The sequence below is a fragment of the Motacilla alba genome, chromosome 4 (genome assembly GCF_015832195.1).
Source record: "Motacilla alba alba isolate MOTALB_02 chromosome 4, Motacilla_alba_V1.0_pri, whole genome shotgun sequence".
Classification (NCBI taxonomy): domain Eukaryota; kingdom Metazoa; phylum Chordata; class Aves; order Passeriformes; family Motacillidae; genus Motacilla; species Motacilla alba.
In genome coordinates this window covers 61,070,182-61,180,151 of record NC_052019.1, presented here as the reverse complement: position 1 = coordinate 61,180,151, position 109,970 = coordinate 61,070,182, and the positions used below count along the sequence as shown (strand labels likewise).

Genomic DNA, 109,970 nt, shown 5'->3' with positions numbered 1-109,970 from the left:
TTGGGATCCCTGTCATGTGATCTGGTTATCAACCAAGGAATGATTAGGTTAACTCTCACAGCCTCTGGGCACGGGTCGTGGGAAGTATGGCACAAAGATATCTGTGTACAATCTTTATATGCAGCAAATCCAATAGAAAACCATAGAACGAGAGATTCAACACTTGAAGAAATGGCAGTGGCAGAGATTGTAATCTCAGAAGATCTAAACACTGTAATTCCAGACTTGGTACCATGATGTGGTGAAAACTTGTACAACTTAGGCCACAAAAATACACTTCTGCTTTAACAATAATAGAGTGAGATGACAAAGAAGAGATTGTGCTTGATATGGCAAAGAAGCTCCGAGCATATGCAGATGCCATGCGTGGCCCAACACACACAAGAATCACAGCTTTAGAAATACACATGCAGAAATTAGAAGATAATACAGAGGAGAATCACAAGAAACTCAAAGAGACTAAAGAGGACCTTCTCCAAATCTCGGCAGTACAGATCAGAAGTTCAGGTACCAAACACAGACATTCCCCAGATAGAGAGAGAGAAGGTACCCCCCACGAGCTGAGCTGTGGTTCTTCCTGCGTAATTATGGAGAAAACATGAGGAGATGAGATGGAAAGTCTACTGCTGCTCTGGCACAATGGGTGCTTGAATTGAAGGACAAGAAGACTCAGAGAGGAAGTTCCACCAAAAAAAAACAGCTCCAGTGGCCCACAGCCAAACCACCAGGTATGATGATGACGTGTCTAATCCCACTGAAGGAACCTCTAAGACATATGTCCAGGGAAAGAAAGATAACCAGGCTTAGAGGGGCCCTGCTTCTAGCCAGGTAGAGGCTAGGGAAAACTGGTTTTTGGATTATGTGGATTCGTTGGCCTGGCACATCAGAACCATAAAAATATGAGGCCTTGGTCGACACTGGTGCACAGTGCATCAAGACATGTAGGGGCAGAGCCTGTTTCTATTGCTAGTGTGACAGGGGGATCACAGGATTTTACTTTGGTAGAAGCTGGTGTGAGATTGACTGGAAATGAGTGGAAGAAACACCCTATTGTAACTGGCACAGAGGCTCCATGCATTTTGAGCATGTACTTCCTCCAAAGTGGGTATTTCAAGACCCAAAGAGACTCAGGCAGGCCTTTGAGATAGCAGCTGTAGAAACAGAAAGCATCAAGCAATTGAACACCTTGTCCGGACTATCAGAGAACCCATCTGCAGTAGAAGTCCTGAAGGTAAAAGAGCAGCAAGTACCAGTTACCACCTCGACAGTGCGCCGCCGACAGTACAGAATAACTCATGATGCTGTAATTCCCAGCATCCACAAGATGATCCGAGAGATGGAAAGCCAAGGGGTGGTCAGCAAAACCCACTCACCCTTCAACAGCCCCATCTGGCCTGTGCGCAAATCTGAAGGAGAATGGAGATTGACGGTGGACTACCGTGCATTGACTGAAGTGACTCCACCACTGAGCGCTGCTGTGCCAGACATGCTGGAGCTCCAGTACGAGCTGGAGTCCAAGGCAGCGAAGTGGTATGCCACTATCGATATTGCCAATGCATTTTTCTCCATTTCTTTGACAGCAGAATGCAGGCCTCAGTTTGCCTTCATGTAGAGGGGTGTGCAGTACACCTGGAACTGACTGCCCCAGGGTGGAAGCACAATCCTGCCATCTGCCATGGACTAATCCTGAGTGCACTAGAAAAAGGTGAGGCTCCAGAACATCTGCAGTATATCAATTACATCATTGTGTGGGGGAACACATCAGCAAAAGTGTTTGAGAAAGAAGAGAAAACCATCCAGATTCTCCTAGAAGCCGGCTTTGCCATCAAGAAGAGCAAAGTTAAAGGACCTGCTCAAGAGATCCAGTTCCTGGGAGTAAAGTAGCAAGATGGACGGCGTCAGATTCCCAATGTCTCCACCAACCAACAAGGAGGAAACACAAGCTTTCCTAGGCACCATAGGTTTTTGGAGAATGCACATTCCCGAGTACAGCCAGGTTGTGGGCCCTCTCTACCTGGTCACCCGCAAGAAGAACGATTTCCACTGGGGCTCTGAGCAGCAACAAGCCTTTGCCCAGATTAAGCAGGAGATCACTCATGCAGTAGGCCTTAGTCCAGTCAGAACAGGACCAGATATGAAGAACGTACTCTACTCTGCAGCTAGGAGCCATAAATTAAGGCAAAGTTTCAGACTCGCTGCTAGGTTTCTGTGCTATGAAGGCACATGACTAGTGTCAACTTAACTGACATTTATTTGAACTTCCTATCCACCCCCCTGATTTTATTCATACTGTATGACAGCAAAACAGCTGGTCTGTGAGCCTGAAAGGAAGAGGGGTTTGGCTACAGAAAGCAGATGCACGCCAAACTCTGACGTGAATGTAAGCAGGTAGCCATTGGCCAAGTGAGGTGGGTGGTAACCATTCATAGCCAGTCAGGTTCAAACTAAGAGTCTTTTGAATAGGGTGTATAAGAGCTGCGCACATCATGGAAGCTCTCTCTGCTGCATGAAAACCAAATGTCATGTCATCTCTCCGGCTCCCACAACCATGACAATACTGTAAGCTCCTAAAGCAGCTTATATTTTACTGTAAAGGCCTTTAAATTGCATGTTAAAGCCTAATCTTTTCTGAATTCCTTCCAGCTCGTTTCTAATATTCCCTTAATAATGCACAAGTCAGAATAAAATAAAACAAAACCTCAAACCAAAAAACCCAAACACCTTCCTTTCTTTAAAGCCACAGTGCTACTTTGCTTGTAAAGTAGGTACGGTCAAGAACCTTCTGATACTCAGCAGGGGTTGTAACACCACTAAATACATGGGAGTTACGTGATTTGAGCAGGGGAACAATGCAATGCCAAAACAAACCTGTTTCAGGCAGGATTTTATTCTTGAATAAATTTATCCCGCTTTTAAAAAGAAAGAATTACATAGAAATAAAGGACTAAGTGGTTTGCTGCTGTATATTAGACTTCAAAATACAGCAGTTGCAATAATTTAGAAAGAATGAGTTACAATCAGTGTGAAAAAGGGCTTTACTTCATTTTCACTTAGAAAATGCATGGGATATACATGGCATGTTGCTTTTCCTTATTTAGAAGCAGCACAAAACACAATGCCCACTTCTTATACAGGGAAACTGTCTGGAAATTGTGGAGAAGAAATTCCATACAGAGACTAACCAGTTTATTTTCAGTTGTTTTGGTTTAAAGAAAAAATACAAAATAATTGTCCTCAAGGACATTTTTGTCTTCCATAGCACACTACTACAGCATTGAAAACTACTTTTCATTTAGGAGCAGCCAAGCTCTGCAATTCACGTTGACAGTGGCGAGTGAGGATATCTCAGAACTGGTACAGAACACAAGACTCTGGGAAGAGACATGCAGAAAAGCAGTGGGGTAGAAATCAAGCCATTAAAGGTTTTTCATAAAGTAACAACTTCAGACACTTTTAAGTGTCCCTTTCTCTTTGTTTATAACTAGAACTGGTACTTTGTGTGACTTCCTGCTGCTGCCAGTACTTGTAGTAAGTGGAGAGAGATGAGACTTACGTGATTTTGATTTCATAGAACTTCATTAATAATTTAAATGGTAGCAAAGACACTCACATCCAGCCTCGTTGTGTTCCCAGAGGCAAGAACTGTCAAGCCTTGGGCACTTAATCCCAGTTTGGCTCCTTTCACTTCATAAGAGCCTCAGCAGTGAACATGTTGCATTGGAAATTAGTCACTTACTAAAACAACAGAATGAAAGTATTTTTTGTATGATTTGGATTTTCTACAAACAACAAATAAAAACAAACAAACAGACAACCACAAACCCCAAACAAATAACAAAAACCAAACAAATAAAAAACTCCAGCCAATTTTCTTCAGTGGGAGAAAAGCATTATGAATTTCTCCTGTATTATTCAGCTCCAGGGTTTGGGGATGAAGGATTCTTTCTCTGTCCAAGGTTTTAGTAATCTTACTACTTTTGATTTACTGCCCTCTTTTGCTTGATGATGTGAGTTATCCAATGGTTAATTATGCTCAATTAGCCCTCACTGGATAATAACATTTCCCCCTAACTAATCAGAAAGGAGATAACCTTATGCAGGGAGAAGGAAGCCAGGAAAAAAAAAAGCACATTATGTGAGAGTGTGAAATGAACCCCATGGGCCTCAGTAATTTAATTATGTTAAAGAGAAACTATGATTTTCATACACATTACTGTCTCTCCTCTTCATTTTTCTATATTTCACTCTTTAATTGGTTTGCATACCACAGTCAATGCTGAACTGAGAAGAAAATGGACAGGCAGCTGAACTTCCTGAGAAGAAACACAGCAACTACAACAATTTTAACATTTTTCCTAGGGCACAAGCAGAGCTCATGCATATATTTTTTTAAAGATCTCTAAGTCATGATGGTTTTTAATTTTAAAGGAAAACTATTTATCACTAAGAAAGCAAGATTTTTAGGTAAGTAAGAGACTGGATCTGCACATGAAATCTTATACAAATAATTAACTGACCACACAAATAAGAGTTTTCTATTGCTCAGAAATTTTCCCATTTGTAACACAGGAGCTGTTGGGCATTAATCAAAATCAACCTTTCAGAGCTTGCTAAAGCCATCATTTCAGTTGGCTAAAATATGAATGGTAACATCTGCGGATAAAGAAATGTCCCGTCCTGCTACAAGGGGAGTTGGGGAGGATTCTTTTTGATAGATTTTTTTGGATGAAATAAGGCACAAACAGAGCAATATTATATCTGAGAACTGTTTATTGATAAAGAAAGGTAAGTGCTCCTACCGCAGGGGAATAGAAAAGGGAGCAGAGAATGGAAAAGTACCTCGTGTGAGAAATTATACTTCCTTCCAAAAACTTTAAAAGTTTTATTAAAACCTTATCAAAAATACAACAGAAGACTGAACGGAGAAAATATTACAGTGCTGTCAGCAAAGGGTTTTTTCTCACCATGTTCTCATCCACACAAGGGATGTTTCGCCTTTTAACCCTTTAGCCCCTCCCAAAGTCTTGTCAACTGACTCCTTCTTCGCTGTCCAGTGGTGGAGATCACTTTCTTCCATCTTCACTGGAGGTCAGGTGTTGCCAGAGTAACAAGCCGACCCTCCCAAATGCCCTGACTACCCAGGCCATCCCGTGCTAACAATGCAAGGGGAGGATTAAAACATAACTATAAATCTATAAAACCTCTCTTAACGTATACATAATATTTGCATTGTAATTGTGAGAGTCAACCATCGCATTACTCATCTGTCACACTCGGGACAGCCCGCCAGCGTCTGCTTGGCAGATGGAACACATGTACAAGAGAGGGACTGAATGAGTTCAACCTCTGGGAGAGACCCCACGCCCTCCAAGAAACAAAACAAAACAAAACAAAAAATAAAAGGCAGGGCTGATTGTGTTGCAGTTAAATGCTTTTATGGGCCAAGACTCCTCCCAAAGCCCGATTTCCTGGAAAATTTTTCCCGGGCATCCAGGGGTCTGTCCCACCACAAGAAGGGTGTCGGTCGATAGGTCAGTCACTTGTTTGCAGCCCGTTCGTGGAAGCTTTCTCTGCTGTGACTAGCTGTCAGACGAAGGCCCCTCAGACATAGGGCTTCCCGCCGTTTTCCAAAGGGGTTGTCTGTTTAGAGGCTGTAATGTCAGCGGTCTCTTTCCCCCTCACATGTCCCAGCTGCCTCTTGCATGTGGCAGGTGGTAAGGCTCCCCACATGTGTACAGCCCCTTTAGTGTTTTTCATCCTGATGCCTTGTCAAGGCTGATCTAGAACAGAGACTAGATGGAGTTAAAGTAGGTATTTATTAGGAGGCCTCAGCAGATCCACCTTGGGCAGCACAAGAGCCCAGCCAGGGCTACACCCCAGGTGAACCCAAAATGGTCACAAGAATGGACAACTGGTCACAAGGTCTCACAGTTTTTTAAGTTCTGGTCCATTTGCATATTGGAGCTAATTGTCCCATTATAGTCCCATCCTTGTTTTTCTCTCTTCATTTCACCATTGTTTATGCTCTTGGGCCTGAGATCTGGATTGGCTGTCTTTGGTCCCCAGCTAGAGAAGGAATTGTTTTGTCTAGCTACTGTGTGAAGAGAGCTCACTATCCCCTTATGTGAAGCCCAGACCCACACACTAAAGCAGCGCAGAATCTGAAAAATATAAAAGCTAAAACCTGAGGCATCAACCCCATGTCATAAAATGGATTTATAACATATGTTGAGGCATAAATAAAAATTAAATTGGTTTCTCTCAATAAACCACAAGCAAACCACGCTGTTTCAACACACTGTTTAATTACTTGTAGTTCAAGCAAGAAGCAGGAATAACTCCAGCATAGAAACCTAGTTTTAGCCCTTTTCCCCCTCCAGTAAAGGTGGAGGAGGCATAATCTCCTGCAGTATCCCAAATAAAGGAGTAACACCCAGAATACAGGAGAATCCGATTACCAATGGTGATGCTTGATGCCTGTTTCTTGGGAACGGAATTAGCTTTCATCGTCCTGCACAGCCTCCATCTTCTGCAGAAGGTGAGCAGAGCAAGAAAAGCACACAACCAAATAATGCCTTTCCGAAGAACAGAATTATCTGTGTCACAGCAGGGATGGCACTCCATGGAAATGTGCCAACCCATGGAGGGCAACATACAAAGTCCTTTAACATAAAATTCCTTCTGTCCCTGCTTGTCACCTCCGTCTCTATGTGCCTCTGTCCTCTCAGCTCCCCTCTCACTCTTTCCTAACCACCCTCAGGGAGAAAACAGCACCTACAGTAGGTGATTGCAGCCACAAAAGTGCCACAGACCTGCATCATATATTTGCTTATATGCTGCCAAACACTACAAGTAACTTATTTTAGCTACTGATTTCCTCATTCATCACTCAGCTGGAACTGTGTGTTCCTCCCACCTGCCTGGTAAAGCAGAAGTTGGGGTGGCTAATTGGCTCAGATTTATTGACAGAGAGAGCCCACCAGGTGAGGAAAAGAATCACAGTACATTCTTCACTGGTTTGAAATTCTTTGGGTTTTTGTCTTTGTTTTGGGTTTTTTGGCTTTTTTTTCTTTTCCAGAAAAACAGATTAAAAAAAGTAGCATGACATCAAACCTGTTGCACAGACATAAGAAATCTTGATTAAAGTATTTCACTTTCAGATTTTCTAAGTGCTGAGTACAAGCTTGCAGTTTGAATTATGATTTTTAGGAATTGTATTTTGTTTTGAAGAAGCAAATGAAAATAAAACTGAAATTCTGTACCTACATCAACACAGGCAAAAAAGTAAACCTGCAATTGTTAGATGGACTTCATCATCTCCAGAATTTTCAGCTTTGTGAACAGCTGCCAGCAGCAACAGGCTGTCACCCTTCAGAGAGATGAACTAGAGGGACTAACTGTCACTAGAGGGAGGTGAAAATCCTTGCAGCTGTTTTCACAGATAGCTGCTGACAGCAAAGGAGCAACGTGCAGTTTGGACAAATTCTGGAATCTCAAGCTTTGCTCTGGCCTGTGAAGTGTATTCTCAAGACCAAACCTTTCCTCCAATCTCCTTTAGTCTTGCATTATGTCTGTTCTCTGCTGTGGCATTGCTCTCCTTAGTGATACATCTCAAAAATATCTTCCAACATTTTCCATGGTTCATTGCTGCCTTTGTGTAGCAATTCAAAAATTCACTTTTTGAAAGTGAAGGACAGAAAATTTTTAATTTATGTGGTATTCGGACTCTATACTAGCAAAACTGAATCAACAATGGCCAGACCTCTGCAAATTGCAAAATATCACTGTTGTTACTCTAAGATATTCAAGTGCTGAAGCAGACCATGCTGTGTTGCATGTCTTTTTCTTTTTTTTTTTTTTTTTAATTAAAAAAACCTAAACAAAACAAAAGCAAAAAAAAAAAGAGGAACTCTGGCATAAAGCACATGTATGGGCTCTTTTGGGACTCTGATAATTTTTTGAAATTGAAAGGATGAAAAAAAACTCTGTTTTGGAAACCATAGTTTGTGATTCAGTCATTCAAGCAGCTGTTCCAGAGGGCTAACATATTTTGCCATGTACCAGAGCAGTTCCAGAGATAAAGAGCCATTCAGAAAAGCCTACCATATCAGAAACCCTACTGTTAGATGAAGTTAAAATAGCTTCTTTTACAAGGAATTAGTGAAAATGAAAAAATAGAACATTTAAGTGCATACATCCATCACAGCATTTTTAATCTACAAGATAAATATAGACTCTTATCCAACAAAATATCAGTCTAAGATTTTTATTCCAAAATAAAATGGAACGGTCTACAGAAATTGCTTTTAATCTCAGAAGCTTTGTCCTTTAAGCAGAAGGCTGTGGTTTGTCTTCTTGAAGCTCAGGAGCCTGCTTTTGCCTCTGCATTATTCCAGTTATTCCTAAGTAGGTCCAGGAGCAACAGGCTATATCTTTGTTGGAACACTATTTTAATTTGCTATATGATGGGGGAAGGGGCATGTGTTGCTTTGTGCCATGTGTAGGAATGTCATAATGCTCTCTTTCAACATTTTCCAAACTTCTGCTTGAAGAGAAAAGAGTCAGACACACCTTATGAAACACACTTTCTATAGAAATAGTGCATAATATACCTTATTTGGCTCTGGTTTAGAAGCACTGCCATTCTGTGATGGCTGCAGTGGGGTCTCAAATGCGCACTCGTGCACATAGCACAATGGAGTGTTGGGAGTACAGTGGCATACAACTTGTTATTCATAATAAATGTATTTTTTATGAAGCTAATACTGAGAAAAGAAGGTTATTTACCTATTTGGTTCTTTTTTAGTCCCTAAGAATGCCTGTCCATTTGAACACCCGTTGCAAAGCCCTTCACAGGGATTTTGCTCTCTGCGTGCAAGCGCTTGGAGACAGACTTTGCCATGGCCTAAAGAGCTTGTGATTTGTACCAGCTTGAAGGTTTATGCCAAACTTTTGTGTTGTTACACTACCACTACATGCCACTGCCGAGACAGAGCAACACAGGAACACCACAGCAAGCTGAATGAGATGTGGGAGGAGCAGAGCCCAGCATACCCAAGGCAGGAGCCAGACACCACTTTGATACATGATGACAACGCCAACCAGTGCTATTTTGATTGTCAGGCTATAAAGTACCTATGGCTACTACTTGCAAAGAGGTTTTCTTCCCAAAGCAGGAGCCTTGAAGGGTTTACTCCTGGATGTTACTGTGCAAGGAATGGTAGCATCTGAAACGTTTATGCAGGGGGAAAATTAGGTCATGTGCAGCCAGATGTCCTATGCTTACAATCACAAATCCAAACTCAGGAGGAAACACGTTGTTATTTTCCCTGTGATCCAATTTTAAAATGCTAACAGGTACTTTTATAATATTTTGGCTTGATTTTAAAACCTTTTGCTTACATTTTAGCATGGAATGTTACAAATGTATAACTACGCACAACAGTTTGGACAGTTTGGAAAGTAAGAAATCAATGTGCATATCAGGGCAACAAAGACATCGAAGGAGTTCATCTGGCATCATACTGATTCTCTTAGCACATGTATTTAGGACATGCTGAGTGGCTTGACTGGATGCTACTTTCTACAGCAGAGTTGTTAGTCGCAGAAGCGTTTCTCTAGGCAACGCAATTGATCTCTTGCAGCACTGAATACTGGCCATAATGACCAATGTGTGGTAGGACAAACTGCACAGTTTCTTTTAAGTCTTCAAGGAAGAGTATGAGGTTTCACACAGGAATCAGCTGGTTGATTGCCATAAATATTTGCATTAAACTTTCCAAAGGCGTCCACACTGTTTACTAGGGAAAAAGAAAAAAAAAAAATCTGATTTACAGGAAACAATAAATGTTTAGCAACAGACACAATTCAGCAGGTCATTTTCTTTGCAAACATTTAAAGCACACTGTGAATTTGACTGCAGGTTACCAGTTAAGTGAAGTACAGAGTATACACAGCACTGATGTGTAAATCATGCTTATCTGATGGCTTATGGAAACTTGCTCTGTTGCCATCACCAATGCCCAGTTTCAAGGAATCCCTCATGTTCATCCACATTGCTCAGGCATAGGTGAATTCCCCTGCATGCTGGACTTCTACAAATAGTTACATGCTTAAATTTAAGCACGTTTTTTTTTAAATTTAAATTTAAATTTAAGGTAAATTAATTTAAATTTAAATTTAAATTTAAATTTAAGGTAAACCAATTGTATTTGCTGAGATTACTGATAAGAGTAGTTCCATAGCAGCATCAATTTGGGCCCAATAGCCACACTCAGTAGAATGGCTGAACATATTCACTCAGGCATGCTCTGAGCATCAACTTAGGGCTTTATCTGAGGATTTAATTTATCACTACTTCCTCTGTCCGTTCACCTTCAAATAATCAGTATTCTTTTTTAAAAAATGAACTAGATAGTGATTTGATTCTCACATCAACGTTCTTTTAATTTCACTTTCTTTGCCTTGAATTCGTTAAAAAGTATAATGTGTTTTAAAGCAAAGTCAGTTAACCTTAATAGCTTCATACTCCAAAGTGTTTGCAATGAAAACACCAAAAAACAAAAAAACCCCAAAAAAACAAAACAAAAAAAAACCCCAAAAAACAAACAAACAAAAAAAAATTCTTTCCTGACTGGGAATGCAGTGTGGTTCTAGACTTGCCACTAATCTTCCAGCACCAAATAGTAAAATATTTCATAAATATTTTTTCCCCTGTCAACAAGATCCTATTGAAACACAATAAGAGGCCCTTTTGTAAACTTGTTGCTATACTCATAAAAAGTATGTTTGCTATACTCATAAAAAGTAATTTTTTTTGTCAAAAAGAGTCCAAGCAGTTTAAGCAGAATTGAGTGAACCTGTACACTAGTAGGAGATTAATCTGGTTTTTCATCTATTTTCAATTTGTTACATCAAAGATGTTTCCTACAGCTTGCCTTCCCTGCCACCCCCACCCTTTAAGAGTTACCATCTCTGCCTTCATTAATTGAGTTGGCTATAGAGGGTATTTGTTATCTAAATCAAAATCTGGAATAGCAACAATTTGTAGGGTTGTCAGATGTTTACAAGGAAAAAAAAGATTCCTAACTCAATTGCCTTGTCTATACCACAGCATTTATGTGTTCCAGAGCTGAAAGACATTCTTGGTTATTTGGTTTTCTGATGTGATACCCTCAGGTACCCTTAAAGTTCAATTTGAGCAAAAATAAAAACCTTGAGAGGCACATGCTTTCAACTTTCCTGACAATTAAAAAATAAATGAAGCCACATGAGAAAGACACTAACAAAATAGAAAGAATATTATATTCAGTATTTTTCATTAGCACAAATTGAAAGTACAGAGAGACTAATAATGAAAAAAATTATTTAAAATATAACAGTCCAGGGGACTATTGCTTTTTGTATAGAACAATAATCCAGAAGTCCATTAGACACATATAATTTAAACCAAATATCCAAAGAACGTTTTTTTTTTTTTCTTTTGCTTGGAAGAAAGCTACAACTCTCAGGTCTTTATCCAGTTTGCATGAGACTAAGATAAAGCTAAACAAATAATACACACTGTGACAATTTATATAGGAGTTGCTCCCTAGCCTCTAAAAGATGGTGGCAGTGGTTCCCAAAAAATAAGAAATACTTCAATAAAGTTCTTTTTTGTTGAGAGCAGAAATACAAATTCACCATAACAGTGCATGTGCATTTACCACATGCTGCAATTGCCACTAACTGAGAACAAAAGGTAGGTGAAGAGCAGAAAACCCCATGCTGCAACTGTACTGTGTACCTTTAGGGCTCTTTAGCATCTTCTTCAGTTGTCTTCTCCTCCTCAGACACTGAAAATGGAGACAAAACACCAATGAGAAACACTGGAAATTATTTATTCAGTGACAAATAGCCACGTAAATTGTTTCCCTTAGCCCAAGGGATCCTTGGACTAAAGGGATAGAATTTACAAAGCTAAACACAATTTAGAATTTACAAAGCTAAAGTTGTAAAGCTAATTTACAGCTCCTGTTGTATTTGGTATGCAGGCATTTTTCCTTTTAGCTTTTTAATTCTAATTTTAAAAGAGTTTGGAGACCAAACTTCTAAACTCCTGCTTAAAATCTCCACAGTAATGATTTTAACACACATTTTTCTTTGCATTCAATTGTATCATTCAACTTCAAAAGCAATATGAGATTTTTTTATAGTTGCATCAAAGCACTGCAAGCTTTATTTGTACCACATGCTCTATATCTTTCTTTACACCAATGCAATTTAGGAAAATTCTGTCTTTCAAATCAAGACAGATGTCGAAAAAATGTGTTATATGCAGCACAAGGAGAATTTCTTGTTCTTAATGAAGTTCACATCCAGCCACTTACTGAGCAGAGCACTGAGCTCACCACACTGCCGCGATCAAATTTAGCAACCTACTTCTACTGCACCACACATATTTTGAAAATTGAAGTTTCTGCTAACACTGTGATGCCAAACACAGTCATCATGGGCAGCCACACAGCATCACTTGAGTTCTGCATGCTCCTGCAGCTGGTTCAGTGCACACAGCCACCAGCACTTCACAGACACAAATATTTTAGACCCAGCTGGACTCTTGCACCCCCTGAAGTTCGCTACAACTCCTCAGCATCGTTGTCCTGGCTCTTTGAGTCTGTGTCAGAAATCTCTTGAGCTGCTGAGGCTATTCCTTCCTTGTCACTAAGTTTTCCTCATGGGCAGAAGAAGCTGCAACATCCAAGACTTTATTCACAGTTTCTATGAATCAAATTAGAAAGATAATTGTCTTCTCTTTCTATTCACCGTCATAAATGAGGGCGAGCAACCAAGGCTCACAGAGCATGAAGTATCTGCCCAACATACATGCTTGAAGTAGCTGAAGACAGCAGGATCTATCAGATGATTAAATTTTATCATGCAAATAAAACTTTGCAAATGGGATTCCAGGAAAAGTCTGCCTCTTTCCAACCCTGGAGCAGAAACCTATAAACTGCAGCTATTGTCATGTATTTAGGCATAGGCAAATATTTTCTAATGTATAAAATATCTCTTGCAGATCCTGTTGCTTTTTTTTCTGATTTCTGTTAAATTCATAGGACATTACATCTACACTCCACATAACTTTGGAAACACATCATGGGTAGTTTTAATGTAAAAAATATTCTAGGATCAGGCTGAAGATTCAGGCTGCAATTCAGGCTGCAATGGCCAACTAGCCATTTTTTTAATACTCCTTTAAGCATGAAGCAATCTGTCTCTATAAAAAGACTGTAACAGGTAATATTTAGTAGTAGGCTGTCTCTACACAGACACGCTCTGCAGGAAGACTGAACACATCCCTCAGCAGTTGCATGTTAAATTTTACTTGAGTAAATTTTCTCATACCCTGTTCTTCTAACCTTCCTGTCAGAAGTCTCTATCATCACACTCTTTAACTGCTCCATAGGAGGTTTGTCTCTTTCTTGTTTCATCCTATACCAAGCTACATGTCTATGAAACACAGTAAGTAAACAGCTTCCTTAGGAATTCAAGAAATGCAGCAAATAGGAGATTTATAGAGCTAGCATCCCATACCTTTCCCCAAATATCACCTTACAGCTAGTTAAATACAGCATATTCTGAACATCAATTATTTCACTGTACTTTTCAGAATGCTTTCTGGATTTTGAAGAAGCAACAGAAAAAGAAATGCTCAGGAACTGGCACTTTTGCCTTTATAAGGAAAAGCCGTGCAATAGAAATAGTACATTTGAAATTTGGAACTTTAGCTATTTTACAGCAAGCAATACTTGATGTAATGCCATATATTTGCTATGGTAACAAGCTTCTAGGTTTCAGTTTGTAACATCAAACATTCAGTTTATATTACCAAAAGTTCTTTCTCTGGCTGATAGTATTTAATTTTTTTTTTCTTATGAGTGTTTTAATTTCTTTTGCACTAAGACGAGTAGATCAGTAGCCAACTAGAGGGAGCACCATGGTCTTTTCTGCTTTTTAACAAAACCTCATTTCCTTTGGATGGGAATTGTGTTTATTTGTCTTCTACCTGCCTTAAAACCAAACGTTAACCACTTGTAGTGAAAAAAAATGTCTCTGGTTTGAATTATTCCTTATGGCTATCAGAAAGGCAATCTAATGCAAAAAAATATGGATTCCTCCCAAGGTGCTCATCCATGGCTCTGTGGAGTAGCTGTAGCTGCCTAAAATACAAAGGGTCTTGTGGCAGGCATTACATTTTGAAAACCTGTGTCTGTAGAATGGGTGTAGTACGTTTATACACAAAATTGCCCTTGGTTAGGGCACAAATCTTGTTTTTAAGTGGCTTTCCCATCCGTTCCTTGAGCACATGTGGCTGGAGCCCCCTTCAGGTGCCACAGGTCTTTTAGAGAAGAGAAGCATGGCAGTAGCTGGTGGTCCCAATGCACATGCTCATGGCAGCTTGCACTGGGTCACTCTCCTTCAGGCCTTATCTCTAGCAAAGTCTCAGACTGACTGGTGAAGATCATCTTGGCACTGGCTCTTTGTCATTTTGCATACTGTCCAAGCGCCTTCTAGTGTTTTGGATTAGGAAACAGTCTCCAGCTTCCTGATGGCTACCCTGAGCATTCATTTGACACCAGCACAAATCTTGGCCTATTTTTGGGTGGTTTGGACACATCTTGGAACAAACGCTCTGTATTCCGTTTACAAGGCCAACACTGTCCAAGGGAATTGCTGCGATCCCAGGGCAAAGACCTGGCATGAATGATGCCCTGGCAAGCTGAGAATGAACCCCCTGCCTATCTCAGATTTGGGACTGTCACGTGGGGTCTTTCTGCATGAGGAACATCAGACATGCTGCCTGAGGCCCTCACATCCTCCCCTACTGGTCAGCTGGTGGCACAAAGCGTGACAGAGTTCAGGCATTTATCCTTTGTGTTTCCCTGTTTCCCAGTGCTATTCACACCCTCTCTCTCTCTCTTTTTTTTTTTTTTTTAATCTGCATGCATTTCATATTTTTTCAATCCAGTTTAATCTCTTGCAATTGCTTTATGTAAAATCCTGCAGTAACACCCTATTTCATATAAGATATTTTAATCTCTGCCTGGTACAATGGTGACTCATTTTCCATAATCCTTGGATGAAGGATTTTCTGTCTGTTCAATTATTGTTAATAAGCCTGTCATGAGCTCTGCAGCAAATAATGGATGTAACTGAAATCATTCCTAACTTTTTTTAAGTTCAAATACTAAAATATTAAGCTTCTTTATTTTTTCAAAATATTTGTAGAGGAGTTACAGCACCTTCACTTGGTTCTGTGTTGTTTCCTGAATGATGATTAGTTTGAAAATCTGAAATCCCTGCATTTCTTCATGCAATGATGATTATGATTCATTTTGCCTATTTATCACAGATTTCTTACATTTTCCACAGACTGTAAGTGAACAAAATAATCTGAATTGTGTAACTGCTTCTCTGCAATGAGGACACATGCTCTTTAATATTATGCTTTCCATTGAATGCCCAGCTGCTCTATTATCCTTATAGAACAATACCACTCCAGCTCCTTGACATCTTTACCAAAACACCCACTTGCAGCATTCCTGCCAAATGGATCTCAGTCAAGGGATAATTCCATCCTGACCCATACAATTTAAAGCCTGCCAAAAATTATTTTGTTTCCCTTCATATTCGCAAAAGTGGGGCTCATTGTGCTCTTTCTTAATTCTCTGGGGGAAACTTCCTCCTGCACGCACATATCCTTCATCAAAAGCACGGGAGTTAAAAGGCTTCACAATTTTCCTGCTTCATTTGGTGTGCTGTGATTCCCCCCATCCTAGTAGGATATACTACTTTACAAAATATACAGAATATTACTCTACAGTATACAGAAGGTATACTTCACAGTTTCATACAAGGTATTATATTGGTAGCAAAAAAATCTCAGCCTCTGTGTATATTTTTTTTTTCCTGAAAAGTTGATTTTTTTTTCCTAAGCTTTTTCACTGGTTATTTGTCAATTTTCAGTTTTCTCCTGGGATAGGAGAAAACTGAAAGTCCAGCTGCATCCCAGTATTGCTGGCTACAGCTTTCTTCAATTTTGCCAGGTATTTATGTAAACCATAGCACTTACAGGTCTGAATTAGGACCTTAACTTTCCTATGATTTCAACAAAAGACAATGTAAAATAACTCAAAACCTTAGAGGAATCAAACTAATCACATTTACTAACTGTAGTCACGGGGCTTTGCATATTGCATCAACAGCTGTTGCTAAAGCACTCAGAAGGATTTGGACACACCAGGGATTTTGAGGGCAAGCATCCCCAAGGTTAGTTAGAGCCACAACATACATGCACTACACAACCATCAGTGTATAACATCTGGGCAATATCCATTGCTGATGTGTAACAGGGAATCCCAACCAAAATACTTCCTGCTCCTGCCCAGGGTGTCTACAGGCACTCCCAGGCAGTGCTTAGCTCCTCTGCTTTAGGAGATAACCATTTGGAGAAGAAATGCATCCTCCCAAATTGCACTTGCAGGAACAGAACATGACTGGGCAACATTACACATCCACCTAATGTAATACCAAACCATTTCTCTTGTAGAAACACATCTGGCTTGAGTTGAATAAATTCAGAACAGGAAATTGATTTTACAGACAAAAGAAAATTGTGGATTTGTTCTGAAAACTTGTGAGCTTGTGAGCTTGGGGTTTTTTGGGTTTTGTTTGTTTGGTTTTAAATAAGGCATCAGATTTAGGAAGCTCCAGTAGCTTATTAGCACAAAGTCCAACATTTCACCTAGAAATGTCATTTTTAGGAAACTATCTCTATCGTTTCAGTGAAAGAAAACCCACCAAAAACTGCTTCCTATGTAAAGTAGTAATTCCTGCAGTCTTTAAAGACAATTTTTACAAGTGCTGAACTTGCAGCCCTGTGAGTGAGTGCAGAACTATACACTTCTGTGCACTTAGAGTAGAAAACAGTCCAAATACAGGGCGAATCTGCATGCTCATGATGGTCAGTTTGAATTGTGTGAATATTCGTGAGCTCAGCAGAACAGAGTGGCAAGATAAGCAGGGACTTGTGTGCCCTGTGTGACTGACTCATCTTTGCTGCAGCTGATAATTAAAAATAACATGCCCAGATTGACTTTCTCCTGCTAATAAGAAAGGAAACCCCATGCAAGTGCATTGACTTCCAGAACCCAGATCCTACTGGTTGCATTTCCTCTTCCTCAAAAGCCTTCAAGCTTTTAAGACAAGCCTTCCAACTTTCCTGGGGCAGTTTTTATGCAGAAACAGCCTGGAGTTTTGTCTGGAATGTAAAGCACTAGTGGCCAGCTCACACTGGCAATCATGTCCTACCACCTAGTAGAAAACATGATATAAGATGACCATGAAGCAACGAGGTGGAAGAGATACAAACTAATTTGTATATTATATTTTTTAATCTTACTGGATTTTAAACTTCTACCTTGTATTTTTAAGTTGTTTTCTAAGTACGTTTTCCTGATTTACAATAGAGATGAAGAAGACAGCTGTTCCAGATTTTAAAATTAAAGCTATATTCAGTCTTTTCCTTGCTTGGGGAGAGGTGGGGATTCCTTCCAGCAGGACAGAAGTTTTATAACGAGGTTACACAAGATAACCCCAGCCTTCTCAGGAGTACAGCCTGTATTTCTTCCCTCAGTTTTGCATTTCCTTACCAATACATTAAAAGCTAACATATTTTGATTCTAATCCTAATTCTTTGATTCATTTAAAAGTGATCTTTCCAGTTAGAAACAACAACAACAAAAATTTAAACAGGCACGGATATCCTGCAATTTTTAAAGTTATTTAAAAATACACTTTTCTGAGTGAATCACTTTACTTGAAGTAGTATCCTTCATATGATGAATTTTTTTTTCTAGGCAGTCAAGATGAGGCTGGTATCTGTAATGCCAAACACCAGGTTCAATTACTTTAAAAATATTCTTTGCAGAAGAATTTGGTTTTATAAAGCTAAAATAACACAAGTTAGCCAGCATCATACAAATGGAATCCACCTGGAGCACGCAAACCAAAGCTGGAGTACAAAACAAGGCTTTGATAATAATGTCACACACTAATTCCAAAGGTGGGCGGGGAGGAGGGGGAAAGTCAAATTTAATTGTGAAATTAGAAACAGTATTTTATTTACAGTCTTTTAGAGACCATCTGACATTAGAATGTGATGCTTTTGTTTACAGAAAGCTTCCTCAGTCAGGTCCATTGAAGGTCTCAGCATGTACCCTGAAATGTTAAGATAAGCAGAGCAGAATATTCCTGGTTCATTTTCCTAGTTTAAAGACCTGCTAATGGAAAACTGGCAGTGGAGTAGAATTAACTTTTAAAAGGTCAAATTCTGTCACGTTGGAAAAGTAATTCAAGAATTTATTTGAGAAAACCTGCAAAATAGAGCACAAGAAGCAGAGGTACTTGGCTCACTCAGATCTAATCCAGGGGAGAAGACAGCAGTAGCAGCAAGAAACTGTAATTCCCTTTAAGAGCAACTTCACGTGTTTTGGTTCCATCAGCCTTAGGGAAAATGGAAAGGGAAATTGTTCCAAAACCTGAGGTGGTGATGACAGCTAAGGTTCCCTTCCATGCTGTCCTGGGTTGTAAGATATGTGTGTATTCCATTTGCTGTCTGTTAGAGGTGGGGCAGTTACCGTCTGTTAATTGGGCAGTTTTCTTTATCTCTTCCACAACCAATCCTCCCTCCGGAAATTAATATCTGTTAATGGGCCATTGAGTGTCACTGCATGACTGATAAAATTACATCATCCATTGTGAGATGCTCTGCCCAGGGGGAGGAGCCAAGCACCCCTACCTGGAGATAATCTGAGATTTGGAACACCACAGGCAGCCTTTTCCCACTGGATTCCCAGAGGAAGACCAGGCCCATCTATACCACCACTGGACCTTCAGAGGAAAACGACATCCTTCTACAGGATCATTTGTTTCAACAGAACCACATCTGCCACTCCAGGAGGACTGCAGCCACCATTTAATGGGACTGCTACCAACACCCCTGACCCACAGGGTTTCAGTTCATATTCTGACTCTGTCAGTGGGGATTTTTTTTGTTTCTTTGATTGTACTATTGCATTTGTATTTTAATTTTCCTAGTAAAGAACTGTTATTCCTATTCCCATATCTTTGACTGAGAGCCTCTTAGTTTCAAAATTATAATAATTCAGAGGGAGGGGGTTTACCTTTTCCATTTCAAGGAAGGCTCCTGCCTTCCTTAGGAGACACCTGTCCTTCAAACCAAGACACATGCTTTCACCAGAAGCCACCTGTCACCCCAAGCATGGCTGGCTTGGGTTCCACACCTTCTCCCTCTGTTCATGGGGGCTCAAACCACATCAGTAGGAACAGGGGGAAATAATAATCACTGAGGCAGTTAGGGACAAAACAGGCAAAGCTATGCAGCTGTCCCTGTAACAATTGGCCGGGAAGATCCAAGGAGCTCAGCATGGAGGGCTTGCAGATGCCCACCAGGAACATCCCATCACAGGAATGTCACTCAGGACAATCTGAAATGTTCTCTCTCTCCTCTCTGGCATTTTATTTAGTCAACACTTAGGATTCCAACCAGCTAGAGCAAGTTACTCAACTTACTGCTTGGAAAGGAAAAACACTTTACACCTAATCATTTGGCTTAGAAAGGAAAAAGAGGTCCCGAGTGGCTGACCACAGACTAATGCCTCCCTACAATACTGTGAAATCAGCATTTGAGCTCCACACAGGAAAAAATAAACTTTTTAGTTCCAAATAGATTCAAGGAAAGAACAATTACTTAGAAAAGCACGGATTATTTTTCAGTCTGATTGTTCCTATCCTTGAATGCACAGGATAGGAACTAGTGGCTGGCAACTGCTGACCTGTTTGTGGAACCACCCCGGCCTGATCGTGCTGTTACTCAGACACAACATGAAGGTGACCTCAACCCCAGCCTTCCCTTACTTGAGCCCATGAGCATCAGAAGTTTAGTCCCTCTGGCATTCCAACTATTCCATAGGATGAACACAAACCAAGGCTCAGAACCCAAGGTCTTTGGGAAACTGATGAGCAAAGGAAAGATGGTATTTCTAATAAACCTGCCACTACACAAATATGACATATTTTCCTTTTTGCAAGCCATCCACAAGCAATCCAGATAAAAATCCATGAGGTCCAGCTGAGAGCCTAAACCATGGCATTAGGAAACCCATTATTAAGAATAAAAATTTTCATCACTCCATACAGAAAGAGAAACATGTTCAATGAGCCAAGCACATCACAGGTTGTTTGTGCCTGATGTAGGTCACTAGTTCCCAAGAAAAGCCTCATTAGTTCGTACTAATGACCAGAAGATTCCTTTGAAGAGACTTTATTCTGTAGTTGATGATTAGAAAAAGATTCAGAGATGCCTATAATGGTCACAATAAAAGCATAGCAGTGCGTGTCACATTAACCCAGAATAGTTTATAATACCTCATAAATTTCAAGAATATTGTTTTATACTCTCTAGCATGGAATTGTAGCAATGAGAAGCAATTCACATTGTTTGTTTTAAACATGGAACAATCTTTAGTTACTGATTGGAATGGATCACAAGGAAAACTAGCACAAGTTAATATAAACTGTGTGTATGAAAAACACCCTAATAATTTGATGTATTAAATCCTTTGGGAGTTCTAAAAACACTTCTAATTAAGACATTTTCTTAAACATTCCTCATACAAAATAATGCACCAAGTCTTATCCACTTAAAAAGTTTTATCCACTTTATCCACAGTTTTTAAAGGAGCAAAGTTGTTGTTTGAAAAGGATGTTTTTCTCTGCTATAGGAAACATTGCCTAAAAATTAACTTCAAAATCCCCATTGTTCCCATTCTGGTTTGAACTGCCACCAAGGAAAACAGCAAGGAGTGCCTGTTACCATCTTTTTTCTTAAGGAGGAGACTAACAGTATTCCTGTGGTTGTTGTATTTTCAGGAAAATTTCAAACACAGGTAATACTATGTACAGTAAATTAAATGCTAAAAGATTTTGTTGTACAAAGTGAGTTATTGCTTTCCAATTTAAATACATACCGTTATTTTAAGGGTTTTTAAATTCTTGACAATGAGCTATTAATACTAGTAAAAGCAGTACATCTGTTTTCTCATTAATAAGAACAATCATTTAGGCATCATTATTCACTGTATGTCCTTCTACCATTTCTGAGAACGTACTTGCCCCCTTGTTCTAGAGAAGACAAATAGGACGACAGTAATTATAGGCAGTTCTCCCCCACTTATTTGTTTGCACTCAGCTGGGAACTTGTAGGGTTTTTTCCATTTTACCAAAATCTTCCTCGTCAGCCCAGTGCATGCTGTATTCTTTTTGGCTAAGCTGATCAAAACTGAACAGACTCTCCATCTACTAGCTGGGGTCTTCAGACGCTCACAACTTTTACAGATTTTTTTTTTCCTAAATATTGTTCACTTTCTTCCAAGAGAGATTTTCCAGATACGCTATGATGACTCATCTAAAACTCAGTTGTTTGAAGAAAAAACAGAAGGAAGAAGAAGAGATTAGTGGCCAGTGTATGGCAATCAGATAAGTTCAGCAATCCAAGAGACAGATAAAAGAATGTGATAAATGTGGAACAGAAATACCCAACAGAAGTTCCAGATACAGATACTTCCCCCGTAGGATAATATTTACATAATTCAACTTCTTAGGGCCTAATTTAGTTAGATCAGTCTATCATAATCAGTAAAGAGAAAAAGGTCTCAATTCCTCTATCTCACACAAACAGATGCCTAGAATGGCGTGTCTGTTCTACTGAGCAACGTCATTCTGAAAACCTCTGAATAAGTATGAGCAATTACAAATCACTCTGAGGACTCTTCAGTAATTTTCTAAGTACTAACAGTGTCAGCACGCTCAGAATTTGGTAGTGCACCAAGCCAAGCCAGTGTGCACTGATTATATCGGGTGCTTTTGTCTGCTTGGCATCACTGTATGATGGGGTCAGCAAAAGTCCTGTCCCGAAAGCAGCAGCTCCTGTCCAGAGCAGCCTCCATTTGTTTCTCTAGGCTGCAGACAGCTGCCATTGCAGTGCGATTGAAGCTTAGCATGGAAAACACTGGCACATTCACACACTAATCCTCCCCAAACCCAGTCACTCACTCAAATAGCCTTGGAAATAACAAACAGAGAAGAGACCACGCCCTTCAATACTTTAAAGATCAGAAAAAAAAAACCTATGCTAGAGAAGTCAGGAAGAAGTCTGGAAAAGCACAGTTTGGAGCTAATTGCTTCTCTTATTTCAGCTGATAATGCCAGAACCTCAAGCCTCAATACCAAAGTTGGAGAAGAGTTTATGGTGGCAACCCAAACAGCAGAAGTCATAGATGCAACAACCTTGCCTAATCCAAATAGCAGTTTGCCAATTCGTGAATTTTACAGAATTTGGTTTGTCTGAAGAAAAACTTAATTTATGGTCCCAGACACAGTGTACGCTAGAAGGAGTACAACAAGAATTTAACCAGCTTCAGGCAGTAACCAAGAGTGACAGCTCAAGCAACAAAAAAGTAGATAAAATTAGAATTTAGAGGAAGTTAAAACCTTGGGAACAGAGTAACATAGTTCAGTACTTATTTTGGTAACAGTATTTCACAGAATTCCAGATTGGAATTGTGGATTGTAAATTGCTTAACTTGAGGCAAGGAGAACATTCCAGGCAGGTACAATTGTGAACTGCCTGAAATGGAAATGATCATGATTAAGTATTAAGCACCCACCTCCAAGGCTGGGTTGGTTTTTTGTTTGTTTGTTTGGTATCTGTTTTGGTTTGGGTAGGGAGTTTTCTGCACATCCATGTAAAATGATACATTTACATTATCTGTATACAGGAGCTGGAGACAAGCTTACCTTCAGCACTTGCACTTCTAAACATTAGTGAAAGCTTAATAGATTAAAAGAAACGATGGGATTTGAAAAAACAGAGGTTCACTGGTAACAATAAAAATACTTACACCTTCATCTGCAGAAGTTACACCAAGTTGCCAATAAAACTAGTTAAAGTTACTTAAATACATACTTCTCTACCTCAGTACAAGTGGAGCTATGCTATCTTTTTCCTCTGAATGGAGATAACATGAATGATAAAGATGGTCAAATCCAAAACTGAAAGTTATATCCAGAAGGATTTTAACTGGATTTTTTTTTAAACACAATAGCTGTTGGCTGCAAGTAGACACTGCACTAAGTGGTAGAGAGAAAGCAGAGAACTTTTTAGACAATCCCTCATCTTCTTGTGAGCATGATGCCAATGGAAACTAGTTCTTATGTAGCTTAGAGGAAAGGGATGCTGGTTTAGGCCTGTGTGTCAGATCATGTGCTGCTGGTGGCCTTCCTTCCCACAGTCAGGAACTCCTGGGAAGAACTGCTCTGGGGACCCTGCTGTTCTTCTGCAGGCAGGACCAGGATGAGGAGAGCTGGACGAGGGAGCAGGGAGTACTAAGGTGACCTGGAGCAGGAGCCTGTCCAGCCTCCCAGGCCAGGACTTGGGTTACACTGGGTGTAACCTCATTTGAACCATGGGGAGGTCCCCAGGGTTCACCACCCTGGTCACACCTGTCACCAGCAGTTGTTCACAGCAATCTGCGCTGGGGTCCAGTGGCACGGGACAGCTATGCTCAGGAGCAAGTTATAACATCCCAGGAACACCCAAGAGATCAGGCAAGGAGAACACTCCTTTGCTTCAATTTCTGGACAATTTTACATCCCAAAGGTTTGTTTCTGCTTTACCACCCGGCCAAGAATATGCACTGCAGCAAGGTTTGGTAGGAGGCACCTGGGATGACCCTCAGACTCCCTTACAACTTTCAGCATAACAGAAGTCTGGTTCTAGTGCTGTTTTCCTCAGTAAGTATGATGCCAGAGACATTAGATCTAAGAAATCAGTAATTTCTAAAGAGCTCCTCTACTTCCAGAAAATACCAGCAGGAGCTAACAAGCCATTTTTCTTCTTATCAAATAGTGATCACTAAGTACATTATGTCAACATGTCCAGAATGTGATCCTCAGAATAACCACAGAGTGATTTGGGTTGGAAGGGACCGTAAAGACCATCTTGTTCAAACCATCTGCCATGGGCAGGGGCACCTTCCACTAAACCAGGTTCTTCAGAGCCCCATGCAACCTAGCCTAGAACACTTCCAAGAATGGGGCATCCACAGCTGCTCTGGGAAACTGTTCCAATGCCTCACCACCCTCACGAGAAAGACTTTATTCCTAAAATCTAATCAATTTATGCACCCTGTTTTTCAGGGAAGATTCTAGCTTCCCTTTCTCAGGGAAGAGCCTCTTCAATAAAACGGTAGAAATATTTACCATACAGAAGATCCTACCTTATCCAACAACAAACAGTTATTCATAGATAAGCATTGTAAAAGGAATACACAACCACTACCAGACACAAGCAAGTGCTCATGAAATTAAAGGGAAATTTTGCAATTGCTCTGTACAGCAAGAAATCCTGCAATACATTTTTAAACATATCTCTTAATGGCTCTAATTCACCAAATTTAACATAAAACAGGCTACTTTCTTTCCAAATGAAGTGGTCTACATATTCCATAGAAATGGAAATTTTTAGGGCTCTAGGTATTTTAACTACTACCTTATAAATATTTCTATATGTAAGCAGTAATAATCACAGCCAAGGTACTTACTTCTACTTTCTATAAACCGTATTACAGCAGATCAGACTAAGCATCATTTTGAAATGTTATTTGTGATAGATTGTTTCAGAGTCAAGCACAGGAACTAATCACAATCACACTTGAATTAGAATCGCATTCATACATAGACCTTTCATAAAACTCAGCGATTAGAAGTGCTGCACTATTTCTCAAGTTTATTTGTTTAAAAGGCAATTAAGATGCATCCATTCCTCACTGGAGTCACCAAGGGAAAAAGTGAAAATCATTCCAAATCTGCTAACACCTTTGACGGTACTGTGATAATTAGCAGTCAAAATACTTTTAATCTCAGTTTGATCTGTGTTTTAGACATATCCTCTCAAGACCAGTAGTAAAAAGAAAATTAAAAAAAATACATTAAAATCTGCCAAATTAAATTATAATCCTGTATCTTGCACATTTTATGGATAGTATTGCATTTGTATTATTGCAATTTTTTTAAAAGCACAATAAACCAAAATATTTCAAACACCCAGACAGCTCAAAATACTGAATGTTTTGCCACTTACCAATTTCAGTGTTTAACAACAATTTGATGTTTTATTGTGTTGTGAAAATTTAGTCTAATATATCCTTAGAATTGAGACCGTGACAGCTTTTTTTTTTTTTTGCTATGCAAGATCCTGTTTAAGTTACATCAATTGAACAGATGTAATTATTCAGTGTGAATATCTTTGGAATGGTTAGTGAACTAAAGTGTTTAGGTTCCTTAACAAACACTTGAGAATTACATCACTAAACAACTGTTTAACTGACCACATTATAAGCTCAACTTAATATCTCAAGAAAGAGGATGGGGTAGGGAAATAAACATTTGACTCTACTTGTTTTAGACAGCAGCTCTGGTTCCAGAGGCAGGATGCTTTCAGAGACACTGATTTAATAAACTTAATTACCTTATGCTCATGATATGTCAATGATAATGCCTGAATTAGTTTTCACTGCAGGACAAACTCCATTAGGAACACTGATGCTCATTCTTAATGTTCTGCAAGAGGCAGAGCTTTAGAACCCACAACACACACACACTCAAAAACTACATTCATAAGTTAACCTTGAACTGCAGCAGCTTCTGAATTAGCAGCAAGTTCCAAATTAGCAGCAGCTTCTGAATCAGCAGCAGCTTCCTGCTGTGCTTCCTCCATAGCATGGGATACCTCTGGAGCCAGTAAGTCATTCTCCCCTCCAGCTTCTGGGGATACCCCAGAAGTCTCATCCTGTGCTGTGGGTCCAGCACTCTGATCCTGTCCTGTAGGTTCAACAGCAGCTGCTGCATCAGCTTCTTCCGTGGCCTTCTCTGCTTCAGTGACTTCATCCACCTCTTCTCCATCACCTTCTAAGGATTTATTCAATACAATAAAGAGAGTAAAATGCATGCATGCAACAAAAAAATCATCGACTACTTTTTATCATCATCCTCATTTGAATTTGAAGTGGGAAGCTAAGATTTGGGATCAGAATTAACAAAAATATCAATAATTAATCCCCCATATTGTCTAATGTGGCATCAAAAAACTCTGTTTATAAGATGAGGAAACCATATTCTTAATTACTGAGTTTCATAACATGTTTCAGTGTGATAAGAAAAGAAACTGTGACTTAAAGCAAGTGTTGGGGGTGCAGTGAAGGATAAAAAAAGGACAGTGTCAAGTGTTTATTCAAACAGCTCTGCTGAAAGGGCCAGTGATGGTACACACACAGGTGCCAGAGGGAGCATGACTCTGTGGAATTACCACATGGGGAATAAGACATTTGGTCTTGTATAAATAAGAAAATAACTTGCTAATTTCAAGTGGTCAGAGCTCACTTTCTTAGATGTATGACCATTTATGACTACTATTTTAACTTTACAACTCACAACTCTCTTTTAAAGACTTGTTTACACCACTCTGGGTCCAACTCCTTAAAACCTGAAAAACAGTGTTTCCCAGTCATGCATCACTTCGAATTCAGCTGTGACAAGTCATGAGAAACTAACAGCACAAAGCAACAAAGATGCTCAACCACCATGCAAACATGCACTAACATCAAGTTCACAAAGGAAAAGTTATACACCAGCTGTTCATCACAAGTTCACTGGAACCAACTCACCATGTAAAAAAAAAAATAGAACTGGAAATAAGTTTGTAACACAGTGTAAACTACATGAGAATTGAAACAAAAGAGCTTAAAGAGACATAGTCAGAGTTTGTTTAAATCTTTTGTGTCTGCTTAAAAACTAAACAGATCAGTTTCATTTCTTGGTCTTCTTATGCCAGTGAAAGCCTATAATTTGGTGTTCAGGTTTCAAGACAAGTCCATTCATTGCTCAGTAAAAATCAAAACTTTCCATTATGCAACCTGATCATGTCCCTTTAAGAAAACACTGTTTTAAAAAAAAACCTTAATTCATTACACAAACAACAGGCTAACAGCCAGGATCAGCATTCAGTACACTTTATTGGACAGTCAAATATAGAGTGCATTAATTCAGAACAGCCAGCTTCTGCATCTCAGAACTGCCTTCTACAAAGCAGATTCAGTAATAAGCTCAATATGGTTTGGCCTTGCAAACATAGGTAGTTCTTTTAAAGTCTCACACAAATGGAGTTTTACAATAGGAGGTCTAAAGTCATCCCAAGGTAGGCTGCAATGTACTCAATGGTAAACGATTGTCCTTTGTTTGTATTTAACTTCCTCAGGTTTGCAAAGAGATTTCCCTTGTGTCTGGAAAGTGTAAAAGCAGAGCATAGATTAGAAAGTCTGGAAAGTGTAAAAGCAGAGCATAGATTAGAAAGATTGAATCAGCTTGCAATGAGTTAAAAAGAAAAGTCATAGCTAAAAAAGAAAGACATCGGGAACAATCTTAAAGGACACGAACAACAAATGGAAGACAAAACTCACTAAATAAGCAAGGAGAGCATCCTGCAAGCCAAACATCATTTTGCATTTGAAATTATGTCCCAGATTTGCTACTGCTACTTTGAGTCAGGCTTCTTCCAGGGGTGTTTTAAGTTGCTCCCTTATTTTTAGGGTAGCTTTCAGTTAAAAAGAGCCACAGAAAATTTGCTATCAGATCTCTTTCTAAATGTCTGTTATCATTAATTAAAATATCATTAAATATAAGTTCAACCCTCTAACAAAGAACCCTACATGATTCTCTCTCTTGTTTTGACAGACTTGTTCACTATGTACAGTTCTTTGTAATAGACATTTTGGGTTCAGGAATAAGGGGAGAATTTTCCCCTACATGAGAATTCACAAAAATCCTATCAAAAGAATCTCTGATCAGCTGCTCTCCAGCATTAAGTTCTTCCACCTAGGAAGTTCTTTTACCAGAGGCAGCAAATATGCCATGAACATGCTGCTTGGCATACTGGTTTTCTATCCATCACTTCATTTTCTATTCATCACTTACCAGCTCTGTTTTAGAGCTTATTTTAAGCTTGATTTAATGTGCCCCTAAAAAAAATATCAGAATACTTTGAGAACAGAATTTTTAACTGCTCTTATCAGCAATGCTTACTGTGAAAAAGTATAAGGACTGACTCTAAAGAATGCACAGGGAAAAAAACTGCAATGGCACTTCTGAGAAAAGCAATTCTATTCTAACACTCTGTGACAAGATAAACACAAAAATATGACTATGCAGGGAATGGGAGAAAAAGGGGAGGAAGAGGGGTGTTAACTCTTTTGAGAATGCACACAGAGGATTCTGTAGGAAAAGTAAGAACAGAACTGATGCTCTTTCTTTATGTTCTGTTCTTTTGGGTGTACACAGCTGGGAATGAAGAAGGATTTAAAAAGGAGCTGATTCAACGGTGGTTTTGTACTGTGAATTGGAATTAGCTACTCAGAAGTCCAACTAAAACCTCTGGGTTGAGCATTTATTCAGAAGTCAAATATTGAAAATAATACAGGAAACAAGTTTCAACTGTATTCACTGGATGGCCTTAGAAATATTTTGGACTTCTTACTATCAATAAAAAGGGAGGCAGCAATCATCTGCCAATGGTTGTGACATTTATGTGACTTATTAAGCAGCACATGATGGGATGTCTGGAGAGTACCCAAGACCAGTTGCTGAGCACTCAGTACTGTGGGTATTTCACTCCAACATGTGGATAGGCCAGGGCCAAAACTCAGTACCTTGCAGAAGTGCACCCTAGGAGAAAAGAGGGAATGCACTGACATCATGGCAAGTTGCACGGTTTGCTTAATGCTTCCCCGTTCTCCCAGCTATGGCAGTCAGGATGTAATAAGGGTAATCCTCACTTCCGCCCTGAACAGCAGGAGACCAGGTCCCTAGGAAAGATCTACTTTGGTGCTCGTTACATTTTCTATTTTAGGGACAATGAAGGATTGCAAATTGTGGCTGAATTCTCAGTACTTATTTAAACAATTGAGTTTTAAAACTATACTGCATTCAGCTGCTTTCTTTTTTTTTTTTTGGAAATTAAGGTATTTTACTACTTTAAATATTAAGATCTGTAATTTTAATGTTCTGAAACTAAAGCACGTGTTGTAGAAGTTCAAGGCTAACAACTTCTAAAGAAATAATTTCAGAGGCAGACAATTTAAACCATGCTCTCACACTGAAAACAAAATTTAAACTTGAGATACTTTATTCAAATCTATTCTTTGTATGCATGCAAATATATTAAATCAATTCACTAGAAGTCAACAGTATAAAAAAAAGGAAGAGCTTCAAGTGCTCTGACTTCAATACTTTATTTATTTTTTATATAAAGATCCTTAAGAAATTTTCCTAATTGCTTTTCCTAGCAAGGCCATGCTTGCCAAAGTTCTACCTTTTACATTAATGCTATAACACTAATTGATGTAGACAGGGGCAACATTCCATTACAAGTATTTGAACTAACACGGTCTAATTATTCAAGCATGGAGAGCTAAGTAAGGATTTGCTATACATTTAGGTAATGCCTGCGTTTCATCTAACCCCAAATTAGAAAAGACAAAATCAAAGTTGTAGGACAAAAAATTGATGCAAGTTAATTTTTTATAGGCTTTTTTCCCCTATTGAACTGTATTTCCTGATGGCATGTGGCCTGAAGCCAACCTGTTGACTGAGGAAAGATATTATCTTCTCCCCTCCACTGAAAACAAAAGAACAAAATCGATTTTGACAGCATTATGTATTCAGTCAAGTTTCATTAAGCTTCCAGTAAATCAAATACCCATTATACAATTAATAGTATTCACAGATCAACTCTAGACTCCACAGGTGAATCAAAGACCAGATTCACTGCCTGAACATTAAGGCCACTACCAAAATTTGTGCAGCAGCAGCTTTGTAACAGAACAATGCTGTACAACCACCTCTGTCTTCAGTCTCACTCACACAGTTCAGACAAGGACGTGGACAGTGCTAAAGCCTGATTAGACAATTCAGAAATCTGTTCCAAATCCTCATGTACCCAAGGGAACAAGAGAAAGGAGCTCAACTCACCCTTTCTTGACCAAGGATTGCTTTTCTGCCCCTCGGCTCTCTCACGAAGTATGTTTGTATTTTCAACAAAATTGCTGCGGGGTGAATTGACTATTCTGTAGGCCTGAAAGGGAATTATACCTGAATTTACAGCTACATCCCTACAAATTTACCAAACACAAAGAGGGGAGAGGGAAAGAAGGGATTTTAAGCAAGTGCTACTGCCCATCTTAAAATGCATATAAAATTTCTCTTAAGCAAGGTTAAAAAAAAATGAATAATCTGCTAAACTAATATATTTATGTATTTCATATTTCTCCATTGTTAGAAAGTAAATACAATATACCATGCAGCTTTTGAAGTGCTGCAGTGTTTCAGAAAATGAAAACAGCATTTTAAGAGATAATTACATTAAGATTTCTATTTTTGTAATGTGGTAACAATGTGACAGGAAGAGACAATGTTATTCATTCAGAAACGCAATCACACATGTTTGATATTTTGAACAAATAGCTACTTACCATTCAAGATGATTACTTTGTGGGACAGGGAAATATGTACCTCTCTAGGGTGTGCAAGGCACTATTTCAGATTTTGGGGGAGAGGGGTGGAAGTAAGCTATAGAATGGAGGATTTAGAGATGTGAAGCACAGAATAAGATACATTTAGAAGCAGGGAGGAGAATGGTTACCGAAAAGCTTAACAAAACCAGATGCTCACAAAACTTTAACGTGCTTTCTTGAAGTAAATAATGCTGTTATCTTCTTTCTTTGTGCCCAAATTAACAAGGTTTGTATCTTCCCCTTGCAGCTTCAGATTGCTTATTTCACATCTGCCTTGCCCACTTTGAAATATTGCTAATGTTTCTCATTTACAAGACAAGGCAAGGGATTAGAGACAGGTGCCTTACTCAATCTTTGGACACATTCATTTCACATAGCTTTAAATATGCTTTCCACTAAGAGTGACCCAGCACTCCTTATCAAAGTAACAGTGAAACAGGCAAGCAATAGGCTTTCACCTTCACTACATTCTCTTAAGCTGATTTCTAAGTTAAGCTGCACTTAGCTATATGCTACAATATCTGCAGTCATTGATGGTTTGCATCTTGACCGTACTCTAACCCAGAACACACCTTACACCATGCCAGCTCAGAAAGCACAAACAGCTCCATCCCCAAACACTTACATAAAATAAACCACCAAAAGCAGCAACACCAGCAAGGAGATAAATCATCATGCTGTCTCTAGAAGAGCCAGGAACACTCCCAGATGACATCTGGCGAGGAGGCACTACAAAAACCATTAGGTAAATTGATGTAAAGTGCTGCTAAAATATGATCACAAAAAAGAATTATGGAACTTGAACTCTATATGGGAAAGGATGATTCAAAAAGGTTATAAAACAGATGTTAATGTATATTGATGTGCCCTATGACTGAGTAACACAGGGTGCGGTGCTCCATGGCTAAGCTCCTCCTAAGAGGTATTTTTCTGTGAACTACATCGTCTGCCATCAGCTTCCAAGTATTGGGCACAGTCTATATAGACTAAGGAATGTTAAAAAAAAAAGGAATGTAAAAAAAGCTCCTGACTAAGGTAGGTAAAATAATTATCTGTACTTATTCCTTATGATCAGCAGAAGTAATGAATTCTCTCTTCAGGGTAATAACAGGGAATTTTTTAAAAAGCTTTTTCATTGAATTAATGTTCTTTCACTCTCAGACTGCAGACACTCGGATCCATACCCTTCACCTCATGAATTGGCCAACAGGACAGAGAGGTAGAACTACACAATTTTTTACCTGACTGGATACATATTAACTCTAACAGCAGTGCTACCCATTCATTTGTTATAAACAGATTCTTACTTCAGTCTTGGATTCATCTGTACAGCTCAAAAAGAGACTCATGAAAAACACACATAATTCTCTTGGTCAACAAAGCTTTCTGTGGAATTTTGTGACTTGATCCCAGATGAGAAATGTCTCATTGAAATAGTGCTCATGAAAAATAAAATGGCTGTGAGCATTGCAATTGACAGATGCAAAAATAATTGCAACGTCAAAACATTGCCATCGTGTGCTAGGTTATGCTTAGCATCATCTGTCTCATGACACAATTCTCAGATTCCTCTCCAATAGCCGGGCATCCTAACGGATTTGCATACATTTATATTTTCGTTCAGCAGCAGTGTATCCTTAACCTTCCCCCCCGGCGCTGCTAGCTATAGCAGGACAATAATCAGCAAGCTGCCATCGCCCAACACGGCTGGCAGATTTTTTTTCTTTTTTTGCCAGTGGTTACACAACCCCTGATGCGCCAAAAGCCATGGTTGTGGCGCACCGGCTCTGCTCCCGCTGCCTACCGGGGCCGGCAGCCCTGCCGAGGCACCGCCGCTTCGGCTGCTCTACCGGGGGGTATGTACCCCGCTGTTTTATAAGGAAGGGAAGGCAGCAGCGGCCACCGTTTCACCATGGGGCAGGGGGTCCCAGGCTGGCTCGGCTGCCCAGCGGGTCGCGGCGGAGGTCTGAAGCAGCCAGTGCCGGAGCCCAGGATGACCGAGCAGCCGTGCCCGGCTGCCGCCCGCCCCCGCCGCACCTGTCCCTGCCCCACGTCGCCCCCGCCCGCGACCTTCGCGCATCCCCTCCGCCGCCGCCACCCGGTCCGGCCCTTCCCGCGCCCCGTCACGCCATCCCGGGGACCGCTACCCGGCCCCGGCCCGGCTCCGCGGCGGCCCCGCGTACCACGCTGCTTGAGGCGGCTGGCGGCGGCAGGAGCCCGGCTCAGGCGGGAGGCCAGCGCCTGCGAGGCGGCCCTGCAGAGGGACATGGAGATGGAGCAGCGGGCAGCGGAGCGGAGCAGGACGAAGCAGACTCTCGGCTGCCCGTCGTGGCGGGGATGCGGCGGCAGACACCGGTCCCGCCTCGGGTGCCGCGGGGGCGGGTCGAGCCGCAGCCCCGCCCCGCGCACCTGGACGCAGCTCCCGGCCGGGGGTGCTCCGGGGACGGCGCGGTGGCGGCGGGAGGGAGCAGAGCCCCGGCTGCAGCGGGAGGGGGAAGCGGCTTCCCGGAGAGGAGCGCACAGCGCGCAGAGCCGGGCGCTGCCGACACCGACCTGCCCCACGGCAAGTAAATGGCGCTCGGTACTGACTGCGACAACAGACCCGGGATAATAGGGATGCCATTGACCAAGGAGAAGGAAGATAGAAAGGAACTACTGTCCTACTTAAAAAGGAATTTCTCCAAGAGAAAAAAAAATGGAGAAATCAACTAAACTCACGGCGAAGGGCACTCGGGTTAAGCAACGTGCCAAAGGCGTTCGGTGTTGGCAGTGAGACACTGGAAGCGAATCGCTGCTCTGGGACGTCGACTGTCACAGTCACGGGCATCTCCAGGTCATACCTGGACAGCTATCCTTGTCCTACCTACATTGTTAGGCAGTAGCCCTGTTTCTCCTCCTTTTTCCATACAGAGCTTCTTTGTTCGTTCAATGATCATCTAATGCCATATTCTGCCATGAGGCCATTTTTCCAGCCTTTGTCCTTGACTGACCTTGATGCACAAAGAGAGGGCAGGAGTGCTCAGAAGGAAGTGCTCACACCCAAGACTGACATGGGCTGCACTGTGCAGCCCATCTCCTGTGGGCACCTTTCTGGCATGGCCAGTCCCCAAAATGCTCACAAGAAAATGCGTATCTTAGCATTTATAATAAATCCTATTCTTATACTTGCTAATTTTATAAATTTAGCAGTGAAAGTGATGGCAGAGCAAGACTACACTTCTGGAATATTAACTGAACTTCATCTGAACTGATATTTAATTTTGTAATATACCTTCCAGAATAGCAAAGGCAGTTTTGAAAGTAAGACTGAAAAACTATGAAATGGAAATAAAAACATAAAACAACTTCAAGACCAGCAGAATGAAATAATAATGGTAAAGAAAGTAGTTTCAGGTTTCTTCTAGACTTTATAATTTATTTTTAATTATGCACATAAAATGCATGAACATACAAGTAACTGGGGTAACTTTTTAATTCTTCTGTGCTCATTTATTTGTAGAACAACGACCACATACACTTGACCCTGTAGTGCACATCTCTTTGTGACCATGTCATCAGCCTAAGAAAGAAAAGAAAAAATTCTTAGCAATAATAAAAACAGATGTGATAGTTGTGATCTCATAACATCCTGCATTTTTATCTGGAGAGGAATGTTTATGGGGAAAAAGAACCACAAGTTTTTCTATAGTATAAGGATTTTTTTCATGAGGCAGATTAATTCCTCTGAGGCCATAATCCCTAAAGACTTCTTAGCTGGCAGAAACACAAATTATGTTTTTTATACTGAAAAGGGACAACGACCACTTGGCCCTGTAGTGCACATCTACAGGCATTGACTTTACATCATTTTTGTGTAATATAGATGTGAAACTGAGAAAAAACATACCCCACTGTATACAAGTTAAAAGAAAAAACAAGATTAAAAGATAAGCTATCATTAGTCACTCTTGTTTCCTTGCCACTGAGCCATTTACAAGGTATTCAATTTACAACCTTTATTTAATGTAGACACTGGAAGAGATGTGTAATTTTCCAAGAGTTTGCATGTTCAAGATAGAAAGCTAAGAGGGAATACACAAACAAGTGAATATATGAAAATACACATCAGCCACCTTATCATTTTAAAGCTAGGAATGACTTAAAAGAATGGCAAAAGCCAAAATGCAAAGTACTGAGGAATAAAAGAAGACTGTAAGTCAGTTCGGTATCTTGACTCCTAAAAAATGTCAAAGATCTTCAGAATTTGTGTTCAACTAAGTCAAAAGCATTTGTATATGCATACTTACTATGAACATTGTGTACACTTATGTTCTCTCGCTTGTTTTCTTCTTTCATATTCCATGACATCTTCATTATGCTGCTTGAAGAGCTATAAAAGAGCAGTGTATTATAAACAGCTACACAACTCACAGCTGGATCCAGACAACAAAAAGAGTTCCACAGAATATCAAATAACTGTTATCAGAATGCAAACCGGTGTCCAGAACAAAACATACCTAAATTAACAACTGAAAGAGCTGTGAAAACAATGCCTCATAGGACAAACATTTTCTCTTGACCACATGGGGGGGGGGGGGCTCCCACTGCCAGTTAATTCACCTCCCCCAAAAAAGGGGGAAAGTCCAAAGGGAATCCATCCCACCCTGAAAATACTGTCACCATGGGGAGTGCTGTTGATCCTGCACAATTCTTCCTGAGAGCTACTACACCCTGCTTGCTTTAACACCATAAAGTCTATGAGTTCTCTGAAACAGAGAGTATCTTATATCTGCACTTTGCTCAGGAAACAGAGGTCTTAATCTATTGAAATCAGCTAAAGCCGCCTTAACCAGCTGAAAAGTAAGAAAATAATACATGAGTAGTCTGATAAACACAACATTATCCTGCCACTCCCCTAGGTCTTCTTTCTTTTTGGAAAGACCACAGGGAAAATAATGCCAAAGCATTAATCCAACAGGCTTGAAGAATTAATTCTGTTGTGGCTGTCTTAAGTTTGCAATAGAGAAAAGCTTAAGAAGTTATTCATTTCTTAAAATAAGAGCACAACATAAGCTGGGAAAACATAAGTAATGAACATAATTGTGCTTCAAATTTGACACCTATGATCATCCATTACCTCAGTAAACTCAGTAGGTTACAGTCACTGCATTCATATCACTATAATGATTTTTAAGGAATAGTTAAGTTCAACAGAACCAAATGAAAACACTTACAAGAGCCCACAAGGCAGCACTGGTGCCAAATGCCAATCCAACTCCCAGCCAGTTTGGTTCGGCATTATTTGCTTTTTTCACAACAGACGCAGAACGAGTAAAAGCTAAAAAGGCACAAGATTACAAATGCATTAACATTCCTCAGGGTTAGACTACCAAGTACTTACTGACATTCATGCAATCAGGGAAAACAACCGAACCACAACACAAACCCCAAACGAATGCAATGATAAAGTGGTCCCCATAACATCGTTATGGCCGATCCCTTCGTAGGATCCCCGCAGAATGTGCTCCCTGATCCGCGAGAGAAGGGCCGGGGGGGACGGGGCGGGGCGGGGGGAGCTGCCAACAACTCAGAAGCAGCAGGTTTTGCCCGTTCCCCAGCCACAATAACAATTTCCCCCCGCATCTTCTGCTCTATAAGGATGCCTCTCACTGTCCCCTGCCTAAAGTCCCCAGCCCCGGGCCTTCCCCATCTCCGATCCCCCGCCAATCAAGCCCGCTACAGGCACAGCCTTCCAGGGAAGGGCCGGCACCACCATCGCGGCGAGACACTGTGAGCCCTCCCCCTGGCCTGGAAGCAACACCAACTTAAATAACTAAAAGATTAAAAAAATAACTAATGGGCTTCGATTAAAAACAGTAAAAGGAGAGAAGCTACCACCGAAGCTTCCTCTAACGCCAGACGCGGACTGGCGCTCGGGGACGCCGCCGCCTGACCGGGCAGCAGAGCTCCCGAGGCCCTAGGTCACTGGGCAGGGCCGGGGCAAAGCCCACCAGCTTGCCCCGAAGGGACTCTCGCCCCGCCACCGCCGCTCACCAAGGCTGGGTGGTGCCGCCACCAACCCCCAGCGCCTCACCGCCCTCAGGCCCGCCGCCATCTTGTCGACCGGACCCGGCTCCGCCCGCGGGGGTGGGACCACCCCGCCCCGCCCGTGCCCCGGCGCCCGGGCGGGCGAGCTCCGCCGCGCGAGACCCGGCGGACCCTGCGCAACCCCATGGCTGCCCGCTCTTCCCCGCCCGCCGCCGGCACCGAGGAGCGGCGCCGCCGCTCGGGAACCACCCCGAGCCGGCCCCGGCTCCGCGGCAGAGCCCGCACTATTGGCGGGGCGGGGCCGGCGCGGGGCCGCGGCGCATGCGCGGGGCCGCCGTGACCCGGCTGGGGAAGCGCCGCGCTGCCATTTTGGCGGCGGCTCGGCGGCCGCTCGGGACCACGTGAGCGCGCCCGGGGCTGGCGCGGGGAGCCCGGCGCGCGCGGCGGCCGGAGGGGCCGGGAAGGACTGGGAAGGGCCGGGCCCGCGGGCGGCAGGCGGCGGGAGCGGCTAAATTCCAGCAGGGAGGCTCGCGGCGGCGGCGGCCGAGCGGCGGAGACGGGACGTAGCCCGCCCGCCCGCCCACTCAGTCTCCTCCTCGGAACATCTCGGCGGCGCCGGAGCCGGCGGCGGGGAGGATGCCGTCTGTGAGCCTGCCGCCCAAGGAAAACGCGCTCTTCAAGCGCATCCTGGTGAGTGGCGGAGCGGGAGGCCCGGGCTCGGCTGCGGGGAGCGGGTCGAGGAGGCCCCAGCTCGTACCCTGAGCCGGCGGGGAGCGGAGTCCCGGCGCCACCGCCCCGGCCGCGGCTCCTTACGGCTGGGGCAGGCCGGCCCCGGCGCCGCCTGTCACCCGCACCCTGTCCCGCCCGGCTGGGGCAACGCTGGGGTCCGCCGCGTCTGCCCGCTCGCCCACCAGCTCCCGTCGCTGGCCGCGGTGAGGCACCCCGGGCTCCGGGAAATACCCCGCGGCCGCTTCATTCATCGCTCGCCGTTGCAGCCGCTGTCCTGCCGAACACCCGCCCTGGGTTCGCTTTATTTTTATTTTTTTTTATTTTCTTTTATAACTCATTGTTCTGCTGTAGGCAATAACCGTGTTTGTCGGTCGGTGAGAAGATGGCTTTCGAAGGAGGAAGTGGAGAAGGATGAAGGTTTTGAAGTCTCCCCGAAGTTTAATTTGCAGCCGACTCCTGTGGAAATTTGTCAGTCGATTTTGCTGGGTGGCGGCTAGCGTATGGATGAGACAACATTCAGTGTAATTTAGGCAAGAAGTCTGCTTTTCCAAATGAGGTTAAGGTGGCCTACACTCCTAACACCAGCAAAGTGGGCCTAATTCAGCTACATCTTAAGAAACTTGTTTCAGCTTTCATGCGGTGTTGCAGGAACATTGTGTTTCTAAGGACTTGGGTTAAATTGGAAGTGTCTTAAGTTTGTTATTGAGCAACTTCAGTGGATTCATTTAGAAGATTCTGTATCTAGATCAAGCTGTTTTCTCTCAGAAGAAGTCGGTTTTGTCTAAAAATCTCACGTTGTCTTTCAGAGAGACTTAGACTACTATTTTGAGTCATTCCAAAGATCAGAAGTAAGATGATTACTGTTGTCCTGTTGGAGCAACAGCACTCTTAAGGGTCTGTAAACTTCTGCCACTTAAGTGGGAGGGATGTGTACAGTCTTCTGTCACTTCTGTTTCCAAAATATTTTATGAAAATCGAGCATGTAGAACTAGAAAGCCATATGCACAGACATGTGGCCATGAGACATGCAGTTTCAGTTAGGGTTAAAAAGTAAATATAAACTACAAATCTGATTTCTGCTTTGAAAGATTCAGTCGTGCTTTCAAGTTGGTATGACCTTGTACTGAGTATGTAGTTTTTCATGTGTTATGGGCTGGGAAGGATCTAGCCTTGCTGCTCAGTGATCCATCCTCCTTTGCATTGAGGATGGTTTGTGTGATTACAGGGCACACTGAATCAAGGAGCTTGTCCATGTTTAAATCTGAGAATCTGAGCAGGTTTGGTTGGTTTTTTGTTTCTTTCCTTTTTTTTTTTCCCAATATTTCGCATTACTTGGATGTGTCTGAGTATTTGTGTGGAGGACAGGAACAAATAAGGAAAAAGAGTGTCTTTGGAGAAAGTGCTGGCTCAGCACCCTTGCATTCATAACTTGGTTCAGACTAGAAAAGGTGTGCCCCAGTGCAAGCAGATTTCTGTATGCTTTTTTTTTAAACTGAGCATCGTTAATAAAAATCATGGAGTTTGAGGTGTCTGGATAGGCTAAAAGCTGTTGTGTCATTGTGGTCTTTTCCTGTGTCTCACAGGGATGAGCCTGCGAGACAGATGTGTAGTCTGGTATTCAAGACTGCCTTGTGATGTGGTATCTTTATAACACATGGTGAATAGAAAAGGCTCAAAGCTGGTTTTCATCACACTGAAAATTTTGCTAATGAGCTACTTGTATGCCCTGTTAGAGAAAATGACCCTACTTTGTGAAGTTTTAGTGATGTGTTTGACTTGAATTAGTGAGACATCTTTTAGGAAGTCCTAGGTGCAGGCCATAAGAAAAATTACTTCCCTTCTGTGCCACTCTTCCCTTCACACCTCTATCATCCTGCAGCCTCATTCCACACATCTTTTCTGGAGACTGTAGCACTTCATCCTCTGCCACCTCTTGTAGTGATCTGTGGGAAGCTGAACAGCAGTAGGTAGAGCTGAGGTCTGCCTGTGCAGCTCTGGGCCCCCTGCCAGGAAGGAGGTGGTCCTGGGTAAACCCATGCTGCCTCCTGGCCCAGCCAGGCCATGTGTCCTTTCAGCATGCCTGGATGAGGTTTTTTCAACAGATGCTTTGGGAATGGCCCAAGTGTTTTGCTGGTACACAGGCTGTTAACATAAGTATAAACCCATTCCCATTCTGAATTTCATGGAGATAATAAACACAGGAGCTAAGTGGATAACTGCCTTGTGTTTTGGTAAGTGAAGCATAAAGTCGGGTTTTTTGGGTTTTTTCAATCTGTTTTGTGTGTGTTTTCAATTCCTTTTTTTTTTTTTTTTTTTTTTTTTTTTGATGTATACCTGTAATACAAGTGTTACCAACCTGCCCAGCTTTGCATTGCAAAGGGCAATAATTAGCTTTTAGAGTTGGGTTGTTTTGTTTGTTCAGTAGTAAGCATCTTGCATGGTCAGTACCTCTCTCATGTGTATGGGTTTGCTCACAAGCCAGCATTTCCACTTACCTGACAAATTCTGAGTTCAGAAGTGTATACACTTTGTCTTTGAGTGTTCAACACACTGTAACTAGACTAACCTCTTCCAGTCACAGGCATGTAGAGTTTCTAATAGAAACATTTTTCCATTTGAAAGACATTTTACAATTCAGAGTTCCTGTAGTACAGCAGGGAAGAGATCTGCATAATTAGCTTGAATAAAAAAAAAACAAAAAACCAAAACACCCACAGGATTAGCAATCACTGTTCTCCTTAAACTTGCACTTCCATTTAAAAAAAAGTGTCTAGCTCATATAGTTTTTATAGTTTTAACTATTTGCTATTAGGTCTACAGATAGATGTTTTACTGCTAAGAGATTCTGAGGAATTTAGAGCAAAAGTGGATCTCAACATTTGAACATCTGAAATAACTGAGTCTTTATGATTCTTTTGAACGCACACAATTTCTAGGCAGTCCAGAAATTACTGGAGAAGAATTCAGGTGGAGGCAGGGGAAAGGGTGGAATAGTAAACAGAGCACAGTAGTGGTTAAGTTAGCATTTTGGTACAGAGAAGGCTGGATGCACTATGAAGTAATGGAAAAAATAGTGTACTCCATTTCCTTCTCCCCCCACCCCCCCTTAGTATCAACTGTAGAACTAGCAGTTGTAGGGAGTAAGATTGACTGATTTTTAATTAAATATAACTGATGAACATTCCTTAACCCTTCCTGGAATTTTGCCAAATTATTCATCTGCTGTATCTGGTCAGGTACAGTTCAAGGATGTTCAGTTTTATTTCAAAATCCCAAAGATAATACTCAATTAAGTTTTCTTTGGATGTAGAAATTAAATATATTTATTGAAAAGGTTTTGAAGAAAAATTAAATATAGAGCTGTTAGGGGTGCTGCAGATTTTGTGGAAGAGTTTTTTTCAGTCTCTTGAAACATCAGAATGAAGTTCTTGGAGTTCTGGCAGACTAAGGTGGTTGCGAGTATTTTTCACCATGCATAGAGAGCTTAGCCTTTAATGAGCAAAGAGGAAAAAAGTCCAAGTATTTCAGAAGTGAAACATCATTGTATTTTATGTTGGAAACAAGCAGTGAAGCTATGTGAGTGTGTTCAGTCCTTGTTTAAACAGTTTCACTGGCTCACAACTCTATTTTGTGCTGTAGAAGTAGTGTACTAAGGAAGGAGATGCTGTCCTGATCTGAGCTGGTGTATATTGCATTGTGTGAACATCAGAGTTTCCCTGTTCAGGACTGGGGATTAACCATGGCCATTTGGACACATGGAATCTATTCATCTTTCATCTCTGTCCGTTTCCTTAGGTGCTGTGCAGGCTTGATTGGGCATGGCCAGAACCCATGTGCTGCAGTGGGGCATTGCAGTAAGCAGGGTGTCTGCTGCAGGACGGGGACATTTCCCCTTCACGTGGTCATTTTTACCTTAACATTGCAGTGCTTGATGGCATTGTCTTTGAGTTGGTGGTCTTCCTTTCCATGCTGGCTTTGACAAGTGCTCTAGTAAGTGATGTAGGAACTTCCTGATGATAAAAAGCCTGTTGAACAACCTCTCTTCCGTGCCTCTGCTGTAAATATGCCAAGTCCCTCGTGCTGGGCTATCTTCCTGTTTCTTCATTCCAGAATCTGCTCCCTGTCCCTGCACTTTGAAACTAGACGGACCAGTGCTTCTCCTTTACTAATACTTTCATCAGCATGATTCTTTTAAAAATATTGGTCTGTCATAGAAATTCAGGTGCTGACTTTAAGATTGCTGAGATGACAAGACTTGGAAGTCTCTTCTGAAGTCATCTTAATTCAAGATTAAAGACTTGATTTCCAGAATTTCACTTTTATCAGTAACCAAGTAAATTAGTTTGCTTGCAATCATTGTTGCATTTGCATGGCTGTACAGTAATCAAGTATGCACACCACTGGAATTTTACAATATATTGTCTTTCTGTTGAAATATGGAATTGCTAACACGGCTCTTGTAATTGCTTGTCTGTTGAGATGTCAATTACTTCGTTTTTCTTTGCCAAGAGGAATACCCTACTTGGTCAGTAGTAGTAGGAAGAGAAATGGTATCATGGCAGAAACATTGGAATGGAAATACAGGATAGACTTGCTGCTTTAAGCAGAATTACTGATCTTATTTTTCAGAACTATTTCTCAAAGCTGCTTAAGAAATTAATTACTGTTTGAGACTTTAGGATGCCATTGAGGATTCACTTGAGCAATACATGTTACTAAAGCCTGTTCATGAAATTAGGCCACTTTTTGTCACTGGAGCTGTCAGAAATTGTAGAAACATGATTCACTGCTGTAAATTTCTGAGGAGCAGCATAATTTTATCTGTTTTGCTGGTAAAAATAAAAGACTCATTAACAAAAACATCCTCAGTTGTAAGATTATAGCCAGTCTTACATTGTTAAGGCTATAGATACTCTTAATTGTACCCAATGTGGTTTTAATTGCAGCAAGGGAGTTAATTATTTATATGCTACTACCCTTTATTTTGGTTAGAATTTGATGAAGCTGTGTTTATTTCTGTTTTTGAAAGGTTTTCTTGATGAGATTTTGTTGATTGGACTTTATCTGGATGTCTCAGGTTTAAATCTCCTGTCTGCAACAGCACTGTGTCAATACAACAGGAGTGGACGTAAGAAATTATGCATTTTCTGATTTTGCTGATAGAGGGTTTAGAGAAAATTAACAATTATTTATTGCCACCCTTAAAAGTGAGGTCAGTGAGACTTGTTACAGGGATCTGTTTACTTATGTGATACCACAGAATCAAGTTAGCAAACCTTGTAATGTTAAAGAACAACCTTTCTTATCTTAATAGACCCATTTAACTATTTCTCAATGCTCAGTGCTACCAGACCTGATCTTGCATACCTCAGTGCTAAGGGTGAGGTGTACTCTAGCTGTAATACATAGGGAGAAAATGCCAGTAGCCTCATGATGTATCTTGGATTATTTTGCAAGATCCATGGATACTTCAGCTCAGGTCTGAGTCCAGCACAACCAAGGCTCATTTAGACATTTTTATGCCAGATCTTGGAATTTGAATCGATACACTTTGTTTCAGATGATCGTTGAAAACCAAACATATCCTGTGCATACGGGATCTCTTGTGAGGCACAGTCAGTTTCTTGATGAGTTCAGGGGTGAAGCCTGACTGTAGGGGCTCCAGGGTCGTGAACAGAAGTCAGTGTATTTTAGTTGACAGGGCCAAATTCATGCTAATTGTCCCCAAGAAGAGATTAATGTAAGCAAGTACAGGCCAACAGAACTGATTTTGAATAATGCTTTTTTTCAGCAAGTCTGTCTTCAGTTAGTGAGGATTTCTAGTCTTCTAGAAGAGCTGTAGTTAACTATTAGTCAGCCCCTGTGTCCAGCTGAATTTTCTGAAATAAAGGAATGAGACCAATTCAAAAGCATAGACATAGCATACATTTTTTTCTGCCTTAGTATTAAATGAAAAGGTACACATATTTCTTAGATTCTTCCTAACTAATTTGAAATTCAACTTTTTCTATTCCTCTGGTTGTATGCTGCCAAGGAAGATATCAGTGACTTCCAAAAGGTAAAGCATGCTGTGCAGAGGAGGATTTATTAATCCCTTGAACCAGGCAATTGTTGAAGCTGTTTGTTACACTGAATGATTTAATTAATTAACACTTCAGAGCAGTGAAAGAGGATAGCTTGTTTCAATTTGACAGCAGAAAACTATGCCAGTTCGCTCCAGAGCTTTTCAGCATTAACACAGCTGCAAGATTTGTGTGGTTTCTTCAGTCCTTGGGTTTATACATCTTGTGTTTGTCATGAAATTGAATTGGTGTGGAATATCTTTTGCCTGGAGCTGCTGAGCTGTTTGATATGGTTAGTGCTCAAAGAACCCACTAATTCATGGTGAGTAGTAGCTCCTAATGCTTCCAGCTTTCAGTATTTTCTTTACTACGTTTAGCTTGAATTAGTGCACCTTAGTGACTTGACCTGATCTCATCTACCTGTAGAGAGAGGAATTGTGCTGGGAAACAGCCTTGAGCTGCCCAGCGCCTGAATTTACTATCTGGTAAGTGCTGCCTCTGAACTGTGCTGGAAGAAATAGATAGAATCAGAGTGGCAGATGTGCAAACCCTGCACTGTAAGTGCACACCTTAGGTAATGCAAAGGCCAGGGATTCCAATGCTTCCCGCTGCCAGAGATCTCGCAGCATCGTAGTTGCCAGTGTTGCCGTGGGATGCTCTAGGTGTACATTCATGACTGCCACTGGGAGAACCAGTGGGGTCCCCTAAGAGCACACTGCTGTAGTTGAAAGGGTTTGTTGTAGAATCATAGAATAATTTCAGTTGGAAGGGACCTTTGAAGGTCATCTGGTCCAGCTCCTCCTCCACCATGGATTGGCTCATGCCTCAAAAGCCTAGGGAAGAGGACAGCAGTGTCAAATTTGTGAGTTGTTTTGTTTGAGCAGCCCCTTCTTTATTGTACTTCCTCCTGGGGCCTTGCAAGTAAAACGTTCACCCCTAGCCCATGTGTAGATCAGCTGTCCTGGTAACTCTTGTATATGATGGGGAATAGTCTGCAATATATTTTCTCTGATTATGACATTGGCTCTGTCACTTGGTGAAGGAGAGGGGCTGAGTACAGTGAACTACAGAGAAGTTCACTTTGCAGCTTTGATGTCTTTTGGGGCTTAATCTCAATATTGGCACTCATTTGGTGAAGAAAATCATACTCTTCAGCTAGTCTGTCACAGCACTGACTAAATTAGGATGCTTACTTCTACAGCATTATTTCTGGGTGAGAAGTGATTTCCTGTGGGGATTTTGGTGGGGCTTTTTGTTTGGTTTGGGTTGATGGTTTTTAAATATTGGGTCATTAGGTAGTTTACATTCATTTTACTTCAGTTAAATTGCAGATGTCGCGTGTTAGGTTGGAGTAAAAAGTGTGACCTGGTAAAACACAGAGTCTTAGAAGAGAAAACAGTTAAAAGTTCTTCATACTGTTTTTTTCTAAAATTCTGTCTCTTTAATGGAAATTGCATACTATTTTTGGTTTCTGTTCAATTTCAAAGGGCATAACAATTGGTAATGTGATCCCATTCCACCCACCTGGTTCTGCTATATTGATTTGATTCTCACACTGCTCTTTCTTGTGCTGATTCAAGTAAGAATAAAAAGAAAGCAGTCAATAATGCCCCAGTGCTCCCACTTGTGAGCTTGGGGAGTAGATGGTACCTTCTTGTCTTTGATAATTACTCTTGAGGAAAAACCTCTAGTCTTGCATGCTTGCAGGTGAGATAACAAAGGTGGTTTCTCCTTTATGTTGATCTTCTGTGACTGTCTTCATCTTGCTCATGAAACACTTCTGGGTTTGCTTCTCACCTGTTTAATCAGCTGCAAAATCCAAGCTGGATAGACTCCTGTGAGAGTTTTTGTTTCCTTTCACTGCTGGGAATTAGTTTTAAAACACTCTTGAATCAACTAGGTTGTACCTCTGTATTGATTCTCAAGTGTCTCTGTTTGAAAGGGAGTTTTCTACTTTATGTTGTAATTGAGGTGATTCTTTGTGTAGGTTGAGTGGTACTTGGTGGCAGTGTAGATTCACTGTGAAGCTTCTAATCAGGCTCATGGTAACACCTGGTGTTTTGCTGAGCTAGAGCTGTTGAGCTGATCTTAACTATTGATGTTACTGAACATACAGCACACTTCAGTCTGCAGTGTAGTTATTATAAAATGTCTTATAAATAGCACATTTAAGTCTGGATGGCTATTAAATTATTTACCTTAGTTTTCAAATGCTTGCAGGATGTGAAGACTGCTTGGTGATAAAAGAGGATTTGCACTCCTGGGTGTGAATATGTGCAAAATATTTCGTGTATAAATGGCAGAGTCCAGTCTGCTGTGTACTGTATATTTCAACCTGAGGGACATACCTGCACGTCAGAATGCTGCACTTGACTAATATCCTTTCGTTTTAGTTGGAAACACATTTATTTGACCATTAAAATGTCTAGTTTGAGAGAGAAGGATTACTTGGGAGGTAAAATGTAGTGCCTGCTTATAAGTAGCTGTTACAGGTTTGATGCTGGCCAAACGCCAGTGCACCCACAAAAAATCATTCACTCATTCTCCTCCACTATAGTTGAGCAGAGGAGGGGAAAGAACAATTAAAAAGGAGTTAATGAGTTGAGGTAAGGATTGGGAAGAAGCATTTTAAGGGCAAAACAGTCATAGGACTTAAAAAGGTATAAATAAAAAAAAAATCTACTGACAGACTTAAAAGAGTATAATGAGAACTAAAACCTTTAGAACACCTTTTCCTTCCTCCAGCCCTTCTCTCCTTCCTACTGGCAGTGCAGAGATACAAAACATGGGATTTTTAGTCCGATTGTCACTTCTAAGCAATCTTTCTTCAGTTTGCTTAGGGAGAGCAGTCTCTTTTGCTATGCCGTGGGGCCCTTCCCATAGGAGACAGTTCTCTGTGAACCCTTCCAATGTGGTTCTAATTTTCACCAGTAGCAGTCCCACCCAAACCTGCTGCAACGTGAGTCCCTCCCACGGGTAAAGCAGTCTTTCCACAATTGTTTTTCAATGGGCCATGTGGTTCATGGGGTACGCTCTTAAGGATGAGTTGTTCTAGTATAAAAGCAAGTGTCTTCTTCCTCTGTCTCTAGAAGCAAGGATTCTTTCTCTGTTCAAGCCACTTACCAGATCAGTTTTTCAGCATCCACATGCTCCAGTGCAAGAACCTTTTTTGCACAGGCTGCCGGTGAATTTTGCATGCCCCCATGCAATTAATGAATTACAGGGAAACAATTTATTCTGTTATAGTCCTCATCATGGCTTGCAGGAGAATTTCAGCTCCGACGTCCAGAACACCACCTCCTCCCCCTCCCTCTTTTGCACCGACCTTCGTGTCACCATGTTGTTCTCTTTGCGTGTTTTCACTTTTTCCTTTTCTCTGACTCAGGAGAGAATTGGTGTTTGTAGGTTCGTTTATTCTCAAGTTCTATCAATTGAAGAGATTTTATAGAGTTTTGAAGCACTGACAGGTTGATCTCGTCCGGGCTCTGCATCAGGGAATTGCTCGCCGTGCCTCTCACTGCTGATCGCATGGTCCCCACTGGCACCATGTGAGCCACCCCAGCCACCAGCTCCACTCAGCGCCTCTCCTCATGCGGGGTGCTGAAAAGGAAGAGCTGCTGCCGCCACTACTGCCCTTCTGGCTAAAAGCAGCGAAGCAAATAAAGTTCATTGCGAGCCGTGCTGAAACAGCAGTGGCCACCGTGGCTGCGCTAATTTCGGCTGCGCGGCCACTCCCAGCCGCACTGAGCGCTCCTGGCGCCTCAGCCGTGGGGCTGCTCGCTCTTGGCACTGAGATGGGCCCCGGTGGCATAACTCTGGTGGCCACACTAGGATGGAGCCCAGTGGCCCTCTCTACCGTCCCTTCAAGGAAGAAGAAAGAGGAATAACGTGCCTTTTTTCCTTCTTAAATATGTCATCACAGCATCATTGCTAACTTCTCTAATTGGGCCAGCCAGTATGTCAGTCATCAGAGCCTTTAGGAGTTGGCTCTGCTGGACATAGTAGAAGTTTCAAGGACCTTTTTTTTCTTTTCTGAAGTAGCCTCTGTGGCTTCCTCTGCCAGCACTAAAAGCCAGATTGTGTTAACCTAACACAGCAGCAAACAATTAGAGAGCCTAGTTGTGTAAATTTCAAAAATATAAAATCTCTAAAATGCTCTTGTGACAGTGTATTTGCTGAATTAAGCAGTGCTGAATTAAGTTTGGATGAAAGTCATTTCTGCTATTGTAAGCAGCTCTTAGCAGTACTGTAATCAGTAGCATGGCCCTTGTATAACAACCTTGTGGTTACCTTGTTCAAGAATCCATGTCAGTGTTCACTCCCTGTAGGTTTGGCAACAAGGTTTAGAGTAGATGGGAGAAGATTCAGAAGTGGAAAGCTGGGACAAGGGGGGAACAAACTCCATGTGGCCATGAGCTGTGACTAGACGTAGGTAAGCTGTAAATAGTGGGAGTCTTTTCACCTTTATTCATGGCAGCCACCAAATAAGAAATGTGGAGGAATTTATTGACATTTGACACGGTGAGCCATGTGCATGTGTAAGGCATCGTCTGGCCAGAGACTGAGTCTGCACAGATGCCTTAGTACAACTTAGAGAACATCAGAATACAAGCCCTCCTTCCACCTCAGACATGGAATTCTAGAGAATATGGGCCATCTCTTTCTTAAAATTTCCATGTCAGTCTGTCTAGTAATTGTTGTGCATTCTGATCCATTGAATAAATACTTGGTGGTGGTGGGGGAAGCAATTTAAATGCCAATTGTCACTTACCTCCTATAGTCTTGCATGATTTTGAAGTAGTTATACTTTTCCTGCCTCATCTTACTAATTCTTTGTACAATTGTATTAAAGCAGGTGTTATTTCCTTGCTATAAAGATAGAAAATTAGTTAAGGGATATAAAAAGAATCTTGGTGTGTTTAGAATAGGTTGCCACAGCATGTATAGAAAAGATTATTAGATATCTTAAAAGATCTGGTAACCTATTAAATTAAAAACTTTGAAGGGCAGGAAATGTGGAATAGATGCTTCTGATGTAGAGTCAGAGTCTGTTCTTTTGGAGCATTAGCCTTCTTAACCTTACTCTTTTAAAGTTCAGCTTTTATGTTTTCTCGTTTCATGACGTCACAAGTTGTAGCTGCAGCACTTGTGTCAAGCATCACAAGCACACTCTCCCTGCTGGCTTTGAAGTTTATATGTGCAGGAATTTAGCTTAGTGCAGGCAACTGTGCTCTTCTAGCTATCTCTGGAACAGAGAAATGTGTTACTTCTGCAGAACATCTGTCCTAAAGCAAGGGTTGGAGCTCTGAGAATGACTGCTACAAGCTATTCATCTGGGAGGAAACAAGCTACCCAGATGAATAAAATTTCTGTTTCCAGAAAGCCTGTATCTTTATGTCTCAAGAATATTTGGCATGTCACCATTCCCGCTTCTGTGATTTTTTTCTTTTTTTTAAATTTAAATTGCTCGCTCTTTTTTCTTCTCTTACTCAGAAACTACCTTGCTTAAGCATCTTCTTTCCCAAGCTGTGTATATATTTTCTGTCTTCTTTTTGTTAAAAGATTTTTGTTTGAATTGTCTGTTCCTTGAAACTATAGGTTCACTGATGTTTGTACCAGCCATGGTTGCATATGCTTCTATCGAGGCTTCCTTCGGTCTCATCCACACCTTAATTTAAGCTTGTTAGTCCATAATCTCTCTGGAGGATGAGTTAAGTATGTGCACAGCTTCAGGCAGGGGAATCTCAATGATGGTGTTGTGCTCACTATTAGGAAATAGTCTCTTCTTTTCTGAAGAACTAAATGTGACCTCAATTTCATTTGTTCACTTCCTTCCATTGTCAAAACATACGGTATGCACATAGAACACATACACAGAATAAGGAAACTCATAAAAAAACACAATTTGAAATGTTTGCATTAACAGAATGAAATTATCTTGAAAGTATTAACTAGAAAACTTGGTGAAATTGTATACAGGAAATCATTCCAACTTGTCTTGATCTAGAGCTAACTTGTCAAAGGAGACCTTTGATGCTTCTCTGGGGAATATACACAGCTATGTCTATATACAGAGCTATGTTTTGGAGATAAAAGTCTATCCGGATTGTTTCCTGATAATTTGTTGGCCCTATCCGAGTAGTTTCTGGGTTAAGAGAACCTTTCTGGGTTATGAGATGTAAGTGGATATAAACTCATAAATCTTTCCTCCATGAAGCCTAAAGGAAGAATTTGTTACAATTCTCGGTGAGTTTGCTCTGTTCCAAGTTCCCTTGCATTATAAACTCTGTACCACCTTAGAAAATTTTATGTGCAAATATTTCCTGTCTCTAGTATATATCCCATATGACTTTGCTTAAACTTCAAGGTGAGAGCCTGGTTGTTAGAGTACACTAAATGGAACCATTTAGTGATAAGATGTCACATTGATAGCCAGCATCTGAGCAAGCTGTACTCAAAGCCAGCCTGCAAAACCCCAGAGTGCCCCATCTGCTTGTGTCAGTGCCTTGGTTACGCTGCAGACACATTCTTCAGTTCCTGTGGCTGCGCCACTTCTGTGGCAGGTTCTGCTGCTTTCACAACTACCTGGGTGGGGGCAAGTGGCGGCTCTACTTTTCAGGGAGGAGGCCTGGCTGGTAACATTTATGACTGATAGAAAGAAAAAGTCTGTCAGCTCTGACTAGTTGGCTGATTATAGTGACTCAGCCAGCTTCTTGAAAGCTGATAATGACTGGAAGGTGTAAGTAATACCCAGTCAAGTTTAATAGGAAATCTGTACAGGCAACTTTTTTTTTTTTTTTTTCCTCTTACCTAACCCTTAAAACGTTCTTCTGCAGTGCTGACTTTTCCTGTCCTTGGTGAACAGAGGGAGTTGTCTTTTGGAAGGGTTCAAAGTCAGGATTTGGATGGGGCTTTGAACAAAATGGTGTAAAGTGTTTCTGCCCGCGGGGATGGGTGGAACTAGATGGCCTTTGAAGGTCTGCTCAAGTTAAAGCCATTCTAATTCTTTTGTTGATCTGTTCCTCTTTGAGTACATCTTGCTTGCTCTCTCTGGGCATCTTCCTTCTTCTGTTTCCATGCAAGCAATTCCCTTTCTCCTAAGGGTGGTGACAGTGTAGGGGAAGCAAGATAGGTGGTTTGTGATGCATCTTGGTCTTAAGTCATATTATTTCAGCTGTATGACTTTAATACTAGAAAATAGTACATGCACTTAGTGTTTTGCCATTTTTTTGCACCTTTGAAATTTATTGTTGGTATTTCCAAGAGAAAACCCGACACCAAACTGCATCTTGCATTATGAAGAGCAGCATAAAACACAGAAGTTGTAAATACGCCGTTTTCTTTTTGAAGCATTTCCTTTAACATTCGTTTAACTTTTTAAAGTTTTATTGTAGAACCTTCTGCTTGAAGGGAAGACCTCTTGGGTCTGCCTTTCCTAAATATTTTTGTTGAGAGTGGTTTGGGGACACATGGTGTCCATATGTGCTTATGAATGCTCTTGGATAATTACTTTGGAGCAGTGTGAAGACAAATGGAATCCTCAGCAACAACTTATTTAGAAGGACTTGAAAACTCTGAGCTGTACCCAATTTTTACACCCCTGTCCACCATCCTGCCACCAGAATGGATCAACCAGAGTCAATGAGATCCTGTTATGAATGACTTTGTAATTAATAACAGGAATAATAGGATTTGGGCTGGTGCTCAGTCAATGTGTGCTCCTGTACTCCTGGGCTCATGACTGTTTATTTCATTACAGAAAAATTAAATGTAAGAGGTTCCAAGCATTGCTGAAGTGACCGGAAATGTATTACTTGGTGTTTATAATGTTATTTCTTTTGGCTTATATTTAAATATGAGCACAAGAAGTAAATTTACATACATAAAATACTAAAACTGGTTTTGAAAGGTCATGCTGTGTGCTGCAGTGCATTGTGGTCACCTTGCATAATGAATGAGGCTCAGACAAAACAGTTGGACTAAGAAAACAGTAGAGGAATGTTAAAATTTCCAGTATGGCAAGATAATGTTACTATATACTAGTTTTGAAAGTTTGGATGTATGAGATACTTGTTGTAATCAAACTCATCCTAAGAGGTTGCTTTCAGAGGTAGGTTAAGCCAAGTTCCAGTGATTATGTCTTTCCAGCTGGTATGGTTCTTGGAGGTTGTCTCGTGGGTTTCTGTTCAGGATAATTGGCCAAAGTGGGTTCAGTGCTTACCAATGTTACAACATAAGGTTTGCTTTTGTGTTAAGGGAGAGTTGAATCTCTTCAGGCACTTAAGCTTCCTGTGGTGTCTTACTTGAGAATCTGCTGTATGTCTTCACTTATACATTTAAACTCATGGTGTTGCTAACATCTTTTTTTTTTGTGTGTGTGTCAATGGAAAGAATTTTTAAACACGGGAAGCTCAATAAACAGGATTCATTATGAATTTTTTAAATAAACTTATTTTGTTTTTCAACAGAGGTGTTATGAACATAAGCAGTATAGAAATGGGCTGAAGTTCTGTAAACAGATCCTTTCCAATCCCAAGTTTGCAGAACATGGAGGTAAGTTTTCAAATGGCATGTGCTCTGCCTTCTTTTTCACTGTACTTAGCAGTAATTATTTTAATTTTTTAGCCCTTCACTGTTAACTTTTTGCCCATAAAGCAGTAAGAGCATCCAGAAACATGCCTATTTAACACTTACTGTTGGTAAGATTTGTCATTTTAAAGACTGATCTTAGCAGTAGTCAGAGCTTCCCATTCTTTATTATTCAAGTCTAGGATTCATGGTGCAAGTTTCCTAATACAAGTGTGCATTAATAAAATCACTTTTCCTGGGAAATTGATATTCACTCACATAAAAGTGAAAAACAAAAGGAAGAGGCTGAATATTGTTCAGTATTCTGTCAGCTCTGTGGGCTACTACTTTTCTGAAGGAATAGTTGTATTTTAAAAGAAGAAAAAGGTGTTTATTCCTTCACTGTGTCTTTAGTCAGCTCTTAATACTTAGTGAAAGTCTCTTTGCACTGTTCAGCAATGCTTTGTGGGTTTTTTTGCAACTACTTTGGTATGGGTGGATGTGTAGAAATATCAGAATTGTGAATAAATACTTGAGTAGTTTAAAAAAATCTCCAAAAGCTTGTAGAACAGACAAGTTTAAAATAAAGCATTCATTTATATTTTGATATAGTAATATTAAGGTAGTAATATTAAGGAAGTAATATGAAAGGTTTATTGCTGAGTATGATATACTTACGTGAATAATCTGACAGTAGAATTTTCCATGTGAGAAAATAATGAACTTTTGATAGTGAGAACTGAATCTAAATTTGCATTTATACTATGTTTAGAGTTGCCCTATGGAGCTTAAAACCCATGAAAATGAATAACTGAATAACCCATGAAATGAATAAAAAATTTAAATAACTTACTTAATCTTTTTCTTTCTTTATTTCTTAGAAACCTTGGCAATGAAAGGACTAACACTGAACTGTCTAGGGAAGAAAGAGGAAGCTTATGAACTTGTGCGCAGAGGCCTAAGGAATGACCTGAAGAGTCATGTCTGTATCCTTTTTGAAACAGGACTTTTGCTGATGAATTGAAAAGGTTCAATTCTGCATATACTTGATTTATAGAATAGCAATAAAAGCCAATTTAAACTTCAGACTGGAAGTTCAGAATTTTCAATTTCCAATAAATACTTTGTCTAGGCTATCCAAAGGGCAGATGCTTTGTAGTCCTTACAGTCACAGTTAGCTTACATATAATTCTGGCATGCATTGTGTCTTTTTTATCATTAATCTGCAACCGTAAACTCATGGTGGGCATTTAAGCATGTAATTTGCTTTGGAAGCATGAGTAGTTGCCATTACATTGTTAAAAGACTGCTCATATACTTAGAGTGCAGGAAGTATGAGCACTTCAGTTGTCTGAAATTGTGTTCGAGTAAGCCTAATAGTGTTTTCAGAGATCCTGTTACTTTATTTCCTCCCCCAGTATGTGAAAAGTAACGTTTACAGCATGTTATACAGACTCCTTACATATAACTGGCAAAGGTCTGACAAAAAGAATTGTAATCTTCCTGTCCATTTATAAAACAGCTTGAGAGCTTGTTGCCAGCTGTTCTGTCACTGCCATGTTGGAGTTCATTTATTCCCTGCTTAAATTCAGAGGAAGCCTTAATAGAGTTTTCCAGGTTGGCATGTCTATGGCCTTCTTCAGAGGTCAGACAAGAAGTATGATGAAGCTATCAAATGCTATAGAAATGCACTGAAATGGGACAAAGACAATCTTCAAATCTTGAGAGACCTTTCTCTGCTACAGATTCAAATGAGGGATCTTGAAGGGTACAGGGTGAGTATGCATACTGAACTTAATGGTCATCTAGGGAACTGCAGCAAAGGTGGCAGATTGATTAATGACACTTAAAAAAATAGTTAGGTCCAGAGGGTTAAAACTATATGCCACTCTTTCACTTGATGAAAGTAAAAGCAGATGTGCTACTGAGCAGTTTCTATAAAATAGAGAGATTTAATGGCAAATTAAATTATGCATTTTCAGCTCAGTGCAGAATTGTTTGCCTTGAGGTTTTTTTTTTGATGCTGTATAACACAACTGTAGACAATCTCCAGTCTTGTTCTTTTCTTGAAAGGATTCCTGTAGGTAAGAGGCAATGTGTTCAGAATGTGACTTTTATTTGAGCAAAGGAGTTTATATTTTTTAGTAACTATATTAGTAACTAATTTTAGTAACTATATTAGTAACTAATTAGTTACGAACTATATTAGTAACTAAATTTTGTACGATATATTCCTCCACCTTTCCATCAGTGACCCCCCCCATTTTCTCTTAGCAGTGGGTAATAACAGAACAAGCAGTGTGCTGCATGAAACATTGTATTTTGGTGCCTTGACAACTTGGGCATTAGTGAGTGGCAGCTCCATTTTTTGGTCAGGTTTTCATCTTTTTAGGTTTCCCTTGCACCTCTAAAGTTGTGTTATTTAAAACACATTAGTTGGTCTCTTCATGTAATATTTCCTTTTCAAATTAGGGTGACATCAGTTACACCCAGGAGCAAGTTCTGTGCTCAGAGTTGTGTGGAACCATCAGCTAGCACAGGTTGTCAGAGAACTTATTCCTGAGTCAGGACAATTCTTAATCACTGATTTTTTTCATATTAATTTTTTGATTTAGAAATTTGGTTCTGCTCTTGCCGAGACAAAATAGCTTAAACTTAGTGTAGGTGCCAAAATGCTCATTTGCAAAATGTGTTTGCAAATTTCTATTTTCTTGGCCTCTGGATAAATGTGAATACAAATTTTGTAATCTCTAAACATACAAGTAACACATGGTTGCCAAATGCATTAAGGATTAAATATTAGGATGCTTAGAAGTCAGTAATTTATAGCTAATCATATGCTAGTCTCTGAGGAATGTGAATTTGCTCTCAAAACTGGGAATAAGATTGAGTTTTGGTTGGTTTTTTTCCCTTTGCTTTAAATTCCAGCCTCTCCTACTTGAAAATATTTTGAGTGATCATCATTCTGTTAAAACAGCTGTAACTAGTTTTAGTTCTTTGTTAATATCTACTTTTGACAGTTTAGACAGTTTCAATAGGAAGTAACTTTTTTCCTTTCAGTTTCTTGAAAATGCCTTTCAGCAGTCTATAACAAAACAAGTTATAGCATTTTCCTCAGATTAAAATTGCATGATACCAAGCAAATCTGTTGTCTTTTCCAGCTGTAATTATCCTCTTGCCAAAGAATAGAGAAGTGTTTGCGTGACCTGTGTTGCCTAAGAACACTTCCAATTATTTAAATGCATATGTACTTTCAAGGTTAATTTGAAACACTGGTAAATGTTCCTGCAATTCGAACCAAGTATCCTTAATTACGTCTGTTCATAAGTGGTTAGACAGGAAAAGCATGTGTGTCATACATTAACAAAATTAGTCTGACTCATCAGGATTTGGTTGGACAGGTTATTTTGTGAAGGCTTACTTTTTTATTCAGTGAACACCATTGCAATTCAAAATTTATTCTTTCTCTGGTTTATAAAATGCATTTAGAAAACTATTTCGTAGTGACTTCTTAAATACTAGAACATTGAAGACAGAATGTTGCCTAATGGATTCTACAGAGTATCAGAGTAAAGTCAGGAAAATTAGCAGCTACTTTTTTTGCAGGAAACAAGATACCAGTTGCTTCAGCTCCGACCTGCACAGCGAGCATCATGGATTGGTTATGCCATTGCTTACCATTTGCTGGAAGACTATGAAATGGCAGCAAAAATTTTAGAGGAATTTAGGAAGACACAGCAGGTAAGAGGAGAACATGAAATTAGTATATGGAGTGCTGCTTAAGCAAAAAAAACCCCTTTCAAGATGAGAAAACTTCATGCAGCTTCTTTAGTCAGATGAATTTGATCCCAAATTTTAGAATTAGAAGGCTGATCTGTGTCCTGTGTCTGGCTTTCCTATGTAGACATCACCTGACAAAGTGGACTATGAGTACAGTGAACTGCTGCTCTATCAAAATCAAGTCCTCCGGGAAGCAGGGCTTTATAAAGAAGCCTTGGACCATCTTTGTACCTATGAAAAGCAGATTTGTGATAAACTGGCTGTTGAAGAAACGAAAGGTAATCACTTGCTTTCTGAAGATACATTTAAACACATAGCACACAAGGGATGTCTCTACTGTCAGCTTTTCCCATCTTTTGAAACTCAGATTTGTTTTTAGCTTAATTTTTTAAATTTTGCTATTTTAAAGGACTGCTTGTCTCACAGCTTATTCAGTTCCTGTCATGCTCTTGTCCCAGGGTGGTAAGACATCAGTGAGGTACAGACATGCTGTTCTGAAACTTTTACGCTAACAGGTGTTTCAGACAGCAGATCCTAAAGTGATGTCCTGAAGTTCTGTCTGAGTCATGTACCCTGTGCTGTTACAATTTTGATAGTGGCCCTAACAAGGATACCACATGCTGAAAGAATCATCTTTGGTGTAGCAGAAGGCTTTTAAATGTACTCAGTCACCCTTGCAGCGTACAAAAATCAGCTCTTTAGTGAGGCTAGCGTAGCTTCTGTGTATTATTATAAACCTGATGTATAACACTATAACAGATCAATACAATAGTGTAGCTTATATTCCACAACTGGAATTGCAGAGTGATACAAGGTCATTCTAACAGCTCTATTAACAGGTGCACTTTTTTAAAGCATGCTTTGTTCCTCTTCTGCTTGATGCTTGTACAGTCTTTCTGTGAAACTGCCAGTCTATTGAAGGTACTGCTTGTTCTCGGCCTACACTGGAATCTGTTTAGATGATTGCTAAAGTAAAGTGAAGAAATCCTTTTACTCTAGTTTGTTCATGTAGATGTTGTAGTTAGTTTCCTATTTCTGCTAATAGTAATCTCACTGTCTTGCAAAAGGAGCCTAGGAATTGAGTAGTGACAGTAATAGGACGTGTGGTGCTTCCTCAGGGAAATTGATTGCAGATGACTCTCCACAGTAGCTGAATATCTTACTTGATTTACATATAAAAGGAGATGGATGTAGAGACTACAGTATCACAGATCATTTTTGAAACACAATAGTGGGACTTTTGGGGGTGGAAGTGGTATTTTTGTGACTTTATTTTTTATCTGAAGGATCTTTTGACATACTTTATGTTCTGTGTTGATGTACTATGTGACATACTCAGTGTTTGAAGGTCCAAAATTTGGGATGAAAATAAATTTTGCAAATAGGACTTCATTAAAAATAAACCTGAGACCAAAACACAAAGCCTCGTAGGAAGTTACCAGACAAAAGGATGGAAATACTCTTTGCAGTCTGTGTGCTTTCAGCAGGGTACAGGAGATTCATGTTTTTGGGCACAGCTCCCATTGTGTTGTTTGGACTGGCTTGGCTGCTGTGTATTCTCCAGATGAGCATCGTAATAAATGAGTGTGTGTGTGTGTTTTAAGCGCACAAAAAAAAAGCCACTGTGGATGAAGTACGACTGAAAAACACTGAAACTTGTATTGGCATTTGCTGCTGTTAGATGGGAAAAAAATTAACTTTCACCGTAGAGAAAGCATTTAAGGTTTATTTTCCCAATTCTGTCATTCTCAGTGAGTGAACTATTGATGTTTTCCTGGGCACTAGATTCTGTCTGTAGTCCTCAAGTTACTCTAACTGTGGAAAGCAGCATCTCTTGACAAAATTGCATGTTAATTGTGTGACATAGGGATGAAGAAAGGTAAATTTGCATTTTCCTCTTTAAACTGGGTAAAAAAAATCTTGCCTTAGTCTAGACTTAGTTTGTTAAATAGTTTTCCATTGTGAAATGGGAAATCTACTCCTGTTGCAGTTCCAGCATTAACAAAGATGCTTATGCAATTGTTAGACCTAAACTTTACTTTATCAATTTTAATTTGTATTGAAGTATCATGAAAAGGAAACTTGTTTGCATAGTCTTGAAAATTCATTCATCTAATCAATGGCTTGATTAAAAATAGTGAAGTTAGTTTCATGAAATACCACACTGAAGAACCATTCTCTTACTTGCAGCACTGCAATTTATTTGGTTTTCAAGATGCTGTATACATCAGACACCATGTGCTACTTTTAATTGCCTTGTGCAGTAAAAAGTAGCCTTCTGCACTTAAAGTAACCAATCACTTCAGTAAGTGAGGGGAAAAAAACAAACCACATGCATTTTGCATTAAATTTTCAAGTAAGTTTCAGGAATTACAGGCTGAGTTGTAAAATCTCACTAAAACTCCAGCTATTGTCAAAGTAAAAGCATATCTGTCAACTAGTTTGTAATGCTATATGTTGTGCTTATTTTTTCTATGAATCTGGGTGGAGCTAAGGATTATCCAGTCTTTTAGTGTAGAGTGATAAATGTTACACTGCTTTATAGTACCTTGTTACCTTAAATTAAAACATCTTCCTTTTCACACAGGAGAACTCCTGCTTCAGCTTGGCAGACTTGAAGAAGCAGTTGAAATCTACAAGGGACTGCAAGAAAGAAATCCTGAAAACTGGGCTTACTACAAAGGCTTAGAAAAGGCACTTAAGCCAGGTAATGATTTGATATCTTGTAGTAAATAAGCTTTTTCTATATATTTAAAATTAATATGTGTATGAAAAGCTTGTATTGCTTTAAATACTAAAACGATTATTTTAAAAGTCCCCATTTAAATTCTGCTTTTCAGTCAGAGTGTGTACATACTGTCATAATGTTGGGGTTTCTTAAGAAAGACAAGAAATATTTCTTGTATTGTTGTTACCTTGTCTTATCTAAAATCATAGAATCATAAAATTGCAATACTCTTTGTTTGTGGTTGAAAGAATAGAATTATTTCTTAGATGACATTTTTAATTTTGATTTTTTTTCCTTTACTGCCTCTGTTATCTTAATCTTATGTTGTAGCTTATACATATGAATGGCCTTCTTGGAAGGTTTTAGACAGCAGTAAGCCAGGAGCTCTTTTTAAGATGAGAGATAAGCAGTTATTATTCTAGTGCTGGAAGAGGAATTAGCAGATACTGTGTACCTTGGAGTCATTCATTCATTAGTTTTAATAAGGAGGAAAATTCTGTTCTTTAGGAAGGATATAGCCATTATGTATATTATATTATAATATATTATATTATATTGTATTGTATTGTATTATAGTTGCTATATATTCTGATTCTTTTTTTAGTCTGGTATAAATCACTTTCCCTGCCCCCCTTTTCCTTCTTGCCAGAATGGAGGAGGAAAGTAAACTGTAAAATTCTCTTCCAGCTAATATGATGGAGAGACTAAAGATCTATGAGGAGGCCTGGACTAAATACCCAAGGGGACTAGTTCCAAGAAGATTACCATTAAACTTTTTGTCTGGTAAGTGCATTTTTTGCTGAGCAGGTAGTGATCAACACTTGTGTTTCTTAGATTCTGATTTAACAGTGTAAACAATCTGCAAGTGATGAGTAATGTCTGGTAAAACAAAATCAACAGGTCTTTTTCCTCTCAAGGTGAAAAGTTTAAGGAATGTCTGGACAAGTTCTTAAGGATGAATTTCAGCAAAGGTTGCCCACCAGTCTTCAATACTTTGAGGTCATTATATAAAGACAAGGAGAAGGTAAGTGTCTAACTGGTTTTTACATCTTCTACCTCATAACTGTGGTGTATTGAAGAGATGAAGGAAACCATTTTTCTTCAGTGTTCTCTCCATGAGCACTGCTTTAGGTGACCTGATATAGTGGAGAGAAAAAAGAAGTACATACATTGGACATACGTGTGCCAAGTTGGTAAATGTAGAAAACTTAAGATTTAGTAATTCCAAGCTGTGTAAGTGTTCGCCAAGGGAGGCCTGGTCTTAATTTGTTAAAAATAAAGTGAGATTGAGTACATTCTCAAATGTAATGTAATTCAGGATATTGCAGAGTTTTCTTACCAAAATGACTAGTTTGGGTAATGCCAAGTAGCTCAAGTTGATATAAAATACTATCTGGCCCACAGATTATTTTTTCTGTGTCTCGTCTTGTATGTGTAGGTGGCAATCATAGAAGAGCTCGTGATAGGTTATGAAACCTCTCTAAGAAGCTGCAGGTTATTTAACCAAAATGGTGAGTGCTGAGACTGTTGGGCTTCATGGAAGTAGTGCCTGGTTATAAGCTCTGTGTGTCCATTCAGAGTTGGGGAAATAGGGAGTGAAGAAACAAAGGTGATGCGGGTTTTTTCTGTTTTTCTCCTAACGCAGAACTGAACCATAGCTGTCAAGTATAAAGTCTGTATTCAAAATATAGTCACTTGTTCTAATCTTTTTTCCCGGATCCATGAATTTAATCATCTCTCTGCAGTTTTGAGTTCAAGTATGCTATTTTCAAGACTTGAGTTTATCACAGTTCAGGAAACTGAAGTTTGAAAGCTGTCTCAGATCTGTAACTACGGTAATGCCAAACAATAGGCATTGTACTGATTGTACAATCTTCAAGAAGAGTTGTAGTTTTGGAGCTTTTGGTAGGGACTAGGTTTTGTGTTCTTGGAAGTATTGCTTATCTGACAGTCCTAAGCAAATACCTGGAACAGAGTGCAACTGCCCTTGACCCACCAGCTCCCTTTTCCTGAAAACTACAGAAGGAGAAGGGAGCAGTATATGCCTAGGTCTTGGATAGACTTAAAAGCTCGTGTATGTACCTGGAGCCAGTTGCTTGAAAGCTCTTCTAGGTCTGATAGAGAGGTAGATTTAACTTCAGTGGCTGTTTAGAGCATTCTGCTTCTGGGATGTTGTTTTACTAATAAACCAAACAAACAACCTCTCCATTTTGCTCCTGCCAGATGACGGTAAAGAAGAACCTCCAACCACTTTACTCTGGGTCCAGTATTATTTGGCTCAGCATTATGATAAAATTGGACTGCCCTCCCTGGCTCTAGAATATATAAATGCTGCTATAGAAAGTACTCCCACTTTGATAGAACTCTTCCTTGTGAAGGCAAAAATCTATAAGGTAAGTTTGTCTTTATTCTTAGTGACCAACGGTTATTTGTCTCTTAGGAATTCTAGTAAGTTTCTAGGTAAGGGTATTGTTTAGCTACTTGAGATGGGTTTTTCTGCTGCATATGAAAAAGCCACTGTATAGGTTTCTAACTCAGTAAAGGAGAAATGTACAGCAAAATGTGAATTTTAAGTTTAAAAATCACACTGATAAATTAGATTGAATCTTTCATTTGTTCTTACCCCTTGTTTTTGTAGCTGCTTAAAACAATTTCTCAGGGTGCACTATGATATTGTATCAGAATGGGATTATCCAAACTGGTTCTTTAAGCATTTTCAGGAAAAACATTCAGTGCTAAAAGACCAGTAATTCCATAATGAGGAAAGGTATTTAACTGCTTTTTTTTTCTTTCAAGGTCTATTGCTTTTGAAGTAAGCTATTTATTATTTTAAAAGTCTAAAAAAAACTTACTTATATCAAGCAGTGAGTAGATAAAACATGCGTGTTTTACAATTACTCAATCTGACCTAAATCTCTATCTTTATAGCATGCTGGAAATATTAAAGAAGCTGCAAGGTGGATGGATGAAGCTCAGGCTTTGGACACAGCAGACAGATTTATCAACTCCAAATGTGCAAAATATATGTTGAAAGCAAACTCCATTAAAGAAGCAGAAGAAATGTGTTCTAAGTTTACACGGGTTTGTTGTGCTTTACTAGAAGTCTTTGGAATAATGTGGGCCTAATGCCTTGTGGAATAACTTTTGGTTTTTAACTTTGCAGTCAGCTTTACTATCATATTTTAATTCTGTTTCAGAGCAGCTATGGTTGCTTCAGTTATGGTAGTCCATAGCAGGCTTTGAATTAATCTTGGATAAGCACGATTCCATAGGAATAAGTGAAAACTCAATAAAGCTTAGGGTGGTTTGGTTATTTTTTGCTTGGTAGGAAAAATACAGCCTGCCTGTTTTAGAGAGAACTTCAGAGAAAATAACTTTTGCACAATAATCTTTGGGTTTAATGTTGATTCTGTTGGATACTTGAAAGATCTGGTAAAGTTGTCCATGTCTCTTTTTTTCTAACGGTAGTAAGTTAGAGATCTCAGATGTCTTTGGAACATAATTTTTGTGTGGCTAACAGCTGAGAGCTTTGTGAGGTGTCTTCCTTGTGTGAACAACGTTCCATCCCCAAGTCCTGTTTATCAGTGATGAAGGAAAGATGCATGTTGCGCCTCTTTTATTTTTCCATGTTCTTTCACGTGACCAGTTATCTGAAAGAAAAATGTTGTGTTATGGCAATTGCTTAATTTCATGCATCATTTTTTGTCCCTGCAGTAGCCCCATTTTGATAGGTTTGATGGTCACACAGGTTAGTTACTTTTTAAAATGTACAACTTTGATATTATTCTTTCATAACTTCAAGTCAAAACAACTTAGTGAAGTCTCTCCAGACTATTTGTCAAATTACAGTTTTGGAATAGTGGCAGTGTCATTTTTGTGTTGTCTGTGGAGACAGGCAACAAGCTGTTGGGAACTACCTGCAAAAGTAAAGCCTTTTCTGTTTGTTTGTCCCAGTTTCTCCTCTCTTAAAGAGCAGGAGAAACCTGGAATGTAAGGTAGGAGAGAAGGGGGAGTGGTGTTTATAAAGGAAACCTGGGGAATCTTGTGAAATGAAGTCTATGTGCAGGCAGACATGAGGGGAGGGGAAGTTCTGTTTTACATGTTGATTAGCTCTATGTGGGAGTTTTGATGCAAACCCACTATGAATTTAGGTTAATTTGACCTCCCTCAATGCCTTAAACAGCTCTAAGATGATATTAAAAAGAAAGTATAGAAGTTACCCAAAACAGAACTTGAAAAATATTGAAACAATTTGCTGAAGTTGCTCTTTAGAATTTTATTTATTTCCACTTGATCTTATGTCTAGTGCTTAAATATAGGTTTCTTAATTAAAAAAACAATAATTAGAGGAGTCCTAGATTAAGTATAATGAAAATAGAACTGATAGTTTTCCTCATTTTCAGTTGCCTAAATCAGGCTGTTTTGAACACTGCCTTTCTCTTTCATTGCTAAGTTCTATGGATCTGTGCAAATATGTATAAATACCAGATTTGAAAGACAACTGTAATCACCTTTTTTGAACCAGAAGGTGTCAAAATTAAGTGTTCCTTTTGCCTTGCCTTACTCTCTAGCACTGATTGCATTAGGAGTAATCATCTACTACTACTGTGAGGATGCTTAGCTCAATCAGCAGTTCTTTGAAAGGTGGCAGTTTTAGTTGAGGGGAAAAAAAATCCTGCAGGATTTCCTGCAGGTGTCAGTGTCTTGTTGTGGGCTAGAACTTTTCTGCCATTTTTTCCATGCTGCCATGTGTTACTGATGTGCACACAGTATCAAAAACACTGAATGAAGGTCTCTCCTAACCTAAAGATGAGCACCTGTCACAGTGAAATGGTCACTGCCTGGCTCTTGCTTGTGTCTTTCTGACTCTTCCAATAGGTGTAACAAAGATTTTAATATTTGGATTTTTATATTAATCAACAAAGTTTGTCAATTTTAACTGTAGCATTTCTACCTTTCAAGACTCCAGTTCTGAGATTTAACTTTAATTTTCTTTGTTAGTGCTTTTAATTAGGACAATATAAAAGAAATAGCAGCCAATAACATCTAATGAGATTTATTTTCTGTATAATGCTGTTTTTGCTTTTAGGAAGGAACCTCGGCAGTAGAGAACCTTAATGAAATGCAGTGCATGTGGTTTCAGACAGAATGTGCACAAGCCTACAAGGCAATGAACAAATTTGGAGAAGCACTTAAGAAATGCCATGAAATTGAGAGAGTACGTATTCAGCTCGACGCTTAGATTGGAAAACACTGGTTTAAGTTTACTGTGCTGATATGTTACTTTTCTGAGCAGTAAGAGTGCATTTCATGTAGCTTCAGGAGGGATTTCGTGTTGGTTACTGGCAAGTTTATATAGTTGCATTTCCTCCTAAAAGTGCCATTGTAAACTGTATTATGAAAAAAATTTTATAAAGTTAATTAAAGATCCAGACAAGAGGAGAAAACTGTCCAGAATAATCTTAGTTCTGGCAGTGTACATAAGAAATGGGTATTTAGTTACAAATGAAGAGTATGTGCACTTTAAGTCCAAAAATATGTGGATGAGCTGACAAGCCCATCCTTAAAGTAAAGGACAGATCTCAGTTACTATTTAGGCATTGTTTTAGAGGTACACGATAAATATTTAAAACATTACCAAAAATATTAACTATCTTCTCCTTTTAAAAAAAGCTACAGTTTAAAAGAGGCTATTGCAAGAATAAAGACTTCTTAAAGTAGAAATTTTATTAAAAAGGGGGAACACTTGCACATTAAATGTAGATATCCATAGTGAGGTAAACAACAAAATTTGGATGCACAACTTTAAAAAGAAGCAGGTATGGATTAGGGTTTTCTTAAGCTGATTAATGTCTAGAAAAAAGACCAGACAGCTGAGGGTGTAAAAGAAGTGCTGAAAGAGCAGAACTTAGCAGGAAGCTGTACCTCTTTGCAAATAGAGAGGTGTTGGGGATTTCAGCACTGCCACTCTTCTGCAGGGAGGACTCAGCTCTGATTCTCTGATTTGAAAAAAGTGATGTAAAATTATCAAAGTAACCTGGTGTACTAAAAGGTGTCCCTGCCTATAGTAGAGGGTTGGAAGGTCCCTTCCAATCCACACCAGTTTGTGATTTGCCAGGACTGTGTTTTATTTGCACAAATGCTTTAAATAAATTAGTGTAAGATTTTTTTGTATAAGAAACTATTAGTCTTGTAAATTGTCTTGGGTACCAGAAGAGGTCAGCAAATGAAGTAATAACTTAAGCCACCAAAAAGAATATTTCTAAGGATTTAAGTCACTATGTTTAATTTATTTATCAGATTAATTGAAGGTGTAGTAAAGTTCAACAATAAGATAAGCAAATATGTTGAATTCAGAAACCATCAACAAAGCTTTTGTAAGAAAAAGCACTGCCTTCTAAATCTTTCAGAGGGGCCAGTTATGCAAAGGGGCAGTCTAGTTGATAAAATGGGTTCTGGTTTTCAGAGGTGCTTTTTATTTCATACTTTGCACCGTAAAGGATCTAAACTGTATCAGAAAAAGTGGAGAAGCTGATCTCATGGATTTAATAGCTGATTCGTGGCTGGGGAAACAGAGTAGGAGCAAATAATCAGCTTTTGCAAGAAAAGTTTATCATGGAGATTACAAAGGCATCTCTATAGAGTCTTCATTATTTCATCAATACATGATCACAGAAACAGACTGAAAACTGCAAGGACAACACCCGCTCTGTCTCAGTACTAAATGATATTATGACTATTAGAGATAATGAGTATTACAGATAATGCTGCAAGAAACTTCTGTGCAGGTGTGGAGCAGCAGTTGAAAGGACACATGAAGAATTAAAACTCGAGAAGTAGTGCTTTTCTTCCATTATGTAAATCTGTCACAGTGTTTACATCTGAGTGTCACACCTTCTTAAAAATGTGCTAGTAAAACACCGTGGGGTAACTTCCAAAGGAAGAGACTGCAATTGGCTTGTTGTGCTTACTCTTCTATCCTGAGCTTTTACAAACAAAGCTGAGTTTAGGATAAAGTTATAGGAGATCCTAAGTACTTGGAGGAGTTAAGAGGGGAATGACTTTTCACTGCTTCTTAAACAAAAACAAAGGGACATTAGATGGTATGGGAAGCAGAGCTTGAACAAAAGAAAGTACTTTCTCACATCATGTCTGATTTAAGTGTGGGACTCATTGCCATAGTATTTAGTGGAAATCAAAATTATATTTTTTGAATAAAAAAACCTAGAGCAGTTAACAGAAGAAAAACTCCTCAAATTATGTTTAAATGCAATTACTATAAAACCTTTGTCTATTAAACCGGAAATTCTCAGAGGTAGTTACTTTTAAGAGACTGAAATTGATGTATGTCAGTTCTGGGCTAAGATGCCTTCTGTTGTTTTCACCATGACTTTCTTTTTGGAGGGATTTGTTAACGTTTGTAATAGTTAGATTGTATTTGTCTAACAGTAGGCTTTTACTAAATTATTATTTTGAAAGTCCAAGTTAGCAAGTATTAACAATGAGATACTAACTAATGTTGTGTTCTATTGTGACAGCATTTTGTAGAAATCACGGATGACCAGTTTGACTTCCATACTTACTGTATGAGGAAGATCACCCTTAGGTCTTATGTGGATTTGTTAAAACTAGAAGATGTGCTTCGACAACATCCCTTCTACTTCAAAGCAGCACGGATTGCCATAGAGATCTATTTGAAACTTCATGATAATCCCCTAACAGATGAAAATAAAGAACATGAGGCCGATACAGGTATTCAACCCTCGGGATTTATTCATCATGCAGTTTCACTAATTAGTGGGTATTTTAGGAAGGTCTGTGGTAGCCAAAAACAGAGTTCTGCAAACTCAGTAGGCAAATTGCAGCTTGGACTGCATGGTAAAGTAGATGTTCTGCTGGAAATTAAACTAATGTATGCTTTTATTGTGGTTATTACAAAACAATGATGGGTTTGTAGTGAGAGTTGAAATTCTTAAGTACAAATGTTTGTGTTACGGAATGACTGCAAAAACATGAATTTTCATGTTGGTCGGTCCATGGAATAGGAGATTGAAGCAGATGTGCTTGGTAGTAGCTTTTCTAAGCATTTTATCAGTGTGCTGAAATTTCACTAGGTAGCAACTTAAATTTTATCATCTCTTGCTTCTGATGTAAAAATTATCTTTAAAAAAATTCTATTAAGTTTTGTTTTCCTCCCATTTCTGATTTGAGAGCAGCTTAAGCAGTTATAGCTTGGGGCATCTCAAATGGTACAAATAGAGGATCCTTCATGAGAGGATCCTTTAAGAGAAATTTGTCAAATTTTAGTTATTTTTCATCTCAGTATACTATTATTTTAATTTCTGTCCCTTGATTCCACTTAGGAATTTGTGAATTATGAAGCATCAGCACAGACTATAAAACAAACTATCCATAGTAAATAAGCTTTTACAAAGGTAACGAGAGCACTGCTTGTAGTAGATATGGTTTAAAAAAGGTGATGTTGCCTGATAACTGCTTGATGCTGTTAATACGAGACATCAGTGTTGTGTGGTTTTGTCCTTTGTGCGTGTACAGCAAATATGTCTGACAAGGAGCTAAAGAAGCTACGAAATAAGCAGAGAAGAGCCCAGAAGAAAGCACAACTGGAGGAGGAGAAGAAAAATGCTGAGAAGGAGAAGCAACAGAGGAATCAGAAAAAGAAGAAAGATGATGATGATGAAGAAATTGGAGGACCGAAAGAGGAACTTATCCCTGAGAAACTGGCAAAGGTGCTTACCAATGTAATAATGAAGTCTTAGAAATTTCTAGAAAAGTTGCTGTAAGCACACGTAAAACTTCAAAGCCATTCAAATAACTTGTAAATTCTTTTGGTATGGCATCTCTTCACAGGCAGTGTTTTTAAAATAATTCTAGGGCTAGTTGGTTAGATACAGTGTCAGTAGTGTGGAAATCACAGCTTTTTTTGCCTGGTTCTCAAAGGCAGCAATTGAAGTCAAACATTTGCTACATGTGGCATTATCTCCATGTGTCTGCTGCACTACCTTGTTGATTGTACCCTATTTCTAGTTGGTTGTGTGGAAGTCTTTGTATCCTGTATGTAAGGTGATGATCATTCACTCTTTTATGCCCCCTGATACTCTTTTGTTCACATAGTCAGTCTGTCAAAGAGGAGACGCTGAAGCAATGAATGTTTTAACAAGATTTGTTTGCACGTGTTTTGAATGGGGGGAAAAAGGAATAAAGAAATTAGTAGACTAGACTGAGATGAATTTAGAGATCTGGATTAAGAACTATAGAGAGATACAAAAGGAAGATGACTCAGAAGACTATTCCTTTAGCAGAAGTTATACCTGTAAGGAGTAGGAAAACACTCCAAAAAATGTCAGGGAAAGATAAGAAAATTACAGAGACTGGAAAAATTAATTTATAGCAATAGTAGTATAGATTGCAAGTCTTTATAGATCCAGTATTCTGCACCTATATTCTTACTATTCACACTGAAGTGAGTTGTATTTGCTCTTGAGGGGATATTTAAAAGTTGAGTCAGTGAACTTAACTCTGTAGCCAGGAAACAAGTGACTTAAACTTGACTAGCTATTAAGAATATTGCTGGTATTTCCATTGTTTAGTTCACTGGTTGCAAGAAGCAGAACTAATTGCAATGCTAGTCAAAATGGAAATGCAACAGCCTGTATGGAAGTTGAGTTCTGTAGTAGAGGGATGTCGTGGGATAGCCGTGAAAAATCTAGCCAGTCCCCAAGATTATAAGGAGTAGTTGCAGCTGTATAATGCATTTCATTGGCAAATCTAGTTATCTCTTTATTATACAGCTGTCAGTATAATATAATTCCAAATTCAATGTCACAATCATGGCATAGACACTTCCAAATGCAGTTGGTGCCAAAAGACCATTTTTCACATCGTTAATCACTTACAAATAGTTTTCCTGAAACAGCTGACCCTAGATTTGTTTGGATATGTATCTTTGGCACTAAAGGCATGACTTTGAAATGAGATTTTATAGGTTCCAAATAGTTTATGTGCACAATGTGTTTGTAAAATCAGCAGCACATGGAAGTGATGTGTTTTTTATGAAAAGTGCTGTAGTTCTGTTTAGCAGGAAGGTGTCCATTGCAATCTTCAACTCAAGTTATTTGCAACTAAGTGTATCACTTCAACATTGCTGAATTGGTATTGGCACACAGCAAAATTTGTATTTGCTTCTTAGAGAGCAGTTTCTGTTAATAAAAAAAAAATTAAGAACAGGCAGTTCTTACTTGAGTAATCCCAAACCTCTGTGTGCATGATACTTGTCTGTAAAGACCTTTTGCACAGATTTAATTTGTGTGAAAGCTGGATTACACTAGCTAAGATCAGGAGACCGTTTTCAATATCTGATTACTTCCAGCTTGCTGTTGGTATTTTGGCTGGGACTGTCACCGTGACCTGGCAGCTTTTAGGAACCTGTCTAAAGCTCACATGACCAGAATGTCATGGGTGTTCATGAGTCACCATCACCTCAGGCCCATGTATGTGGGTTGGTCTGGGCAGCCACACTGCACTTCTCATTGCAGGTTCAGCTCCAGTTGTGTCCACTACTGGTGTGTGATAGAAGGAAAATATTTGTGTCTCTATAGTAGAATGTGATTTGTAGCTGTCAGAAAGCAAATATTTTGGACTTTTTAGTCTGTGTTTAGACATGGAGTGAAAGTTGTAAAATTTGTAACAGAAAAGGTTCTAAGCATCTTCTGCACTGCCTTGGGAGAGTAACTCTCTGATGTGACTCAGCAATAGCTGGTTTTTGTTGTTGTAGTTACTAGGTTTGAACTTTGACTTAGTTGTGTGTCCCTCCCTTGAATCTGTAGGTTGAAGCACCTTTGGAAGAAGCCATTAAATTTTTAACACCCCTGAAGAATTTAGTGAAGAACAAAATAGAGACTCATCTTTTTGCCTTTGAGATTTATTTTCGAAAAGGTAGGTGAGAACACTTAATGAAAGCAACCAATCTGTGAATCGTAAAGGTGTATTTTGGAACTTAAGCAGCAATTATTGATGAGGTGTGAGGAGCCCATCCCTGTCATGACAAAGAACTTTTCACTGGACCAACACTCCAGCAATGAGCAGTATGTGAAAACCAAAGTTTGAACATTTGGTGATTATCTGCTTAATTCACTGGTTAAATAGATGCATGTTATTAAAAGTAGCTTTTGAAGCACACTCAGCTGTAAATTCTTCTGATCGTTCTAATTTCACACACTAAATACTCCTGTTAACACAATGGTGTGATTTCCTGCCACGGGTTTTTGAACAGTTGTCAACACTTGGTTTTTCTTTCCAGAGAAGTTCCTTCTGATGCTTCAGTCTGTGAAGAGAGCCTTTGCTATTGATTCTAGTCACCCTTGGCTTCACGAGTGTATGATTCATCTCTTCAGCAGTGGTATGTATCTGTTTGGTAGGACTCCATCTGTGCACACTACCAGGTGATGCCAAACCTGCAGTCATTGATTTTAGCATAATTAAATCAAAATATTTAAAACATATATTAGAATGCTTTTTAAACAACTGATTCATGCTAAAATTAAGTATGGTTGTTATGACTGCATCTGGATTTAGGAGTCATTCCAGTATTGTTAAGAGTTTTTAAGACTGTGAGCAGTATGTGAAGCCTGAAAGAGAGATGCAGTGAAGAAATAGAAATTGCAGAGTGAGGAATGTGACTTTTCTGCTAACAGCCTGTGTCAGCATGCAAGGAGAGGGCTTAGAATTCTGTCCTTATTGGTAAAAGTTGGAAGAATTCTCTCCCTTCCCCTGCCCCGAAGATAACCCTTTCTCATGGGGGCCACAGAGTAGACACATTTAAGAACAGACCTGTATGACATTAACCTCTGAGCCTAATAGGTTTTAATTGGTATGGGGAAGAAGAGCTTTGACTTTTTCTAGGCATCAGGGAAGTGCCACAGTTAAGCTTATTCTAACCACATCCAGTATTTACCTTTTCAAATTTTATGCATCTTCCTTTGAGATACAATTATATTAATGATGTAAACATGAAAAATGCTAAAATAAATACATCAATCATATTTTATTGTTATTACCTGTACTCACCTCAACTTCTTTTTTCCAACAGTATCTGAAAGTAAGGATCTGCCTGATGCTGTTAGAACAGTGTTAAACCAAGAAATGAATCGGCTTTTTGGAGCAACGAATCCAAAGAACTTCAATGAAGCTTTCCTTAAAAGGAACTATGACTCACTGCCACATAGGTTATCAGGTATTCTGCCTTTTTCCTTGTTCTGCCTTACTTCTGCGTTTTCTGTGCTTCTCTGGTAGTGGTATCTCAGTATCGGCCCCAGTGATGTAACAATCACTCCTTTCCTCTGGAGTGCTTTTCTTCTCTGTTTGTGTTTCTCTGACAACATGATTGCCAGGTTGTCTGTGGTTTTCTATAATTTTCTCTTTGTGCTGCTGAAATGGAAATGTGGGGACTTCTGCCCTATTGTTTCTAATGTATGTAGAATGTTTGTTTAATGCTTTGTTTGGAGCTTCCCTTCTACCTGCTTAGGTATCAAGCTTTACACTCCAAGTTGGTTCCATTTTGAACTATTGCTGGAGAGTTCAGTCCCCCCTCTTCCTCATATTATCCCTATTTTGTGTTTGTATATAAGATGATTTTGGTCATCCACTGGGTGATGAGTCTTACTTTTCCTCCTGTAGCTGCCAAAATGATGTACTATTTAGATCCTTCCAGTCAGAAAAGGGCAGTGGAACTGGCAATGACCCTGGATGAATCCCTTATTAACAGAAATCTTCAGGTAAAGTATTTATAAATTGTAGACAACTTCTGTTTTATCTGTGGAAGCTTTAAGCAAATTTTGGAGGTAAGAAGAAACTCAAATAATTGCTGTGCCTTATCATAAAAAGGTTGAGTTGTGAAAGAAAGGGGTGTCAGGTTCATTTGAACTGAAATATTACATATCCTTTTTGCACATTTTAATTAACTTAGTTTTGTGATAATAGGAAAATAGCAGCAGTGGAAGCCATATTATTGCTACAGGTAATGGGAAAACTTACTAAACTTGAGAGAACTCACAGGGCAAAAGAAAAGGTAGTAGTTTGTCTGAGCTTTGGCTGCCACACAGGCAAGAAGAAGAGGAGTGACCAAGACTCTGGGAAGGCTTTCCATAGTCAACTTCCTGCAAGCTGTGGGAATTAACCATAGGTTTAATAAAAGCTGCATATGCACAGTTCTGCCTTAGTGTGTAGTTAAGTGAAAAGCTCACCAATTTTTGAGTCTTTATTCCATGACCACCAGAATGAAGCAATCTCCCTGTGACACTTGCCTCCATGTCCCTGTCGCCATTCCCCCACCTTCATCTGGGAGGACTTGTCAGTTCTGACTTGCAATTTACAGTAGTCTGTGCATTCAATTTTTTAGATCTATTGCAAGTAAGTTTGGTAAATGTTTACTTTTAAATTATTCTTTTGTGGACAAAAAATTAAGTTTTCCAAAAAACATCTCTTAGGAAATATAGTGGCTTCAATAGAACTTTAATTGTGAAGAATTTTAAGTTCATAACAGAATTTTTGGACCAGACAGAGGTGGGGAAAAAGGCAATAAAGGACAATTTGTCTTGGTTTTCAACTTGTTTAGGATGTTAAAGATTCAGATCCTTTCTCTGTTCTGGCTGTTGTGGTATTGGACACAAACCCATGTCTTTTATATTCCGAGTATGTGTTTAGCCTTTTTCATAAACTTGTCTTGTTTGGGTGTTGGTTTTTGGGTTCAGGTTTTCTTACTGTTTGAGTGGTCTCAAAGAGTTTAATCTAGATGATCAATAGGTTTAGAAAACAAAAATTAATTTGCTTTCTATTTGCTGGTTTTTGAGTGGGAGTGAGTGGGATTCTGGGAATTGGACTGGGGAAAGATTAAGTGTAACCAAAAATGCTTGATTGTTCTGGAGGTGCAAACTTGGTAAGACTAGAAGAAGCTTTTACCAACTCAGCAGTGCATAAACATCCTGTACAGTGCATTGTGATACAACTGAAAATGTTGAGTTTAAGCATGTTTGCTTCCAACATGAAGGAAGACCTGGACTACTACTGAACTTCTAGATGAGAAATTAAAAGTGCCCTAAAAATGGAGGATCTAAAGTAGTCTAGGTGTTTATTGAAAGGCATTTTTGTGCGCAAAGAGATCAAATTTATTGCGTTTCATTGTAGTAAAGACCAGCTGTCTCGGAGCATGCTGCAGCTGTAAAACCAGATGTATTTGACCTTTGGTGGATGCCAGTGTTAAAAAGAGCAAATGTGAGGAAAAGGGATCCTGGAGGAGAGCTCCATAACCCCACAGCAGGAGGACAGAGCAGTTAATCTCAGAACACAGAAGAAACAAAAACTGTACTGAATGTCAGAGGAGCAGGAAAAGGCTGCCTGGCTATGCTAATGCCTGCACACAGCCATGAGCAGGTTTTAAATGCTGCCAGGCTTTAATGGAGCTCAGTAGGTCGGTTTCTCATGGTTGGAATGCAGGCTGAAAAAAATTACACAGGAAATCTCCTTTTCCTCTTCTAAATCATGGACAGGAAGCTGCATATATCTGAAAAATGTGGTCATATCAGAGTAATTTGATTTGTACAAAAGGTATGTTATGTGTTGCTGAAATGGTCAGTGTATCCCAAGAATGGTGGGCTTCTTGGTTGCCAATTAGCAAGAATGGGTTTTTCTTAGGAAAATGTGGTCATATCAGAGTAATTTGATTTGTACAAAAGGTATGTTATGTGTTGCTGAAATGGTCAGTGTATCCCAAGAATGGTGGGCTTCTTGGTTGCCAATTAGCAAGAATGGGTTTTTCTTAGGAAAATAACAAACAAGTGGTAAATTAGTATTTCATTTGACAGTCAAGATTTCTAGCTGTGTTTTTGATCCCTTTTTAAACTGCATTTTTTCAAATCAGACTACATTGGTATTTCATGCTGTGTTTAGTTAGAATGTCATTTGATGTTGAAAGGTGTGTGGCCCTTGGAGCAGGTCTGTGTCACAAATGCTGTTTTAAATGTGTCTTGTGAAATTATTCTTATCTCAGACAGCAGAACTGCTGTTTGAAACCTGTGTTGTGAGTGTTCATCTGAACATTTAAGAAACCATAACACTTCTTTATTTTTCTCTTTAATTAGACTTGTATGGAGGTCTTAGAAGCTTTATGTGACGGTAGCCTTGGAGACTGTAAAGAAGCATCTGAAACTTACAGAGCAAATTGTCATAAGCTTTTCCCTTATGCTTTGGCTTTCATGCCCCCTGGATATGAAGAGGATATGAAGATCACAGTTAATGGAGATAGTTCTGCAGAACCTGAAGAACTGGCCAATGAAATATGAACAACTTTATTGCAAAAAAATGACGTTGGACCATATCTGGTGTATAATATTTTTGTCACGCACCTGCTGAATTGTTCTAACTTACACAAAGAACAGAAGGAAAGAAACCCCGTTGCCTTCAAATAGTTTTACTTTTTTTTTTTTTTTTGTCCTGCTGACAAAGTATATATATAAAATATCTAACATATTACTGGTTATAGGTTGTTTGGTTTCTTAAAAATTAAAAGCTGCTAAAATTGAAAAAAAGGAAAAAATAAACAACCCTTTTCCTCACCTATCCACCCATGTTTTTAAACTAATTTATATGAGACCCGGAGGTGTATAGCCCTCAGAGCAGGTGTGTGGCAGAAATATTAAATTTAAATTTGTCTTGTGAGATTACTGTTATCTCAGACAGCAAAACTGCTGTTTTAGCACTGGATTCTTTCACTGAGCACAAAGAGTTGATGGGGCTTTAGCATCTGACTGATTTTGATACGGGGGATGATTGTGTCCATAGGAAGTATGCAATGTGAATCAGAATACAGAGAGAAACCTGCAACGTGCTTGTGACGTTGGGGTGCTTGGACATACGGATATCAACCAGAATTAAGAAACATAGTGTGTTCAATAAGCTTGTTGTGTCTCTGAAATTCACTGTACACGATCAGTTTGGTGTTCTTGCACCACAGTTTTTACCTGAAGGAACCAGTTAAAATGGTCTCTCTTGGAATTAAACTTGGGGTGGGGAGGGGAGAATCAGCGTTGCTGTTCTTGAAATGAACCTATCGGCATAGGTTGGCCAAACTTTTTAAAACTGTAATGCAAGAACCAAATAAAATTATGCACTGTGATGTGGCACCAATTAGAAAGATCACATGCATTTTTCACGTAGAGTGAAAACAAAATGAGAACATACTATGGCTTGAAGTTGCAAAGAGGAAAACTCCTGACTACCATTTTGACTGATCAAGAGACTAATAGATTAAAACCTCAGCAGGCCTTGTTCACGTTATGCAGAAAAAAAAAAAAAAGTGCTGCAGTTTAGATACCTCTGGAACTTTTCCACAGTGTCACAGGTTTGTAATACTTGAAGCCCTACATTTCTAAGAATATATTTCTTGCTCAGTTGTTTCAGGCAAGCCCAAGACTTTGTAACTTTTAAGGGGCCCAAGATTTTTTTTTTCAATAACAGACCAGCTTCTTATTCCTGCAGTTACAGATGTAATTTCCTTTGTCAAACATAAGGTACCAAATATAATGCAATAAAACGTTTTGAAAAACAACTGTGTGAATATTGAAACCAATCTATGTTGTACTTTGACAGTGAATGGGTTTGCTGGAGTGCAGCTCAGGGCTGGCTTACTGTGCTGTCCAGTCATGCTAACAGTGTCACTGCTGATGATGGGTGGTCATTAAGTATAAAGTGCAAATGCATTCTATGTAAATACTGAATGTCTGGGAAGTCCTATAACATAATGCTTTGCTACTCAGCTTTTAAGTTCCACCAGTGTTTCAAGTCAAGCTTCAGTCTATAAGTCTACTGTGTTAATAATATAGATAAGTATTCAGATGTTTTCTTTTGTAGGCTCATCTTATGAAACAGAGCAGAAATAAACTACAGCTTACAAAGCGAGTGCCTTCTTTGCTGCAGGAGTTCAGTTACAGAGTATCTGTTTTGTGGATACACAGCCTTCCTCTTCCACATTATGGAATTCAGCGATTGACATGTACAGTTACTAGATCCTGGAAGACTTACTGGGGTTTGTAGTTTTTTAACTGTCAGAACAACAGGCTTTTCTTTATTGTGTCCTCATCTCCACTTTCTCTTCATGGTTAGCCTATCCTTGTGTATGTTTGCAGTATAGTTCCCATAAGAAGTGTGGGTCGCTGTATTTGTATATTTACATGCTGGGCTTTTAGGGACTAGAATACCTGCAGAGCCTTTAACTGACTCTAGTATTGATGTCTTGATCCCAGTTGTTTCTGCAGCCTGAGATACTTGGACTGCATGTCTTCTGCAACTCCTGGAGATGGTTCGGTCTAGCCTACACAAGCTGTGAGCTTTTGGCCTTGCCTCTTGAGTATTGCTGCCCATTTCCTGGCCACTGATGCTTAAGCTGGAGGCAGATGAGTGCTCACTCCTAACAAATTGTGAATTGCATCAAGCAAATTCTTTTTTTTTCCAGATACTGGGGGTTTTGGGTGCTGGCTATAAATGGGATTATTTCCTTTACTTTTTCACTGCCTGTTTTTGCGTTGAAATGGATGAACTAAAAGCTGGAAGTTACTCGTTGTCTTTAATTGCGCAAATGGTGAAAAGGATGCTTCAGTGGGCCTTCCAGAAGTCTTCATCTATACATCTATTTTGAGTTCCCTAAAGACACTTCATAGCCTTGCTGAAAGGCATCCACACTGCTTCAGAGATGGTGCTTTTGGATTAAAGTGGTTACTCATCCCCTTCCAGAAGACTGCAAGCCCAGGACAGAAAATTAAGCCAAGAGTTTGCCTGAAAATGGAGGTTTTTAAATTGGCATAGAAATTGTTATTCCTTCATCTTCACATCTGTCCTGTTAGACGCAAGGCTGACTTCTGAGGAAGAGCTTTTAGAGCTGGAAATGAAGTTGAAGTCCAGTGCAGTGAGTCTTCTTTGGTAGCGTAGAGTGCTATGCTGCAATGGAAGCTTTCCTCTGTGTGCTGCGATCTAAAATTGTAATCACTAGGGCTTGGCTGCCAAAGCACGTGAGCAGGGAATGCAGTTGTGGTCAGTGACCTAGAGCATTGGCATGACTCAATATACTTTGATTCTTCATGATCTTCACTGGAGAAGGAAAATGTTACCATCAGCGTAGCCACTGGTGATGACACGTGATACGGGTATCTTTCCTGGGTACAAAAAAAGTTCAGACAATAAATTTTGCCTAGATAAGAGAAGATGGTGTACATTGCATAAAGCAATGCCAGAGTTATGGGCTTAAATTTTAGAGAACTGGAAGTTGTGGTTTTCCTTGTGATGGTGGGTGAAGTACTTGCTTCCTCCATGTAGAGACCAAAGCATGCAGGCACATGTGAACAAGCAGGTAAAAAAGCCTCAAAATTACCTATTCAGTAAATAATTTCTTTGCATATTAAATGCCTTAAAAGCTATATTTGACATTTTTTTCCCTTTTTTTTTTTTTTTTTTTGGTAGCGTGCTCAATATCTGCATGTTCATAGGGGGAAGGCTTGTCCGGATGCATGCTGTGTCAGTCAGAAACAGAGGGAAGTTTGTCACCCAGATTTTCCCCTAGCATGGGGAGCAAATTCCAAGTTTCCCAGGGAGCTCTCTAGGGCTAGATGAGGTGTTTATGATCAGCCTATTAAATCTTCCTTTACCATTTGGATTTTCAAGGTCTGGAGTTACTGTAGCCCTAACAGTGGACTCTGGAAGTTGGTGTAGCAACTCACAGATTGAATTGTATTTTCCCTGAAAGAAAACACCCATGAGGGCAGGGGGAGATCAGGCCTGAGGAGCCAGAGATGCAAATACAATTTCAGTATCGTGAGCAAGATAAATAAGAAGAATTAAGGTCTCTGTCTAATGTGATGCCTTTGGCAGTTGGAGCAATGGTGCCATCATTCCTGCAGCATTCACATGTTGTTGCCACAGTTCTGCTTTGGACACGTACTACCAATGTTAACAAAACCACTTGATATCATAATCCAGCTCAATAGATCCAGATAAAAATTGTATTTTTCTCTTTTTGTGATTGCTTTAACTGTTTTTTGAAGTGTTCTGTATAGAGTATCTAGCTAGCTTTGAAATCTTTTCCCTAAGGAATTTTGCTTTACAAATGCCATTTTTACCGAAGTATAATGTAAAATAGCTTGAACTATGTGGAAGTCAGAGTTACACTCGTGTGATAACACAGTGCTTTGGGGTCCTGTGAAGGAAAATGGTGCAAATGTAGTGTAATTAGATGGTTGATGTATGAGTAATGGATTTGAGCCATCTATAAGCTCATGAATGAAAGGTCAAGTTCCAGTTGGAGGACAGTGGTTGCTGAGCCTGGGGAAAGGCACTTGCTTCCGAAGCCTTCCAGTAATAAACTGTCCTGAGATGAAGTGAGGCACAAAGGGTGTGTGATTTTACAAAACCTCTAGCCATGCCCTCATGATTATATTTCCTGGAAATGACAGCTGCAATCTCCAGATACTAATTTTAATGGCTGTGTTGGGCAGAGACACTTTCCAGGAGCACACAGCCAGCAGTGGGAATGGCAAGGAGAAACTGATAGAGCAGCTCGCCAAAAGAAGACTGAAGTTAAAAGGAGCTGGCATAATAGAAATTCCATTTTAGATTAAATATAAAATGGCTTTTTTTATTGCTAGGAAGATGACTGGAGCTGTAGATACTGTAAATGCAGTCTTTCCATGCCAAGGAAGCTGTAAATGTGTATTCTGGAGTGGTACAAGCAAAACCAGTAGTATGTTAACAAAGACTAGCTTTGTATGTTAGTCTTCATGTGAATTGTGGCAGAAAACTGGAAGGACAAAAATTGTCCACTTTACGAGTGACACTGTCAAAAAGTTTGTAATATTGCAAGAGAAATATTGCTACAAAATCCAAAGCATCTTAGAATAGCTTCCCTAAGATGTTTGTTTTAATTAAAAGTGTTAAACCTGCTAACTGTTCATAATGAAACACAAAGAAGTACTTTCACAAAATATTTCTGCCTGGCACTGCCCATTCAATATCTACCTCTACTAGTCCTAGTCTAGTTTGGCTACTGCATAATTTTAGCCATTTAGCATAAAACACATGAAAAATGTCATTTACCTGGTTGGTGAATGTATGATGATGGATAACATTTAGTCTTAAACTATAATGCAATAAACCACAAAGTTAGTGATTAAATCCTGTTATTGGTTAAGTGCAGCAGCATATTTATTGCTTCATTGCTGATCCATTCAAAAAAATCTTAATTATAAACTCCACTAAGTTACTTGCAATTGTACTGGGATTTGCTTTCCCTTCCAGCCTTCCTAACTGGTTAACAATGTTGTACTGTGTTTTTACGCTCTTCTCTGGTGGTAGCAAATATCAAAACTAGCAGGAAGTCAATCAAAGAATAAAAATGCTGAGTTCTGTTTGTAAATGAGTACTAGTGTTTCCTTGTAGGGTTCAGCGTCTTCCTTGGATGGCCCACCAGCTTTGTAATAAAGGATCCCTCGGCCAGTTCACTTAATTCCCCTTGTCTTCTTCCAGGCTGATGAGCTGTTAACGGGGGTGCAGCTCTCAAAAAAGGAAAACCAGGTCTTTGGAGTCAGGCTGGAAAAAAAAACCACCTTGGCAAGGAACTGTCTGTCCTAGCCCAGAAAGTAACTGTATGTACAACAAAAAAACCATCCTTTGACCTTTCAGGCTACTAAGCGCCAATATGGGATTTGCATAAATGGGTGTTCCGAGGCAAGCTGAATGAAGAAGCATTTGCTGTTTTCCTCAGGTGCAATTTTTGGGGATTAAATAAAACAAGGCTTCTCTTCCCCACCCATAAGCCCCCCCGATCCCAGAGTTTTCCTGATGTCCCATAGTATCTTGTGATTTTCATCAATTAGCATGCAAAATAATATGATGATGCTGACAAATTGTAGTAAAAGTAGCTAAGCAGACTGCTGATACTGCAGTATAGGAGCCTACAGTGTGTTGTGCACCTGGCATTTCATATTACCTAGAAAAAGATGTTTGTTAATTACAGCGTGTAATGAATAGCAGCTCTGATGAACCCTGCCTGCAGGGAAGGTGGGTGTGATACTGAAGTGATGGCAGCAACATCCTCACATTCACCCCTTTGGATGGGAAAGGGGAGCTTGTTGCAGGAAGGGCTCCTTTGCACAGATTGTGCCCTACTGAAAACCACCACCCCTCAAAAATAGCATCCCTTCCTTATCCATGTCCTCATAACTTCATTGTTCTTCTGTGGGAGGGAAAGGGCATTTGTGCTGGGAAAACTGCCTGCCTTGAACTTTTCATAATTTGGAACTGCTGCCTTCCATTCCTGGGAACAGTTCCTCATGATTTGGAGCACATGTCTATGAGGAGCTGAGGCGGCCTGGCAGCTTAGGCATTATTTTATCTGCATAAATATCTCAGTTTTGGCTTTCCATCAGTATCCCTCCGCTCCATCAGGTATAAAAGATCCTCCTACCTTGTCATTATGCCTCTGCAATCTGGTCTGAAGGCCCCATGTGCAGTAGCAGAAAGACTACAGCTCTCTGTGGCCCCTCTCATCCTTCAAAATGCAGGAGTGCATGCAAAGTGCCCTTTACTCCAAATTTCCCTTCATGGAACGAGCCCAAGGGATGTGTAAATGTTCTTTCTTAGAGGGAAGTAAGTGGGGAGCAATGATGTGGCTGTTGAGTGGATTATGCAGCATGACTGGCATTTCCATGGTAAATGCAAGTGGTGGGTTTGTGAGGGCTCTTTCAGTGTCTGGTATTTTCTCCTGAACTTTCCAAAATCAAGAGCCAGAGCCCCATTCTTCTAAGAGGACCACAGAGATGTCCCTAAAAGTAGGAACTGTTTTGTTCCCCTGCATGTTTTTTGTATGATTTTACTGCAAAAATATGAAGCTGTAAACCAGACACTCCTTATAATCTGTTAAGCTGCTTTCATTAATTATTTTTCTATGCTATTATTTTTCTATGCTAAAAATGCCATTTTTCTTACAGCTGTCTTTATAATCTGCAAGAATTTTTATAAAATTGTAGGAAAATTTTGGCTTCTGTTTACATTGTGCATTTCAAGTATTTCTTTTCCTCACTGGAATCATCGAACAATTCTGCATCTCACTTCACTTGCAGTATCAGTCAAATATCTCAGTGAAATGTAACTGTTTGAGCTGGGAAAAAAACCCCAATCTTTGCTTTAATGAAGAGTGAACTCATTAGTGCTTTTGAATTCCTGTTTCGTGCTTTTGAATTCTTGTTTTGTGCCCTGATGAGCACCTTTTCACCATGTCCTTTATGTTCTGTTTAATACTGCAGGACCCTGCTGGTACTGAAACCATCCTGCCTTTTCTAAATTATTGACAGGTACACAAATTGCATACAAGCTATGTGAGAAACGTATGGTGAGCTAAATTTACCTAAATGGAGGAAAATCCTTGTGCTGCAGCTAAGCTGAAGCTGAGGAGGCAAATTGAGCTCAGAGCCAGGCTGCAGGCACTGCCAAGTGTTAAGAGAGAAAAGACTAGAATAAGTAATAAACAAGCAGTATTTATCCTTATTTATAAGGATTATACTCTGAATACAATAAAAAATATATAAATCTGATATCTGAAAGGACATCTTAGCAAACCACCAGGAAAATAAGCTTTTGTCTCATACCTATGTATACTATCAGACGCATGGGCCCCATCTGTTTTGGGAATGGTTTCTTTTTTCTGCATATATTATAAATTGTTCTTTCCTGCTGAGACAATAGTATTTTCAATAGCACAAATACATCCCAGTATTTGCTTTTGAATATTCCCTCACCTGCGGCCCTCTCAAAAAGCAGGTATTTGTGGCTGACACCTTGAAGGCTGATGTTCTTGCAGAGGGGGTGTCCTGGCTGCAGTACCAGAGGCTGCTATGGGGCTGTTTTGGATTTGTGCTAAACACAGGGTTGATAACACAGAGATGTTTTTTGTTATTGCTGAGCAGGGCTTACACAGAACCAAGGCCTTTTCTGCTTTTTGTGCTTCCACTGGGGTGAGGAAGCTGAGGGTGCCTGGGAAGGTGGGCGGAGGCACAGCCTGGACAGGTGACCCCAACTGACCAAAGGGATATTCCAGATCATGTGACACCATGCTCAGTGTATAAAGTGAGGGGAAGAAGGAAAGGGGACACATTGGAAGTGACACTTCCCAAGTGTCTTGGTTTAGCATGGCCTGGTTTTTGGTAGCAAGGGGGCCAGAGAGATGGCTCCTGTGGAAAGCTCCTGCAAGCTTCCACCATGTCCAGCAGAGCCAATCTCTGATGACTCTGAAGATGGGCATGCTGCTGATCAAAACTGGACAAAGGAGAGAGGTTGGTAATGCCTCTGTGATGACATATTTAAGAAGGAAATCAAAATAAAGTCACAAGGTTTCTGCTCCTAGCCAGAGAAGAGGAGGAGGTGAGAACATGTGAGGGAAAACAACATGGAGACACCAAGGTTGGGGAGAAGGAAGTGAAGGAGGTGCTTCAGGCACCAGAGCCGAGATTCCTCTGCAGGCTGTGATGAGACCATGGTGAAGCAGCTGTGCCCCTGCAGCCCGTGGGGATCCATGGGGAATGCAGAGATCCACCTGCAGCCCGTGGGGGAGGTGCTCTTGGCAGAGTGGGAGAGCCTGGAGGAGGCTCTGGTCCAGTGGGAGACCTGGTGGAGAGAGAGAGCCCAGCTTCCAGGCTGGAGCAGCCTGGCCTTGGAGCACTGCACCCTGTGGGAAGAGAGACCCACGTCACAGCAGTTTTGGGAGGACTGGCTGTCTGGGAGGGACTCACATTGCAGCAGGTCCATGTGGCTGCTGCTTGTGAGAGTGAACCCAGGCCAGAGAAGTTCATGGAGAACTGTCTCCCCCACGGCCTTACAGGGGAAAGACTCCTTTTCCAGAACAGCAGAAATTCTTGGCGATGAACTGACCAAACCCCAATGCCTGTCTCCGTGTGCTGTTGGTGGGAAGGAGGGAGGGGCTGGGGGGAAGAGGTGTTTTAAGGGCTTGTTTTACTTCTCATTATTCTCCTCTGATTCTGTTAGTAAGAAATTCACTTGGCAACCTTATTTTGAGCCTGCTTTGCCCTTGAAGTGTCTCTCCCAGTCCATATCTCAACTCGTGAGTCCTTCGTTAACTTTTTTCTCTCCCCTCTGCCCAGCTGTGGCAGGGGAGGGTGAGTGAGCGACTCTCGTGGGTGCCTGGTGTTGTGCCAGTGTCAAACCACAACACCAAGTTACATGCCCTTCTCTCCTGGCGATGGCTGAACCCCTGCCTGCCCATGGGAAGCAGGGAATTCATTCCTTGTTTTGCTTTGCTGGGGTGTGTGGCTTTTGCTTTCCCTAATAAATTGTCTTTATCTCAACCCATGGGTTTTCTGGCTTTTACTGCTCTGATTATCTCCCTGATCCTTTTGGATCTCTGGGAGCAGCTCTCTGGGACTTGGTGGCTGCCTGGGGTGAAACAATGTATTTTTAGAGTGACAGTATGTATTTTTATTTAATGTTTTATTTGAAATCACAGTAGGACTATGCCCTGCGTTACAAGAGTGAGCCTGGGCAAAGAAGGAAAGCTTATTCTTGCAGAAATGAGTAACAAAACCACACCCTGAGATTAAACTATTGGAAGAAAAACCTGTAACCAGATAATAAAATGCATAATATATTCTTACATTAAAGTCTTGTGAGTCAAGGTCTCAACATGCAGGCAAATCACAATACAGCTGGGTTTGTTCGCTGCTTGGGGATGATTTACTGGGGCATTGGTGCACACAGGTAAATATAGAAGCCTTGTGGCATTTGGTGACCCTTTGGGACGTGCAGACACCCTTCAGCAGAGCACGTACAATGACTGCGACAGAGAAGGCAGGGAAACGGTGTTTGGTTGAGCACACACTCTGCTGCTCGCTGGTAGTCTGCAGCTCTGCTGTCAAGATGCTGCCTGTTCTTTCTGATTCCCCTTGGATGAGCCATCCTGCCAGGGCAGAGGGCATGCACAGCCAGGAGCCAGGACGTGCAGGCAGTGCTGCTCCAGGGCTGGGATGTATGAGGAGCCCAGGCTTCTGTGCCAAGCTCTTGATGCAGAAGTGATTGAGCTGTCACATGGGCTATGCAGACAGGCCCACGGCTCGTTCCAGGCACGCAATGAGGATAACATCCAAGCACAAACTAGAAATGGAAAAGGTTTTACTGCTTTTAATTTTCAGAAAACTTTTTGGTTTATACTTTTGACAAGAGTAAGGGCATGGAAGTGAATATGAAAGGCACGTTCTGGTAACTGGCAGTAAAGCAGCTGTGTCAAAACTTAATTTCAGTGCAAAGACAGATTACCATCTCTTAAAAAGGTGTTCTTTGCTGCTCCAACATTTCTGCCATCTGTGTTTTGTCATAAAAGAATGTGGTGGGGGGGGTCAAACTCTCCTTAAAACTTGCAGAGTCAAGTCTTGCAATAAGCATTTTTTAAACTACTTGCCATTAAATCACCTGGAAACTTTTTGATCAGAAAAAACCAAGTAAATGAGACAGCCTTAGACTTACCCTTTTCCCCCCTAATTTGTTCCTTAACTTAGCACCTAGTAGAGACATTTTTTAGATATTGAACACTCTGCATTTTCATAGGACTAACATGTTAAATTAGTCCTTCAGGAGACAACAGAAATAACTATTCTTGAAATGCTAAGCAAGTCCAGGGACTTGTGACTATTTTCAGAATCCCCTTTCTTGGAAAATTCTACATCTGCTAAATAAAAATAGTTGTGAATTTAGGCTCTTATATGTTCATTCACTGAGCACATCTGAAGAGTGCATTAAAAGTACTTGTCCTTGCAAAAGAAGAAAACCAAAAGCTTTTTCAAGAGCTTTTATGGTAAGAAGCATTTTTAATTATTCTGTGGCGATAAATAAATTCAATTATATTTGCTGGTTTTCAAATATATTAGAAAGGAAAAGGAATATCCAGAAACAGTCTGTGCTGGATGAAATGTAAGGATCTAATCAACATCTTTATCCCTTCAAATGTAGCAGAAGTGATGAAATTTCCAGTACCATGCTGAAATAGCTCACATAAAAGCATCCACATCTGATACAAAATTTAAACTCTCAGGTTTAAACTAGGTTATTTACTCTAAGTCCATTGTTTCAGGGGCCAGCTGTGTTTTCCCGTGAAGGAGGTTCTGTCTGTCTCAGGGCTAACAAAACAGGAACTGTGGTGGCTGGTGGCAGCATTGTAAGGCAAATTCACTCGCAAGGTTTTGGGGTGCTCATTTCAAAATAGCCAAGTACTAAAGACTAGGAATGCCCTCAGCCACTAGGTGGTGTGTGGATTCTGCCATTTAAAGTCCTGGCTGGTGAAATAAAAGAAGTTAAGAGCTGTTGAAGAGCTCAGATCTAATTCTGATTCACTTTGGCCCCCTTGCTATAACCCAGACCAAAATCAGTTAAATGAGCTGTTGGCAGATTCTGTGAGCAACTGTTTAAACTCACCTTTCTGCACACTAGACAGAGCCCAAATCAGAGTACCCCCCACTAGAATTAGAATTTCTCTACTTCTCTGATCATTTGGCTTATATAAAGGGGCTTGCTTGTGCTTCCTCTCCTTAGCCAAAACACATTTTGCATTCTGGGTGCAAGAAGGAACAATTCTGTGCAAGGGACATTAGGAACCTGAGGGTGGCACTCCTCCCCCCAACCCTTTAATCTCTCTTAAATAAAATTATCCCTCTTTTTTGACAGACTGAATTATTTGAGAGCATAACAGGAATTATCCTGTCTCAGAAGAGGACTACAGGGTGGAGGAACACCTGTACAGTCCTAGGGATTGGTCCAAGAGAGAGGGAAAGGGAGTGATAAAAACTAAAATGGGCGCTGTTACTGAAGTTGCTCTGAACTCAGGATATTTTAATGCTTTTTTAATTTAGTCTAGCCTCTTGTTTTTACATGAGTAATAATGGGTTGCTCAAAGCACTGTCCTTCAACCACATGACAGTTGATCTGTAGGATCTCAGGATCATTTATTATTTGTGCAGGCAGAAAGCCCAAGCGGACAGGGGCAAGGCAAGTGCAGCAGTGTAAAGAGGAGGACGCTCAAAGGCTATTATTAGGTATCTGATCTAAACCTTAGGAATTCTGACTCAGCTATTGGTTTGCAAAGCCCCTGTTAGGGTAACAGTTCTCCCAGCTACTGTAAATTACATTTGCTTTTCAGTGTAGGGGTTAAGCTCTTTAAAATTTTTGCTGGTGGACATTGTTTAAACGCGATGCCTGTATCTTACCTCTCACCTGTGTTGATTCCCTTGGTGAGCTAAGAGATTGTTAGGGCAATGCCACACTTCTCTTCTTGAAAGATACATCAATCCTTTCTGATTCAAGTGTCCTTCCCTGCCAGGCATAATCTGCTTGTTGACTGTAAATGGCAGCAGCGGCACAGTCAGGCTGGAGCACAGCTCTTCTGCCCTTTTATTTAATCCCGGTGAGCCACATCTGGAGTGCTGTGTCCAGTTCTGGGCTCCTCAGGACAACAGAGACATGGAGCTTCAGGAGCAGGTCCAGGAGGGTTATGAAGTTATAAAGGAACTGGATCACCTCACCTCTCCTGTGAGGGAAGGATGAGGGAGCTGGGGCTGTAAAGCATTGACACAACTGAGAGGGGAGTCTGGGCTGCAGCATCACACCGCAGGCTGAGTCACAACATCATCACAGAAAACCTTCCCCACCATCACAAACAGGCCCTCACACTCTTGGCCTTCCCCTTCTGACTCCAGGCATTTGATCTCTGAGTATACGACATCCGTGCAAACATTTCACAAATGCAACTTCCTGTGTTGGGATCCCATTACTAAGGTTCTTAGAAATGTCTCTGCCCAAATTAAGGTGCAAACAAGACCACTTGACAGTAACAACAGTATGGGTTTTATTTGATAGTAAATATGGGAGAAAGAGAGAGAAACAGAAAATAGGTGGGGGAGGACAGAAACAGAGTAACAGGGACACAATAAGGAAAATGTCACCACTCCGTGGATCCCAGCAGTGCTCCCTTGATCCCCTCCAGCTGGTCTTCTTGGTGGTGAAGATTCCCCCAAAAAGCACAGAATCTGATGGGTTAACATCTGCTCAGGCCAGGTAGGAAAACCCAGGCACCTCCCTGGGGGCAAGTTTGCCCTTGTTCCTTACAACAGATTCGGGTTTGTGGCATCACCTGCAGTCCTGTGGTGCCAGGCCTCAGGAATAACTCCAGGGGCACTTTGGGGGACCTTTGATGGATCAAGGCACCCCCTCAGCTCCTCTCACGGGAATGTCCCATTGGGGGTTCCACAGCCAGGTTGTGTAAGGGGGGATTGGTTCCCTGCCCCTGACCTGAGGTTCCAACACACCCAAACTTCCTCCCCCACCTCGGCTGGGGTCAAATCTGTGCAAACCTGCTCGCAGCCAAGGGCTCTGTGGGCTACGGCCTCCCCCACCCCAAAGCGAAGCAAGCCAGAGATGATTCTTAGCACAGCGGCTGCATTTGGCTCACATTCTTTTCTTTGTTGACTCGTTTGTTTCGGGTGACTGAAGAATGGGTTTTCCCTTTATCTAACCTCAGCAGTTTGAGTTTCAGTCCAAAGTCCCAACCAGGTAGCTTCAGGGAGGCTGCTTGGTTGTAGCTTCTTTTATACAGTTTTTGTGGTAATGAGCAAACCTTTATATCAATGTTTGAGGGATGAACTACTGGAATTAAATTACCAATACTGCTGATGGGACGTGCCTTGGCTTGCCTGGCCCTGTGTCTGAACCAGACAGCGGCAACTGAGGTGTTCTACCTCAGAGACACTGTTGGCTAGCTGGATGTTGTGGCAGGGCAGGTGGGGACAAGCCCAGGCATGCCACAGCCCCTGGGAGCGGCGAGATGGAGTCTTCCTCTGGCAGAGGGTCCACTCCTCCGGCTCTTGCTGATGGAGAAGCTTTAAGGCGATGGTGAAGGAAGGAGTCAGTTCTGATGGAGGGTTTCGATCCAGAGATTTTATTCTGGGCCGTGGGGCCCCCTGAATCTAGTAACAGCTCCAACAGGCCCCACGGCGTGGTCTGCTTGCCCTTTTATCTGGGGAGAGGGGGAGGGGACAGAGAGGGAACCCACCAACCAGGCACAGGGGCGGGCAGGTCTCAGGCAAAAGGGACACCTGGATGGGCCAATGGCCCCCAGGGGTGGAAGGCATCTTTTGAACTCTGCCAATCACTTCACGCCCTTCTGGAATGCCAGGACCGAGAGACAGCACTGAGCAGGGGTCGGAGAGGGAGGAAAGGAGAGGTGATTGGCACCCGGGGAAGGACCGGGACAATTGAGGCAGGCTATGATGTCACACCGCAAAAATGAACTATTTCAGTTTCTGACATCACGCTGTCTGCAAAAACTGGATTTGTTACCTCATGTCCAACAAGAGACATGATCTATTTCAGATTGCACAAACTTGGTGCTCCATGATAGTCAACCGATCAAGTACCCCAACTCTCAGAACTTTTACTATTTATACATTTTAGCAAGTAAAGTGATTGGTGTTCATTAGTTACAAGTCACATGATTCTTTTATTAATCAGTATTCTGTCTTCTACTGGTTGATGGTTCTCTCACCTCTCGTGCTAATTAATCCCGTGCTCAGTCTCTCTCTCCTTTGGGGCCGGTGGGTTTTTGTGTCGGTGCCCTGTGAGTCGGGATCTGCCCCTGCCAGAATTCCCTGTTACCCAGCTGGAGCCCATTTCAGCACAATTACTGACTTGTCTTCATTTGTTTCTTCCTTATCTTGGGAGTTCGGCCAGATGTCCTTGTGGGCCCTAAATTCTGCATTTGTGGTGTGCACTATGGGGCATCCACTTTATCCACAGTGGTACATCCTTCTTCCCAAGCTTTGTTAACCTCCCTTGGGTCTGAGAACATTGAAGCCTGTCCAGCCCCAAACCCTAACAAGGCATTTCTACCAACAAATAATTTGGTTTTGGCGCACCTGGCAATCACTTAGAGCTTCCTGGCAGCTGTTTCACAGGCTCAGTCTCCCTTCTCACTGATTCGGCTGGAAAGCAGACAAATATTACACAACCATCCCTAAGAAAATCTCACCGATTCCACATTTCGCGACATCCAGGCCGCCCTGACGGGTCCGGGATCCCCTGCCCGCCGCGGTCCCGCCTATTTCCGGCTGTTCCCGCTGCTCGGAGATTCCCGATCCGGATCCCTGTCCCGATCCCGATCCCGATCCCGTTCCCGCCCCCTCAGCGCCGCGCGCGCAGCGCCCCCTGCCGCCGGCAGCGGCCACGCACGCACCGGCGCTGCGGGGATCGGCCGCCGCGCTCTCGCGAGACCGGCCCGCGGCGGCTCCGCCCCGGGGCTGCTCGGCGGCGCTGCCGCGGCCGCGATGGCGGCGGGCGACGTGGAGTCCTCGCTGGAGCTGAGCCTGACGGGCTCCGGGGCGCTGCCCGGCGCGCTGCCCCCCGCCCGCTCGCGCATCTTCAAGATCATCGTCATCGGGGACTCCAACGTGGGCAAGACGTGCCTCACCTACCGCTTCTGCGCCGGCCGCTTCCCGCAGCGCACCGAGGCCACCATCGGCGTGGACTTCCGCGAGAGGGCCGTCACCATCGACGGCGAGCGCATCAAGGTACCCCGGGGCCCGGGCCGAGGGGGCGGCGGGCGGAGGGCTGCAGCGGCCGGGAGAGCGGGATGGGCCGGGCCGCAGCCCGGGCTGGGCTCTGCGGGCCGCCGGCACCGCCGTAGCCCAGAAGTTCAGCTCGGCGGGGTCGCGTCGGCAGCAGCCGCGGCTGTGTCTGCCCTGAAACTGTTCTGCGCTGCTTGGCATTGCTCCTGTTGGAAAGGCAGTCACGGTTCTGGGATGGTGAACCAGTTCCTGCCGTAGGCCAAACCTTCTTGCGTCTTTTGTCAAATGCTGATCGGTAATTTATCCTTACAGTGGACTTGTATATAGATCTCTTGACGGTAGTTTAGTCTTGTCCTTGTTATCAGCAGCGTTTTGCCTCCGAGAAATTCTGCATCTTTGTTTATCGAACATCACAGTGGTTTTAACCTTCAGCACCACAGATCTGTGTAGGTGCCACTGTTACGATCATTTTGCGTTAAAAATACTAGGAAATTGAACATTGTTCAGGATTAAACAGTGTGTTTCAGCTCCTAATTTTTAAGATTCTGTTAAGTTTGCTGTGTGATGATTGTAAGCATCATTTGCAGAATACTCTGTAGCAGCTTACAGATGCAGTTTGTTTACTAACATGGTTTTAAACAGAATCCCCATCTGCTTCTGTATTACAGTTTGTTTCTATGAGGAAAGCTCAGTTGTGCAAAAAAGGAAGTTAACAGTAGTCTTGAGCTTGTACTTGGGCATTTATTATCATCAGGCATTATAACTGCAGCTTACAGTTATGTAGCCGAAAGCTGTGGTTTTTTTCCTTGCTTATTTACTGATTAAAGAGATTATGGAGGATATATAAGAATAGGAGAGCCAATTCGCTTTCCTGCTCCTGTGGGATTTTTATCTCATATCCTTTTTCAACTAAAAAAGAAAGGTGAATAGGAGGTTTTGTTGGTGGTTTGGGTTTTTTGGTTTTGTGGGTTGTTTTTTTTTTTTTTGCTTGGTTGGTTGGTTGGTTTTTTGGTGGTTTTTTTTTTGTTTGTTTTTTTTTTAGTAAAACCACTGACTAGAATTTCTCTGACAGCTGAAATTTTGTCCTCCTTTGTCCGGACAGAGGAGAGACCTCCTGAGGGATATTGTCCTGTCAGCACCATCTTATTCACTGCCATTTTCATCACGTCTGAATGATGCCTGACATTTGTTGGAGAGAAGTGAAGACCATAGCATAATCTACAGCTCTTAGATGCTTCACATAGGTTATTGTGCCATTCTGATATACATGTTTCTGTAGATTGTTTTGCTGCATTTTTGAGAGTATTGTGTGTAAAAGAAACCATTTCTGGTTGAGGAAGATGGAGAAGTGACAGAGGCTCTTCTGAGACACATTGTTTTGTGCACCTTCCGTTTCAGCATTAAAGGAATAAATGTTGTCCTTATGGCCAGGACCCTAGTTCTTACTGGGAATGTTGTCAAGTTTGAACTGATTTTGTGTGGTTTTGGCAACTTCCCTCACTCCTCTTCACTTTTCTCACATGCAGCAGTCAGCTCCAGCAGCACCAGTTGAACCAGGAGAGAGAAGCTCTGATGAACTAAATTATTGTAGTCCTTGCTGTGCCCTGAAGGGAATTTTTCCTCTTGCATCAAAGTAGGTTATAAAGTGGTGTCTTCTCCCTTCCCCCAGCCAGCTGGATGGTTCTTTCTTGTGCTGCTACAGCAGTAACTGTTTCCTTCACAGCTGGAAAAGTGCTGTGTCATTGGCAGGAACACAAGCACAGTTCTTCTCGCTGATGGTCTCCCACACAGCGATTGTGTAGCATTCCAAGGCACAGGAACAAGTATATTCCTTGTACAGCAGGCTGACAGCTTCATATCAAACACTGATGCCTAAATGTGATGAGTAAATTAAAACTTTCAACAAATGGATTTGCTGCCTTCTAAGTTTTCCTCTTCCTCAATTGATCTAAGCATTGAAAATTGAAGAAAACAATGATGTCAGTCTTCACTGACCTACATTAAGAGAGCGAAGCACAAATGAAATTCAAATAAGAAAGTCTGAACATCGTGTTCTGTACCTTTCAGCTATTCCACATTTTCTCCCTTTTAAAAGGAGACATAGCATCAAGGCCAGTTTTTTGTGTTTTTACCAGTGTGTTATAAACCACACGTACAAAGTGTGGTCCTTGTTTAGAAAAGATCCGTTCTGGATCCACAAAACAGAATCAGAAGGCGGGGTGTGATAGCTGAGTCAGTGTATTTAATATTTTTTATACCATTTGTCTTTCCTAGGGAATGTGACCAAGTGATTCTTGGTCACAGTTTTATTAGCTGAGTTATGCTGTTAAACTAAATATTCCAACTGCACATTTTAATGGGCTGTTATAAAAACTGTGGTCCCCTGAAGATGGGTGTTACTGGACTAACAAAGAAATAGTAACCTTAATGTTACTTCATCAATGCACACCTATTAACACGAACATTTTCAGTGTTGTTTTTCAGAAGAGAAAATATTTGGGGTGAGAGACTGAAATGGATCCATTCCCTCCAGTTCACCTTGAACAAGTTAAAAAAGAAACTTCTGAAGTGTGTAGTTTTCAATTTTGGGAAAGGATTTACCTCTCAGTGCAAATGACTCAGTTGATTATGCCCTTCAAGCTTGAATGCTGCATGTAAATGAAATTTTGGAAGAGCTGTAGTTTAAACTTCACTTGCAAGTTGTGTAAACCTTTAATTTAATTTCCCCATCTTTACCCAAGGCTGGCAGTACACTTGTAGATCTCTGCTTGACTGAGGCATGACCGATTCCTGCTCTGTGAATAAGTTGGGGAGAGAATTGTAAGCTCACAGCTGCCTGTGAGCTTACCTTACAGCTCCCTCCTTAAATCAATTTGATCTAGCATTTTCCAAGATTATCTATATGATTCCTTAACATAATATTATCTATACATAGGATTGTTTCAGTCTGTGCTTCTTTTCCCTCTAATTTCTCAAATTCATGAACATTTTCTATGAGTCTCCTGAGTTTATGATGTTATATAAGTGCACAGAACTGGAAGTCTGTCTCACTTGGGTGTGTGACTGAACCTTACCCAAACTTAGGTGCCGGCTTAGTCCAAGTGTGTAGACTCATGGAGATGCTGTCAGCTGTTTGTAGAGTGTAGTACCATTGGCAAAAAGAGGGGGTTTATGTGGGAAATAGTAAAGGTAAGATGATTTCCAGAAAGTTGGAAATGCAGGTTTACTCTAAAATGAGACAGATTGCAACTGAGTACCATTTTCATGGGATCAGAGCCAGGGCAACTTGCCTTGCTTCTCCTAACAATCTTAATGACCCTTTCAGAAGCAGCACACAGGTCTTTCTAAGTGTCTGGATCAAAAGCTGCAGAGAACTGGACTAGGCTGCAAAAGGCAAGCTGCTCTGATGTTCTCATGCGAATTCTCAGTTCCCCTGTTGCAACCAGTAGCTGCCATTCCCACCTGCTCTAGTCTGAGGTTTTTTTGAGGATGGGTGACCAGGGTTGAACATAATACTGCAGAAAAGGTCACACCATCTGAAACATCTTTTGCTCTTTTTTCTTCAGTCTGTCACATGACTGATTCATAACATCCTGTGATTGACTCGTGGATCTGGATCTGTCTTCCTTTTAATAATTTCCAACCTGATGAACCTTGTGCTTAAAAAAAAAAAGTCCTTCTTGTCAGTCACTGGTATCAAGACTTTGCATCTGCTTCTATTCAGTTTCACTGTATTTCCACTGTTGTAGTTTTCAAAACAATTCTATGTGATACTGTAGTCCTCTATCACTGATGCATCTTCTTGCTCTTAGCAGATTTCCCTTGCACTTGGGCTTCCTTTTTTTTCTAATATAAAAAATCACTGGTTAATGTGGTAAACAAGACAACCTTCAAGATATTTGCAGTTTCTAAAGAAGTTTTACTGAAGCATTTTGCTCAAAGGAATGCAGAGCTATGATAATGGGAGAACAATTTCAACAATTACATAGTGGCTGTGACTTTCATGAGAACAGATTAAATTTCAAATTCATCCTCATTGTCTGCAGAACACTTAGTATTCCTTGAATTCTGTGTCTCAAGGAGAACTCCTTTCATTCCCAGAGAGAAAAAACTTTCTGCTCAAAAGCCGAAGACTAATCAAACTGCCTCAGCCATTAGTGATCAGCTGTACAACACAGACAGGGAGCTAGGACTCGGCTTTTTCCCAAGAAATCAAATGTCTTTTAGATGTTTCATTATCACTAAGATGTGTGTGATGGAGCCACACACCAGTTTATTTCTGACAGCGTACAGGTAATGTGGTGTTGTAGGTGAAGGGGTTCTGACTGCTGTGCACTGCAGTTCTTATCTCCTGAAGAGCAAGTTTGTGTAGACATTACCATCCACAATTCCGTAGCATTCTTTACATGTCTGAGGACTTCAGGCTTCCATTACACAGGATGATCAATGTATTTAAAATTTCTATTAGCTGTTGCTTACATCTGCTGGTGCTACAAAGCTTGTTTTGTTTTGTTTTGTTTTGTTTTGTTTTGTTTTGTTTCAGTCTGGACCCCAGAAATTTGAAAGCATTTCAGTTCTTCTGAATGTCTTTCTATTCTGACTGTGCTTCTAGCACCCATGTTCAGTCTGGTTTGGACAGAATGGTGTGTACCTGGAAATGATAGTCACATGTCACGTTAACAGGAGGTTTATACTTTAATTTTTTTCTTGAATGCATGCCTTGATACTACAAACCACAGTATGGTCCCAGTTGAAAGTGCTAAATAAGCAAGTTAGATGTTCATTACAGGAGGGTTTGATTCCAACACACTGCAGAGAAAGATTTCTTTGTCCTGTTTTTGTTGGTGATGTTGAAATCAAGCATGGTTTGATTTCTTCCTACTTTTACATGGCAGTTAACATCATGCTAACAAACAAAATTTTGGGGAAGATGAGATTATTTTTGGCAATAACAAAAATCATGTCAGCTGAGGGTTGTATAGGGAAGTAACGCTTATTTAATTTTCAAATGAAAGTGTTATTGCTAAGACTTCAGGATTTATTTTTATAAAAATCTTTAAAAATACAGGCTCCAATAAACTTTCAGAAATTTGTAGTTTCTCTCAAGTGTCATCATTCCTCCTGGCCTCACTTTTGAGCAGCTTTGAAAGTTAAAGCTTCTGAAATTGTGTGAATGCAATGGTTTTCTTCAGCACCAACTTGTCTGTATGATTAATTCAGAAGAGTAGATTTCTGTGATCATGTAACTCTTCTTGCTACAGGTAATTGGTGTTATTTTCCAAGATGAGTAATAAAACATTTTTTCCTCTCCTTCTCTTTCTGTTTTCAGATACAGCTATGGGATACCGCAGGCCAGGAGCGCTTCAGGAAGAGCATGGTGCAGCACTACTACAGGAATGTCCATGCTGTGGTGTTTGTGTATGATATGACAAACATTGCCAGTTTCCACAGCCTGCCATCCTGGATAGAGGAATGCAAACAGCACCTTCTTGCCAACGATATACCACGGATTCTGGTTGGAAATAAATGTGACCTGAGAAGTGCTATTCAGGTGCCCACAGACCTGGCCCAGAAGTTTGCTGACACTCACAGCATGCCATTGTTTGAAACCTCTGCCAAGAACCCCAATGACAATGACCATGTGGAGGCCATATTCATGACACTGGCTCACAAGCTTAAAAGTCACAAGCCATTAATGCTTAGTCAACCACCAGATCATGATGAAATACATATAAAGCCTGAACCAAAACCTATCACATCCTGCTGGTGTTAGGTCACATTGTCACTGGTTATCGCCTTGTCTTGTTTGCAAGTGCTTCAAAATTATGATCTTTGGCAAAGTTACAGGTTTTGGTAGCAACTATAGCAAATCTCTTTGGCACTTTAATGTGTTTTTTATTTTAATTTTTCCTGGTGTAGATGTGCCCATCTTATGCTCTTGCACTTTGTAATTGTACTTTCTGAATTACTAAAGTTTCACTGTAAATATATGGGAACATACTGGCTTTGTCAAGTTTTGACAAAGCAATCCTAGTTGAGCTCTTGCTGCCTGAGGTTGTTCTCATCACTTGTGGTAAGATTATAACCAGTATGCCAGTTTACTAATACTTTTGGTTGCTACTTGTGTTGGAATAATGTAGGAGAGAAAGAGCCTTTTGTGACAACCAGAGAACTTGGGTTTTGGGTCAGCATATGGGGAGATTTTTGGCATTTGAAGGAATATTAGATGGCTTGTAGGAAATTAGAAAGCAGGTACCTTTTTATTACAAAAGCAAAAATACCAGGTCTGTCAAAGTTTAGGCTGCCAGTGTCGGTGCAAATTGCTAGGTTTTTGCCTGTCATTCCACTATGAACTTGTTCTGTTTCTTCATGGCAGTGGTAATGGAATTAGCTAACTTCTCCCTACCTCTAGACAGTTATTTGATACTTAAAACTTCATTAATTTTTCGTAATTAGCATGTGATACCAAACTATGTTATGTTAACCCATATTGCGGATAGTACTGTAGTGCAGGATTTGGGGTAAAATTGGGTCTTACTAAAATTAAATTATATATTTCTGAAGGTGCTGTATTTGAGTTGAGTGTCTCAGGGTAAATAAAAACAGTTGAGTAAATAAAAGATTGGGTGAATTTGGCAAAAGCATACTGCTCTTCAAAGATAGGGTTTGCAGGGCTTTAGGAGATGAGTGCTTCTCAGATATCTTGAAAAGCCAACTTGATAACATATTTCAGGAATGGGGATGCTTAGGAATATGGTACATTCTTAAAATATTTCCAAACACAAACTAAACTGAGTTTTGAAATATGGAATAAATCTACCAACAACATCATCTGTTACTGATTTTTGAGGGAAAACCTGCATGTATAATGTTGTGACTGTATGTAGGACATCCTTGGCATTACTAGTGGGAGCCTAGTAGGGGTTAGATGAGGGAAATTCTTCCTCTTGGACCACCTTTTTCTGTGTTCTCATAGTTGCAACTGCTTTTTTTGGGTTCTATCTGAAGATCAAGTTTCATAATAAAAATGGTGCTAAGTTGCACTTAGTTGCATAAAGTGAAATGTAAGCCATAGAATGCAATCTATGACTTCATTCACGTGCCATGGCAAACAATGTTTTGTGACTTAGTTTTTGAAGTATAAATGAAGATTTTTTTTTTTTTAATTGGCAATGTGTAGCATGTGTTGCTTACTGGAAACTCAGTGGAAGGGCTAGTTCAGAAGCTGCCACCCTAATCATCACATTAGAAACAAATTACTGAAACAAGATACCTGTTATTATGTAAACTATTACAACTCTTAAGATGTAATGTCACTGCAACTTATACAGAAAAAAAATGCATTGGCTTTTTTCTAGATTTTGAAAGAGCATTTAATTTGGTCTTATATGATTAAGATGTTTAAAAATAATCTAAACAAAAGGTAGTACTTTTTCCAGTATAAAGCTGCTTCAATTGTGACAGTATTTTTGCTTAGGAAGCATTTGTAAAAGGAAGCTTTTGTAATCACTCTGAACCTTACATGACTAGAATTTACAGTTGTTTCAGAAACAATCATCTTTTTAACACTAGTGTCCTTAATGATTTCTTTAAGAAAATTACTGATTTTAAATTGATGTTTATACTGTGGTAAGTAAATATGGTTTACAGTCCTGTAGGACAGATTGTTTTTCACTCATGTCCTTAATCCTTTTTCTGAGAAGGATCCTTCTTAATTTTTGGTATACTAAATATGTCAGTGAGTTTTCGTGGGGTTTTTTTTTTGTTTGTTCGGTTTGGGTTTCTGTTTGTTTGTTTTATTTGTCTGTTTGTTTTTAATAAAACATCCCAGAATTAAGGCTTTTGAAGCCAGTCAGGTTGGGGGTGGGGGTAAGAAAATCATGTAGCTGCAGTGTTACTGTTAAATTTGATCTGAAACACCTGCACATCTGTTAAGTTTTATTTAAGTTACCACAACTTGTAAATAAGGGCCCTCATGTCATGAAAATTGTGTGCAAATGGTGTTCAAGTGTGTAATTCCATGTTCAGCACAAAGCATGTTTTAATGGCTCTGCCATGGAGGCAGTGTGGTCAGTAATGCAGGATTCAGTGTTGCTCCCTGGCTTTCAGTGGTGATGTGCTGCCCACAGGATGGATAACAGAGTACTGAATACTCTGTATGTGTATTTTCACTTTGCCAGAATGTAAAGTTTGTGTTCTTTTGTATGTGTTGGGGGCAGGCAAGGCACAGTCCCAGAAAACTAATAAACGGGCTTTGCCACAAACTGTTACCACTTGTTTTCAATAATTGTAATAGAAATAATAATATAATTCCATATGGTTAAAAATGCTGTGAGGGAGTTAAAGGATTTCTAGTTTCTGTCTGTGTGAGTGATAATTTTTACAAAAAAGACTGTCACAATACTTGGACTACTGTCAGTGCTTTCTTGCAATAACTCTGGGTGATTTTGGGGCATCTGAAGCACCCACCTGATGATTCAGAGGCATATCTAGTATTTATTTCAGATTCCAGAAGAATGGGAAGTAAAACAACACTTACAAAAATAGCAATTACTGATCCTTGGATGTAAATCAACATCCTAAAGGAGTATTATCCATTACTCTTCTTCTAGTCTTATCTTGTTCAGAAATAAAACCTCTTTAACTTTTATAAATTTGTTGAAAGTCATATTTCTTGTCCCCTCTGGGAGTATTTTCACTTCACCAGAATGTATCATTCTAATACTCGGGTTTTTTTCCCAGAGTCCTACTTTTGAGGTCATTGACTGATGTTGCTCAACATTGCAATTCCCAGATAAATGTAGATCCATATGTTATTTAAAAGTAATAGTTATTTTACTTTTAAATGGCAGTCTGGTTTTTCTGTGGAAATCAACACAATACCAATACGTAATCTTAAATCTAAAGTCATAAATAACATAATTAGAAGTTGTCATTATTCTAGGACTCACAAAAAAAATACCACTGTTCTGAGGATGTCTGTGAGGATGTGGGATTTTCTTCTCCTCTGTTGATGCCGGGTGCCCAAAGGAGGCCTCATTTATCCAGCTGAATGGCATCATCAGTGAGGGCTGTGAAGAGGCATTGAGAGAAGAAGAATGGCTGCTGTTTTGCAGGGGTGTTCTGGGATTCACTGGGCTCTGCACAGCCTCCCACCTGCCAAACAGAAGCACGTGCTGAAGGCAGCTCCTTGTAGTTCTGGAAGCTGTTTCCAGAGCTCTAAGAAAGGCAAGTGAGAGCTGCTGGTCATCTGAGGACATTCCCTGAGGTACACATCCCTGGGGGGATGTTATTGACATGCAGTTTTCTGCCTTGCTGAATCATCACTGCTTATTGCGAATCACAAATTACTGAATCCTTAGCTAATCATTTGAAATTAATGGAAAACAAATTTCCCAGCAATACCAGTGATCATTAAAAAACCCCCCAGAATAGAGGATAATCCTCTCCCTGGCCTGCATTTAACAAATATGCTGCTCTGATTAGGAAGTTGTTCCCTCTGAGGGTGGTGAGGCACTGGCACAGGTTGCCCAGAGCACCTGTGGATGCCCCATCCCCGGAAGTGTTCAAGGCCAGGCTGGGTGAAGCTCTTAGCATATGAAAGCGAAGAGTCATAAGACACTGATCTTAGCTCAGTACTTCCTTTTCTATTATTATTTTTTACTGTTTGCACTGCCCCTTTGGAAAGGTCACAGGCAGGAAAAAAGACTGGTGTGAGGCAATATGCTAAACTCCCTCTTTCTGAAAATACTGTGATTTACTGCTGAAAACATCACACTGGGCCTCTAAATCAGGAGTCATAAAGCAGAAGCTGCATTTTGCAAACCATATATCCTCTCCAAAGCCTGGTCATCCCCACATCCTTCACACCACTTGTGTACAGGAAGACACTTGAAATGCTCAGGGGGCTTTGAGGTGCTCCTTGCCCTTCATAGTCCTCTGTCCCTCAGACCTTTCTTCAGTTAAGGAAGGGCAGACAAAGAGAAAAAGACTAAACTGACCTAAAATACCCTAAAATACATGAAACAGTTTTTCTATTTACTTCAAGGTATTTTTAACGCCCTCAAAATAGAGACAGTGAAGAGCTGCTGGCTGCAGTAACTGAAGATTCAGCTGTAGATTAAAAGCATGTGCTAATCAGAGAGGGTTTTCAAGTTCCTGTGGATCCTCATGACTACCTTGGAGTGCTAGCTTCAGTTCTGAGCTGATATCTGAGTCACTGTGATGCTGCTGTTGAAAAGCACAAATGCTGGCAGCCCTTGTCTTTTGCTTCAAGGCTCACAGTGCTTTTGCATCTGACCTGAAATAGTTGATTTCAATACTTTCATCTGTCCTTAAATAGGTACATTTCATTCATATGCATGATGAGAGTAGAGGGTAACTAAAGATCTATAAGATATATTCTCTCTATATATCTAAAATGATGGCCAGAAAACGTGTATATTCACATCACCATAGGCATGCATACTTTTGCATCATAATACAACACTTGGGGGAGTGCTGTGTGGAGTTCCAACTCTCTGATGTGTGGTACATGACACTGGTGGGATTCCAGCTCTAGCAGCTGCTCTAAGGCTCCAGTTCTCAGGCTTTATGGGTGCAGAACTGTTCAATGAAGCAAAAGCTTGGGTCACTTGGGGTTGGGAGGCTGCCTGCATCAGACAAAATTGGAAACACAGAAGCAACTGCTATGAGATACGCTTGGAGCAAAGAATTTGGAAGCTGAAAACACCATCTGTCATCCTGAATCAGTCTTATGGTTATTGGGTGGGGAGCAAGGGCTTAGCAGTATTTGCATGTACTGTTCCACTATAAACATAACATATAATAACAACTAATATTGACTAAAGAAGAAAGTGATGAGTGTAGTTAAAAACATGTAGTGGACAGAAGCCAAAGGATGAAATAAGATCCATGAAACAAAGTAATATTAAATTACTTTGACTTAAGATGACATAAATGTCAAGTCAATGAAAGAGAACACATTTCTGTAAGTTTGAAGTTGTAACAGGAAGGAAGGAAGGAAGGAAGGAAGGAAGGAAGGAAGGACGGAAGGACGGAAGGAAGGAAGGAAGGAAGGAAGGAAGGAAGGAAGGAAGGAAGGAAGGAAGGAAGGAAGGAAGGAAAAAAGAAAAAAAGAAAAAAAGAAAAAAAGAAAAAAAGAAAAAAGGAAAGGAGAAAGAAGGAAGAGACCTTACTGCAGCAGCTCAGAAAGTGCAAGTGAAACTGCAGTTTGATAATGTGTTTGGGTTAGATGTACCTGAAGAGGTGCAGGACAAAGCAGTTCCTGTTTTTATGGAGAAGCACCTAGGAAAGGCTGGGAAATGCTGTTTGCTTTAATGGGCTTCCCTCCTCAAGTTAGAGGTAAATTCAACAACTTTTCCCCGTACTTACACACTGTTGGTGCTGGAGAATTATGGAGTCATATCTCACTTTGGAAGGGAACAATAAGGATCAGTGGTTGGACTCAATGATATTAAAAGTCCTTTCCAACATAAAGAAGTCTGTGGCTCTGTGATCCTAGGAAACAAGAAATCACACAGTCTGACTCCAAAAAATGCATGTTGGATCTTATATATAAATCTTGTATCAGGTGGGATTTCTACTGAGTATTAAAAAAAAAAAAAAAAAAAAAAAAAAAAGGATTATTCCTCCTTTCAGTTGCAGGCAAATACCACTTCCTGTTTTCAGAACATAACACTATTTTGATTAATTAGTACTACTCCTGTCCTTTCCTAGCTCTTTTAAGGCTCTCTTCTGTAGACTGCCTTTTCCTTGCATGTTTAATTGCAAGACCTATTGTGTTCCCCACTCAAAGTATTTTAGGCCAGTTCATCTACCTATAGTGAAGATTTACTTCAATTTCCAACTGCTTCATGCAAAAACAGGGTGGGCTAAGGAGACACACATCTGTGACTTTGTTTCCCCTGTTTTCTCACTGCTTTTTGCCAGCAAAGAGGAAACACACTTGTGCCCAGGCTGCCCAAAGGCTGCCCTGACCCTGAGCACCAGCGGCTCAGCAGCATCGGGGAGGAACTGCACCAAACATGTATCTATGAAAAATAAAAATTCAGATACAAATAAATAAATAAATAAATAAATAATTTTTTTTCTTTTTTTTAAATCCCAAACAGGCTTGTTGTCAAAGAAGTGCCTGAAAGGGTTCCCTGATCCTCACCATGATGAAGATCCCTCCTCTTTCCCTCCTCCTCTGCACCTCCTGCCCCTTCTGTTGGGGAAATGACTTCAAAAAAATTCTTTGCCCTTAGTTGAACATTAACTTCCAGAATCAGCTTCCCTGATTAACCTTCTGATTACACTGGGTGACTAACTCTGGCCACTGCTAATGGCGAGGCTGGCAGGCTTTGCCTGTATCCACCTGTGGATACTGTGTGCCTTGTTCTGTGTGTCAGGGAATAGGGTAACGTTCGTCTCAGCTTACTTGAGGTAAAGAAGTTTTTTTGATGTAAATGCCTCGTCTTTGACTTAATACAAGCAATGCTGACACAAGGTGAGCACAAAATGATGGCGTCCGTAACGGAGGCCTGTAATTCCACCTGACTTCCACCACTGAAAGCTGGGGGTGACACAAGCCCTGGAATATCCTGGAGATGCAGGCAGGCTCTGGGAAGGTGCTGTACTTCGCATGTGGAACGGGCTGCTAAATATAGCACTGGAAACTGCAGTCAGGAATATATTTTCTGCAACACTAACCAAAGAGGAGTAACATTAAACTGATAATCAGTTTCCACCAGTTTCCATTCTGCAGTTGTCATTTTTTCTGGAAACCCCCACTTTTGTAGAAAGAACTGTTGAAATCATCTATCTATGGGTGACCTGCAATAGTTGCACCACTGGAAGAACTGTGTAAGAAATAAGCCATCTTATAGCTGCTGATAAATCAATTTCAGACATTTTTATTCAGCAGCAGCACAGAGCATATTTCTCTTTTACACCCGAAGACTTCAACATGTGCAGCTAAGGCTGTTTCACAGCCAAACGAGTACCTGCCACACCTGCCACTTTATGCCACATCAAAGGCTTTCAAAGCTGGGCTGGGTACTTGGATTGTGTCCCAGAGCTGTGCCAGGAGGACCTGACCTGCAGCAGCCATGGTGGCACTGCCATCCTCATCCCAGGAATTATCTGCCTGAGCTGATGGAAACAGCACAGCATTTGAAAAAGGACTGGTGACATGTTGCTCTGTACTCTCACAGTAAAGGCAAATTGCCCTGTTCAACCAGCAGTCAAATACTGTTGAATTATGCTCAGTACATCACACTGCAATGACTGGTTATGGAACAGCACTTTTGGATGGGACCATAGCTCCCAGAAATGATGCAGAGGCTGAGCAGTGCATTGTAGCAAAATGCAAAATCTGTTTTAGACTGACCAGAGACACTGCTTTCAGCTATCAGTGAGCCCAATACCCTCTGAGGATGTCTGACTTTCTTTTAATGAACAAGAAGAGCAGTTTGTGTTAAACAAGAAGAAACTTCCCAGCATTTCATTGCAGATGGTGTGGAGCTGTGCCAGAAGCATCTGAGGAGAGCAGTCACACTGGGTGCTTTGATGCCTGTTGACAGGCACTATTCCAGAGGAAAAAGCACAGCGTCCCATTTTGAATCACAATGTTTGAATTAATATATTAAAGCAATTCAAACATTAACACCTTCAAATGAACAAGACACCAGCTGTGTTTTGGTTGGCATAGGAGAAGATTGGACTAGGTGATCCCCAGACATCCCTTCCAACCTCAACCCTTCTGTGGCTCTGCAGGCAAGGGAATGAAGGTATTTAGAGCCAAAGGCAGGAAGAATTTGGCTACTGTGGCACATAATTGAGCCTCCAATTGCTGGAGTAGGACCTGCAGGCCCAAGTTAAGCTGCTGGCCCAAGCACCCAAAGCTGGGGACAACTTCCCTGGCTGAAGCTGGGGAGTGCAGGAAGCAATATGTGACCTGAGAAGGGCTTTGGAGGGAGCCTGGTGGTCAGGGCTACTCTCTTGATCTGAGATATTCCCAGACATTTTTAATTTTAATGCTTAAAGTCAGCAACAGATACACTTGGCAAGCACCTTACACACACAGAGGGGAGTCTCTGTTCACTGGGAGTTCCTCAATATGTGGCTGAGAGTATTTCTCTGTTCCAGATTACAAAAAAAAAGCTGTGTAACATCTTCACAGAATCATCACATAATCACAGAATTGTTTGCAAGTGACCTTAAATATCACCTCATCCTGACCCCTCTACCACAGGCAGGGACACCTTCCACTACACCAGGCTGCTCAGAGCCCCATCCAACCCGGCCTTGAGCTTTCAGGGATAGGGCATACACACCTTCTCTGGACAATCTGTGCCAGTGTGTCACCACCCTCCCAGCAAAGAATTTCTTCCCAATATCTAATCTAAACCCATACTCTTTGGTTTAAAGCCACTTAGGTATTGGAGTCCCTTTACCAGCATTATGAAAAGGACTTCAGTCTTTGGAGAAAAAAAATAAATCAAGAACAACTCTTCTCTTGGGACCATGAAAGGCACCTTACTTGCTGCAATTAGAGAAGTTTTACATGAGATCTTTCCTGGAGTTCCATGCCTCATGGTGGATATCATTTACCCTACTACCCACTTTCTCAAGATGGGAACTTATTTTCCAGGTCCTGTTCAAATGCTGTGTTAATCTGTACCAAGGGTTAAGTCATCTACCACTCCCTGCTCAAGGCCTGCAGGCAAGAGAAACACTTGACATTCACCTAAAAGTGAAACATAAAGTACATATGGGAATTCTATGTACTTCAGGATATGACAGAACCTGACTGGAAGCTGTAGTTCCCTGGTCTAGAGGACGAAGAGGTCCCCTAAACAAAATACACAAAACACCTTTGTCTAGATCTGTAATAAATTTTAGCAAAATAGGCCCCATTTCAATCTACAGAGTTGAAACAGGAAAACTTGAACTGAATTTTCAAGTATTCAAGTTACTTCATAAGAGGAGCTACTGCAGCTCCAGTTCCTGCCACACTCTGTAGTTACACTCCAGTGCTAAACCTAATTGTACTGACACATGTACACCCCACAGAAGCCACACTTTGACAGAGGTACCTGAATGGCGCTATTAAGGTTTCATATAAAAAACTTTACTTGCCCCCATTCCTACCAAGAAGAAAAAGAAAACACTCTGAAGCTCAAGGATGAAGGGAGCCCTTCATTATCATCCAAATAATTCATGCAGTAAGAGGGAGAAATCAAGCTAGCAGTTGAAGAAAAAGGAATTGTATTTAATATTTAAATGCCTAAGGCTAAGCACTGCTACACAAATTATGTGATGAATTCTAGTGAAATAAGACATGATTTAAGTACAAAAGTCAGACTAAAAAATGCTCTCACTTTCAAGAAGCAATGAGGTATTTTCACTGTACAAAGTCTGAAAGTTCAAAATCACCTGCAGGCATTTCCCTCTGCACTGTGATCTCTGCTCAGTGCTGGACATTCGCTAGTTCACTCAGTGTGTGTTTTTCAAATGGCCAAGGAAAAGTGCACAACCATCTTTAAAGATTAAGAACTGATCGCTTCTCTCTTGCCACATTTGAACAAAATGTTCGGCCACTTTTTCAAGTCATTCTGATATACGGTGGAGGTTTGGATGTGTCTTCTTCTGCCTCTACATCCTGGGCTGGAAACCGATCTGTGAAGTTAAAAATTCTCCTCCCAGGGCCTGTGTGAGAAAAGAAAGCGCAAATCATTAAACATGGTGTAGACGTTTGCACAAAATCCTGAGTTCCTTTTGGTTATCAGGATTTTGGCCTCGGATGTAAAGCTGATTCAGAATGTTCCTTCCTCATCCCTGGTGAACATCCAGATATGTGGAGGCAAAGGAGTTACTCACTTTGTACAGCGCAAATCATTTCCACAGCCTGATTTTGGTCCTCACTAGGCTGCAACCATTCCTATGGAAAAAACAGCACCATCAAATAAATACCTCACCTGAAGATACACTTGAACTTATTTTAAAAGTCTGTGCAGTCCACACCTCCTAACATGTTTTAGTTTGAAAGTTTAAAGCAGCCTCACATTACCCACTTGGTGTCTTTAGTCAGGAGCAGCTGCCTTGTGGCCTGCACCCTTTAATTCCTTACCAAACCAAATGGTTGGATGCACGTGTTTAATAATACAACATCAGAATTGCTCTGGCAGAGAAGCAGTTGGTATTTATTTATTTACTGAGCTCACTTAGCAGAGATGCCAAGGGCCCCACCACTTGAGGCAGAGTCCTTATGAATGAGGAGTAAATTACTTATGTCAGCACCCCAACACTGCACACAGAGCTGGATTTGAAGTTCCAGCTTGTAAGCACCAGTTAAGTCTTTGTGATGCTGCACCAGAAGCAACTGGTGGCCTAAAGATGAGAGGAACAGTTTTTGAGGATAGCAGAATTCATGGGAAATGGCAGCTTCAGTATAAATGGTGTGGAAAATAGAGATAACTTAGATCTTACATGAGGCTGTAAATAAGAGGGAGATAGTAAAAGGAAAAAATATAAGAAATATAAACCCCTTCTAATATCCCACTTAATTTCTTAGAATCAGCCCTGCCTGACTGAGGTAGGAGCTGAGACTAGGTTTATAGGAGAAAAAAACACACCTTCCCCCTGGGTTTCTTCCCTTCCCACCAACACTCAGTAGAATTAAACTTGTGCCCTGGGCTCCTCACTCACCATCCCGGTTACGCTGTCATAGCAGGAGCAGCATGGAAGACTCCGGCATCCCAAGTAAGCCATGGCCAGCACAGAAAAGGCACTGCAGATGGATACAGCCAGCATGGCTATGTTAGCACCCTTGACAACTTTACTGAGTACGAACCTCTGCAAACATAAAGGAGACAGTAAAGCCATATTCAGAAAGTGACACTCTCCACCAAAAAATAATCTAATGACTGCAAGAATGCTGTGATTGCATGATAGGAGATTGATTCATAGTCAGTGTTATTTACGATTTTTCTGTGTTCTGAAAAACAAACCAAGGATGAACCTCAAACAGAGCAAGCAGTGAAATAAGGCTGTTCATTAAATGTGAGATGCTATGCAATGGCATTGGGTTTGGAAATAGCTTTGACAATGAGTAAAAACCCAAGGAATGGCTGCTCTTCTTCACATTGAACATGAGAAACACTGTTTTGCTGCACTGCACCTTACAGCAGCCTGGCATTTTGATTTGTCCTGCAATAAACTAATGATCAGCTTCATCCCTCTGGAATGCCTTTACCCCCACAGCAAGCAATTGCTTGTAGACTGGAGATACAAAAGGGCTTCATTCCTTCTCTACAGCTTTACTGTGGAGAATACACTTGAAATAACACCAGGTTTAACCAGCTGACCTGTAACTGCTGTAACTTCATCACCTGAGGTGCTTGTTGGAAAGATTTCAGCCTTGCAACCACTGTCTCAAACTAGGCCAGGGATACTCTCAGCGCCTTTCCCTGAGCAGCACCAGTATTCTTTCATGGCTCAGCCCACACCACCCCTTTGCACTAAGAAGCAAAAGCAGCCAACCTGACCTAGTGTCACCCCTTCTAGAAGTCTGGTTCTGTTTGTAAGCCACATCTGGCACTGCTTGCAGATTAAGGGTGGCATGTTCCTCAGTAATAATCATGATATGGATACTTACAGTATGGATAACATGGACTGGGGCAGAACTCAGCTCCTCCTCTTCACCATAGTTCAGTGTGAAGGAGCTATAAACTACTACAATGAAGATGGCAACACAAGAGATTATGGAAGCAACTATCAGTACATTTACCTAGACAGACAGAGAATTTTAGTGAGAAAGAGAAGGGGAGCAGGAATCAGAGTTATCCTTGGGCAAATAAAAGCCTTGCAGCTTGTATGGTAGCCTTTGACCTACCATAACACTACAACATCCCCAGCAGCAGCAGTCACTTAGAAGCCAAACACAGAGAAGTAGAGGTTTTCATAATATGGAGTTTCTGAGTTACAGCTGAGTCCTGAATAATAATCAGAGGTGCTACTTAAAGACCTCTAATTTGCATACAATATCCTCCCTTGGAGTTCACACGGCTGGAGAAACCTAGCTAGGAAATGCAAACCTCCTAACTCATTTCAAATTTTAGTGTTCACAGTGCTTAACAACATGAAGGACAACCAAAAGAAAAGCATTGAAATGAAGTGTTTTTACAGAGTTTTGCTTTTTATTAGGCCCAGTGCCTGTCTGCTGCAGCAGAAAGCAAGGAAACACTGCATCCTCCTCTTGGTTATAAAGACAGCAGCTTTTACAAAGATAACTCAAGGAAATAAGCTCTTAATTCTGCAGGAGGGCCAGTCAGCTCCTTCCCTCCTCAAACTGTTTTTGATTGCCCCAACATTTTGCCCCTGCTCCATACACACAAACACCCATCTGCCCCTCTAGCTTACAAGAACTGGATTCTTCCTCTGCGAGGAGAACAAAGCCAGGACACCTGGGACTCCCATCACCTGTGGAGCACAAAAGGAAATGGTAGCTTGGGAGACTAGCATCAGATTCAGAAGATAAACTGCTACAGAGTAATGAAAAGTAATGAAAAGTGTTTTCAAGGCATGGATCAGAGTAACTGTTGCATCAGAAATGGGAAGAGAATTGCTCATTTCTTCTGTTTTCCTCTGCAGGATCTCCTGGATGCAGGACATGAGTGACATGCATCTTGCCCGCTTGCTACCTGCACAGCCTTGCTACCGCTGACCAGAGCTTTATGGGTCAGGCAAAAGAATGAAACTGATTGAATAAGTCTGATTTAAGGTGCTAAAAATGCACGTTGCTTTGCCAAGTCCATATGCATCTTTAAATGAAAGAAAGATACTAATGAAAGGAGATAGGCAGCCTCTGCCCTGGAGAGAGCTCTTCAGTGTAATTTCCTTGCAGCATGGCTCAGCAGGCTAAATCAGGGTGCTGAATGCCAGGGAGCAGGGATACCTCTTGCCCACTCCCCACTGCAGTACCAAAATTAGGGGCACTGTGCTATGGGACAGAGATCAGCACCTAGATATTCATCTACCTGAAAAGAGGATGAGGTGTTCCTCTCCTAATCTTTGGTGGCCTCTCTATGGTCACTATGCTTCTGCAAAAAAACTCCTGTCAATTATCACAATGTGCATTTTTCTACATTATCCAGCAGAAATGTATTTAATTTAGTTCCTTCAGAGCAAAGTCTGCTTGCACTCTTCTCCCTATACCATTATAAGAAACTTTTATTAACTGAGTTCAAAGCATATAACAAAGGAAGAGCTGGAAAGAAATCCTGGCTTCCCTCCCACCCCCAATATGAGTACTAGTAGGTAGCAGTGAAAAAAAACAACAAACAAACAAACAAACAGACAAACAAACAAACTACCACCGCAAAGCAAAGCATAGATAATATAGTAGAAGTTTACCATGCCAGCCCAAATTGGAGCTCTGGTTTTGCCCAGCTGAGACTCTGTTCTGAAAATGCCATCTATGAACCCACTGGTGACACAGACGGTGCTGAAGGCAATCTGGAACAGCCCCAGCACGACCATGTTCCTTTGGTTAAAGATGAAATATCGATACCGATCCATTCTGCTCCGATTCCCACATAAACCCCTGAACACGGAAACTGGCGAGCTGCACCAGGGCTTTCCAGGGTCGGAGGATGGCCCTTCCTAGGCAGGAGAGAGAGAGAGAGAGAAGGGGCAGGATCATCAGCACCCCGCGGGCATCGGCTGAGCGCAGCACCGGGACCAGGAGCACAGAGCTCACTCCCCAGCGTCCGAAGGCAAGCGGCCTTTCCTTTTGGGAAATCCCCGGGGCGGCGGCCTGCCAGGTGACTGGGAGACCATTCCCGACGGTTCTGGAGCGGAATGCGCGATCGTCACCTCAGACCCCACCGCTGACCTTCTCCCTTCGGGGTTTCTGCTGCCCAGGGAGGCGCAGGGGGTGCCCAGGTTCTCTCCCATTTGGAAGTTAAGCTCCGCACTTCTCCAGGAAGGCGCCGCTGCTCCCTTGGGGCAGCCTGCACCGAGCCCCGATACTCCCGTGGCTGCTGCCGGTCATCGAACGCCCTCTCCAGGGGCGGCTCCGGCTCCAGCTCCGTCTCCCGTGTCCTCCCGTGTCCCCTTATTCCGCTCCGATCCCGCCGGCCGGGAAGCGCCGCGCCCGCCGCGCCCTCACCTGCAGCGGCACCGGCCCGGCCGGCGCTCCCCGGGCAGCGTCGGGAGAGCTCCTGCTCCGCGTCCGGGAAAAGGAGTTCCCAGCCTGTGTCAAAAAAGCCGGCGAGCCCAGGAGACCCTGCACCGCGCCGTGACCCACGCAGGGACGCGGCTCCTCCGCCCGCCCCTTCTCGCCTCGCCTGCGGCCGGGAGCGGCCGCCCCGCCCCGGGCTCCCTCGGGCTGCCGGGACTGGGCCTTCCACCCATCCCATCCCCACAGCAACCGAGCCTTGTTTCTCTTTCCACCCCCCGCCGCTGTAAGTGCTGCTTCGCACGATATACATTTGCAGCAACTGCGAGCTGGGGAAGGTGGCACAGGTTTGCTCAGAAGTCTTGTTGGATGCAACATCCCTGAAAGCGTTGAAGGCCAGGCTGGATGGGGTTTTGGGTAACCTGGTGTTCCTGCCCGTGGTCGGGGAGCGGAACTAGATGATCTCTAAGATCT

General features: G+C 40.9%; 4 protein-coding genes across 7 annotated transcripts; 2 read left to right on the top strand and 2 right to left on the bottom strand.

The window, feature by feature from the left end:
• Window positions 1-8,252: 8,252 nt before the first annotated feature.
• On the bottom strand, window positions 8,253-37,076 carry LOC119700165 (mitochondria localized glutamic acid rich protein). 3 transcript variants are annotated; one of them, XM_038134699.1, is made up of 6 exons: window positions 32,930-33,062; window positions 31,372-31,475; window positions 30,205-30,307; window positions 25,810-26,091; window positions 11,786-11,834; window positions 8,253-9,800 (listed from the first exon to the last, which is right to left on the bottom strand). In XM_038134699.1, exons 1-5 carry the CDS (start codon window positions 33,012-33,014, stop codon window positions 11,788-11,790), a joined length of 621 nt encoding a protein of 206 aa, XP_037990627.1. In that variant the 5' UTR covers window positions 33,015-33,062; the 3' UTR covers window positions 8,253-9,800; window positions 11,786-11,787. The 3 variants fall into 3 exon arrangements, 1 of the variants encoding a protein (XP_037990627.1); XR_005256681.1 differs by lacking the exons at window positions 8,253-9,800; window positions 11,786-11,834; window positions 31,372-31,475 and adding exons at window positions 35,033-35,115; window positions 35,960-36,063; window positions 36,780-37,076 and having other exon boundaries at window positions 26,055-26,091; window positions 32,930-34,305; XR_005256680.1 differs by lacking the exons at window positions 8,253-9,800; window positions 11,786-11,834; window positions 25,810-26,091; window positions 31,372-31,475 and adding exons at window positions 27,176-27,461; window positions 35,033-35,115; window positions 35,960-36,063; window positions 36,780-37,076 and having other exon boundaries at window positions 32,930-34,305.
• A 68-nt stretch (window positions 37,077-37,144) lies between these two features.
• Window positions 37,145-75,261, top strand: NAA15 (N-alpha-acetyltransferase 15, NatA auxiliary subunit). The gene is made up of 20 exons (XM_038134698.1): window positions 37,145-37,463; window positions 52,033-52,117; window positions 53,014-53,118; window positions 53,750-53,907; window positions 55,739-55,873; window positions 56,037-56,190; window positions 58,500-58,619; window positions 59,328-59,423; window positions 59,558-59,664; window positions 60,079-60,151; window positions 60,864-61,033; window positions 61,569-61,721; window positions 63,730-63,858; window positions 66,179-66,392; window positions 67,197-67,390; window positions 69,488-69,596; window positions 69,961-70,059; window positions 70,750-70,893; window positions 71,337-71,434; window positions 73,796-75,261. The coding sequence occupies exons 1-20, from the start codon at window positions 37,410-37,412 to the stop codon at window positions 73,994-73,996; spliced, it is 2,598 nt and encodes an 865-aa protein (XP_037990626.1). The 5' UTR covers window positions 37,145-37,409; the 3' UTR covers window positions 73,997-75,261.
• A 13,755-nt stretch (window positions 75,262-89,016) lies between these two features.
• On the top strand, window positions 89,017-97,572 carry RAB33B (RAB33B, member RAS oncogene family). Its single transcript, XM_038136195.1, has 2 exons — window positions 89,017-89,314; window positions 94,641-97,572. The coding sequence occupies exons 1-2, from the start codon at window positions 89,072-89,074 to the stop codon at window positions 95,082-95,084; spliced, it is 687 nt and encodes a 228-aa protein (XP_037992123.1). The 5' UTR covers window positions 89,017-89,071; the 3' UTR covers window positions 95,085-97,572.
• Window positions 95,519-109,734, bottom strand: LOC119700694. 2 transcript variants are annotated; one of them, XR_005256860.1, is made up of 9 exons: window positions 109,488-109,734; window positions 108,731-108,979; window positions 107,738-107,797; window positions 106,974-107,105; window positions 106,025-106,171; window positions 105,197-105,257; window positions 104,753-105,025; window positions 100,706-100,831; window positions 95,519-98,467 (listed from the first exon to the last, which is right to left on the bottom strand). XR_005256860.1 is itself a non-coding variant. In XM_038136196.1 (7 exons), exons 2-7 carry the CDS (start codon window positions 108,893-108,895, stop codon window positions 104,922-104,924), a joined length of 669 nt encoding a protein of 222 aa, XP_037992124.1. In that variant the 5' UTR covers window positions 108,896-108,979; window positions 109,488-109,734; the 3' UTR covers window positions 102,252-104,921. The 2 variants fall into 2 exon arrangements, 1 of the variants encoding a protein (XP_037992124.1); XM_038136196.1 differs by lacking the exons at window positions 95,519-98,467; window positions 100,706-100,831 and having other exon boundaries at window positions 102,252-105,025.
• Window positions 109,735-109,970: the final 236 nt, after the last annotated feature.

Coding starts and splice junctions, on each gene's coding strand:
- LOC119700165 (XM_038134699.1), bottom strand. CDS start 33,014: ATGTCCCTCTGCAGGGCCGCCTCGCAGGCGCTGGCCTCCCGCCTGAGC. Junction 31,476..32,929: donor CAGCCGCCTCAAGCAGCGTG/GTACGCGGGGCC, acceptor TGGTTTTTGTAG/TGCCTCCTCGCCAGATGTCA. Junction 30,308..31,371: donor CTTTTGGTGGTTTATTTTAT/GTAAGTGTTTGG, acceptor ATTCCCTTTCAG/GCCTACAGAATAGTCAATTC.
- NAA15 (XM_038134698.1), top strand. CDS start 37,410: ATGCCGTCTGTGAGCCTGCCGCCCAAGGAAAACGCGCTCTTCAAGCGC. Junction 37,464..52,032: donor CGCTCTTCAAGCGCATCCTG/GTGAGTGGCGGA, acceptor GTTTTTCAACAG/AGGTGTTATGAACATAAGCA. Junction 71,435..73,795: donor TTATTAACAGAAATCTTCAG/GTAAAGTATTTA, acceptor CTCTTTAATTAG/ACTTGTATGGAGGTCTTAGA.
- RAB33B (XM_038136195.1), top strand. CDS start 89,072: ATGGCGGCGGGCGACGTGGAGTCCTCGCTGGAGCTGAGCCTGACGGGC. Junction 89,315..94,640: donor TCGACGGCGAGCGCATCAAG/GTACCCCGGGGC, acceptor TTCTGTTTTCAG/ATACAGCTATGGGATACCGC.
- LOC119700694 (XM_038136196.1), bottom strand. CDS start 108,895: ATGGATCGGTATCGATATTTCATCTTTAACCAAAGGAACATGGTCGTG. Junction 105,258..106,024: donor ATGACAGCGTAACCGGGATG/GTGAGTGAGGAG, acceptor TTTTTTCCATAG/GAATGGTTGCAGCCTAGTGA. Junction 105,026..105,196: donor AATGATTTGCGCTGTACAAA/GTGAGTAACTCC, acceptor TTTCTCACACAG/GCCCTGGGAGGAGAATTTTT.